General features: G+C 38.8%; 1 long non-coding RNA gene and 1 pseudogene across 1 annotated transcript; one reads left to right on the top strand and one right to left on the bottom strand.

Moving 5' to 3' along the window:
* The first annotated feature begins 42,436 nt into the window (after positions 1-42,436).
* Positions 42,437-119,437, top strand: LOC149237034 (uncharacterized). The gene is made up of 3 exons (XR_016246273.1): positions 42,437-42,491; positions 42,653-42,932; positions 119,021-119,437. It is a non-coding gene; the product is annotated as an uncharacterized LOC149237034 (long non-coding RNA).
* On the bottom strand, positions 94,810-96,952 carry LOC149237035 (putative glutamyl endopeptidase, chloroplastic pseudogene; annotated as a pseudogene).
* Positions 119,438-144,179: the final 24,742 nt, after the last annotated feature.

Here is a 144,179-nt window from a genome sequence, read left to right as displayed (position 1 = left end):
ACATAGCCAATCGTTTGAAGTGTCAAAGAGTTAAGGTTGAGCACAAGCACCCAACAGGCTTGTTGCAACCCATACCCATTCTTGAGTGGAAGTGGGATGTGGTGTCGATGGATTTTATTACCAAATTTCCTATAGAAACTAAAGGGCATGATGAAATAATGGTAGTGACTTATAATCTTACCAAAGTTTCTCATTTCATACCAGTAAATTTGCTCATTTAAAGGGTGATTATTTTAGTTAGATATTTAAAGGGTTCACGTCAAATTCTTGGATGGGGCTATTTAAAGGATTTGGTACTAATTTGAATTTTAGTACTGCATATCACCCCGAGTCCGCTGGACAAACTAAGTGTGTTAATCAGGTGATTAAAGATATGTTGTGAATGTATGTAATGGATAAACCATCTAAATGGGAGGACTATCTACATCTAGTAGAGTTTTCATATAATAAAAGATATCAAGCTTCATTGAAAATGACTTTGTTTGAAGCATTATATGATAGGAGGTGTCATACTCCTATGAGTCAGATCAATCTAGTGGACAGAGTCATGGTTGGTCTGAAATTTCTAAAATAAATGGAAAATCAAGTTGTGAACATTTGGAAAAATATCAAAGTTTCCCAAGATAGGCATAAAATTTATGTGGATATGCATAGAGTTCACAGAGAATTTAAAGTTGTAGATCATGTGTGTTTTTAAAAGTTAGATCGTTGAAGAGATCAGTAACGATGGGTAATTGTGCCAAATTAGCAACACATTTTTGTGGACCTTTCGAGATCCTAGAGAGGATCGATCCAGTTGCATACAAAATTTCTTTGCCCACATCCATGCATGTTCATGATGTATTTCATGTATCTTTGATTAAATAGTATATTCCTGCTATTGATCACATTATTGATTGGCATATGATCCAGTTGGAGCTAGAGGGAATTTTCTAGGTACAACCCATACATATTTTGGATAGGATGGTCAAGGTGGTCCGGGATTGAGTGTCAACATGGTAAAGGTATAATGGACCTTGCTCAGTCCTAATGAAGCCACATGGGAACAGTAAGATGTAATGAGGGCAGAGTACCCTCATCTTTTTTACTGATGATAACAGGGCAGAGTACCCTCATCTTTTTTACTGATATTTTTATCTCTTAGAGGAAACCTGGTAGTGATAAAACTATAAGGTAACCTCGAATGGCTTTGACGTTGAAAGTTGGCCCTTCGAAGAGGGATCTCTCCCTATAAAAAGCTCAACTACTTAAGGTCACTATACTAGAAGGTTTGCAATTGAGTCCTATGGCCAGATTTATTGAAGATGATAGAAATTTGGTTGGGCTATGTGAAAATACTACCATTGGGCATGGAGTCTAACCCAATTAGGTCTTATACAAACACAACTTTGATGAGCAAAACACATAAGCGGGGTATCAATAGTTCCTTTTACACTTCAATGATTTAGACTAATACGAAGAAATTTAGTGTGAGGGTTAAATGAATAACAATTTTTAATGCCTGAGAAATAAATAAAAAGGAGCATAAAACATGAATCCCAATCTCATACTACCTTTATCGGACATGAGGAAATATAAAACAAAGCAAAACCAGACAGGGAAGTACAACACAAGAATTTTTGTAATTCTCATGAAGACTATTTTCATTAATGATCTGCTCAAAAATACACAAGGATGATATATCTCAAATAAAACCAACCCTTTCTTCTTCTAGAATATATGCTTATATAAACAAAACAATCACTGAAATAGGTGTGTAGCTCAAAAATAATTACAATAATCCAATAATAGAAGTATAAATCTCTTAGGTACATGCATATTTTTTAGTCAATTTAATGTTCTTAAATTGTAAGCGTAAATTATCGACCAAGGCAGGTAAACTGATGAAGTGCAAGTGCATTGTATGTGCTAGAAGTATTTTATGTCTTTAAGGTGATTATGTTATCATTATCTAAGTTAATGTCAAACTCTAGAATTAGTGTTGAGATGATGTTATTATCTATACTAGGATGTTACTCCTAAGATTTTATTGTTAATTAATTATCCTAAATGTTTCATCTCTAGAATTATCTCTAATTGAATTGAGTTTTTAGAATGATTGTATAATGATTTTAACTCTTTTCAATATGTGTTACGTTAATCTTCCTTTCAAGTTATCAATTGTTTTTGGATTTTTATGATGTAGCTAAACAAAGCTAATTATGAAAGCATGAAATGACATAAATAAAATCCTAATTTATCAACTTGTAAATGAAATATGCTTGAATTCAGAAGCTGAGAAAGACTGCCACTCTTATCTACTTCAACTTTATTTCAATGCAAAAATCAAAATAGAAATGAAATTATTGAACTATAAAATCACTAAGATGTGCTAGGAAAATGAATGAAAAGGAAATTACTGATTTTATGCTAGGTATCGAGCAAATGAAATGAATGATACATAAATCAATTAAGAGAACCTAGTTGCGATCTTTATTGAACTGCATCTTAAAAACATGAAAACAGGGCATCCATGAATTAAATCTATGAAATAACAATTGAAAAGGAAAATCCAATTACTGTGAATCAGAGACCTAATCTGCGCGCAGGGGCCCTCCATGAGGCATTCAATCGCCTTAGATCAATAGTACATAAAATATGTGAAATAAGAAATTTGCATTAAGCGAAAAATAGTTTTATGGGTTGCTCAAACTACATAAGGTGATGCACCCATTACACAGAGCTGCTAGTGTTTTTATAGAGTTCTTGTTAACAATACAAGAAATTTAAGCTTACAGTACTTCTCTATAGTCCTTATCAAAACTAAATCATATCGCTTATTTATCGATTTGGTATTGAAAAAGAAAATCGATGAAATATCTTAAAATTCGGACTCTGTTCTAGCGTGTTGTCTTGCTGTTGACCGCCATGGTTGACCGTGTGATAGTGCGGATCTCCTAGTGAATTAGCTCGAGTAAATAGGAAGAAATCCATGAGAAGATCTTTCCCTATCTACCCATATACTCTTTTGCTAAGTTGGTGCACTCGAACCCTGTCAACAATGGAAGTAGATGCGGATATGTGGATTAGCTATAGAATCAGGTCAATTCTGTAGCTACATGTAATACTTTAATATAAAAATAAGGAATATTAACAAAATATGAAAAAGAGGACATATGAATGTTTTACCTTGTCAAAATCTTATGTTCGTTGCATTTATTTGGATGATAGTGGTAGGAAAAAGGAGGTAAATATGGGAAAAAAGGATGTCAAGATAAAGCAGTTCTCAAACTCTACACATATGAAACTTTCCAAACCTATATGCATCTAATGATAATGTTGTTTATAGATTCATGGTTGGAGATAAGGATCAGCAAGTCGAATTTGTTGAGGTGGCATCCAAGTCAACAACTGTCCATGATCTTTTTCCGCACAATTTCCTGAAAAATAGGGTCCAGTGATTCCTTCAAAAATCCAAAAACATGATAGATGTTAGAAAACTGAGAGAGGTTGTTTTAAATGGGTTCGTTACAAATAAAAACCTCTTTTTTTTTGAAAAATTCTTTCTCATTTGTTTGGAAAGAGTGCCCAAAATTACTATTCTACACAAGAAAAAACAAAGTTCTAATTGACCATTTTTACAGAAATGCGTTGTTACTCCCATTGTCAGTGCATTTTCCTTTTTAATTTTCAAACACATGACAACAATGACACTCTCGTTGTCTTCAAATTTTTAAATTTACTGAACTCACAAAAGTGTTGATAGTATAGCTATCAGCTACTCGGTAATGCTGACACTCCAGTTTTCAGCGCATTCCTCGAATTATTTTTTGAACTTAATAGTCCCATTATCAACATTTCTCCTATTTATTACAAATATTTCGTTGACACTGTAATTGCCAACATTAAAAAAATTCAAACCTATAAATGTGATAACCGTTGGCTTCACGAGATGTTGTCGATCATAGATGGCAGCAAGAACCCCATAGACCATAGGCCTGGTCCATTGGGCTATTTCCAGCTTCTTACCCGAAACCTGTATCTGCTCCAAAACCACTGCAATTGAAACCAAACTGGAAACCTTTTCCAATCCTCAAAGTGAATCAAATCCATTCTTCAAACTGAAACCTAAATTGTACACTGAAAACCAAAAACTCTACTACAAACTAAAACTGAAAAGAATGCTCAATGTGTTGAGCTTATTCATCATACCTACCTACTCAAAATTACTGGAAACATCTACTAGATCAGGTAATAGAAAAATGTCAGTGTAACCATGAAATAAGAGGCCACTTTCTTGAATTCTACTCACACTTTCCTTGAGTAGACAAAAAAAATTAGAATATGACAACTCCAATTCCAGGTGAAACTGATAACCTTGATCCAAGAATACTACAAACTTCACATTTTCTAATGATTGCAACATGCTAGCAAAAGAATCTTCAAAAGCATGAAATCCTATCCTTTCTTGAAGACTAGAAAAAAGATAAGGTTCTCTTTCATTCATATTTGTCGGTTGTTCAGTGTGATTAAGCTCATCCTCCTCAAAATGGTGGTAAGATATCCTTTTCTTCTATCACGCAGATCAGAAATAACATCTATCTCAAGCTCATTTTTAAAATGAAAGGAAGCCATCGGTTCATATTTCACATCATCTATAGCGAGACAAGGCCTTGTGTACTCTTGAAAAGGTTCAAAAAGGAAAGCCTTATCATATATGTCAGAAGCATAAGAACTTAACCCTTTGTGTGATTCACAGAGATCATCATTTAAATTTATAAAGATTTTTTAATTTTTTAATTCAAATGATGAAAAATTCTTAATACTTTCTTCACCTCCAAGGGTATCAAAGGGAATATTTTTCCTTTTCCAAATTTTCTTACAACTGTAGAATGTCATTATTATGATTTGGCTCACTGTCACAAGTTTTTTCATGAAACAAGGATCCAAAAAATGAATGATATGAAGAACAGTTTTCCTGACTATCTTGATCTTCCTCCTAATCACTTAAAAACTAACAAGACTACTACAATTTTTCTTCAAACTTGGGAGACAAATCAAAACTTTCTGCATCAAGATGTTGATAAATTTGATTTTCATACAAGAGAGAAGTTACCATTTCTACTTGGTGATGAAAAGGGTTCTTGTACAAAGCTTATAGGATTTATTCATCCATGAACTCTTCTTCACCATAAGATTTTTCCAGATTTTGAATGAAATCCTCAAAATGGTCACAACAATTCCACCAATGACAAAGAAGGATGAGATTCTTTGTATTTCTCAAAAAAAACTAAATGAAAATCTTTAAGGGAATACAAGCTACCAGGTGGAAAACATTCATACCAATATCTAGTTTTTTACTCCAAGGTAGACATGAACATCTTCATGAGATAATCTTCACGAAAAACAACCTTTAGCTTATGCACATGCATCTGAAACTACAACACCCTCCTCCCACATCTACCCAAGCAATCGAATATATGGGGTAAACATGTGACGAGAGGCCACTATGATATGATTCGACCTCCTAAGTCAAGTTAAGGAAATGGAATCAAAGGAAACACACCATACAGGCCTTCAACATTAGCATTAGGACCCTCAAGAACCAACCCAACCTTTCTTCCAACCAGCCCCTAGGTCCCATTGACATTTTGGACCACTTGACCCCTGGATTCTCCCATGCTATAGGCCTACCAATGTCTAGGAGGCTCTGGACGCTATCATGACAAGGCATGCCAATGTCCAGGGACTATTTTGTGTGCCAACATCCCTGGGATTTGAGCCACTTTTTCAGGCCCAGATCCCAAATCACTGCCCAAAATTGAATGACACCTTTTGAATAGTAATATAACAAGGAAAAGATATTACAAATGAAATTACTTGAATAAGACCTTGACTAGACCCCTACTATCCATGACAGGAATTTCGTTAAACATATCACAAATATGTAATTTATATGTGTAAATAATAGATCTAAGCATAGGGGTCTCATAATTTGTTGAGAATCGCTAAGAGACATTGATTCCTCAACATATTAGCTGCCATTTCATCCATTAGTTCATAGATTCATTGTTTATTCATTTACAAGTAAAAACACGATGAGATTCATACATATCTACTGTCATAAAACATATACATAACCAGCATAATAGCAGCAGAAATAGCAATGAAATCATATCCATATGACCCACATATAACCCATTATAATACTCATAGAAATACAAGGAGAAATAACCTCCTATTGAAGATGAAAAATCCAAACCTGAGATGGGACTTCCACGTTCCACCCGATCGTAGAATGGCTGAGCCAAATCTCTCTTCATCCATTCACCCCCATGCCATATTTCAAGCATGAATGTGGGATCTCATTGAACACATCAATCCAAAACCATATAGGGCTTCCAGAGGCCATCCACCTCAACCCATCAAACAATGATTCCACCTCATTGTCTAACATCACAAAAACATCATCATATTGGTCTCTATCCAAGCCTTCCAGGGCTTGTCGTCAAGCTCCTGCGCATTTATCCAACCAATGCTCCAAGAATGGTAACTCAACCCACGTTTGTCGTCGGGCTCCAACGCATTTATCCAACCAAGGCTCCAGGAATATTAAATCAACCCACTAAGGGATCCAGAGCGTTTTTCCAACCAAGGCTACAGGACTAGTAACTCGACCGAAGTTGTTACAGGGCTCCATAGTGTTTGTGTAACCAAGGTTCCAGGAACTAATAACTCAACCCAAACTAAGGAAACATGAGAACCAACCAAAACAAAACAAGGAAATAAACGCACAATCTCCATAGGTATCCAGGAAATGGAAAGGCTAGGCAATCCACTGTCAATCCAGGAAATCCTCCATGCCAGTGACATATCATGATCAATAAACCACATGCATATGCCATGCATGCCAAAACTAGTGAGGAAAACATACATGCAACTCAGTACCTGCAAGCCAAATCCGTTGTATTTGTTGATCTCGATGTCCTCTTTATGGAAATGAGAGGAACGGAAAAGAGCCAGCTATCATGATCGAACCGATGACCATCACATTACAAGTGCGCTTTCCTACTCTTCCTTTGCCTTCTTGCTCCAAAAATCAAGTATGCCACACCCTCCAAGAGTGCTCCAAGAAAACTCTAAGTATCCAAGAGTATGAGAAAGAGAGAATAATGAGAGAGCTCCAAAACTGAACTGACAAAAGGTTACCAACTGATCCTCATAAGCATTTTTATGAATGAGGCCTTTATTTTATTCATTTTTCCATTATTTTCCTTCAAGTTCCTCCACACATGCAACTTGTGACCTTTCACCTCTCTTTTCTCCTAATTTCTATTATTTTCGTAAATAAATGTGCCAAAAATGCCATTTTTCCTTTCTAAATCCTTAGCCATTGCCATTGCCAATTTCCTTAGCCATTAATAACAAAATGAACACCCACACTAGGATGTCGTTCCCAACATTTAGCTTGGAACAAGTGTCCCATCAACCGTGGTTGTTATTTTGTATTTATTAACTTTTATTACATGGAATTTTCACCAGGGTTGTTACAAAACCCTCCCCCTTGGGGGAACACTGTCCTTGGTGTTCAACAACACCTATAACCACAAGACTGTTGTAAGCAAAATATACTGCCGATGGAGCTTTATAACTTAGCTCGTTGCAGTATTTACAATGATCAACCTGCTAAGAAGCAAACCAACATGAAAACACAATAAACATAACATCAATGACATGACATCCATACCACTTATTGGAGCTTTATAACATAGCTCATGGCAGTATTTACATCCATATACATATGTATATATACCAAAACCACCAAAACATGTGCCAAAACATATACCAAACACCATACCAAAACTTCTTTGCCTCAACCGACAAACAAGGAGGGATACATAGCCCGCATCTGATCTGCCATCTACCATGTAGCTTCATCAGGCCCAAAGTGCTTCCATTGCACTTTAACCTACTTGATTTCTCGGTTCCAGAGCATGAGCACCTTTTTCTACAATATACATTGAGGCTCTGGCTGGAATTATCCATCTGGTTCCACCTGCAATACAAACCAGTCAATCACATGATTAGCATTTTTAACATACTTCTTAAGCAATGACACAGGGAAAACATCATGGAATTTCACTGTCATAGGCAATGCAAGTCGATAGGCTACTGGAACAATCCTTTCAATAATACTGAAGAGTCCACAAAATTATGGTGCCATCTTGGCACATGATCCAATCCGCAAGGATCTCTTCTTCAATTTGACGCACAAGTACACCTGTTCCCCAACCTAGAACTCCTTGAACAACCTGTTCCGATATTCATAGTTCTTCTTCCTATCATGTGCTACCTTTAGATTCTTCTTTATAGCCTACATTTCTTGTTCCATGTCCACCAACATGTCCGGTCTAATCAACACCCTGTTAACTAGATCACTCCAACTGATGGGAGTATTGCAACTCCACCCATACAATGCCTCAAACAGACTCATCTTCAAAGATTCCTGATACCCATTGTTGTAAGCGAACTCTACCAGTAAAAGGTACTCTTTCCACTTTCATTATTGATGAATCACATACATCCTCAACATGTCCTCCAATATCCTGTTGACCCTATTTTTCTGTCCATCTGTCTATGGATGATAATTTGTACTGAAGGCCAACTCTATGCCCAAACCTGCAAATAACTCCTTCCAAAACTTGGAAGTGAAATTTACATCCCTGTATGACACAATATTCTTTGGAACACCATGCAGTCTGGCCACATCTCTGATGAATACCTGTGCTACATCGCTAGCTGAGAATGTAGACTTCACTGGAATGAAGTGTTCAACCTTTGTCAACATGTCCATGACAACCATGATGGAATCATATTGTCTCACTGCCCTCAACAAACTTGTGATGAAGTCCATGGAAATGACCTTCCATTTCAATTCTGGAACCAAAATCGGCTGTAGCATTCCACCTGGATGCTTACACTTTTCCTTCACACGTTGACAATCGAAACACCTAGCCAAAAACTCTGTTACATCCCTCTTCATGTTCAGCTAATAATACAACTTATTTAATGTGGTTAATGTATTCTAATATCCTAGGTGACCTGAATATGGTTTCGCATGAATCTCTCTCAATATCACCTTCTTGAGCTCACTGTTATCTGGCACATATATCTTATCTCTGGATCTAACCAATCCATCTGCTGAAAGGCCATAGTCCACATCCTGTGCACCTGCACCTGTACCTGTACCTATACCACTACCTGTACCTGTACCTATACCATTACCTGTACCTGTACCTGTACCTATACCATTACCTGTACCTGTACTACCATCTATACATCTATATGTACCACCACATGTACATGTACCTGTACTCTACTGCAACCTGTGCATAATCTCCATATACCTGACATCATGCTGACTTGCCTGCAAGATCCTATCCTATAAGTTTGTCCCATAGAAGCTCATAGTTGCTAAGTGATTTACCTATATCTACCTTCTAAGAGCATATACCACCATGTTCTCTTTAACTTTGATATATCTGATCTCGAAATCGAACTCACTGATCGTGGCCAACCACAGAGCCTTCCTACCATTCAGATTCGGTTGGTCAAACAGATGTCATAAACCACTGTGATCACTCATCAACACAAATCTCCTACCCAGAAGATAGTGTCTCCACATCTTCAATGCATGTATGATAGTTGCTAACTCAAGATCATGTGCGGGGTAGTTCTGCTTGTGCTCATTCAATTTTCATGACCCATAGCATACCACTTGTTCATCCTGCATAAGGACTCCACCAAGGCCTTTCTTGCAAGCATCTGTGCATACTACAAACTCTTGGTCCGGATATGCAATCTTTAACACTAGTGCATGTGTCAACAACTGCTTAAGCTGCTCAAAACTAGCCTCACACTCTATCCATTCAAACTTCTTACCTTTTCTTTGCAATGATGTAATAGGATAAGAAATCTATGAGAAGCTCCTGATGAACCTCCTGTAATAACATGCCAACCCCATGAAAGACCTCACCTCATCTACATTCCTGGGAGCTACCCACTCCATGATGATCCTTATCTTTTCTGGATCTAATGCAATTACCTCTTGGGAGACAACATGTCCCAAGTAGTGTACCTCAGTCTGAAAGAAACTACACTTGCTAATATTAGCATACAAATGATGCCCTCTCAACAATCGCAATACTGTTGCTAAATGCTTGACATGCTCTTCCTCATTTTTAGAATATACCAATATGTCATCAATGAACACAATAACAAACTTGTCCAAATATGGACGCAACACACTATTAATCAAGCACATAAAAGTAGCTGGAGCATTAGTCAAACTGAATGGAACTACAAGAAACTCATAATGCCCATACCTGGTCCGGAAAGTTGTCATGTAAATGTCCTCCTCTTTGATGCGTACCTGATGATATATGGATCTCGGATCAATCTTTGAGAACAATTTTTCTCCCTTTAATTGATCGAACAAGTCATCAATCCTCAACAACAGATACGTATTCTTGATGGTCACTTTGTTCAACTGCCTGTAGTCAATGCATAATCTGAGAGTACCATCTTTCTTCTTCACAAACAAGACCGGTGCACCCCAAGGTGATACACTTGGCCTAATGTATCACTTGTCCAACATTTCCTTCAACTGTAGCTTCAACTCTACCAACTCAGGTGTACTCATCCTATAAGGTGCTTTTGATGTTGGAGCTGCCCCTGGCACCAACTCAATAGAAAAGTCTACTTCCCTGTGAGGTGGCAACTTTGTAATGTCCTCAGGAAATACATCCTGAAACTATTGTAGAACTGGGTACCTGCTCAAAACATCTACATCCTCAACTTCCTTACCTTTGTCACTAGAAATGTGTACTGTAAATAACACACACCCTTTCCTGCGATTACGCTTGGCCTACATAGCTATTACCATCCTAACTTATGTGGCTTTCTTCTTTCCCTGTAAGACTCTTGGTTCCCCATTTTCATCCACACACTTAATGGCTTTGTCATAATAATCCACCTTGGTTCTATGAAGATACAACCAATCCATGCCCAACAACATACTGTATGATCCCAACAGTAATACATTCAAATGTGTTGTGGTAGGCATACCATTCAAATCAAATGCACAAGCTCTTACCCAATGGTGAACTCACTTCTTTGTACCTATAGCCAACTACACTAACCAATATTATGCATGCAATTCCTTACTCAAACCACACTTATCCACCAAGTAACGACTAACATAGCTATAATTAGATCCAGGGTCAATAAAAATACAAATTAACTTGATAACAAAGCTTACCGTCCATCTCAATGATAGATGCCCTATGGTCTGCCTGTTTGTTATCCAATGCTACATAAATACGAGGAATACTCTAACCAACATCCCTAACAATCTGTGCAGTCTGTCTACTATATATCTTAGGCATACCACCCTGATATTGTGGGTAATCTCTCTTGCGAGTATCCCCTCCACAAGTCCAACACTGCATGGGCTCCTAATTTTGCTCCTTAGATCGATGTCCCTGTCCTCTATCTGAAGCATTGAACTTCTTAGATGGAACTATGTTCTCTTTATTTCCTGTACCCTAAGTTATTGCTCGCTTCTTGTCCCATTTTCCTTTGTTCCTTGCATTACCTTTCCATTTTGGCTTAGTCTCAGATCTGTGCTTTGATTGCTCATAACAATGCCTTAGCTTTTGGATGGTCTCCTCCAATGATTTAGGCTCATCGAACTCAATCATGTCTTTGAATGCAACTGGTAATCCACTAATCAGCCTCTCAATATTGGCCTTCTCCTTCGTGAGATAAGGTACATACCTCAGTAGCTCCAAGAACCTGCTAGTGTACTCCTCATCTACCATCAATCCCATCTTTAGCTCATAGAATTATTTTTCCTTGTCATCAAAGTATCTCTCTGATAGGTACTTATTCTTGAATAACCACTCAAACTCACTCCAAGTCAAGTCTTCCTCATGAATACATATGACATTCTTCACATCTTCCCACCAAATGTCTGCTTTACCTTTGATACTGAATGTAGCTACTTTGGCTTTCATGTTCTCTGAATAATCATGTAACCTAAAGAACTTCCTCATGTCAAGCAACCATGCCTCTGCATCTTGTGGTTTCTTCATCTCTCCATCAAAAGTAGGTGGCTTTGCTTTCTTAAACTCATCTGGCAAGTATCCCATATCACTCCTCCTGTAAGGATGATAACGATGATGATCATAGTGCCTATCTAAATCAGAACTAGAATAATACTTGTGTCTATCCCCTCTCCTATCCAGAGTGTCCAAAAATATTCCATCTCTAACCGTGTCATCTCTATCTGACCTATGACCACCATGTGACCTACTACCATATGCCCCATTAGTTCTTTCCTCCTACTCATAGTTGATCTAACGTGGTCCCTATCATTGTAAATCTAACAAACTTTGAAGTATCACTGCATTTACCTCTGCTTGTTTCTCCTGTGCCTACATGATTCTGTCATTATTTGCCTTACAACTCCTTATTTCTTCCTTTAAGCTTCTTAATGTATCTTCCAAATCAAAGTAATTCCCAACACCATACTGCTCATTTGATTCATAGGGAGATTCCTTGTATGCTACCATATTGCTAGCCATTTGATATTTCTTCCTGCAAGGTATATCATATAGTGGCAAGGTATATCATGTTGAATCATATCATAGTGGCAAAGTATATCATCATATTGGTCTATATCAAAGCCTTCTAGGGCTCCAGAGTGTTTTTTCCAACCAAGGCTCCAAGACTAGTAATGCAACCCACCAAGGGCTCCAGAGCATTTTTCCATCCAAGGCTACGGGACTAGTAACTCAACCCAGGCTGTTACAGGGCTCCAGAGTGTTTGTCCAACCAAGGCTCAAGGAACTAGTAACTCAACCTAATCAAAACAAGGAAATAAACCCACAATCTCCATGGCTATCCAGGAAATGGAGAGGCTAGTAAATCCACTGTCAATCCAGGCAATCCTCCATGTTAGTGACAGATCATGATCAATAAACCCCATGCATATGCCATGCATGCCAAAACTAGTGAGGAAAACATACATGCAACTCAGTACCTGCAAGCCAAATTCGCTATAGTTGCTGGTTCTGATGTCCTCTTGCACTTTCCTGCTCTTCCTTTGCCTTCTTGCTCCAAAAACCAAGTATACCACACCCTCCAAGAGTGATATAAGAAATTCTAAGTATCCAAGAGTATGAGAGAGAGAGAGAATAATGAGAGAGCTCCAAAATTGAACTAAAAAAAGGTTACCAACTGATCCTCATAAGCCTTTTTATGAATGAGGCCTCTATTTTCTTGATTTTTCCTTTATTTTCCTTCAATTTCCTCCTCACGTGCAACTTGTGATATTTTAGCTACCTTTTCTCCTAATTTCCATTATTTTCATAAATAAATGTGCAAAAAATGCCATTTTTCCTTTCCAAAGCCTTAGCCATTATCTTTGCCAATTTCCTTAGTCATTAATAACCAAATGAACACCCACACTAGGATGTTTTGCCCAACATTCAGCTTGGAATAAGTGTCCCATCAACCATGGTTATTATTTTGTCTTTATTAACTTTTATTACATGGAATTTTCACTAGGGTTGTTACAGAAACTTCACCAAATGAAGAGCAACATCATCTCCTACCTAACCTTTGAACCCTGGAAAATAAGTCTGTTAATCTACACAAGGCATGCAATTTGGAAAACTTGGGATATGATCTTGATTCATAAGCGCATACCTTACAGATATAGAATTCATCTTGAGCCAATAGAATCGCTAGTAAAACCCTGATTTATGGATCTTGCTGCGAGTGGAGTCTTTGGATTAGGTTGAAACTTAATGGGAGTCGCTAGGTGAATGGTAAAACCTTCATGTGTCTGATTGTTGTCCACCATCAGCAATCATATATGAAACTTTGATGATCTTTCCCGAGGAAGATGGAACGTTTCGCTCCCCAACAACAATGCTAAAATGTTATATCTTAGAGGAAACCTGGTTGTGGGAAAACCTCTAAGGTAATATTGAACCTCTTTGAGGTGGAAAGCTAGCCCTTCAACCTAGAGAGGGTATCTCCCTAAAAAAAAACTCAACTACTCAAGGTCACTATAGTAGAAGGTTTTCAATTGAGTCCTATGGCCAAATTATTGAAGATGATTGAAATTTGGTTGGGATATGTGAAAATACTACCATTGGGCATGGAGTATAACCCAATCAGGTCTTATACAAACACAACTTTGATGAGAAAAACACAGAAGCAGGGTAGCAGTAGTTCCTTTGACACTTCAATGATTTAGAGAAATATGAAGGAATTTAGTGTGAAGGTTAAATGAATAACAATTATTAATGCCTGAGAAATAAATAAAAAGGAGCATAAAACATGAATCCCAATCTCATACTCTTTTTATCATACATGAGGAAATATAAAACAAAGCAAAAACATACAGGGAATTACAACAAAATAATTTTTGTAAATGCTCATGAAGGTTGTTTTCATTAATGATCTACTCAAAAATACACAAGGATGCTATATCTCAAATAAACACCAACCACTTCTTCTTTTGTAGTCTTTGCTTATATAAACAATACAATAACTGAAATAGGTTTGTAGCTCAAAAATGATTACAGTAATCCAATAATAGAAGTATAAATCTCTGAGGTATATGTATATGAAACTTTCCAAACAAATCTGCATCTAAATATCATGTTGTTTCTGGAGTCATGGCTGGAGATAAAGATCAACAAGTCGAATTTGGTGAGGTGGCATCCAAGTTAACAACTTTCCATGAGCTTTTCCCTCACAAAATCCTGAAATTAGGGTCCAGTGATCGCTTTGAAAATATAAAACCGTTATATATGTTAGAAAACTGAGAGAGGTTTGTTTAAATGGGTTCGTTGCGGAAAAAAAATCTCTTTCGGTTTTGAAAAGTTCTTTCTCATTTGTTCGTAAAGCGTGACCTAAATTACTGTGATGCACAAGAAAAAACAGAGTTTTAACTAACCATTTTTACATAAATGCGTTGTTACTCCCATTGTCAACACATTTTCCTTTTTAATTTTGAAAAACACGATAAAGTTAACACTCCCGTCGTCTGCAAAATTTTAAATTTACTGAACTCACAAAAGCGTTGATAGTCCATTTATTAGCGAATACTTGATAACGCTGACATTCCCGTTGTCAGCGTATTCCTCGAATAATTTTCTAAACTCAAAAAGCATTGATAGTCCCATTATCATCATTTCTCCTATTTATTACAAATATTTTTCTCACACTATAATTGTCAGCATTAAAAAAATCAAACTTAAATATATGTGATAACAGATGTATTGGATATACATGTATCTATGCGACGCCTAGGACAATGCATAAAATAAGGGGGGGAGGAATGTAATACCCCACCAATTTATGATGTAAATATATGTACCTTGTTAGTAGGATTGTGAGCCAGAGTCACTTTGGAGGCCTGTGTGCCTATGCATTTATGTTATATATTTTTTGGGGCCAGCATGTCCAAGCATATATGCCAATTTTGGTTATGTGGCTAGAGGGCCATGAATGCAATATGATGTAACTAATGTACATATTTATAATAAAATAATATAAAATAGGCTAGTTGTGGATCCCACTCCATGGTAAGAGTATGGAGGGCATGCAACTCCACGATAACAAGGGGCAATGGTGTTGGATGATGGGTGTTAGTGATGTAGACACATGGGGCTCATGTGGCTTCAGGGTGTGCCACATGGCAGAAATACATGTAGTTTTGGGAAGTATATATATATATATATATATATATATATATATATATATATATATATATATATATATATATATATATATATATATATATATATAAACATGCACACTTTCCTATAGGCATGATTATGAGGATGATGAATATAATGAGGACAATTATGATTCTAATGATGGTTGGTTTTTGATTCTGAGAAACCAACTGTTGAGCCCTAAGTCTGGGTTTTGGAATAGCTGTGAGCTATATTGGTTGGTGGCCTGGATTCCTGGAGTAGCATGATTGATGGGTTGACACCTTGGAATTTAGCTTGGAGGGTGCCTACAACCCTAGAGTAGGATGATTATTAGGTTGGCACCTAGGTCATGGATGTATGGTTACTTCTATTTATCGTTGCCATGGATTTGTACCCTTGGCTCGGAGGTGACTCGTGGTTGAAATCCATGAACCATGCAGTCTATGGCAGGGTGGAACATGGAGATTCTGTAGCCAATCAATTTAATTTTTACAAACATAAGTATTACATTTTGTGTGCCATGTTGTTTATATAGTTTTATGTTGAAACTCTAACTTCGTGATTTATGTACAAATGATTTTAATGCTTGTAATTTTGAGCTTGGTTTTATGTACATGTTATCTACTTGTGCATGTTGATGCATTTTACACTGCATTGCCACAAACCCCAGCTGGGAAATTGGTGATATTATACTTAAATGTTGTCAATAATTGGTATTTTTGTTATGTAATATTATAACTATGATTCATATGTGTTAAAATTGGCATTATAAACATTTTGCAATTGCATTCATATAAACCCAGTATTATCAGGCATAGAAACAGTTGTTATAAGGTTAGGAATTTTGCTTTCGAGAAGAATTCATGTGTTTTTATGTGGCATGGTTATGGTAGTGTTTCCCAACAGGAGGTTGGGGACCTTACAAATCAAAATTCTATTGGTTCCATGGTTCCTTTAGTAAAACATTGTATTTGGCCCCTTTTGTGGTATAACAAAAAAAACACAAAATCACCTCATTTTCTCGAGCTAGTGATGATGTAGCACAACTGACATGGCAGTACAGGTAGGATGATAGATGGCTCCAAGTGGTGACGACATGGATGGAAATTGATGTAGAGTCTCATGATTGTTCTGTTTTTGACATCATTTTCCATCCACTTTTCCTCTTTTCAGCACTACTATCAAGTCCAATAAACAGTAAAGTAAGAGATTTTGACATGGTAAGGTACTTGGATGTCTTAATTTTCATACTTGTTAATGTTCATTATTATTTAATTAAATATTGTAATAGCTATGGAATTAACACGAATCTGCAGTTGTTTTATGATTCCGCAGCTACCTCCATGGTTTGTCGAATTCTAGTACGCCAGCCAAGCAAAGAAGCACATGGGCAGATAGGAATTGATCTCCTCATGGATCTCCTCCTATTCATCCAAGCCAAATCATCAAGGAAATCACCCAGTGGCGCAGTCAAGGAAGCGGGTCAACGCGTGGATGAACCGAGCAACAAGAGTTCAAATCAATCATGACTCTCTGATTTTCTTTCCAAATAGCAAATCGTCGAGAAGCATTATAATTTCCATTATCAGATTAGCATTTAGATTAGGATTGTCTTTAAGTTTTTAAGGCATGAAAATCTCAAAATTGTTGGGCGCGAATGCTATATATATATATATATATATATATATATATATATATATATATATATATATATTTGTAAACAAAAAAACACATGCAGACATATTGTAATTGACAGTTTGAAGTTCCATGACTTTGTTCTTTTTTAATTGAAGAAGTATTCTCATGAATATCATGTGCAGTTAGCTATTGAGATAGAGTTATAAACATGTTGTTTTGTGGAGGGCCCTTGCAGACAGTCGAGGTTCATTCATTTGCTTAGTATTCAGTTCAGTTCATTTCGTTATTTTTCCAGAATTTCATTATCGTAGTTTCATTTCTTTGTAATTATTTGTTTACAGTTTTCCATTTGTTTTCTGTCAATTTCAATTCATTTACATGCTTTCTAAAAATAGGACTATAAATATAAATCTCCTTCCTTTCATAAATAGTTATATTTGTTTAGATCACATTCTTTCTGCTTTTGTTTTATTATTTCAATTAAGATTGTTAATTGCAGTGTGTAGATCTTAATCTAGATTGCTTTATAAATTTTATCTTTGAATAGAAGTAATTATTTTTAGAGTAGAAGTAATTATCTTTCTAGAACATTAGTTTAGATAGCTCTGTTTTTATCATTTACATAGTAACTAACAATAGTCAGTTAAAGAAGATCATGATAGCTTGCCTTACTTTCCTTTCAAGAATTGATTGTATTGTAAATCTTTAGTTTTCATTAGGAACATAGGAACAAAGAAAATCCTTAAAAAAAAACCATCCACAATCATTATCTTAATAAACTCAAAAGGCTTCTAGCATATATAGTGCACTTGCACTTCACAAGTTTACCAACTCCGGTCGATAATTTATGTAAACAATTCAAGCACATTGAATTGACTAAACAATTGACATGGCACATTATCTGTGTGAAACATGGTAGGTGAATTTTTCCCATTTGGGTTGTCAAGTGGCCTATTTTTGGGTAACACATAACACCACCAAGAGGATGCAACATGATAGAATGACGTCAGCAGATGACGATGGCACATGACTTGGCTGACAGGTGGAATCTGGCATGGACAGGTGGATGAGATAGGGTTCAAGTTTCTAGTCAATGGCTCTGGTTTCATGTTTAGAAAAAGACAAATTGCAGACCCACCCCCCTCCATTAACCATCATGCATACAGGATGTCCATACAATGAATATGGACCACTAGATCCATGTGGGTGGTGGTCCTCTCATGGCGTGATTTGAGGTATGTGTTGGACGTTTAACTATGAATACAACAAATTGTGGAACCCCCCCCCCCTTCCATTAATTTTCAAGCATACGAGGTGAATCCACAATGAATTTCAACCATTAATTTAATCAAGGATTAAACTTAGAAAGACTGTGAATCATTGATCAACATGGGAATTTAACAAATTTGGCACTGTGTATTTAATAAATTTTGTGTTTCTGCACATGATTTATAATTTTCGGTGTTTCACCAATTTGGTATTCTGTAAAGTTAATTTTGACATTCTAAATTTGGTGTTCCATTGACGGTGTTGGAAATATGTCAACCAAGGGGGTCGCCCCGATGTGAAATCCCAATTATACCTCACACCGTTTGGAGTAGGAGCCCCAACCGGAAATACCATTGATTGTAATTGTCCTTAGGGATTTTCCTTGGCTGCCATTATTAGCATAAGAGGTTATACAAACATTATTTGAAACAAACAAGTAAGCTAACACTGTGAGGCATACAATTACAATGTATATAAGGTACTTTCATGGAAAGGAGGAAGAAAGGGATCCTCTAGAAGAAAAGTAATAATATTATCCTAAAATAGACAAATAAGAGCATAAGAGGATCATTAGCTAACCTGCAAACTAGTTCACAAAACAACCACAATCATAAAACCAAATACAACACACATTCAACAAGAGAAGTACCAAATCCATTGAAATAGTTCAATTTCCTTAGTACATATGAATAGAACATATAACAAAAACATCTAAAGAATAGTATTACAAAATTCACGATACATGCATGAAAATATGTTGGCTCATTGAGCTTCATGTATTAAGTGGAATTGCCAAGATATACAAGTACAATGCTGCTAGACTAGCCCCAATAGTGTAACATTAAGTCACCACTTTCTCCTCCAAAGAAATATCTTCTCTCCTATGCCAATGCTAGAGAAGCCAAGGTGAAAGTTCAAGTCCCAAAAATCCTATTGCTTAAGTTATGAGGGTATTTTTATAAAAAAAATGAGGTGACTCTTCACCTCCCATGTGATTCTTCACCTCCCTCGTGACTCTTGAGCTTCTATAATGACTTTTCAAATTCTGACATGACCTTTGAGCTTCTATATGACCTTAGAACTCAATAATGACTCTTTATATTCCATGTGAGACCCTTGGTCTTCCACACATTTTACATTTCCTCATTTTGGAGAATTAAATAATTACATTCAACAAATGATGTGGCAAGACACTATGAAATATGTGACTCTGGAGATGAATCTTGACAATGATGACATGGAACTTCAAGATGATGTGGCATTGCCAAGCTTCTTATTTTTTTGCTTTATTTGCATCTTCATTATGGATCTTGCATGTGCTTTATATTCATCATCCAAGGGGTTGATTGATATGGAGTCTTATGATCCTGATTTTTTGATCTTGTATTGGAAGATAATGCCTCTTCATCTTCTCTTCAATGACAAGCTTGTCTTTTTCATTGCATAGGTGTCTTCTAGCGTGATATCCTTCTTCTTCTCCTTCATCATCATCTTGTGATGACAAGATATAATAGCTGCAATTGAAATCCAATCATGACAAGATGAGATCAGTTTGAAAAATTCTAGTCTAACATGCTTCATGAACTCACTGATTGAGCTGGAACTGGATGTTGGACTGAGAGACTAGCTCAGGGATTGCACAGTTGCACAGCTAAAGAGGTCAGGAGCAAGGGCTGAGGCTTGAAACTACGCAGTGTGTAGTTCAAGAAGTCTAAGTCAGGGTGACTATGTAGTTGAAGGGCTCAAGGAGGCAAGTTTAAGGGTTGAAGTTTCCCACTACGTAGTTCTAGAGGGAGAGAGGCCAATGGATTGCGTAGTTGCACGGTTAAAGGAGTCAGTTTGGAGGCTTGAGGCTTGAGACTATGCAATGCATAAAAGGAGATGACTGGGAGGCTGAACTGCATAGTTCTAGAGCTTAAGGGGCTAGGGTTGAGCACTGAGACTACACAGTGTTTAGTTTTGGAAGGAAAAAAATGCACAATGTGCAGTTCCAAGAGGCAAGGGCTGATCTTGAGGGTTGAGACTATGTAGTGCACAGTTTAGGAGGGTTGAGTGAAGCCAAGTTACTTGGGTAGGAAATTTTCATAATTTGGCTAAGTGCGGGATCAATGAGGTCAAAGTGAGAAAGGAAAAAACATGAACATGATAACACACTCGCAACAATTCACAACACAACATTAATCACTCAAAACACACACACAACAAGCTCCCCTCAATACAACAACAATACAACAACTTCCTCTGAGTGTAACACTTAAGATACACTTTGTGACAACAGTGACGACACTTGTGCGACAGTGCATGAACTTTAGGAATGAGTGTAATACATGTCTATATGATAAATAGGACTTACTAGCACAAAATTTACCCCTTGAAATGAACCATAACTACACTTATGTGATATGTGACAATTCCCATGCCAAAAGACAACATTTGTGACGATAAGGGAAAATTGCAAACAACACTTGCAAAATGTGAACGACATTGAAAGTGACACATGAGAGGGCGAAGCTAACATGAAAATGATGCTTATTAAAGTGAAGGAAAGTAAAATAGATAGTCATAAAAATGAAATCGACACTTGTGAAAGTGAAGGTGAGCAGGAGCGATAGTCGGAAAACTCATCGAAATAGAAGTACAATAACAACCAAAAGTGAGATACTACCAATTGAAAGTGTGCACTGACAATCAACATAGTTTGAACATTGCACAACCATTGCCTTGATGAAATGTGCTATGCTTGTTCAAGCTTGTGTAAAAGAATCCACTCATAATCTTATTACGGACTGAACATGTGTGAGAAAGTGACTTTGACACTTAGAAACTGAGAAGAGGACTTAACACTTAGTGTAACATTAATCGACCATGAAGGGACTATGGAACAACAGATCGCTAGATCCTTAGTAGGCTCCAAAATTCACGTGTAGGCAAAATTTCGAAGGGTGTTGATCGTAGCGTCAATACTTAGCGACACACTGGTAGAACTCCAACTTCTTTGTTCAGGTTTTAACCTTAAGTGAAAAGTATCAGTCTTTCAGGAAGTATTTATTCATCACATGGATTTCCTTGGCTCCTTCGTTTGACCTCGTTATGGATATAGTCTCCTCTATTCCTTTTCTTGGTTAAACACATTCACAAATCTTTCAAATCACAATTTTTTCGATTCAAGAAAAAGCGTAATATAAAATTGTGAGTTTAAGACAATCATGGTCTTAGTTTTCCATTTCTAGTGTTGCTCCACTACAAGCAAGCCTGGATATTACCCCGATAGAGTCACTTCAGGAACACAAGCATTGCTTCGCTGCCAACGAACCTGAACAATACCCCGACAAGGTTACTTGCTTCACCTCTTTGCACATGAAGCCTTTCTCTTCTTTCGCCCTTTATTTATTTATTTATAGGATTGTGCTTAGGTACTTATTTATTTCACTGGGGCTGAAGAGGGATCCCGACTTATTGAGAGTAGAAGAAATTGTTCCCTCATAGAAGGTTATCTATATCTCTGATTTTGGTTTTCTTTCTATTGATTTTCCCCTTTCCCTTCTTCTACTTGATTGGATCACCAAGAGGAACATCATTTAATTAAAAAACTGAGTCAAGGAATGAAGATGCTAGGATAGATACAGGATTTATGGTTCGACCAAAGGCTTTCCATCTGAATGGATTGTATTTTCCATTCATAAATCATTGACTTTAGAGATATGTAAACCAAGAAAGGCAATACATAACATAAAGAAAATATCAAAAGCACAGCGGAAGTAAACTTAACTAAAAAACAACATGGGAGACAAACAAACAAAAACACACCAAATGAAAGGACTAGTGTAGGGTGAAATGTTAAGTCATGTAATGCAACTAGGGAGCTAAGATGTACCTAAACCTACTTCTAACCTAACGAGCCAGAAGGCTAGGGCTAAGTGTAATGAAATTTCTAGTGTAGCCACCATAACTGCTCCTGACCTGCAATCACAAAGATACAAGCAATTAAAAGCAATATAAAGCATCATGCAAGGGTAAGAAAACAAATTGAAAAACTTGCAAAATGAATTGAAGGTCTTTCTTATCAATAGAAAGATGTTCCACACTAACTACCTTTAACCAGTCTCGAGCTTTACCTTGTTGATTGAAATGATGATCATACAAACCTTTAAGGCTGCTCATGGAAGTACATTCATTCATGTTTTGAGTGTTTGCAAACATCAAGAAAGATCGAAACTTGTTATTTGCGACAAATCTTGCCAAATAAGATTGCTCAAACCATTAATCAATTGGATCTTGATAGTTAGAACAACACATTTGGAAACCCAAATAGGTATGAGAAAATGAACTTTCACTTAATGCATTTGGATCACAGAGATAATATTCTGAGGGGAATTTGATCTTAGCTTGTTCAAAAGCCTTATCAAGATGGTGAGAACCTGACATAACCATCAACTCATGTTGAAGGTCCTCAACTATTCGACAAGCATCTTAATTTTCAAATGATAAGCCAGGAATATCATTGGATTCAAAAAAATCAATCAATTTAAAATGACTATGACTAGATTGTTGACTATAAAAGCCCCAATTCTTCATTTGTTAACATTGTATCTAATTAGACATCATGCCACCAACATGAAAATTTAAGGCATTTAAAACAATCATTGACACTGCAAACTTAGGAGACCAGTTAGGATACCCAGCTGGCGAAAGATCAGAAACAAGGGTCAAATCAAACTACGTATTCATATCAACACAAGGGTTTTGATTCACTGAATCACTCAAGAATTTTCTATCATTTAAGAAGAGAGATTATGGAAAAAAGATGATTAGATCAATGAAATGCACAAAAGTGATAGGAAGGTGACCGATCTCGGAAGTGTTTGACAAAGAGAAATACTTCAACCCAAAATGAATTTTATATTGACAATTAGAATGACAGGATTTCAATCTATGTATATTTGTATAAAAAGTGTTCCTCAATTCAGAGTGTGATGCCATGGATTCACATGATGAAGAAAGATTAACCAAGAAAGAATATTTTATCTGATCATGAATGCTATCTTAAAGATCAACTTAGAAATATTGAAAGTCCTTTAAGAATGAACTCACAACCAGTGGAAAACTGTAGAGGAAAGAGTTATGCGTGAAAATATGGATCCAAATTAGTTCAGAGATCTCAACAGGATTATTAGAACCTAACATAACCATTAGTAGCGGCTGAAGTGCTTCGACTTCCTAACCATAATGAACCATTTTTCCAGCTAAATGTATCAGATCTATTGGGATCTTGCTGCGACTTTTGAATGAGTGTCCACACCTCTTCATCATTCTTCCATTCATCCCTTGCTTCGATTATCCACTCAGGTTGGATAATAGAAATGGCACAAAGTAATGCTTCCACATCCTCATCCTTTCTTGAGAGTGCATATGCAACAATGTTTTACTTCCCTTTTTTGTAGATGATTTCAAAGTCATAACCCAACATCTTTGTCACCCATTATTGCTTCTCTTCTGAAGATAATCTTTGTTCCAAAATGTATTTAAGACTGTCATGATATTTTTTTACCTTGAAGTGTCTTCCCATTAGGTAAGGTTTCCATTGCTTAAGTGCATGTAATATTGCCAACATTTCCTTCTCATAAATAGGTTTGTGTAAATACTTTCCTTTGATTGGACGACTTTCAAAAGCAATGGGCTTTCCTTCTTGCATTAAAACGACACCAATTCCATTTCCTGAGGCATCACATCCCACAATAAAGGGTTTTGTGAATTCTGGTGTAGCTAAGACCGGTGCTTGGCACATTCCCTCTTTAAGATGTTTAAAGACCTTATTTGCTTCTAGACTCCAAGAAAATGCATCTTTATTCAGTAATGATGTTAGAGGTGTCAGTATTCTCCCGTAATTCTTAACAAACTTGCGATAATACCCTCTCAACCCGAAAAATCCTAGAATATTCTTTATGGTTGTGGGGATTTTCCATTCCTTAATGGATTTAATTTTGTTAGGGTCTACCTTAACACCCTCATGAGATACAATATGACCCAAATATTCCACCTCCTATACTCCAAAGAAACATTTGGAGGCTTTTGCATATAATTGTTTCTCCTCCAATAGTTTGAGCATCCTGTCAACATGTTGAACATGATCCTTCCAAGACTTGTTGTAGATAAGTATATCATCAAAAGATACTAACACAAAATTTATAACGAAGGGTTTGAAAATGGAATTCATCAAACCTTGAAATGTGGAAGGTGCATTAGTAAGGCCAAAAGGAATGATAAAAAATTCATAATGAACCTCATGAGTTTTGAATGTTGTTTTCAAAATGCCTTTAGTCTTCATTCTAATTTGATGATATCCTGAATGAAGATCCAACTTGGTGAAGTAAATTGCTCCATGTAATTCATCCAACAATTCATCAATGACAGAAATGGGAAATTTATCTTTAATAGTGAGCTTATTGATCTCCCTATAATTCGGAAACATATTCCATGATCCATCCTTCTTGTGCAGCAATACTACTGGAGCAGAGAAAGAACTTTGACTAGGTTGAATTATACCAGCCTCTAGCATTTATGCAACCATATGTTCAATTTCACTCTTTTCGGCATAAGGATATCTATAAGGCTCGATGTTTGGAGGAACACTTCCTAGAATCAAATGAATAACATGATCATGATCACGAATATGTGGGAGGCTTTTGGGAGTCTCAAACACCTTATAATGATTATCCAAGACTTTTTGGATATCTAGAGAAATATATGATTTCGATGTTTGAACCTCTAGTGAGCATAATTGTACAATTATGCCTCGTCGTTCTTTCTTCACAAGCTTTGTCATGCCATTAGAGCTGATTATCTTTCTTGGTTTCTTTGCGATGCCCCTTAATTCAACTTCCTTTCTGTCCCAAGAAAAAATCAAGAAAAAATTCTTGAAAATTGAAAGCTATCGTCCCCAAAGATTGTAACCATTGGAATCCTAATACAAAATCAACACCACCTATTGGAATGGAAAGAATTGGACTATTCAATACATATTCCCCCATGGTTAGCTCAATATTATGGCACTTTCCTGAGCAATTTATATTTCCTCCATTTGCAACCATCACTTGACACTATGGTGCTAGATATATGAAGCAATTCAATTCCTTGGCTATCTTACAATGAATAAAATTATGGGTACTACCCAAATCAATCAACACTACTACCTTTTTCTGCTTGATATATCCTAGTACAAAATCAACACCACCCATTGGAATGGAAAGCATTGGACTATTCAATACATATTCCCCCATAGTTAGCTTGATATTATGGCACTTTCCTAAGCAATTTATAGTTCCTCATTTGCAACCATCACTTGACACTATGGTGCTAGATATAGGAAGCAATTCAATTCCTTGGCTATATTACAATGAATAAAATTATGGGTACTACCTGAATCAATCAACACTATTACCTTTTTCTTCTTGATATATCCTTTTATCTTGAGAGTTTGAGGAGTGGTAATTCCTGCCAATGCATTACAAGATATGGTCAGATTCATTTATTCTTTCTCTAGGGTTGGTTCCTGGTGTATATCCTCCTCTTTTGATGTTTCTTGTTCCTTTTCTTCCTCCTCTTCACAATTTATGTAGAATAATTTCTTCTCAGCACACTTATGACCTTTAGTGTATTTTCTATCACAAGTATAACAAATCCTTTTTGCAATTTTTTGCTCCAATTGTTGTGGTGTCAACCTTGTAGGTTGTGGAAGACTAGGAGAAACAAGACTTCCATCTTTATAGTTGTGAGTGGTAGACTTCTGTGTTGCCATAATTTTGCTTTCAACTTTTCTTGCCACCTTGAATGCCTTCTCCAATGAATCAGGTTCCCAAAGGAAAACCTCATGTTGGATGTTATTTTTTAAAGTCCATATGAAGACATAAACCCTATGCTCCTCTGGAATATTGGTTAACCTAATATTATATCTTTGGAAGTCTTCAATGTGCTCCGCCATTGAACCCTTTTGTTTGAGATTTATCAATTGGCTAAAGAAGGTGTTTCTCTTTGTATATTCATAATGTGCTATCATTTCCTCCGTAAAAATTGACCAGGTGACAAGTGGTTTACGAGAAAAAAACCATCTATACCATACAAACTAATTGGGTTCTAAATATAAAGATGCAATATGTACCTTTTGTGAGGGTTGCACATCCTGTAGATCAAAACATTACTCCATTTGTAGTATCCATGTTACCGGATCCTTGCCATCAGACTTCCTGATATCTATCGTTGGAATGTGGTGGTTCTTAAACCCCACATTGGAGTCTCTAAAATCATAATTCATATTCTTTTTGTCCTCATCATGATTTTCATGTATTAACTTGTCACTACTGGGAAGCCTTTCTTGCAACAACTTTGTCAACCCTTCCAACTTGACATCCATTGCATCCATGTCTACTTTAAAAAACTCCATGTTTCCTTTTATACCATCCATGTCACCTTTTATTTCTATTTTTAAACCATCAATGTCCCCTTTTAAGCCATCCATGTTCCCTTTTAGTTCATCTTTGGTTCCTCTTTGATAGAGAAAAATTTGTTGCACTTAGTCCTATATTTTTGATATATCATGCTACAATTCTTCCTCTTCATGCATCATAGTAGAGATTTATGAGGGCTTAATGGGTGTACAATCATTTTGTTTGGGAGGAATTGTTGGCATTATGATTCAGGTGTTGTCCTTGATGGCAAACCCATTCAGGTGATAAATCAAGAAGGACGCAGGAAATATGTTCAGCGCGTGCGTCCCCGCAGGTATACCATACAGAACCCGCGTCCAGGGACGCAGGCCAGCCGTTCAGGAGGTGCGTCCGCCCAGTGCACACATTTCAAGGCAAAGAAAAGCACGTGGGGGTTTCTTGTGTGGTATCTAGCCGACGGTTTTGTGTTTCTATGGTGTCGGCTCGTGGTTTTGTTCCATGTTTTGGGGAGAAGCTCGCCTATATAAAGCAAAGGAGTTCATTTGGATTAGGCATCATCTTGGTTGAATATCTTTTGGTGAGATCTAGTCCAGATCTATGAGGGCGAATCTTCTAATGGACTGTGATCTCTATGGCGCATGATCAGATCTGTGGATCTGAGTGTTTGGGTTGGTTCTGAAGTCCTCATATCTTTTATATCTGAAGGGACGCAGGTTCAGTGAAGGGAAAGTGCGCCGGGACGCAGTACAGTAAAGGCGCAGGTGCGTCTCTGAGGCAAAGGACGCAGCGCGACTGTGTTATTGGGTGCGTCTCTGAAGCAAAAGACGCGGCGCAATAGTGTTTCTGGGTGCGCCGGTCGCAGCAAAGCATAGAGGAACAGTGCGTCGGCACGCAGAACAGTGGAAGGTAGACTACGTCCAGTCGCAGGTCACAGAAAGAAAATATGCGTCCCTGTCTTAAGATGATCTGTTGACTGTATATTTCTGTTCATAAGGTGTTCTGGGTTATTTCTGTAATTACTGATCTGATATCTGTAGTGGACTGTATCTGTTGTATACTTGTTGATCATTTGATTCTTCATGAAAAGAAGTAGGGGGTTGTAGCTCCCTTCCAGGAGAGACTGGAAAACGAGAGAGAGTTGTAGCTCTCTGCAGGTTGCAGCCTGCGTGCTGGTAAAGGACTGCACCAATACAAAATCATTGTAAAAAGAATTTCTTGAAATAAGATAGAGACATATTGCAGCAGGTGGTTTTCTCCCGCATTGGGTTTCCACCTTACATCTTGTGTTCTTTGGTGTGACTGTCTATTTTCTTTATTCATGCTCATTATTTTATGGTACTGATATGCAAGAATAATTCAAAAGATCAAATAAGGAAGATTTGGTAAATTGCTTGATAATACTGATTCACCCCCCTCTCAGTATTATTTCCAACAATTGGTATCGGAGCAGGTCCTTCAGAAAAGCTTGATCGCTTGAAGGTAGATCGTTCATCATGAGCAACTACGAGAGAGAAGCATCAATCAGGCCACCAGTTTTTGATGGGACAAACTTCAATTATTGGAAGGTAAGAGTTACTGCATATCTTCAATCTCTTGGTACTGAAGTTTGGGACATTGTAGAAACAGGCTATGCTTTTCCTTCAGCTACTCCTACAGATCCAGCTGAGAAAAAGAAGTATGAAACAAATGCAAAAGCAGTCAGTACTCTATTAGGAAGTATATCCCAAACAGAATTCATGAAGGTAATGCACTTCAAATCAGCAAAAGAAATATGGGACAAAATGATCACAAGCTATGAAGGAGATGAACAGGTAAAACAAGCCAAACTTCAAACTCTCGGAATTCAATATGAGACTCTCAAGATGTATAATGATGAAAGTGTGGCTAATTATTTTCTTCGGGTAGATGAGATTGTAAATTGTATGAAAAATTTGGGTGAAGAAGTAAAGGAGTCTCTAGTAGTTCAAAAGATTCTAAGATCATTATCCCCCAAGTTTGAATCCAAAGTATCTGCAATAGAAGAAAAAGAAAATCTCCGTGTTCTTACTATGTCTCAGCTACATGGAATTCTAACTGCTTATGAAATGAGAAAGGGAGGACCATCAGACAGAAGGGAGGCTGCTTTTAAAGCATCAGGCAAAGAAGATTACTATGAAGCAAGCCATGATCCAGAAGAAGAGGAAGAAGAATCAAATTTTGTCAGAAATCTTCAAAGAGGTTCTGGAAGGTTCAGAGGTAAGCTACCTTTCAAATGCTTTGCTTGTGGAAGAGTAGGTCATTATGCTGCAAAATGCTCTTATAAGGATAAAGGAAAGGAACCAGTTAGATGGAACAAGAAACAAAGCGCAAATAAGAAAAGCTACTACACCCATGAAGATAGTGATGGCTTATCAAACAGTGATGAAGATGAACAAGGTAATAAATATAGGTTGTTAATGGCATTTGAAGATGATGATTATGAGGATGCTGTAGATGTGGATAACCTTTATGATGAAATTACTAGACTCAAGAGATGCATAGAAGAAAAGAACATGATTATTGATACTCTACAATTCCAAATTGATGAAAAGGAAAAACATCTTGAAAAATTAGAAGGTGAAATTGTTGGTCTTAGAAAAGAAATTGAGAAAACAAAAACTATTAATCTCAAATTTGTCAAAGGATCTGAAACTTTGGATGAGATTATCAGTGTGCAGCGGTCTCCACTAAATAAGACAGGTTTGGGCTATAATGGAGAAACTTCTCAAGCATCCACTTCAAAAAGTTATCTTGATGCAGCAAGAAGAAATGAGCAAGAGCACAAGGAAGATCATCAGGTAAAGCAGGGACAAATGTCAAGCAGAAACTATCAGGGGCAATCCAGCTTAAGGGTGAACAAAAGCCACAACCAGCCACAGGTAAAATCTTCTCAATTTGGTTCAAGAATAGATGAAAATAGAAATTACAATCAGTTGGCTGGTAGATCCAATAATCGCAGAAGCTTCTTCAATGGACAATGCTTTTCTTGCCATAACTTTGGTCACAAAGCAGCTCAATGTGTTGCGTATAAAACAATCATGACTAGGGAAGCTCAAAAACAAAGAAGTATGACAGGGATTACAAAAAGGACCTATAACAACTTTTCAGCTCTTGAAAATGAAGTTGAATGTTCTATTTGCAATAATTTTGGACATAAAGACTTTGAATGCAGAAGCAGGTTTCCGGAAAGAAAGGTACAAGAGCAGAAAAAGGAACAAGCCTCAGGCGCCAAAACATGGAGAATAAAGGAACCTCAAACAGAAAGATGTGGGATAGCATTTTATGCAGAAGGACAAGAAAATCTATGGTACATTGACAGTGGATGTTCGAAGCATATGACAGGTGATAAAGAAAAACTTGAGTCTTATTCTAATTTAGAAAAGGGAAAGAAAGTCTCTTTTGGAAATGATACTCCTGCAACTATAAAAGGAAAAGGTATTGCTCCTTTAAAAGAAGATGTTAAGGCTGGAAATGTTTTGTTTGTTGATGGATTGAAGCATAATCTACTAAGTGTCAGCCAGATGTGTGATCAAAGAACCGAGGTTATATTCAGATCAAATGGATGCCTTGTTCGTGATATTGATACAGGTAAAACAGTTCTCAAAGGAAAGAGAACTCCAAATAATCTATACATATTTGATGAAGGACAACAACAATGCTATCTAAGCAAGAATGAAGAGCACTGGTTATGGCATCGAAGGTTGGGACATCTAAGCTTCTCACAAATAAGGAAAGCTTGCAAATATCAGGCAGTTCGCGATCTTCCAGATATCAAAATTCCTGACAACACCATATGCAGATCATGTCAGTTTGGAAAACAAACCAGAACTAACTTTCCAGAGAAAGAAGGATCAGCCAGCATGCCTCTTGAGCTAGTACATACAGATGTATGTGGACCATTCAGAAAAAGAACACCTAGAGGAGAGGAATACTTGATATTATTTATTGACGATTTCTCCAGGTTTGTTTGGTTAGAACTTATGAAGCACAAAGATGAAGCATTTGAAAAATTCAAAACCTTCAAAGCCTTGGCTGAAAATGAATCAGGTCACAAAATTAAGTGCCTCAGATCTGACAGAGGTGGGGAATTTACTTCAAATGAATTTTTCGATTTCTGTGATGAACATGGGATAAGGAGAGAATTTTCTACAGCTAGAACGCCTCGGCAAAATGGAGTTGTTGAAAGAATGAACAGAACAATCCAACAAATGGCTCGTGCTATGCTTGATGAATCAGGAACCCCCGCAACCTTCTGGGGTGAGGCTGCACATACTGCGGTTATTATTCTCAACAAGACAAATGTCCGGGTGAACAGCACTCAAACCCCTCATGAGCTCTGGAGTGGTAAAACTCCTTCAGTAAAGCACTTCAAAATCTTTGGGAGCAAATGCTATATCAAGAATACTGAGGAGCAGCTTGGCAAACTTGATCCTAGAGCAGATGAAGGCATTCTTCTTGGCTATTCTCCACATAGCAAAGCATACAAATGCTACAATAAAAGACTTGGCAGAATTGTTGACAGCATTGATGTAGTGGTTGATGAAAAGGGATATATTCCTAGGCAAATACATCGTGAAGACATCGAAGAAGATGAGAGCTACCCTCAAAGACAGAATGATGAAGAAGAAGAACCTCAAGAAGAATCTCAAGAAGAACCTCACGAAGAAGCAGAAGAACGGACAAGAATAGAAGAAAAGACTCCATCCAGATATGTTCAGAAGAACCATCCAGAATCTCAGATCATGGGACAAAAAGAAGCAGGTATACAAACTAGAAGAACAGTTGCAGAAGCTTCAAGCTATTTGGCATTACTTTCCTCCACCGAACCACAAAATGTGAAAGAGGCATGCAAAGATGAATGTTGGGTGAAAGCAATGGATGAAGAACTTGAGCAAATCGAAAAGAACAACACTTGGGAGCTGGTTCCTAGACCAAAAGATAAGAATGTTATTGGAACAAAATGGGTCTTCAAAAATAAATTGAATGAAAATGGAGAAGTAATTAGAAACAAAGCCAGACTCGTTTGTAAAGGGTATGCGCAGCAAGAAGGAATAGACTTTGAAGAAACTTTTGCTCCTGTTGCAAGACTTGAGGCCATCCGAATGTTCCTTGCTCTCTCAAGTTTTCAGAACTTCAAAGTATTTCAAATGGATGTGAAATCAGCCTTTTTGAATGGAGACTTGGAAGAAGAAGTGTACATTGAACAGCCAGATGGGTTCATTCTTGGAAATGATCCAAATCTTGTATGCCGATTGAAAAAGGCTCTCTATGGTCTCAAACAAGCTCCAAGGGCTTGGTACTACCGGTTGGACAAATATCTTCATCAACAAGGTTTCTTAAAAGGTTCAGCAGATAGCAATCTGTATATAAAAGTTGAAAATGACAAATTGCTAATACTTGTTGTGTATGTAGATGACATTATTTTTGGCAGCAATGAAGAAGCTATGAGTCAAAGCTTTGCCTCAGTCATGCAGAAAGAATTTGAAATGTCCTTGCTAGGAGAACTGACATATTTCCTTGGTTTGCAAATCCAACAGAAGGAAGGAGGAATCTTTTTATCTCAAACCAAGTATCTCAAGCAGATTTTGAAGAAATATGGCATGGAAGATGCAAAACCAGTATGTACACCCATGGTCACAGGATGTAGTCTCAGTGCAAATGATGAATCTGTAGCAGTACATCAACCAACCTACAGATCTATGATTGGAAGTTTACTATATTTGACAGGTACCCGACCAGACATCATGCATGCAGTTGGAATAGTTGGAAGATTTCAGGCAAATCCAAAGGAGACTCATCTTCAAGCAGTGAAGAGAATTTTCAAATATCTTCAAGGGACTCAAAATTATGGCTTATGGTATCCTAGAGATACAGATCTCACTCTTCATGCTTACACAGATGCAGATTGGGCCGGAAGCGTGGATGACAGGAAAAGCACAAGTGGCGGTGCATTCTTTATGGGCTCCAGACTGGTATCTTGGTTCAGCAAGAAACAGAGTTCAATTGCCTTGTCTACAGCTAAAGCGGAATATGTTGCTGCTGCATCTTGTTGCACCCAACTTCTTTGGATGATGCAGACTTTGCAGGATTATCACATCACTTGTACACCTCCTATTCCTATCTTATGTGACAACACAAGTGCAATCAGCATCTCAAAGAATCCGGTTATGCATTCAAAAACCAAGCACATACCAATCAAGTACCATTTTCTCCGGGAACAAGTACTTGAACAGAAGGTCAAGTTGGAGTATGTTCCTTCTAAGGAACAAGTTGCTGATATTTTCACCAAACCGTTGCCCAGGGACACTTTTGAATACCTCAGGCAAAAGCTGGGGGTTGTTGATGCATCATCTTACTGTTGATCATCTTCCTATTGGTGGTATAGGCTCAGGGGGAGCACATAATGCATTGTTGGCATTATGGAGAAGGAGATCTTGGAAATAGCTGCAATATGTCTCTATCTCCTTCATGATGGATTTCTGGTTACAAATCTGGAGATGCATGAGCATAAGGGGAGCATACCCTTTGCCCTTGATGTCAAAGGGGGAGAATGAAGCTGAAGATTATGTGGTTGCCATCAAGTCCAAAGGGGGAGATTGTTGGCATTATGATTCAGGTGTTGTCCTTGATGGCAAACCCATTCAGGTGATAAATCAAGAAGGACGCAGGAAATATGTTCAGCGCGTGCGTCCCCACAGGTATACCATACAGAACCCGCGTCCAGGGACGCAGGCCAGCCATTCAGGAGGTGCGTCCGCCCAGTGCACACATTTCAAGGCAAAGAAAAGCACGTGGGGGTTTCTTGTGTGGTATCTAGCCGACGGTTTTGTGTTTCTATGGTGTCGGCTCGTGGTTTTGTTCCATGTTTTGGGGAGAAGCTCGCCTATATAAAGCAAAGGAGTTCATTTGGATTAGGCATCATCTTGGTTGAATATCTTTTGGTGAGATCTAGTCCAGATCTATGAGGGCGAATCTTCTAATGGACTGTGATCTCTATGGCGCATGATCAGATCTGTGGATCTGAGTGTTTGGGTTGGTTCTGAAGTCCTCATATCTTTTATATCTGAAGGGACGCAGGTTCAGTGAAGGGAAAGTGCGCCGGGACGCAGTACAGTAAAGGCGCAGGTGCGTCTCTGAGGCAAAGGACGCGGCGCGACTGTGTTATTGGGTGCGTCTCTGAAGCAAAAGACGTGGCGCAATAGTGTTTCTGGGTGCGCGGGTCGCAGCAAAGCATAGAGGAACAGTGCGTCGGCACGCAGAACAGTGGAAGGTAGACTGCGTCCAGTCGCAGGTCACAGAAAGAAAATATGCGTCCCTGTCTTAAGATGATCTGTTGACTGTATATTTCTGTTCATAAGGTGTTCTGGGTTATTTATGTAATTACTGATCTGATATCTGTAGTGGACTGTATCTGTTGTATACTTGTTGATCATTTGATTCTTCATGAAAAGAAGTAGGGGGTTGTAGCTCCCTTCCAGGAGAGACTGGAAAACGAGAGAGAGTTGTAGCTCTCTGCAGGTTGCAGCCTGTGTGCTGGTAAAGCACTGCACCAGTACAAAATCATTGTAAAAAGAATTTCTTGAAAGAAGATAGAGACATATTGCAGCAGGTGGTTTTCTCCCGCATTGGGTTTCCACCTTACATCTTGTGTTCTTTGGTGTGACTGTCTATTTTCTTTATTCATGCTCATTATTTTATGGTACTGATATGCAAGAATAATTCAAAAGATCAAATAAGGAAGATTTGGTAAATTGCTTGATAATACTGATTCACCCCCCTCTCAGTATTATTTCCAACAGGAACTTTAGAACCCAACACTGATATATATGCTTCAATATGCCCTTGGAATCACTTCAAATTGTTTTTTCAAACAAAAGTTATGCAATTTAAAAAAAAATACACACCTTTTTCTTTCTTTTAGGAGCTCGATCTTTAAACGGTTGTAACTCTGTAATTTCGGATCTCCAAGGTCTAAAATTTCTTCTTGTGGTAGCCCTCTGAGTCTTCTTTCCAATGCCATAATTCAGACCAAAATTGGATTCTTCAAGGTAATGTTATGTCAAATCTCCCACAATGACCTGATTATGGACTGGTTCAGTAGAGAGAACTTGTACGTAATGCCATGTTTCACAATTTCGATCTTCAGCCCTAAAATTGATATAAAATAAACTAAAGTATGCTCTCTTTCTGTCACTTTTTATGAAATTCCAATTCGATGCTTGAAGAGAAATTTATAATGATTTTCCCTCGGTTGCTTGTTTGAGACTGAATTATGGAGCATGAAAAACCCTAACTTATTCGGACCATATCTCAGAAAATATAGCGAACCAAGATCTGAAATTCTAGCATGAAGTTCATCAAGATTTTAGCTCCACGTAGTTGTAATTTCATCTTCTGAAGCTTTGTAGAAGAAAATTTATAGCGAAAATCCCACGATGACCTATCTGAAGTAGCGAAACCCTAGAATCCAAAGCTTTGATACCAAATGTTATGCAACCAACTCACAAAATAGAAGAAAATATATATCAACGACTTAAAAATTATCCTCTTCGAGGGGAAACCTCATTTACATTACATAAATGAACAATTTTTGGATGATATAAATGACAAGGCCTCCTTTGTATATATATGAGTCTAAGGGGTCACAATATAATATGAGCCTACATAAGAATAATAATGTAAGGGCACAACAATAGCAATAGTGGGCTTCTATGGGGCACAACAATAACAATATGGGGGCTACATGGGCACAATAATAATAAGGGGGCTACACTAACAATAATAATAAGGGGGGTACACTAGTATTATAGGGACCTAACATTTTTATTATGTGTAGGATATTCTAGGAGGATTCTTCATTATGAACAACCATCATTCTATTCCATAACAAGACCAATTCCCAAAGGATCCAAAGTTATGGCATGTTTATTCATTATCCTTCATTTTTCACATATGATGTGCTTTGGGAAGTGTAAAAAAATTCTTTGGCTATTTTTACCACTCACATTTCATTTTGTGTCTACATCAAAAAAATCCAACTCACTAGTTGAGTGTTTTGATCAACCATTGCAAAAAAGCATACATAGTAGGCACTTCCACCACCTTTATTTTTGGAAGTTAATGACTCACAATTAAAAAAAGAACCTATAGAAAGGGGATGGAAAACCCCAAACAACATCCCCAGGGGTTAGATTATTAATTTGAACCTTCTCAAGCCATGTTGTTGACAGGGGGGCTAGAGGTCAAAGGTTAAAATCTAACCAAAACCCTCAAGTTACAAGCCATTATTGTGGCTTATAGTTGAGTTGTCTTGCATCTAGGGGGGATCCATGAACTTTTCCTTGGAAAATGAAAGAAATCCCTAAATTATAACATGATTGTGAGAGCATTGTGGCAAATAAAATAACACACAAAAATCACTTCGTAGGAATAGAAAAGAGGAGAGAAGAGTTGTGATAGTGAATTCCCCCATTATAAATTTCCTCTATAAACTTTGCAATTTGTTTTATTATTTATTTATTTTAGTTTTCTAACAAGAAGCTTACTAGAAATGACATTACATGTATCATCTCTAGAAAATAGGGAATATCTATCTACATCCTTTAGACCTCTATCCCTCTCCATTATTTATAACTATGCTTTACTATGTCTCTCATACAAAAGTTTCTTATTTGCAAACTCACCCTTTAATGTACCTTCCCATAACCATAACATTATCAAATGCTAAAGATAAGGATCTTACCTGAACTCAATACCTTTCAAGATCTTCTACGAAGGGGCAGGACCTTCCATCCTACCTCTTATGACCCCTCATTAAGCTTATATAAGATATGAAAATGCCCTCTAAGTAGATAAAATAAGTTTGATTTGTTGCACAACTAAAGATCGAGTAAGAATTTGAAAACCAATTAATTTAACAAGATCCCTTAATTTTTCACGAAATACACAAGTGGCATACAAAGATTAATAGCCTTGATAATTATGGCAATTCCCATTTAATCAACATCTACTACCCTATTTATTAAGTCAAAATGGTCTTATCTCCCAATCTATCTTTGTAAAGGGTTATTAAGCCTATCCACTTAGAAATACATTTTCAAGCATTACCACTTGCCTTTCAAATAAAATTTTTCATAAAACACAAAAGTGGCATATAAAGATTGATAACCTTCATAATTGGTGGCAATTCCCATTTAATCAACCCGTGTTACCCTATTTATTAAGTCAAAATGATCTTATATACCCAATCTATCTTTGTAAAGGGTTATTAAGCCAATCCACTTGGAAAGACCTTTTCAAACATTAATTTCAGTGATTCGAAGGAAATTGTAACAATTAATTAACAATATAACCATGCCTGCATTCAAGCCTATTGTTGAAATCAATGTTATCAATCAATCACTTGAATCCTCCTCAATTTGCAAATAAATCCATACTTAACAACTTTGCAGTGGCATTTCCATAGCCCATTCTGTTGTATTAGACTATGTATCTACTGCTCTGATGATCATGCTCTGCAAATTAAAATACATGCTAGTTTAATGTATAAAAACCTAAACGTTAATGACATCTATTTGAAACATAGAAATATGTGTACTTGTAAGAATCTCTCAAGACCCTTGCATGACAAACTGGACCCTTTGCAGGTATAGAAACCAAATGGCAAGAGCTTCCGGAGTTGGAGTTGAAGGTGTCAAATCATTTCTTTAAGACTCCCCTGGCCATGCTGTCAATGAAACGATTCATTCCTCAAATAGACTTATGGTAAATCAAATCGAGCTATCTAACCGTAACCCTTAGCCACATTAGTGTAGGACAATGACTAGACAACCACGTTTCATAAATCTGTTTTTAATAAATTAAAATCCAGGAGGCAACTAAGAAACTGAAAAATGATTCACACACCTTCCATATTGTCCATTGGATCATGTATTAGACAAAATATTCCTAGATTAACAAATCTAGACCATTCATAATGTTATCACTTGGAAATATAGTTCATGTATATAAGGTTGTCCATAAGTTTTATATAAAGTCTTGAAGTCTTGTGTATAGATTTATTAGCATATGTCAATTTCAAATTTGAAATTCAAGAGCTATTGATGTGAATTCGTGTAAAGGAAAAATCATTAGACACCCTCCATCATTGTTAGTTAAAGCATGTCATGTCATTGGTACTTTGCGCAATTTCGCAGCGTGGGTATGATGTCTTTGGTACTTGCGCAGTTTCGCAGCGCGGGTGTGATTGGTCAGTTTAGCTGCAAAATAATGTTTTCGTGTTTTCGCAGCGCTCTGTTTGTCAGCGATTTCGTAGCGCATCCTGTTAAATTTGAACTGCCCGCGCTACGAAATCGGGGTTTCAGGGTTTTTTGCAGCGTTTTTCTCTGAATGTCAAATCCGAGAGTAGTGAGTCACAAGTCCGTTCATGATTTTCATTTCACACCCTCTCCATGTCATGATAAGCCATTATTTCGCCATAAGGTCCGAAGTCATGTAGTTGTGTGTCAGTTTAGGGGATGTTATAAGAGGTGGTCATTTCATAATGGGTTCTTCATATCATATGAACGTGTTTGCTATATGAAAAGCTCAAGCTTTTATTTAAACGGACTACTGCAAGCGAGCCTGCTCTCCAAAGCTGAAGTTTGTTTTCGTGCTACAAGCCACCATTAGTCCTTTGTGTTAAAATACTCAAAGCAGCATGGAAAGAAAGGAACACCGTTCTGGTAAATGTGTGAGGACAGAGGCACTTGAAATCTTCTCTGAAACAGTTCAAGCAGCCAAAAGCAAGAACAAGGATAATAAGGTTGTTATCAGTCAAAGTGGAAATGTGATTGCTATTAAGAAACAAGCTGGAGCAACAAAGGAAGAAATACCTCAGGTTCAAAATGTTTTTAAGGAAAAGGCAGTAAGATATACAAGTTATAAGAACGCTGTAATGAAGGGCAGAACAAGTTTGATCAGTCAAGCTGACTCAGTATCTGATGCATATGTGTGGACAGTGCCAGCTCTGAAGCAGGCAAAAATCATGAAACAAATGAATGCAAGTTTAAGAGCAGAAAACAAGATGTTAAAGGAAGAAGTCAGCAGCTTGAAAGGGAAGCTAGACAAACAAGCTAAATGATCCAAGGACAAATGTGCTTTCCAAATTTTGGTATATTTTGGCTGTCAACATTTTAAAGCTTTTTGAGACTTTTTGATGTCCTTACACCTGTGTAGAATGACTGAAGAAATCACTGAGTTAAGTTATTGTTGCTTTAAGGTTTATATGCTTAGTTTTGATTACCTACAGCAGTTTCGTAGCGCGCTACGAAACTGCTGTAGATGACTGTTTATATTGAAAACTTGAGTTTGAATGCTGAGGTCAGCAAATATTTAAAGGGATGACTTAATGCCAGCATGGAGACTATAGAAAGTCAGTCAGATGTTTAAAAAGGATGCCAGGTGTAAGTATTCGAAGAAAAGGTGAAATTTTGTCTTTTGTTGAAAGTTTTCACTTTATGTCCGAATTTTTAGGGTTTTGATAGAGCTGCCGAAGTGTTGAGTGGTACACATGTTCAATTATGGGATGGCCAGGTCATTAGTTTTCTTCAGTCATACGGGACTATCAGGGGATTAAATGGCTTGAAACATGATCATTAATGCATAAACACTAATGGGAGGCAGAAATCGTGAATGTAGGGTACATATTCTTATTGGTTGATGAATCATCTACACATCAGGCATCCGAAGCTGCTCATCCATTGAATGTGTTTTCAGTTTGTTTTGGCTATTATTGAAGTGCCACAAGTTTCAAGTTTCCAGAACACAGCAAAGTACACGAGGAGATAGACTTGAAGTGTCAATGTAATGGAGTCCTCTGTTTTCGTAGCACAATATCTCTTGTAATTAATTAGTTTGTTTATGATATAGATAAGGTCATTAATGACAGAGTTCCGAGCTCCCTTCATGCTTGTTGAGGAGTCTCAGGTAGTAATGTTTTGATTGGCTATATATAGAAATGACTCATATGTAAAAAAGGTTGGACATTTTAGAGAAAAACAGAGTTGTTTTGGGCCATTGTAAGACTTTTTTGACAGTAATAGTAAAACAGTGTTGTTCTCTACTCAAGATTCTCGATGGATTGTTATGTTCAAATATAATGATGGTGTTTTATACTTTATGTTCTTTTATAGCCTTGTTGTAACACAATCACTCAGAATTCATAATCTTATGCTCTGACTTCCTGTGTGTTTGGCAAGCTATGTTTTGATGGAGTATGTTTGACATGTAATGCAAAGAGCCTTGACTTCCATGAGATGACTATGTTTTCCTTGTTTACTTAATATATTAGACTCCATTGCCCAATGAGAACCAGTTTGATATGTTTCCAACCAACTTTGCTTTCATGAATGAATAAAGAGTTAGCCATCTATTGTAGTGAAGGATTTTATCAAGAGTTTGTGAGAGAGCCCTCTCTGATCAAAGAGGCTAATCTTTGATCTAAAGTTAGGTTGAAATAGTTACATGAAATCTTGCTTGGTTGCAGCCCTCAGTAGTGATTTTGTGATAACACATAATATAAAGATTTGAAATTCCTCAAGCCCAATTTCAACATAGACCATGCATATGTGAAAACGGTCTTATCTACCCAATCTATCTTTATCAAGAGTTATTAAACCTATCCACTTGGAAATACCTTTTCAAACATTACCGCTTGCCTTTCAAACAAATCCACACAAATAAGACCATTCAAGACCTTCCCTAGTTGAGAAGGGTTATCCTTCAAGACCGACTTAATAATACCTTCCAAAACAAACATTAAAAAAGGTAATTATATACATTGATATGTTATTTAACATTAAGTTTTGCTGAAACCAATGAGACCATTGTTCAAATCCCATTGAGTATATGGCCTACTATGATCTCAACTCAAAGAGTAGACTCCCCATTTCCTAGAGTCTCAACTCTTGCTAAATCATAAGATCTGGTATATCTGGCTTGTAGGTCACTGTATATACTCTTAGTGTTATAAGGCAGCGACAAAGGTTGATCCTATACCTCCCCTAGATTAGTCCAAAAAATACTTGATTCACTATGGTTAAAAAAAGGTAATTAACATTTTATAATCAATCCTAAATTAGAAAGATTTAGAAGTGCTTACTAAGTTAACCCTTCAATAATTAGCAAAAACATTTAGGACATTCTAAATAAAGGCTCCCATTGCTGTAAGAGATTAAACCTTCTAACTTGAAGATTTTATGAGTGATTTTCTGGGTATGGTTTTAGCCTTAGTTTTTATGGCAATTCTTAGGGAGTTAAATGATTTTGGTGCAACAGGAATCTTTTATAAATATTCAAGTGGGGGAAATCTGAATGATTCGAATAGGAAGACAAATTAGAACTTACAAGCTGAAACCAAACGTCATTACATTGCTTGGATTACCAGAAAATCTGTGAATGTTTCAGTTTCTTTGTAACTGATCTCCAACAATGATATCAGAGCTGGTGTAACTGCCTTCAAGACTATTTCCGTTCCACATTCTCTGCATAAATAACAGTTCCTCTACATTAGTCAAAATGACTATTTTTCTGCCATTTCTCTGAACTCTGAAATCCGCAGGTCTCCATTTTCGGATGCCGTTTCTCTGTCCTTCGAAATCCGCAGGTCTCCTTTTTCGGCCTCTGATTCTCTGTCCTTCGAAATGCTCTCTGTGTAGCCATCATAAAAAATCCTCGCAAATAATTATCTTTCATTCTGCTCTGTGTAGCCATCATCAAAAAACCCTCGCAAATAGTTTTCTTTCATCCCGCTCCACTTGTCGTCCTCCATTCCCGCGTTCTTTCCTCCACGCTAGCAAACAACGATCTTTTTCTGCGTACTGGAACGTCCGAACTAGGCCCTCCTGTCTGCATTTTCTGGAACCCGCGACTCCTCTGTTGCTACTGTTATTATTCGTTCAGCTCTACGCTCTACCGAAAGATATCCGATGACAGCGTTGTCTCAACCTGCTAATCAAAAGTCATGGTTAAAAACATTTTTTTAATTATAAATTGTCTTTTTAAGGAAAGGATGTTCCCTGGGTTTGATGCTGTTCCCTTCCAAGGTCTGATATGGTACCATGATATATGAGCTTAGGGATCCTTAAGTAGATTCGCGACTCCACAATTAACGGGCTAAGACAAATCACGCGGGCCTCGGCTTTGAAAACTTGCCCAGAATGCAGTAATATTTGGGTAGGCGCTTCAACTTGCAGCTGGAGTTCGAGCTTTGAATGCCTTGGAGATCGTTACCCTGCCTGCGGGGTGTGAGACGATGTGCAGCTACAGCACCTAACCCTGGTTTTCACAGTGTAGCAGGTGTTTTGATGTAAGTCAATAACAGTTTTGCTTTTTAAAAAGCTCTTGCTTGTGCTGTTTTTGGCCCTTACGTTATGACTTGGTTTGCATATTAGATATAGTAATTGTAAAGTTTAGTTTGATTGGGCATTTTGTCCTAATTCTTTTTCTATGTTTTCTTCTGGCTTGAAGCTCAAGGTATTTGAAGATGCATTCTCCCATTTCTATTGTTGGTGTGGTGCTAACGGGCAAAGAAAATTACTTAGAATGGTTTAGACAGATCAAAAACACACTGATCTTTTATGATTTATGGGATGGGATCTGTGATAAAGACATTGAAGAAAAGGCTAAAGGAGAAGTACAACAGAAGCCTAGTGGACCTACAAAGCCTATATCAACTAAGGAGCTCGCTATTTGGAAGAACAAAGACAATAAAGCATATGCCTTGATTGCTGCCACAGTAAGTGAAGAGGTGAGTCAACACATTGCTGACATTTATGATTCATATGGAGCCTTAAAGAAGTTAAAGGACTTGTATAACTCTCACTCAAAACTAGGACTCGTACCACTACTCCTGAAGCTCTTCAACCTAGAGTTAAAGGATGATGATCCTATTAGTTTAGCTTCTGAAATCAAAGCCATCATGCATGACATAAATGCCACTGGAGCAAAGATAGAAGATTTGCCTCTCATGGTGTTTATCAAGGCTATCTACCCTACATACTCACACTATCTTGAATCCTTGCAAGGTAGTGGCCAAATGGATTCCATCTCATTTGACTCCTTAGTGGAGAAAATCGCAAAACATGAGAAAGCTTTTGGGAGGAAGAATACAACTCAACCCATTGGAGGAACTATGTGCCTTGCTAAAAAATGGAAGAATCAATCAAATGAATCTTTTAGAGGAGAAGGCAGTAAAAGAAGAAATAGATCTGGTTTTCACTGTGATCGGTGTGGTAGAAATGGACATGAGGCGAAGACATGCAGAATCCCTTGGGAGAAGATCAAGTACAAGCAAAGTTAGAAAGAGGATAAAGATAAAGCATCAAACCTTATGAGAGATAAAACATCTGAATCTACTAATTACATTGTTGTGCATTGGAATAGGGATGTAGCCAAAGCCATAGTTCATCACCATCTAGTTTGTGGTCATTGTCAAACTACTACTTGGTAGACTTATGTGAAACATCAATTTATAGTCATCTTTTAACCACCATCTAGTAGAAGTCCTTAGGGATTTTGTGAATTGTGAATATTTTGTAAATATATAAATAGGAGAAATACCCTTAGAATAGGAAGAGACATAATCCTTGGAAGTTAAAAACCAAAGGTCATGATATATGTATGCTTTGATTAGTGGAAAATCAATGAAGTCTTATAGTTTTCTTTTAACTAATCTCCAATTAATTTTGGTTAAGGAATTGTGGTTATATTCTAATCAAGGGTTAATGTATTTGGGGATTATGGATGTTGTGGGATATATAATACAAGGAGAAGTAAGAGGTGTGGCTCTTACACATTATTGGTTTTCCCGTTTTAGGTTTCCAAGGTAATTTTTTTGTATTAAATGTCTGTGTGAGAAACATTGCATATTTTATATTTTTATTAAGAATATATATTCAACAATTAAAAGTACAAAGTTAAAACCAACACTTATCAACATTGCATATTTTATATTTTTATTAAGAATATGTTTGCAACAATTAAAAGTACAAAGTTAAAACCAACACTTATCAACATTGCATATTTTATATTTTTATTAAGAATATGTTTGCAACAATTAAAAGTACAAAGTTAAAACCAACACTTGGTCATCGAATTCAAAATCACAAGAAACTTTCCTAGTGACAAAGGCAATATTTATATTTTCTGTAGCCCGACGGGATAACTTCACCCTTTTTTCTAATGCATCATGCTCAAGGACATCATAAGATCAAAGCCCTACAAGGTCGTCAATGTTGTTGTGGTTAGTGATTAATACCACCATGCACCCAAAAGACTAGGGAAGAGAGTTAATTAATAATGTCTAGCAAACTTTTGTTATCAAAGTTTGACACTCTTTGGTAGTATGTGTCATCTGTGTGAAATTGGATTCATTTGTTTAACATTTTTGTTGTTGTATGTCAATCCCTACATAAAGCTACAAGATCCATTTTTCTACTTTTTTTACAATTTATTTAAACATATTAATAACAATAATAATAATTTTAGGGTCATTTCCAAGCCAAACACCAAATTCATTTGTTTAACATGTTTTGTTGTGGTATAAGCTACAAGATCCATTTTTATGTTTTTTTTTCAATTTATTTAAATGCATTAATAATAATTATAATAATTTTAAGGTCATTTGCAAACTGAACACCAAATTGGTGGTATGAGACCCCTTTTGTTTATGGGACAAGGGACCTGCCTCCCTGCGATATGACAACTAAAATTTATAGAGGTGTACATACTCTACCCCTCTAGATTTGAACATGTGATATATTAAGAAACTAAAATTTATAGAGGTGTACATACTCTACCCCTCTAGATTTGAACATGTGATATATTAAGAGGAACCGCATGTTCTGAGCTATTAAGCCCACTATATAAGTTATCTTGCAAAAGTTGAAAAAATGAAGAAAACTTAAATGATGTTATACAACATGAACAAGAACATAGAAACTCTATCATTGATCTAGAAAACAATCTTATAATTGACAAACAAGTTGTCGTTATCCTAAAATTATATTAAGCACTTGTTATTTACCTCTACTAAAGAAACAATCGCCAAAGTTGTTCATGGTTTTGCTCCTCTTTGAAGATAAACCTTCCTATCTGTCTTCATTACCTTCGGCTTTGGCTCATATAATTCCACTTTTGAAGTAAGAAATGTTTTATTCAATACCAATATCATCTATTTTACTCGGTGCTTTTTTTATAGGAGAAAGTCCTTTTAATATTCCAAACAAACTAGTTGTGGTTAGGGTTTTAAGTTATAAGGGTATTAGAAGACTTTATTAGCTAATTGTTAGCACATAATCATAATTGGATGCATAATCAATCATTTAGCTGTTAGCACATGATTGGAGCAAACAACAATATATTGAATGATAAACCAAGAGAAAGGCCATACAAATTGAAAAGTCACCTAGGAAGTTTGAAGATCAAATTTGTAGCATGTGGACCCCAAATCTCCTCATCGGAAGGTCATTTGGCATCCTTGACTACCCAATTTCTTTATAGAATGGAAACCCATCTGTGGCCACTATGGAGAGTAAATACTTTGTAAATTAACAAATCCATTGCTAGAATACGAGAAGCTAGGAACAAAGGGCTCTTTATCTCTCTATTATTAAATTGTAAGTTTTACTTGTGCACTTGCATGGCTCAACCTCTATATTTATAGGCTTGTAGGACCACCACTTATATTGATTTGCCATGAATGCAATTGATGGTAATGATGGGAGGTCCTAGAGATAGTGTGCCACTACCCCACCATTCATCCCTTGTCCTTGGGTATTTATGTGCAATGGGGGACTTTTCTTTATTTTATACATGATCACATGACTTTCAAACCTTTTTCCACACAAATCATGTCAGTGTCTATGGATGGTATTTGCTACTTGTGGGAAGGGTCTTTTAATGAGTGGACCTTGCTTAATAACCAAAAAGTGGCCACCTGTGATTTTTATGGCTATGCTTATTCAATGTCATAGAGGAGCGAAATTAGAGTGATAAAACTATCTTGATGTACTATCTTGAATTTCCCTTTTGAATATTGTAAGTATTTTCTTCTTCTTGTTAATAAAAAATGACCAAGGCCAAAAGGGGCTATGTGTCATGTCCCTTTCCAAGTGATCATCAAAGGGGAAGGGTCTTTTAATGAGTGGACCTTGCTTAATAACGAAAAAGTGGCCACTTGTGATTTTTATGGCTATGCTTATTCAATGTCATGTAGGAGCAAAATTAGAGTGATAAAACTATCCTGATGTAATATCTTGTTTTTCCCTTTTGAATATTGTAAGTATTTTCTTCTTGTTGTTAATAAAAAATGACCAAGGCCAACAAAGCATGAGCACTTAATGGGGCTATGTGTCATGTCCCTTTCCAAGTGATCATCAAAGGGGAAAAAGGGGACCCATGGTAATCACTCATGGTATTCGGACAACCCATGGTACTTTAATATCTCATGACAATAAAAGGAGGATGGGATCTCACTCTTGGACTTGATGAATTGGATATCGTTTTGATAATTGGTCTGAGAACTTTTGGAGCTTGAAGGAAGGGTGCGAACTTGTGTGAGGAGGGTAGTTTGGGTGGTGCGAGACCCACCTTAGCTGATCAAACCAAATTGGTTTCGGTTTTGCAATGATACATCCTAGCTAGTGGACGAGGAGGGATCACTTCAAATCTCTCGATTATGCTTCATATAAAAAAAAGGAGCAACCACCCAAGCTTTTCATTAGTGCTCAATGTTAGAGATTATTATTCAGCCAAACATGTCATTTTGCAGGAGTCATTACAGGTTCTAAATATGAAGCATTGGGATAATTCCGTAACTAATAATCAATTAGGGTTATCTCGAGTGGTTGAGCGGAATGGTTGTTATCTTTTGCACCTAGATTTAAATCCTCGCTAGTGACATGATAAGCTATAATGTGTTAAATTGTGCAACTAGGGCCAAATTCTAGTTTGGACAAGTCATTTGATGGAGTTAATTATTGCATTAAATTCCTCTTTGCGAAAGGATCAAAATTGACCTAAGGATCACCAAGTTTGGACAAGGAGAAATATGTTTTTGAAGTGAAGCCCACACATGCAATTTGACAAGGTCGCCTTGGGGTCAAGTTGGTCAAATTGACCCTTCTCCATTACATATAAATAGAAGAGACCTTCATCCTCATTTGACACATTCATCACACAACTTATTCTTCTTTCTCCTTCATTGATTCGGTTGTACAAGTCTGAGGTAGCCTGTTCTTCCTTCACACATCCGAGTTTTTGGAACTGATTTGAATTGCATTGACTTTCTGTCTTGGGGAGACTTTCACCGGCGTTGACCGAGGCATTTTAAGGACTTTTGACTGTGTTTTGACCACAGATAGGTCTGTCCAAGTAGGCCACATTATCTAGCACAAAAATCGAGGCAAAAGGAGTTGTTTGACCAAGGTTGATCACAAAGTAGTAGGATTGTTTTGACCACAAGATGACATCATCATTTGACTGGGTTTGACCGTTGATTTGTTGATTGTTTTTGCTGCTATTTGACCAACAAAGAAGGCCAAGTTTAATTGAGGTTGACCGAGCTCAATAGGGGAAGTTTGACTGATTGCTGACTGGTTAGGGTTGTTTTGACTGTTGTTGACTGAGAGCAGAATTGTAGATTTGACTGGGCTATTGGTTTGACATTTGGATAGTGATATTGGATCATCTATTTGGCAAGTCAATTTTGAATTTGACTTTGTATTATTGTACTCTCTCTGTGTTGAACATTTGATATTTATAATAAGAAGAATTGATCAAGGGTTTTCCCCACCTTGGGGTTTTTCCCTAGCTTGAGCCAAATCCTTGTGTTCTCTTGTCTTGGATTTTCCTTTACATTTTACTATTTATGTTCTATCTACGGTTACTGTCAATGTCAATTAATGGTTTATGTGATTGCTATTGGAAACTAAATTGGAATTGACATTGGGCTTATAAAAGGACATTGAAGTAATTGTTGCAAGCATAGAACATACCATTGTTATCTAAAATTAATATGGTATCATAGCGTAGGTGAGGACAAGCCCAAGCAAGAGAGAGTAAATCAATCACTAAGATATGTGTTGGACAAAGAATATTTGGCAAGTCTCCATGGCCTTTACATCTTACTTCAAGACTGAGGACAAGCTCAATGACAAATCTAACTATCATGCATGGAAGATGACTTTGGACCTAACTTTGGAGGAGCATGAAGTATTGGGTTGTGCGCAAGGAAAAGTGGTGGAACCTCTTTCAAATACACCTACTGCTATGAAAACGAAGTATAGAAAAGGTGAGGTCAAAGCTAAGAAAACTATAATTGACTCCATTCAAAAGCATTTGGTTGCCTATATTTCTGATTTGGGAACTTTTAAGGAAATATATGATAAGTTGGTTGGGATGTTCAAAGTGAACAATGCAAGTCAAATTCTCTTTCTCAAAAACAAGTTGAAGGATATCAAGATGGATAAAGGGGAGTCTATCCAATCCTACTTCATGAGAATAACTCAAATCAAGAATGACCTACTATCTATTGGAGAAGTTATTGCTGACAGGGAGCTCACTCTCATTGCTCTTGGAGGTCTTTCAAGACCATGGGATATATTTACCATCACCATTCTCAACAATGATAGGATGCCTACTTTTGATGAGTTATTGGCTAGATGTACTTAAGAGGAAACAAGGATGATGGAGAGAGATAAATTGAACAATGGAAATGAACCTACTGCTTTCTCTACACATGCTAAGAAGAAGAATGATGCTGATCCAAGGAGACAGGTCAAGATCTAAGAAGGGATTCAAAGGAAGAGGCAAAGGAAGATGCTACAATTGTAACAAGTTCGACCACTATGCTAGAGAGTGCCCTCACAAGAAGAATCCTCCAATGGATGATGACAAAAAAAACAACAATTACAGAGGCAATGGCAATCAAAGGAACAACAGGTACAACAACAAAGGAAAGAGGAATGCTCCAACTACTCAAGATAGAAATGGTCGACCTCCCAAAAGGACACGAAATGCTAGGTATGACCAAAGTAATGTTGTAGAAAAACAAGATGATTTTTATCTTATTCTTGCTTTATCTATTGCCTCTCCTTCGGGTACTTTGGATCATTGGTCAATTGATAGTGGAGCCTCAAGGCACTTCCCTGGATACAAGGAGGCCATCTCAAATTTGGTTGAGAAGAAAACTATTCTAAAGATTATACTTGGAGATAATGCCACCTACCTCATGAAAGGGATAGGATATATCACTCTTCACTTGAATCGTGGTCAAACCATACATCTACAAGAAGTATTCTGTGTCTGATTTGAAGAAGAACCCGATTTCTATTTTTGCAATGGAAGGCAAAGGCTTCAAGGTAGCATTCATTGATGGAAAGGTACGTATTTGGCATAGAAACCATAAAGATTCATTTACTCTTGGATTTATGGTTGATGGTCTCTTTGAAATTGGTGGAAGTCCTTTGGGAGCTTTAGCAAGTGATACTTCTATTCAATGTGAGCTATGGCACTAGAGGTTTGCCCACTTACATTTCAAAGCCTTACCTAGGGTAAGGAAGATGGTCACAGGGATGCCTGACTTTCACATGAACCATGAAGGAGTTTGTCATGGATGCGCAGCTAGGAAACATACAAAGGGACCATTCCCTTCTAGTGAGAGTATAACAACTAATATTCTTCAATTGGTCCATTCTGACTTATCTGGTGCCCTGCCCGTAACCTCATTGGGAGGATACATATATTATGCAATCTTTGTGGATGACTTCTCACACAAAACATAGATTTATTTCTTGAAGAGGAAGGATGAAGTGTTCAAGTGGTTTCGTTCTTTCAAAGCATTGGTGGAGAATCAAATAGGGAAGAAGATCAAGATGTTGAGGACTGATAATGGAATCGAATATGAATCAAATGAATTCAATGACTTTTGCAGAGAGGTTGGCATTAAGAGGGAGACAACTATTCCATACACTCCTGAGCAAAATGGTGTTGCTGAAATGAATAATCGAACAATCATGGAAGCCACTCGTGCCATGTTCCATGATCAAGGTCTACCAAAATTCTTGTGGAGAGAAGCTGCCAACGCTGTCGTATATGTTCAAAATAGGAGCCCGCATCAAGCTTTGGATTTCAAGACACCCGAGGAAGTCTTCACTGGTAATAAACCTGATGTTTCTCATTATAGAATCTTTGGTGGTCCGGTATACTTTCATGTGCCTAAAGAGAAAAGGAATAAGTTGGAAACTTCTAGGAAGAAACGTATATTCGTCAGCTATAGTGAAAATTCAAAGGCATATAGAATTTATGTGCCTAGTCAAAGAGATGTGGAAGTGAGTCGAGATGTTACCTTTGATGAATACATTTCCCATAGGAAAGCCAAAGATCTCCCCACTTCAAAGAAGGACGATGATGCTGCTACAAAATCACATGAAGATCCTCCAATGGATGAGCCTATGCCTAATGATGATGGCCCGATGGATCCTATTAATCCAGCTCATGGTGATCCCTCTATCTCAAGGAAAAGACCACTATGGCTCAAAGATACTCTCGAAGATGCTAAAAGACATACTGCTCCAAGAGGGATATTTCGTGAAAGTAAGAAGCCAAACAAGTATCAAGGATACTTAGCTTCCATGAGTACTATTGTTCAAGCTAAACCTTGCACGTTCAAAGAAGCTGTAAAGCACCAAGTATGGGAAGATGCGATGAATGGTTAATATGAATTGATCATGAAGAACGATGTCCGGGACATGGTGCCTAGACCTAAGGATAAGTCCGTGGTCATCTCAAAATGGCTTTACAAATGTTCTAGTGGCTGCAACACCCTCCAAAATTTTGGCTTGCACTCAAATTTCAGAGCCTTCCTTGGTATTTCCCTTGATTGTTGCAAACATTTGAGCTCATTTCATGAGCATTCTTAGAGTCCTTTCACCCCTTTTGCTTGTTTGATCAATTTTCGTCTTTTGGCATGTTTAACTGTTTTCCCATGATTGCAGACCTCTCCTGGTGGTTTCGAAGGTTGGCCTTTGTGTATTCGAGTTGTCCTAGTTATGTAAACACCCGTTGCACTCATACACAAAGTTTTGAGCACTGTCGCACTAGTGCTGTCACGGTCGTCTTAAAGTCTATCTCAAGTGTTGCACTTGTCGCTTCTTGTTATGAGACAGTCGCACAAAGGGTAATGCTTTGTCTTGTTTTTTCGGTGGTCTATGTTGTCGTATCATCGAAGTATGCTAAGTATGTGATCATAAGTTCAAGTTCTTCACGGGTTCATCTTCCTCTCGCATTTAGCCATTTTTCCGAAAATCTTCCTGATCGAGCATCTTAGCTTTACCAGACCTCGACTGAACTGTGCACTGTGCAGTCTCAGCCCTCAGTGATGCAACCTTGCTGCCTGGAACTGCACAGTGCGCAGTCACTGCCCCCAAGGGTAGTTGCACTGTACAATTCCAGAGCTCAACAACCTCCCTTCATCCCCAGAATTGCGCAATAGTTCCTCCCAGTCTGACTTGAATTGTGCACTTTGCAATCCCAGTCCTTAAGCTCCTCCCCTTGCCTACTGGAACCCCGCAATGCGCAGAGAACCCAACCTTCCTTGGCCTCCAAAACTGTGCAAAAGTTTCCCCCAGTGTCCTCACTCAGTCGGAGCTCATTGACCTCATGAACTGCGCAGATTTATCCTCCAGGTCTCTCTACTGCCAGTCCTCCTTGACTCTGAAAGCTGCGCAGATCTGTCTCCCAAGGTCCCATCCTGCATCAACCACTGAGTGTATCAACTGCGCAATCCTAACTCCCAGTGGCCACTGCGTAATTTTTCCCCCAGTGAGGAATGTGCTTAGAAGTTCCTCAGTCAAGCTTGAGCTGTGCTCTGCGCAATCTCAGTGATCAACCTCTCTCCCTGTCACCTGGAACTGTGCAATGTGCAGTCACTAGGCCCTCTTTCCTAGCCTATCACCTGTCCCGGGCTCAGTTCATGGATAACAATGCATCATCTTAGACTAGGGAGTTTTCAGATTGATGTCGTCCTGTCATGAGTGAATTGCAAGAACAAGTACACTGTCAAATCATGGCGAGATGATGAAGAAGGAGAAGGAGGAGGAAACATGCCTGAAGACTCACTTGTAGTTGGATGGACAAAGGAACCTATCAAGAGCAAGCAAAAGGAACACATGTATGCAACCACCTCTCAAGACCAAAGATCATTGAAGACCCCGCATCATCAAGCTATGCAGAGGAGAAGAGAAAGAATATCCAAGAACACATCTATCACTCAGCAACAATAACGGCTTGACATTGCCACATCATCAAGCTAGTCCATGTCAGCAGTGTCATGTCAAGTCATGTCATGAGTTGTCAAAGGCCACATCACTATTATGGGCCATGTATATTGTAAATCAAATGTATTGTAAAGTGGAAATCCAATGGACACACATGAATATGAAGAGTCATGTCAGTTGAAAATTCATAGGAAGTTGAACAGTCACAAGGGTAGTCAAAGAGTCACAAGGGGCAAGAATCACCCCTTGGTTATATATACCCCCTTATTGTATGAGCAAAGGACTTTTCACCTTGGCTCCTCCCGCAAAGCATTAGAGAGATTAGTTAGTTCTTTGAGGAGCAAGGAGTGGCTCCAATGTCCCACTCTGGGGCTAGTAGTGTACAATGTAAATATGTGTCTTGGAACTTTTTCTTAATTACAGAAGCCTTTTCAGGTCAACATGTTTCCATGCATGACTTATGGATGTTTGTAAGACTATTCTGTGAGCATTTGTATTTCATGTTTGCTTTCACATGTACTAAGATAGTTGAACTATTTCGGTTGTTTTAGTACTTATCTTGTTGGGAATGTGCTATAATGGTTGTCATTGTTGTTTCATCCTTGTAGACTATTTCACGAGATACTAGACAGACCTTTCCTTTCTTACCGGTTATAACAACCGTCACATCCGCTGTGGACTATTCTGTTGGATGTTAGATGGATCTTCTCTTGTTCATTGGTTGTAACGACTGTCGCATCCGCTGTGGACTATTCCATTGGATATTGGACAGGTCTTTCTGATTCATGTGTGTCTCTTCCTGGTTGGTACTATTACCTCTTACTTATAGGTTCACTTTTCTCCCCCCTTTTTGCAGTAAGCGAACCTAGACACAATTGCGTTGTACATTCACCAAGCACACTCACCTTGTTGTTCGAAGACACTATTGCATCACTCTCCTGTGCTGACAGCTAGAGCCAAGGCAGATCTTTGAGGATTTGGCAACTGGACTTTTATACCAAATGGGACTCTTACACCAAATAGTGTCAGGTCTGATTGGGACTTCATATCGGGGAGATCCCCTTGGTTAACGAATTTCCAGCACCGTCAACACAAAATTAAACATGGAGCTGATCGAAGTGCTGAAAAATATAAGGCCAAGTTTGTAGCTCGTGGCTTCTCTCAAAAGGAAGGAGTGGACTATGATGAAATATTTGCACCGGTTGCTCGATATACCACTATTCGATCGATAATTGTGGAGCTTACATCAAATGGACATCAACACTGCTTTTTTGCATGGCTCACTTAAGGAGGAATTCTACTTGGAACAACCTCAGGGGTTTGAAGTACAAGATAAAAGGACACATGTATGATGGCTGAAGAAAGCCCTCTATGGGTTGAAGCAAGCCCCTAGAGCTTGGTACGAAAGGATTGACAATTATCTCGTGAAGCTGGGATTTACTTGAAGCTATGTTGATCCAAACCTCTACTTCAAGGTTGAAAAGGACATGCCTCTTGTTTTGGTCCTTTATGTTGATGATCTCTTTCTGACCGATGCAGACCTTCTCATTTATCAATGCAAGAGGGAGTTGATTTCAGAATTCAAGATGAAAGACCTAGTACTGATGCATTACTTCCTAGGCTTGGAGGTTTGGCAAAAGCGAGGCGAGATTTTCCTTTCTCAAGGAAAATACATTGTGAAGTTGTTAGAAAGATGTGGAATGGTGGAATGCTAGTCTGTGACTACTCTGATGGAATTCAACTTCAAGAAACTATGTGGAAGTGCTGTTGGGCTTGAATTGGCAAACCCTTATGATATAGACAACTTTTGGGGGCCCTGATGTTCTTGGTAAACTCCTGACCAGACATATGCTTTGCTGTAAATACTTTGATTCAATTTATGGTTGAGCCTCATCACATACATTGGGTTGCTGCAAAGAATCTTTGAAGATATCTCTATGGCACTATCAACTATGGACTGAAATACACTGTCGAGAATTTAAGGCTACATGGATATTCTGATGTTGACTGGGCTGGCAGTGTGGTGGATAGAAAGAGCACGTCAGGGTGTTGCTTCTCTTTAGGGTCTGCTTCAATTTCTTGGATGAGGAGGAAGTAGAAATCGGTTGCTCTAAGCACCACCGAGGCTAAATATATTGCAGCTAGTATGCCCTGTAGTGAAATTGTTTGGTTAAAGAATTTCTTCAGTGAGCTATTTAAGCACGTGCTGGATACTACCATTATCTATTGTGATAACCAAAGTGGGATTCACCTTTTAGAGAATCCTGTGTTCCACTATTGCTCCAAGCATATTGATATCATGTACCACTTTATCCGGGATATGGTACAACGAGGAGTAATAAGGCTCCAACACATTAGGATGGATAAATAGGTTTTCGACATCCTTACGAAGCCCTTGGGGAAGGTCAAGTTCTTAACCTTTTGAGAGAGACTTGGAGTCGTGGAAGGACCTATTACCCAATACCTGTGGGTAGTATCCATAGGAGAAATTTTTCTCTTAGATGGTCCTCAGCCGACAGCCAACAACCCCATGCAGCCACCAGATAACTCGATGTGCCACTATCTTCGCCACCTAATACATGGTCCCTCGCCCATTTGTTATGATCGTATGTTTAAATTTGGGCCTCCCAACCCCGAAGGTATGGCTTTTCATTAGTGTAGTTGAGTAATTTTGTTTACTTATCATGGACACTTTTGGGCATGGATTGGTGGGGGGATTCGGCAGAAAGAGTGGGCTAGGTCTGTACTCTTGTCTCCTCTGCCCGATTTGGTGGTTAGCCTTGTATCCTAGTCCTGTGGGATCTCCTTTACTGGCTATTAGCTTTAGGGTTGGCACTACATGGGAAATCCCGATTTTGGTTGCGTGGTCCCGCTTCTCGACACCATATACATCACTCCCTTCTGCTCATTTTAACCCCATTTATCACTTTTCCCATTCGGGTCCACATTTGTCCACTGGGTCCACAAAGGGTTAGCCTCCCCCTCCCCTTGCCCACACCTTGGGTCAGGCTTGAAACGATGCCTCAAAGGTTGATGCAGCTAAAAAGAAAAGAAAAAGCATAATTTGGCCACTTTCAACAGGAAATGTACCACAAAATGAAAAATATGGTAGGGACATACAAATTTATCACATGGGAAAAAGCCAAACATGAGTTATACCCCTTACCTATGGCCATCACCCTGGTTCCTATGGGCCTTAGATGAGCCCCCTCCACATTAATGAACCCATGATTGTCTCAACCCTTGGTGGGAAATGAAATGCCCAACCTTAAAGGGGGTATCTACTACTCTATCCTACACATCATGCTCTCATCCACTAGAGCCCCATGTAGTTATGAAGAAAAATCAATCAAAGGCAAAAGGCATATGAAGAAGGGTGGAAAAACAAAGGTTGAGGTAACTAATGTACCATGATTGCTCCCTCCTACACTCATATACCCAAGTGTGGGCTTCCCCTATTACAACTACCTTTGTACCATGGCATATGGCTTGGAGCCTTCCCCCTATCCGCACTCCATTCCATCATTGTATCACCTGCCACCTACCACTTGATGGTTGTACCATGGACATGTCACCCCCTTTAAAGGTTGAAACCACCTAATAGGGTCCTTGGTTAACCCCTTATTGAGCGTGGAGACACCTATACATGCCAAAGTGTCCACTATGGAAGGGCATGCCACCATGAAGTTTCCATTTGATTCCATGATTTGTAAGCTCTTTTACTTGATTACTCTAATGATTTGTTACACTGGAGGGCAAGGGGACACATTGGTTCTTATGCAGGATTGTAGGTGGGTCTCCATTTGGGGTTTGGTCACCCTATATGGGGTCCAAGCCTTCCAGGGGGTCACATTGGCACTTGTAGAATGAGCATTAGAACCATGGGCCTCCATCATAGCAGAGAGCACTTCATGGACCCCCAACACCATTAATTTACTGCTCATGTTCCACCTTTTTGGATGAGGATGATGCACTTGGATCACCATGTCCAATCGATTTCATAGTTGTACCATACACTTGGCAGACGTTCTAGGGCCCAGACGAGGATTGTCTCAACATGGGAGACAAAGGGAGGGCTTATGTCATCATTCTAGCCCTTATAGATGGTTTATAGGCATTGTCAATTTACTTGGAGACCCATGAGGATGTCATTGTGCCCCCACACCCAATTGGGGACACCACATGTGACTTGCATGGATATCAAGGGGCCAGCCCCTTGATCATTATGTTTGGATCTCATTCTCTCAACTTGGAACACTTTGGACTCAACTGGGCCTTTTCAATGGCCCAACGACTCATCATGTTTACTATTTTTCCCTCTTGAGAGGTTTATTTTTGTATTATGGAGCTATCTTGGTGGGCTTGTCACCAAGGGATGTTATTATTGCACATCATTTTATTATCTAGGGCTTAATTAGGCCTAATTATGCAAATCAAACTCTTTAGGAAGGATATAAATACATGAGAGGCTCATTCATTCCTCTTGTTATCACTTGTATTGGATTAATAATTGTTGTGATAATTTTGCATTCCCTTTTGGAGGACGAGTTTGGTTTCATGGATAAATTTTGATGTTTGGATAATATCTCTTGATCTTGGAGCTTCAAATTTTGTCTTAAATTGATGATTGGATATACTCATTATACATGTAAATGCTCTTTTTTCATGTCTATCTTCACATTTCTCTTGTCACATGAATAATGTATGGGATTTTCACTCTCTAGATCTGAAATTGCCCTACTTACTCATTATACATGAAATTTCCCTACTTACTCACTGTCACATGAATAATGATTGGATATACTCATTATACATGTAAATGCTATTTTTCATGTCTATCTTTACATTTCTCTTGTCACATGAATAATGTATGGGATTTTATGCGAGATTGTGGAATTTTTTGGACTTACGAGGCATTTCATATGTTACATGTGTCATGTATGATGAACGAATGTTCCTAGAGGTTAAAACTCATTGATAATACCTTGATAAGTCATCAATTCTTGCACATCGAAGTGTAAATTCCTTTGGTAGTCAAGTTCATGCCCTAATTTGCCATGCAAAGTTGCCTAAGGCCTCCTTGATTGAATAAAAGTTTCTCCAAATCTCAAAATCACCTTGACTCCATCTCTCCCTAAGGCAAGGCACTGGTCTAGCCATTGGTAGTCACCTAAATGAATATTTTTCTCACCTTTTTCTTCTTTCTAGGCCTAACCCTAGTAGGCCACCCAGGGCATCAAGTGAAATCTTTTGTAGCCATCCAAAACCCTTGAAATTTGGTCCACAACTGCATTGGGTTTTCTCAAGGGGTCCTCCAAATTTGAGCTTAATCCGATGGTGGAATCTTGAGATATTGCAAGCCCTAGCTCAAGGATCATTCCTCTCCCTAGGTTGCTTTGGGTTAGTATCCTCATTTGGATCATTTCATTTGAACTATCAAAGAAAATTATTCCTTTGATATTATTCTCCTCCCAAACCTAGTGAAGCCCCTCTTTTGTTGATCAACTCCACACCCTTGACCTAGTTTGGGCCCACTTGGGTTCTTTGTGGTCTAACAACTTTGTAACTCACATTCCACAAGGATCACATAGAAGCCATTCCTCTTTTATGATACTTAGGTCTAGGATACCTCTTGTTAAGGGATATTCTCCAACCCTAGCCCTAGGTATCCTCATAGCCCTTCTTAGAGAGTTAATCATATTACTTTCAAAGAAAGCAAGCCAATTATTCAAGCCTCACTTGTGAATAGGATTTAAGAATCACCCCATATCCTATCATTGATCTATCTATTCTCATGATTCCTCTCATACCAAGACTCCTCCCATCGGTGAAAATCCGTAAAGAGCAGTGAGTTTTAGCTAAGGTGACAATGGGTTATGGCTCCATTGTTTCCACTTGACCTAGTAGTAGCTCTATAGGGTCCCTTCCTACGACCCTTGCTAGTTTGAGTGGTAACATTTTTGGCGTCGTTGTTGGGGAGGAAATAGGTCTACCTCCCTAGTGAATCATTGAGGAATTGATTCATAAGCGATATTTTAACTATTCCTCTTGCGACTCCATTCATTGTCCAATCCCCTAGTTTTCTTGAAGGTGACAACATTCCTCCTTTAACTAGGGCCGCTGCAAGAAGGGGAGAACGAACTCCATCACTTGTTAGAACTAGCCTTCTCCTTGAGTTTGAAAAGGTCGTTATCCCACCCCTAGGATGGCAACAAACTCTAGCACTGACCTAAACCAAAACCAACCCAAAATGTCACGAAGTAAAAGGCATTTAGTTAGTGTTTTTGCACCCTTGAATTTGAGTGACAATCCTGAGCTTCTACCCGAGAAATACAATAATTGGTTACCCAAGTTTAAGGGTGATGCTACCATTAGTGCCCGTGACCATGTTGAAGAATTCTATTGGGCCATTTCTCCTAGGTTAGTATTCGATGAAGATAGGATCATGATGTTATTTGCCTTATCTTTTGAAGGACAAGTAAGGGAATGGTACCTTAGTCTTCCCCCCAGGATGCATAGAAAACTCTGACCAATTTGAAGATATTTTCATAAGGAGATGGTCGTGTGATGCTCAAGGGACTTTCAACATTGAAAATTTTTACCAAATAAGTAGGGGAAGGGAAGACATCAAAGAGTTTATCCAAAAACTTGATAGGGTAGTTAGGGATATCTGGGACCATTTGAGACCCCTTGATGCTAATATACTTGTCAAATTCATTAAAGCTGTGGGTGGTCATCTGACATATGCATTAAGGGATAAGAAACCTAAGACCTTGGCTGAGACTAAAGTGTTAGTTTTGGAAGTTAAGAAAAACCTACGAATTTCCAAAATGGATGTGGATGAAAATCTTAGAGGTAAGGTTGAAGTCAAGAAGGGAAAATCGAAGGTCCAAACCAAAGAGACCCTTATGGTGCTCCTTAAGAAAGTCGATAGGCTAACTAAGGAAATTAACTCACAAGATAGACTCTACCTGCACAAGCTCACCACCTTGGAAAGGGCCCAAAAATCGAAGTATATTCCTAAAATCAAGCCTTTCCCTAGGAAACAAAATGATAAAGACAAGCCAAGTTCATCTCAAGTCCCCAACACCTTGGCTCCAACAAACGCGATGGAACAAGAATCATCCTCTAAGGATGAACCAAGTGATGAAGGTGAGAGTGAAGATGAGGAAACCAATGAGCAGGCTAATATCATAGAATTCGAAGGCTTCAACATTTTGCTAGGTGGTTCGTACACTCATCCTCCCATTAGTGAAGTGACTATTAAGGAAGAGAAAAATGAGCCAATCCTCAACGCCGATGATAGTGGAAGATTTAAAGGGATCCAATATTCATGAAAGAACAATGATGAGAACCCCACAACCTCCAAGGAAACCAACAAGAATGAATCGTTTCATAAGCAGACCCCTCATAAAGAACTTCTCCTCAAAGAGCTCCCTAAGAAGGATCCACCAAAGAAAGTCAATTCTAAAAATAATCCTCAAAAGGGAGAACCTACGAAAAAAGATAAGGGTAAAGAGGTTGAGCTTGATGTTGATATAGAGGCTGTTATAGGAAAGATGACCGTGTAGGTTCCATTGAAAGAGATTGTGAAACTTCCACGACAGTGTCAGCAAGCCAAGAAAACCCTTGGGTTTGAAGTCGAAGACATACCCGTTGCATTACAAAATATTCAACTTCCCGATCTAAACCTAGGGCGTGAGCCATTCCTCCTCACCTTAGTTGTTAATGACCTCCTATTACATAATTGCATGTTAGATTAAAGGGGTTCCGCAAATATTGTGCCATTAAAGGTCATGAAATAATTGAATCTTAACATTACTCGTAGCTACAAGGCAGTCTGTGGGTTCAGTTCTCAACCCATTGAAGTAGAGGGCCTCATAAAGGATCTCAAAGTTTCTTTGACTATGAATCCTAATATATCATTACTCATGGATGTTGTGGTCATAGAAATTCCTGATGTATGGGGGATGCTATTATCAAGGAAATGAGGTGCCACTGTGGGCAGTCAACTTCAAATGGACTTATCTTACGTTACCATTTCGCTATCTGATGGGACTCCTTTCATTCTTTATAGAGAAGCTGCGTACCCTACCCATGTGGTGAAACCTGGACCACTCCCTTATTATAAGGTGCCCACGACTGAAAAACCTTCTCCCATTCTTCCTTCACAAGAAGTCAGTATCCTTAAAAGGCCATTGTCACAAGCAAAACAAGAAATGGAAGCCTAAGAAAGAATACAAGGTTGGGGATGTGGTTTTGGTAGACAAAAACCATGTACCTATCAAGATTCATGGAAAGGTGGGAAAATATTATTATTACATTGCCAAACTTAACGATGAACTTTGGCCACATCCGGTCAAATTAAGTCGCATCATCCCTTTCCTTGACACTTGACATTGTATCATATGCATTTTAGGGAAGGATGCATTACACACTGATTTTCTCATTAGAACTAACATCATATGATATTATCATAATATACTAGTTGCATTTAGAATAAATTTTTTTTTCCTTGTTGGTTTTATGGCCGAATACTAAGCATGGGTGATCATAAGACACCACAAAAACATGTTGCCTTGTGTGCTTGGTCTTTCATATGTGCAGGTAATAGGTCTGCAGTCCCAAGAGATTGTTGGTGTTCTCATGACCTCTCGTTTGAGTACATTCGTGTACTCTTCTGAGAACTCATGCCGTAGTTGGAGCCAGATGTTACCCACCAACTGTTGGTAGTATCAATAGGAGAAAATTTTCTCCTATATGGTCCTCAGCCGGCAACCCCTTGCAGCCACCAGATAGCTTGATGTGCCACTATCTCCGCCACCTGAGCCGGCCACGTGGTCCCTCACCCATCTGTTATGATTGTATGTTTGAAGGTGGGCCTCTCGACCTCGAGGTATGGCTTTTCATTGGTGTAGTTGAGTAATTTTTCTTACTTATCATGGACACTTTTTGGCATGGATTGGTGGGGGGATTCAACAGAAAGAGTGGGCTAGGTTTGTACCCTTGTCTCCTATGCCCGATTTGGTGGTTAGCCTTGTATCATAGTCCCGTGGGATCTCCTTTATTGGCTATTAGCTTTACGACTGGCACTACATGGGAAATCTTGATTTTGGTTGTGTGGTCTTGCTTCCCGACACCATATACATCACTCCTCTCCGCTCATTTTAATCCCATTTATCACTTTTCCCATCCGGGTCCACATTTGTCCACTGGGTCCAGAAAGGGTTCGCCTCCCCCTCCGCTTGCCCACACCTTGGGTTGGGCCTAGAATGATGCATAATTTGGCCACTTTCAATAGGAAATGTACCACAAAATGCAAATGATGGCCAGGACATACAAATTTAGCATGTGGGCAAAAGCCAAACATGAGCTTTACCCCTTATCTATGGCCATCACCTTAGTTCCTATGGGCCCTAAATGATTCCCCTCCACATTAAGGAACCCATGATTTCCCAACCCCTGGTGGGAAATGACATGCCCCATCTTAAATGGGGTATCTACTGCTCTATCCTACACATCATGCTCTCATCTCTTGGAGCCCTGAGTAGTTATGAAGAAAAATCGATCATAGGCAAAAGGCATATGAAGAAGGGTGGAAAATCAAAGGTCGGGGTAACTCATGTACCATGATTTCTCCCTCCTACACTCATATATCCAAGTGTGGGCTTCCCCTATTATAGTTACCCTTGTACCATGGCATGTGGCTTGGAGCCTTCCCCTGATCCCCACTCCATTCCATCATTATATCACTTGCCACCTACCACTTGATGGATGTACCATGGACATGTCACCCTCTTTAAAGGTTGAAACCACCTAATAGGGTCCTTGGTTAGCTCCCTTATTGAGCTTGGAGACACCTGTACATGCCAAAGCCCACTCTAGAAGGGCATGGCACCATGAAGTGTCCATTTGATTCCATGATTTGTAAGCTCCTTTACTTTATTACTCTAATGATTTGTTGTACTAGAGGGCAAGGGGACGCATTGGATCTTATGCAAGATTGCATGTGGGTATTCATTTGGGGTTTGGTCTCCTTATATGGGGTCCAAGCCCTCCAAAGGGTCACATTGGGACTTGTAGGGTGAGCGATGAGAAACATGGGCCTCCATTATAGCAAAGAGCACTTCATGGATCCCCAACACCATTCATTGACTCCTCGTGTTCCACCTTTTTGGATGAGGATGATGCACCTGGATCACCACGCCCAACTGACTTCACAGTTGTACCATACACTTGGCAGACGTTCCAGGGCCCAGACGAGGATGTGTCTCACCATGGGAGACAAAGGGAGGACTTATGTCATCATTCTAGCCCTTACAAATGGTTTATAGGTATTGTCGATCTACTTGGAGAACATTGTAGATGTCATTGTGCCCCCACACCCACTTGGGGACACCACATGTGACTTGCATGGATATCAAGGGGCCAACCCCTTGATCACTATGTTTGGAGCCCATTCTCTCAACTTGGCACACTTTGGACTCCACTAGGCCTTCTCAATGGCCCAACGACTCATCGTGTTTACTATTTTTCCCTCTTGAGAGGTTTATTTTTGTATTATGGAGCTATCTTGGTGGGCTTGCCAACAAGGGATGTTATTATTACACATTATTTTATTATTTGGGGCTTATTGGGCCTAATTAGGCAAATCAAACTCTTTAGGAAGGATATAAATAGATGAGAGGATCATTCATTCCTCTCATCATCACTTGGATTGGATTAGTAGTTGTTGTGATAATTTTGCATTCCCTTTTTGTTAAATTTGCAACTAGGGCCAAACTCCATCCGGGTCAGCTTATTTATGGCAGCTGATATTTTTATTGGATCCCTCTTATCAAGAGGTGTAGGATTGATCCAAAGATCATCCGATTCTGATAAGTATTTATGGAGATATGAATTTATTTTGATTATGTAATTATTATCAAGCCGACCAACTCTTACGTAGGCTCAAGAAGCCCAATAGACGTGTCTATTCATCATCCTCATTTTAGTATAAATTGGTGAGGACTTGAAGTCATTTTGAGAGATGTATTCTTGAGGTGATCTCCTCTCCATGTCTTGGGTTTTTGGAGAAGGAGAGAACCAAAAGAATACGCTGATGCCCTAACCACTATGATGCCCTAACTGTTGTAATACCCTAGCCGCAATAAGCCGCAGGCTTATGAAGATGCATGCCGAGATCTTATACGTTGGACCTTAGTTAATGGAGACCATGTATATGCAAAACATGATGGAGAGTTATACGATGCCATCAAAAGAAAACACAGTCAAGGCATGGAGCCACAGTTAGAGGAGATCTGGCCGCAGCAATGGAGCATCCCTAAACGTGGTCAAGGGTGATAGTGATATGCTATCCAAGAAGCCTTCATACGCTACCTATCGCAGTCTACACACAACATATATATATATATATATATATATATATATATATATATATAGCTTGGAGAACTTATACACTGTCCAACATAAATGTAGCCACTGTAAAAAAAAAAAAAAAAACAAAAAAAAACAAAACAAAACAAAACAAAAAACAAAACAAAAAAAAAAAACAAAAAAACGTAGTCAGAACACTGATCATGAATGCATAGCCATATATTCACAGGACGGTCAGATATACGTAGGACAGTGAGATATATATATATATATGCAGGACAGTCGGATATATGCAGGACAATATATATATATATATATAGATAGATAGATAGATAGATAGATAGATAGATATATATATATATATATATATATATATATATATATATATATATATCTATCTATCTATATATATATATATATATATATATATATATATATATATATATATATATATATATATATATACGCAAGCAATAATCCAACACTGTCATGGAGATGTATGAAGCCACTGGGATAGAAGAACCCCAATATAAGGAAAGGAAACTTATACGCAGTTCATAAAAGACTTATACGTAGGGTATGGTACAGTCATGGCACACTTGTAAGGATCTCGATTGAATGAAGCGCTGTCTATATAATTCTAGAAGACCATACACAGTCATGGAGACTTCTCAACATTGTTCATGGAAACCTTATACGCTATAACACCTTACCATTGATGAAGTAGATCCAGGTGGTATTCTTGTAGCAGTCTCAGCATAATGGTCAGCAATGGTTAGGGTTTGAATCAGAAGGGCTACGTTGTCTACAGAACTATTATAGTATAGAAGATCACTATGATTTCATAATATACCTCGGCATTCTCCGAGTCAGATTTGTAAGGGTATGACTTATAATTGGTGATAAATAAATATATATGTATATGAGTATGATTAGTAATGGGACTATGAAGAACAGCATGATCATGATAATGTAAAGGGCAGCATGATCGGTAATGAGATTGCATGTTGATGTATGAGGTAGCACGCTGATGTATGTTGCAGCATGATGATGGATGAGATTGATGATGATGAAAACAGATGAGATGGTGCTCCATGGTAAGATGTAGCAAATGGACGAAATGGATAGGTGAAGCCGTCACCTTGGAGAATCAGTTGAAGTAGAATGTCTTCAACTGATCTCATGCATCATCGTTATAGGAGATGATCTAGATGAGTCAAAGGGTTGACTTCTGTTGTAAATGTACTATCTCTCACTTTCTCTGCTAAACTTTGAAGAACATAAAAGAAGAATTGATCAAGGGTTTTCCCACACATTGTGGGGTTTGTCCCTAGCTAGTGCCACATCCTGTGTCCTCTTGTCTTGGCTTGTCTTCTGCGATTTATATTTGTGTTCTATCCGCAGTTTATCTTAATGCTGATGTGATTGCTAACTGCAAAAATTTAAATAAATTGCTCTAGCATAGAACATACCAAAATTAACATGGTATCAGAGCTGAGGTGAAGACAATGCCCAAGCAAGAGTGAAAGAGCAATCACCGAAGACAGTTGGGACAGGACAAAAGGATCTATGGGATCATCATCCCTCTTCTAATTCACTAAGGGTGAAATCGAAGCAGAGAATATTATCAGAATGGCGCAGCAGAACTTCTGATGGAATACCTGAAGATCACTTCATTGGGAAGTTCAGATCTAAGGGTGAAAAGAGGAAAGGTAGTTATGAGTTCAGCCCTTATGCGAAGGAGTGTCCGAATGACAGAGATGCAAGTCATCAAAGACACGGTCGACTCTTCAAGGAAGCAAGGAACCCTAGTGCTTCAAGGCACTTCATCGAATAGAAGGGTGCACTCTCTAATTTGGTAGAGATGGAAACAATCATGAGATTACACTTGGAGCCGATGCCACCTATCCCGAAAAGGGAATGGAAGTCAAAGGTTTTATGGTAGGCATTCGCCAATGGAAAGGTACGTGTTTGAAAATTGAATTTTTGAAGATGTTTTTGAGTTTAGGGTTGTATCAAGTTGCAGGAAGTCCACTAGGGAACATGTCCATTCACACTACACCGGAGGTCTGAGAGTCAGATGGTGACAGGGATGCTTGAATTCAAAAAGAGCATGAAGATACATATCTGAGATGTACCAAAGGAAAATCTTATAAGGGGACCATTCCCCTCATGCCACAGGTCCACAGGTTTGGAACAACCCGAGGAGTTTTGAGATTCATGATCGGGAATCTCATGTATGTAGGTGGTAGAAAGCCCTCTATGGCTTGAAGCAAAGCACTTCGGGCGTAATATGAGAGGATTGATAGCTGTCAGATGAAGCTGAGATTCACCTAGAGTGAAACCGATCCAAACCATTACCGAAGGTCAAGGATGATAGACCTCTCATACCAGCACCTATGTCTGACAGGTGCAGACCCTCTCATTTGTAGAAGACAGAGGGAGTTGGATTCCAATTGTGGAAAGATAAACTGCAAGCCTGTGACTACCTCGAGGATCTTAACTTTCTGAAGTTATATAGTAGTGATGTCGGACTAGACTTAGGAAAGTTCTTGGTGAACTTCCGTTCGGACATATGTTTTGCAGTTAGCACGGGGAGCTCATATTTGGTTAAGCCTCACTAGATTGGTACCAAGAATCCTTGAGATGTCTTCAGGGCACAATCTCTCAAGGATTGAGATACACTGCCGAAAATATGAAAACTGCATGGTCATTTGAATGCCGATTGGGCAGGCAGTCTGGAAGACCTCTAGAACACTTTTTAGTTGTTGGTTCTCTTTGGATTCTACTTCGATGCAGGAAGCAAAAGTCGATTGCTATAAGCACTTCCAAGACCGAATACATGGCTACGAGTATGATCTCGTATGAAGTTGCATGGTTGCGGAAGCTCTTAAGTGAGTTATTTTTCTCTGTGACAACCAGAGGTGGGATTCGATTATTGAGGAATCCCATATTCGACAAATTGCTCCAGTAGACCGACATCAGATACTGCCTTATCTGGGATATGGAAAGTCGATGAGCAAGGAGGCTCCATGGCACTAAGATGATGTACAGGTCGCTAAAGCCCCGGGGAAAGATCAAATCTATGATTTTCTCGAACGAATTAGAGTCATCAAGAAACCCTTGTACAAGGGTCTTGCATGTTGCATACATTGAGCTCTAGGAGCTTTGAGGGCTTGTGGTTTTTACTGGAGCAACGTACGACCACAAGGTGACTCACCCTCCCTTGGTGGTGCGCACTGAAACAAGATGATTCGCTCTCTTGTGGGACAAGATGATTCGCTCTCTTGTGGAACAGGATTGATGTGTTCTCCAGTGAGGCCTAGATTGATGTGTTCTCCATGGCGATTGTAGCAGGATTGATGTGTTCTCCTGTGAGGCCTGGATTGATGTGTTCTCCATGGCGATTGTAGCAGGATTGATGTGTTCTCTTGTGAGGCCTGGATTGATGTGTTCTCCATGGAAATTATAGTAGGATTGATGTGTTCTCCTGTGAGGACAGGATTGATTAGTTCTCCTGTCGAGGCATCCTACCCATGCAATATGGGACTCATGGGAAGTACCTCTCATCTGATCAATGAGCAGGGAAATGAAGTTAAGGACCATAGTAGTACCGATGGACGCATCATTGTATCTACCGTAGTCCCTACGCTAGGATGACCTCCATTGATCTAGGATCAATGATACTTGTCTAGGACTAGTGGTATGAGTGGTACCTACTATGACGCTGACTTCAGGTCGGTTGAGACTGGTCTGGGACCAGTGGTACATACTCTGAGACTGACTTTGTGTCAGTGCAGTACTAGTCTGGGACCAGTGAGAGTGGTACATACTATGACGCTGATGTCGGGTCGATTGAGACTATTCTGGGATCAGTGGTACACTCTCTGAGACTGCGATACTGGTCTGGGACCAGTGGTAGGAGTGGTACCTACTATGAAGCTGACTTCGAGTCGGTTGAGACTGGTCTGGGACTAGTGGTACGCACTCTGAGACTGACTTCGGGTCAATGGAGAATGGTATGAGACATTCTCGATCAATTCTTCTTCTTCATAGTTCAGCAGAGCAAAGTTGAGCAGAGCAGAGCTAGCAGAGTCAGCAGAGCTAAGCAGAGCAGAGCCAACAAAGCAGAGCTAGGCGGAGTAGTGCAGGGCACTGATGACAAAGATAGTACTGTCAGACTTATGGATCAGCGGATGGAGTTCTCCCTAGTTGAGAGGGAGTGTTAAATTGGCAACTAGGGCCAAACTCCATGTGGGTCAGCTTATTTATGGCAGCTACTATTTTTATTGGATCCCTCTCATCGAAAGGTGTAGGATTGATCTAAAGATCATCTGATTCCGATAAGTATTTATGGGGATATGAATTTATTTTGATTATGTAATTATTATCAAGCCGACCAGCTCTTATGTAGGCTCAAGAAGCCCAATAGACGTGTCTATTCTGTTGGCATTATGATTCAGGTGTTGTCCTTGATGGCAAACCCATTCAGGTGATAAATCAAGAAGGACGCAGGAAATATGTTCAGCAAGTGCGTCCCCGCAGGTATACCATACAGAACCCGCGTCCAGGGACGCAGGCCAGCCGTTCAGGAGGTGCGTCCGCCCAGTGCACACATTTCAAGGCAGAGAAAAGCACGTGGGGGTTTCTTGTGTGGTATCTAGCCGACGGTTTTGTGTTTCTATGGTGTCGGCTCGTGGTTTTGTTCCATGTTTTGGGGAGAAGCTTGCCTATATAAAGCAAAGGAGTTCATTTGGATTATGCATCATCTTGGTTGAATATCTTTTGGTGAGATCTAGTCCAGATCTATGAAGGCGAATCTTCTAATGGACTGTGATCTCTATGGCGCATGATCAGATCTGTGGATCTGAGTGTTTGGGTTGGTTCTGAAGTCCTCATATCTTTTATATCTGAAGGGACGCAGGTTCAGTGAAGGGAAAGTGCGCCGGGACGCAGTACAGTAAAGGCTCAGGTGCGTCTCTGAGGCAAAGGACGCGGCACGACTGTGTTATTGGCTGCGACTCTGAAGCAAAAGACGCGGCGCGATAGTGTTTCTGGGTGCGCCGGTCGCAGCAAAGCATAGAGGAACAGTGCGTCGGCACGCAGAACAGTGGAAGGTAGACTGCGTCCAGTCGCAGGTCACAGAAAGAAAATATGCGTCCCTGTCTTAAGATGATCTGTTGACTGTATATTTCTGTTCATAAGGTGTTCTGGGTTATTTCTGTAATTACTGATCTGATATCTGTAGTGGACTGTATCTGTTGTATACTTGTTGATCATTTGATTCTTCATGAAAAGAAGTAGGGGGTTGTAGCTCCCTTCCAGGAGAGACTGGAAAACGAGAGAGAGTTGTAGCTCTCTGCAGGTTGCAGCCTGCGTGCTGGTAAAGGACTGCACCAGTACAAAATCATTGTAAAAAGAATTTCTTGAAAGAAGATAGAGACATATTGCAGCAGGTGGTTTTCTCCCGCATTGGGTTTCCACCTTACATCTTGTGTTCTTTGGTGTGACTGTCTATTTTCTTTATTCATGCTCATTATTTTATGGTACTGATATGCAAGAATAATTCAAAAGATCAAATAAGGAAGATTTGGTAAATTGCTTGATAATACTGATTCACCCCCCCTCTCAGTATTATTTCCAACAATTGGTATCGGAGCAGGTCCTTCAGAAAAGCTTGATCGCTTGAAGGTAGATCGTTCATTATGAGCAACTACGAGAGAGAAGCATCAATCAGGCCACCAGTTTTTGATGGGACAAACTTCAATTATTGGAAGGTAAGAGTTACTGCATATCTTCAATCTCTTGGTACTGAAGTTTGGGACATTGTAGAAACAGGCTATGCTTTTCCTTCAGCTACTCCTACAGATCCAGCTGAGAAAAAGAAGTATGAAACAAATGCAAAAGCAGTCAGTACTCTATTAGGAAGTATATCCCAAACAGAATTCATGAAGGTAATGCACTTCAAATCAGCAAAAGAAATATGGGACAAAATGATCACAAGCTATGAAGGAGATGAACAGGTAAAACAAGCCAAACTTCAAACTCTCAGAATTCAATATGAGACTCTCAAGATGTATAATGATGAAAGTGTGGCTAATTATTTTCTTCGGGTAGATGAGATTGTAAATTGTATGAAAAATTTGGGTGAAGAAGTAAAGGAGTCTCTAGTAGTTCAAAAGATTCTAAGATCATTATCCCCCAAGTTTGAATCCAAAGTATCTGCAATAGAAGAAAAAGAAAATCTTCGTGTTCTTACTATGTCTCAGCTACATGGAATTCTAACTGCTTATGAAATGAGAAAGGGAGGACCATCAGACAGAAGGGAGGCTGCTTTTAAAGCATCAGGCAAAGAAGATTACTATGAAGCAAGCCATGATCCAGAAGAAGAGGAAGAAGAATCAAATTTTGTCAGAAATCTTCAAAGAGGTTCTGGAAGGTTCAGAGGTAAGCTACCTTTCAAATGCTTTGCTTGTGGAAGAGTAGGTCATTATGCTGCAAAATGCTCTTATAAGGATAAAGGAAAGGAACCAGTTAGATGGAACAAGAAACAAAGCGCAAATAAGAAAAGCTACTACACCCATGAAGATAGTGATGGCTTATCAAACAGTGATGAAGATGAACAAGGTAATAAATATAGGTTGTTAATGGCATTTGAAGATGATGATTATGAGGATGCTGTAGATGTGGATAACCTTTATGATGAAATTACTAGACTCAAGAGATGCATAGAAGAAAAGAACATGATTATTGATACTCTACAATTCCAAATTGATGAAAAGGAAAAACATCTTGAAAAATTAGAAGGTGAAATTGTTGGTCTTAGAAAAGAAATTGAGAAAACAAAAACTATTAATCTCAAGTTTGTCAAAGGATCTGAAACTTTGGATGAGATTATCAGTGTGCAGCGGTCTCCACTAAATAAGACAGGTTTGGGCTATAATGGAGAAACTTCTCAAGCATCCACTTCAAAAAGTTATCTTGATGCAGCAAGAAGAAATGAGCAAGAGCACAAGGAAGATCATCAGGTAAAGCAGGGACAAATGTCAAGCAGAAACTATCAGGGGCAATCCAGCTTAAGGGTGAACAAAAGCCACAACCAGCCACAGGTAAAATCTTCTCAATTTGGTTCAAGAATAGATGAAAATAGAAATTACAATCAGTTGGCTGGTAGATCCAATAATCGCAGAAGCTTCTTCAATGGACAATGCTTTTCTTGCCATAACTTTGGTCACAAAGCAGCTCAATGTGTTGCGTATAAAACAATCATGACTAGGGAAGCTCAAAAACAAAGAAGTATGACAGGGATTACAAAAAGGACCTATAACAACTTTTCAGCTCTTGAAAATGAAGTTGAATGTTCTATTTGCAATAATTTTGGACATAAAGACTTTGAATGCAGAAGCAGGTTTCTGGAAAGAAAGGTACAAGAGCAGAAAAAGGAACAAGCCTCAGGCGCCAAAACATGGAGAATAAAGGAACCTCAAACAGAAAGATGTGGGATAGCATTTTATGCAGAAGGACAAGAAAATCTATGGTACATTGACAGTGGATGTTCGAAGCATATGACAGGTGATAAAGAAAAACTTGAGTCTTATTCTAATTTAGAAAAGGGAAAGAAAGTCTCTTTTGGAAATGATACTCCTGCAACTATAAAAGGAAAAGGTATTGCTCCTTTAAAAGAAGATGTTAAGGCTGGAAATGTTTTGTTTGTTGATGGATTGAAGCATAATCTACTAAGTGTCAGCCAGATGTGTGATCAAAGAACCGAGGTTATATTCAGATCAAATGGATGCCTTGTTCGTGATCTTGATACAGGTAAAACAGTTCTCAAAGGAAAGAGAACTCCAAATAATCTATACATATTTGATGAAGGACAACAACAATGCTATCTAAGCAAGAATGAAGAGCACTGGTTATGGCATCGAAGGTTGGGACATCTAAGCTTCTCACAAATAAGGAAAGCTTGCAAATATCAGGCAGTTCGCGATCTTCCAGATATCAAAATTCCTGACAACACCATATGCAGATCATGTCAGTTTGGAAAATAAACCAGAACTAACTTTCCAGAGAAAGAAGGATCAGCCAGCATGCCTCTTGAGCTAGTACATACAGATGTATGTGGACCATTCAGAAAAAGAACACCTAGAGGAGAGGAATACTTGATATTATTTATTGACGATTTCTCCAGGTTTGTTTGGTTAGGACTTATGAAGCACAAAGATGAAGCATTCGAAAAATTCAAAACCTTCAAAGCCTTGGCTGAAAATGAATCAGGTCACAAAATTAAGTGCCTCAGATCTGACAGAGGTGGGGAATTTACTTCAAATGAATTTTTCGATTTCTGTGATGAACATGGGATAAGGAGAGAATTCTCTACAGCTAGAACGCCTCAGCAAAATGGAGTTGTTGAAAGAATGAACAGAACAATCCAACAAATGGCTCGTGCTATGCTTGATGAATCAGGAACCCCCGCAACCTTCTGGGGTGAGGCTGCACATACTGCGGTTATTATTCTCAACAAGACAAATGTCCGGGTGAACAGCACTCAAACCCCTCATGAGCTCTGGAGTGGTAAAACTCCTTCGGTAAAGCACTTCAAAATATTTGGGAGCAAATGCTATATCAAGAATACTGAGGAGCAGCTTGGCAAACTTGATCCTAGAGCAGATGAAGGCATTCTTCTTGGCTATTCTCCACATAGCAAAGCATACAAATGCTACAATAAAAGACTTGGCAGAATTGTTGACAGCATTGATGTAGTGGTTGATGAAAAGGGATATATTCCTAGGCAAATACATCGTGAAGACATCGAAGAAGATGAGAGCTACCCTCAAAGACAGAATGATGAAGAAGAAGAACCTCAAGAAGAATCTCAAGAAGAACCTCACGAAGAAGCAGAAGAACGGACAAGAATAGAAGAAAAGACTCCATCCAGATATGTTCAGAAGAACCATCCAGAATCTCAGATCATGGGACAAAAAGAAGCAGGTATACAAACTAGAAGAACAGTTGCAGAAGCTTCAAGCTATTTGGCATTACTTTCCTCCACTGAACCACAAAATGTGAAAGAGGCATGCAAAGATGAATGTTGGGTGAAAGCAATGGATGAAGAACTTGAGCAAATCGAAAAGAACAACACTTGGGAGCTGGTTCCTAGACCAAAAGATAAGAATGTTATTGGAACAAAATGGGTCTTCAAAAATAAATTGAATGAAAATGGAGAAGTAATTAGAAACAAAGCCAGACTCGTTTGTAAAGGGTATGCGCAGCAAGAAGGAATAGACTTTGAAGAAACTTTTGCTCCTGTTGCAAGACTTGAGGCCATCCGAATGTTCCTTGCTCTCTCAAGTTTTCAGAACTTCAAAGTATTTCAAATGGATGTGAAATCAGCCTTTTTGAATGGAGACTTGGAAGAAGAAGTGTACATTGAACAGCCAGATGGGTTCATTCTTGGAAATGATCCAAATCTTGTATGCCGATTGAAAAAGGCTCTCTATGGTCTCAAACAAGCTCCAAGGGCTTGGTACTACCGGTTGGACAAATATCTTCATCAACAAGGTTTCTTAAAAGGTTCAGCAGATAGCAATCTGTATATAAAAGTTGAAAATGACAAATTGCTAATACTTGTTGTGTATGTAGATGACATTATTTTTGGCAGTAATGAAGAAGCTATGAGTCAAAGCTTTGCCTCAGTCATGCAGAAAGAATTTGAAATGTCCTTGCTAGGAGAACTGACATATTTCCTTGGTTTGCAAATCCAACAGAAGGAAGGAGGAATCTTTTTATCTCAAACCAAGTATCTCAAGCAGATTTTGAAGAAATATGGCATGGAAGATGCAAAACCAGTATGTACACCCATGGTCACAGGATGTAGTCTCAGTGCAAATGATGAATCTGCAGCAGTACATCAACCAACCTACAGATCTATGATTGGAAGTTTACTATATTTGACAGGTACCCGACCAGACATCATGCATGCAGTTGGAATAGTTGGAAGATTTCAGGCAAATCCGAAGGAGACTCATCTTCAAGCAGTGAAGAGAATTTTCAAATATCTTCAAGGGACTCAAAATTATGGCTTATGGTATCCTAGAGATACAGATCTTACTCTTCATGCCTATACAGATGCAGATTGGGCCGGAAGCGTGGATGACAGGAAAAGCACAAGTGGTGGTGCGTTCTTTATGGGTCCCAGACTGGTCTCTTGGTTCAGCAAGAAACAGAGTTCAATTGCCTTGTCTACAGCTGAAGCAGAATATGTTGCTGCTGCATCTTGTTGCACCCAACTCCTTTGGATGATGCAGAATTTGCAGGATTATCAAATCACTTGTACTCCTCCAATCCCTATCTTATGTGACAACACAAGTGCAATCGAAATCTCAAAGAATCCGGTTATGCATTCAAAAACCAAGCACATACCAATCAAGTACCATTTTCTCCGGGAACAAGTACTTGAACAGAAGGTCAAGTTGGAGTATGTTCCTTCTAAGGAACAAGTTGCTGATATTTTCACCAAACCGTTGCCCAGGGACACTTTTGAATACCTCAGGCAAAAGCTGGGGGTTGTTGATGCATCATCTTACTGTTGATCATCTTCCTATTGGTGGTATAGGCTCAGGGGGAGCACATAATGCATTGTTGGCATTATGGAGAAGGAGATCTTGGAAATAGCTGCAATATGTCTCTATCTCCTTCATGATGGATTTCTGGTTACAGATCTGGAGATGCATGAGCATAGGGGGAGCATACCCTTTGCCCTTGATGTCAAAGGGGGAGAATGAAGCTGAAAATTATGTGGTTGCCATCAAGTCCAAAGGGGGAGATTGTTGGCATTATGATTCAGGTGTTGTCCTTGATGGCAAACCCATTCAGGTGATAAATCAAGAAGGACGCAGGAAATATGTTCAGCAAGTGCGTCCCCGCAGGTATACCATACAGAACCCGCGTCCAGGGACGCAGGCCAGCCGTTCAGGAGGTGCGTCCGCCCAGTGCACACATTTCAAGGCAGAGAAAAGCACGTGGGGGTTTCTTGTGTGGTATCTAGCCGACGGTTTTTTGTTTCTATGGTGTCGGCTCGTGGTTTTGTTCCATGTTTTGGGGAGAAGCTTGCCTATATAAAGCAAAGGAGTTCATTTGGATTATGCATCATCTTGGTTGAATATCTTTTGGTGAGATCTAGTCCAGATCTATGAAGGCGAATCTTCTAATGGACTGTGATCTCTATGGCGCATGATCAGATATGTGGATCTGAGTGTTTGGGTTGGTTCTGAAGTCCTCATATCTTTTATATCTGAAGGGACGCAGGTTCAGTGAAGGGAAAGTGCGCCGGGACGCAGTACAGTAAAGGCTCAGGTGCGTCTCTGAGGCAAAGGACGTGGCACGACTGTGTTATTGGCTGCGTCTCTGAAGCAAAAGACGCGGCGCGATAGTGTTTCTGGGTGCGCCGGTCGCAGCAAAGCATAGAGGAACAGTGCGTCGGCACGCAGAACAGTGGAAGGTAGACTGCGTCCAGTCGCAGGTCACAGAAAGAAAATATGCGTCCCTGTCTTAAGATGATCTGTTGACTGTATATTTCTGTTCATAAGGTGTTCTGGGTTATTTCTGTAATTACTGATCTGATATCTGTAGTGGACTGTATCTGTTGTATACTTGTTGATCATTTGATTCTTCATGAAAAGAAGTAGGGGGTTGTAGCTCCCTTCCAGGAGAGACTGGAAAACGAGAGAGAGTTGTAGCTCTATGCAGGTTGCAGCCTGCGTGCTGGTAAAGGACTGCACCAGTACAAAATCATTGTAAAAAGAATTTCTTGAAAAGAAGATAGAGACATATTGCAGCAGGTGGTTTTCTCCCGCATTGGGTTTCCACCTTACATCTTGTGTTCTTTGGTGTGACTGTCTATTTTCTTTATTCATGCTCATTATTTTATGGTACTGATATGCAAGAATAATTCAAAAGATCAAATAAGGAAGATTTGGTAAATTGCTTGATAATACTGATTCACCCCCCCTCTCAGTATTATTTCCAACATATTCATCATCCTCGTTTTAGTATAAATTGGTGAGGACTTGAAGTCATTTTGAGAGATGTATTCTTGAGGTGATCTCCTCTCCACGTCTTGGGTTTTTGGAGAAGGAGAGAACCAAAAGAATATGCTGATGCCCTAACCACTATGATGCCCTAACTGTTGTAATACCCTAGGCGCAATAAGCTGCAGGCTTATGAAGATGCACGCCGAGATCTTATACGCTGGACCTTAGTTAATGGAGACCATGTATACGCAAAACATGATGGCGAGTTATACGCTGCCATCAAAAGAAAACGCCGTTAAGGCATGGAGCCACAGTTAGAGGAGATCTGGCTGCAGTAATGGAGCATCCCTAAACGCGGTCAAGGGTGATAGTGATATGCTGTCCAAGAAGCCTTCATACGCTGCCTGTAGCAGCCTAAATGCAGTCTACACACAGCATATATATATATATATATATATATATATATACGCACAACTTGGAGCACTTATACACTGTCCAACATAAATATATATATATATATATATATATATATAGACGCAGGACAGTCAGATATACGCAAGATAGTGAGATATATATATATACGCAGGCAATAATCCAACGCTGTCATGGAGATGTATGAAGCCACTGGGATAGAAGAACTGCAATATATGGAAAGGAAACCTATACGCAGTTCATGGTATGCTGATATGCTGTAAACCCTATACACTATACGTTGTTCATTGAAGACATTTATACGCAGTTCATAAAAGACTCATACGCAGGGTATGGTACAGTCATGGCACACTTGTAAGGATCTCGGTTGAATGAAGAGATGTCTATATAATTATGGAAGACCATACACAATCATGGAGACTTCTCAATGCTATTCATGGAAATGTTATACGCTGTAACACCTTACCATTGATGAAGTAGATCCAGGTGGTATTCCTGTAGCAGTCTCAGCATAATGGTCAGCAATGGTTAGGGTTTGAATCAGAAGGGTTACGTTGTCTATAGAACTATTATAGTATAGAAGATCACTATGATTTCATAATATACCTCGGCATTCTCTCAGTCAGATCTGTAAGGGTATGACTTATAATTGGTGATCAATAAATATATATGTATATGAGTATGATTAGTAATGGGACTATGAAGAACAGCATGATCATGATAATGTAAAGGGCAACATGATCGGTAATGAGATTGCATGCTGATGTATGAGGCAGCATGATGATGGATGAGACTGCATGATGATGAAAACAGATGAGATGGTGCTCCACGGTAAGATGTAGCAAATGGACGAAATGGATAGGTGAAGTTGTCACCTTGGAGAATCAGTTGAAGCAGAATGTCTTCAACTGATCTCATGCATCATCGTTATAGGAGATGATCTAGATGAGTCAAAGGGTTGACTTCTGTTGTAAATGTACTATCTCTCACTTTCTTTGTTGAACTTTGAAGAACATAAAAGAAGAATCGATCAAGGGTTTCCCCACACATTGTGGGGTTTGTCCCTGGCTAGTGCCACATCTTGTGTCCTCCTGTCTTGGCTTGTCTTCTGCGATTTATATTTGTGTTCTATCTGCAATTTATCTTAATGTTGATGTGATTGCTAACTGTAAAAATTTAAATAAATTGCTCTAGCATAGAACATACCAAAATTAACACTTTTGGAGGATGAGTTTGGTTTCATGGATGAATTTTGATGTTTGGATACTATCTCTTGATCTTGGAGCTTCAAAATTGATGATTGAATATACTCATTATGTATGTAAGTGTTCTTTTTCATGTCTATCTTTACATTTCTCTTGTTACATGAATAATGTATGGGATTTTTGCTCTCTAGGTCTAAAATTGCCCTAATTTTATGCGAAATTATGGATTTTTTGGACTTATGAGGCATTTCATATGTTACATGTGTCATGTATGATGAATTAATGTTCCTAGAGGTTAAAATTCATTGATAATACCTTGATAAGTCATCAATTCTTGCACATCAAAGTGTAAATTCCTTTGGTCGCTGAGTTCACGCTCTAATTTGCCATGCAAAGTTGCCTAAGGTCTCCTTGATTAAGTAAAAGTTTCTCCAAATTCCAAATCACCTTGACTCCATATCTCCTTAAGGCAAGGCACTGGTCTAACCATTGGTGGTCACCTAAATGAATATTTTTCTCACCTTTCTCTTCTCTCTAGGCCTAACCCTTGTAGGTCACCTAGGGCATGAAGCGAAATCTTTTGTAGCCATCCAAAACCCTTGAAATTTGGTCCACAACCACGCTGGGGTTTTCTCAAGGGTCCAAATTTGAGCTTAATCCAACGGTGGAATCTTGAGATATTGCAAGCCCTAGCTCAAGGATCGTTCCTCTCCCTAGGTTGCTTTGGGTTAGTATCCTCATTTGGATCACTGCATTTGAACTATCTATTATCACATGTTAACTTTGTGGCGTTTGATTTTCCCAAAATTCAAATTTTAGGTGCGCTGACAGTTAAATTGTCAGTGCTAATTCAAAAAATAAATAAATTGAAACCAAGGCGCTAATGTAGTAACACTTGCCTGCTAGTTTCTAGTGCCAATTTCATCAATGACAAAAAGTGGGAATTCGAGGCAAAATTGTACAGGTTTGGACAAATAAAGAAAAGAAATTGGCTTGTAAAGCCAATTTGGTCTCAAGCTCTTGCAGGGTTTTAGTTCTAAATTCAATTTTATAAAATTATTGGGCCAAAGGCCCAATCTCAAATTCCACCAATTATCGGCTAAAGTCCATGGGATCCAAGTCAAGCATCACAAGTCAGCACACAAGGCATCGATGAAGAGAAGCCCACGAGGACCACACTTCGTGCACAACGTGTCGACCAGAGGTGGGAGCACCAACGCATATAAACAAATATCCATCAAGTCTTCTAATACATGTGGTATAAACCACCATGTAAGACACATAAAAACAAGCAGCGACAAGGTTTGAACCCTAAACGCCAAGTGTTGAGTTTTTTCTTGCGCATTTGAACCTATAGCCATCAAGAATCTGAGGGGTCTACCTGTTAATGCATACGCTGAATGACAAAAGCATGAACTCTCCTGTGTTCAAGTGTCAAAGGTAGATACCCACAGAGCGGCAGAGGAAAAAAAACTATAGCTAAGTGGTAGGGATTTTGTCTTTGTATTGAAATGTTTGGGGTTCGAAACTTGATAACACTATAACGCCAACTATTGATTCATGCCAAGAAATGAATGCCACACCGCCCGGGTGAAAGGCCAAGTAAAGCCTAGCGTGCTTAATTTCAAAGTGCACAAATGTCAAAGGTGGGATATGAGCATAATATTTAAATGTTGAAGGGAATCACTTGGGAATGAGATTGTAGAGGGCATCCATCGAGTCCACAAAGCACCAAGACAATTCACATTTTGTAAGGCTAGCTCATGCAACACATCATTGATGGGGTGGTGATGCCATGTAATTGACATCCTTTAAAAGTCCCATGTGGACCTATGAGTTATGGGTCCACATATACAACGGAAGCCTTTGCATTGGTGGATTTTATCAAAACTTGACCAATCACCAAACATCGGAATAACATAGAACCGGCCAACGAACGTTGGACCCACTCCGAACGCATACAGTCGGAACCCAAATAAAATAAATCCCAATTCAATTCTTATCGGATCCGCCTTTCCCACAAATATTATCGGATTAATTCTTTGTCGTTGATCTTACCCTTTCAATCCGACGGTTGATGGTTCACCCGATTAACCAACCTAGTCAGTGATCCCCCACCGTTTGATCAAAACACACTTGATCCAACAATCAGCAGTGATATCGGACGGGGATCATGCGCGAAATTTAACCGCCCTTACGGAGCCAATAAGGAATATAAATCCTTGATCTATAAATGTTCGGGTCCGGTTTTGAAATTAAATATCGATCACTTTATGACCCGATATACGTTGGATATCAGAGGCCATTAAATCTACAGTTTGCGGGACTTCAACTAGCACACGATTTAAAAACGGCTTAACTCTTGCAGTTGACTGTGACCTAAGAGTTGAATATGAGATCGACGACTAGGAGTGATTGTACGGCTTCAGCCATGATCAAGAAATTCGTACACTCTTACCCCCGCAATTGTTGATCACCGTTGGATCTGCCAACCAACGGAAGGTCCTGATTTATTCTGGGGTTTCTTTACAAATTTAACAAGTTCTGCCAAGACTTAGTGCTTCCGCCAAGTTAGTCAGTCTCTAAACTATATACTCCGGTTTCTTAAAACATATCCAGGCTCTTAACTGTTCACTGTAATTACAGAGGATTCGGCCTACGATCTATGAATCCAATCACATAAAAAAAGATCACGCAAAGCAATCTTTGTACACAAACTCCTTTTGTTCATAACAGTCTTTACATAATGTACAGAACATCTCGTGCTCTAATCTGTTCTCTCTACACCATCTAACCTCTGTGTAACACACTATGCCTACTCTAACACACTCAATACTGAATTACACAAAGAAATACACAATCCACACTGTATTCATATTGATAACTATTTATAGAAGAAACAATCACACTCGACTGTTTTCAATTCTCCCCTCGCTCATCCATCCTATCTTTCCCTCTGAATCTAACCCCTCACTCATTCCATCTGAATTCTCTCCTCACTCATCCATCCTATCTTTCCATCAGAATCTAACCCCTCACTCATTCCAAAAGATTACAATTTATACAAAATACGGATTAATGAACCCATTTGGTTCAGATCTAGAAATCTCTCATTCTTCCCTAAAAAATCTCTTTACTCCACTCTTTTCTTAAACAAATGATAATTTAAGCTTTCAAATCCCTCATATCCTATTCAAACCAGATAATCTAACTGCTTTGCCTGATCTCCACGCAGGGAGGATCAATCAACTACTTATACCCTTTTCTGCTCAGATTTTGACAACAAATAAAACAATCTCATACATTTAAATTAATAAAATTAATTAATCTCTTATCTTCCAACCCTTTGTTAGCCACAATATGTGATCATACCATCACATTGCTGACTAGGTCTAAATGCTCCTGCATTAGACTCCCAAAGTTGAAAGTTTTCATGACCTCCTGGTCATGTGTTTCTTCTGCTGATCATCCAGTATCCCAAACTTTACTTTGTAACTGGTCATCACTTTCATCATGTTGCTGATTCAATTCTTCTGCCATTGTCACTTATGTTCTTCCAGGATTCCAAATCTTATGTTGTTGTTGTCCACTTTCCTTGCTGATACAAATTTCTTTTGTTAATTTCTCTTCCTTGTTGTCCCTCTTCTTAACTGACTTCATCTTCCACACTTTCTCAACTTCCTCTTTACAATTTGTTCTTAGCTGAATTCCATTGACATCTGTCTGCTGTACATTCTCCCTTACCATAGAAATTATGAAATTTCTATCCAATTCTTCTTCACCTCTATCTTTTACAAATTGTTGCTTGTACTCTACAACTTCCCTTTCATTATCATTAAAGATAATCTTTCCCTTTATCTTATCAGATTCATCTAATAACTTTTCTAGTAATTGGAATCTTCCCTCATCTCCAATAAGCATATCATTTTCATATGACTCCTCTTTCCTATATAAAACCAAATTTCTGCCACAATTATCAGATTTAAAGTTACTATGGATTTCTGTCTCCACAAATAACTCTGCCATCAAGTCCTTATACTGATCCTTTGCAAAATTTATAAAACTGTCAATAAATTTCATTTGAGCACTTTCTTGTTCATTACAGAATATTCCCTGTTTTGACACAAAAATGTCATTCAACAATTCAAGAATTAAAATCTCCTGAAATATATCATTGTGAAGTATCCTTTCACCTTTTGTACAACTAATTAATGTTGTTTCATCTTCACCTACAACAAAAACAAAATTCTAGTTTTCTAAAGCTTCTTCATGGTTTACAGATTCATAAAAATAATCCACTTTAAAATCACAGAATTCCTGAACTTCTGTATTTGTCAACATCATCATACATTCCTTCACATTTTCCACACTGTCTGGATTTTCTACTAAAGATACTTCATTCTAGTTATCATCACAAATTTCCATTTGTTTGTCTTCAGCTTCCTTAATCATGACAATTTCCCTGTCAATACCATCATTCTCAAAAGTATTAAATACATGCTCAAAATATCCTTCTATTTCAACTATTTCCTCAAACAGTTTCACTTCTTCATCAACATGCATGAGCACATTGTCCAATTTGTTATCACTGAAAAAGTTTCAAAAGGGTAAGGTAAGGAAGAATTGATCTTGGTAATTTTCGTGTTCCTTTCATGCATAAGAAGCACTTGGCAAGCTCAAGGTCAGCGTACATCAGAGTTCTTTGAAGGCTCAAGCGAGGCAGTTCTCCATTTCAACTCAAGCAAGACAGTTATAACTCAAGAAGAAGAATGTAGCTTTGAGGAACTCAAAAATAAATTGATGTCTGCCAATCTTGAGATTTCCCAACTCAAGGAAAGGACAAGAAAAACTACATAGCAAGTAAGGCTTAATCCTAAATTTTGACATAGACTACCTTTTGAAGTTTACCTTGAAGAATGGTGTCAGTTTATTCAGTTTTGAAAAGCCTCATGATATATGGAAAAGCCATTTCAAAGGAAAGAGGGCTCAAATAAATTAAATTTTGACCTTAAATTGTGTTTTTGAAATTACACAGTAGTTTCGTAGCGCGCTACGAAACTGCTGTAGGTGCATATTATGAATTAGTGGACCAATTTTGAGAGACAAAGGGAAATCTTTTCAAAGGGGAATCTCTGCAAGGATCATTTGCAAAGTGTCAACATTCAACAAGGGCAAAACAAGTAGAAGAAGGACATTTTTTTGAATTCTAAGCTATATGTTATAAAAGTGGAAATTGTTTCATAGCTAGATGATGCTTCAGGCAGCATTAAAGGAGTTATTTGTCTTAATGCAAGTGTAGGATCAGAGTCTATGGTTGATTTAATGCATTTCATGTGATTAAAGAGACAACATGGTCAGCAGAAGGATTCGAAGACAAGCATAAGAATGAAACTCTAAAAAGGAGGAACTTTGTCTCCTTGTTTTTACTAGTCAACTTCTAGAAGAGTTTCTGAGCAGTTGAAAACTCATCTCTGAAAAGTGAAAGAGGTTTTCATTCCTAAGATACTGAAATAAAAAAACCTCTTCCACTTTCTTCAAATCCATTATGATCTGGGAGAAATGAATGACCAAACTTGCGCTACGAAACTGTTGTAGGTGCAGTTTTTCACAAGCATATTTCTCCTGTTTTACACCTGTTTTTCAAAGACATATTCTGGGCAGTAGGAAAGGTATTTCAAAAAACCAGGAGAGGTTTTTTTTCAGCATGGATTGGTCTACAAAAAAATCCTTCATTTTTTCCAAATACATTTTTTATGAGAAGATATGAGCTCTGTCCCAACACCTATTTTTCAGCTAGAACAGAGCAAGGAACAGTCTCCTAGTTTCCAGGAACAATAAAAGGATGAGGCATCAAGGGCCAGCTGGAGGGTTATGAGCACCATCAAATTCGAATTCATGGAGCTATAGGTGTCAAAAGGAATGGTTAATTCCTAGATAAGGTTGTTTTAATCATAATGAGGAGTTACACTCCTAATTGTTTTAGGTCTCTAGGACTGCTAGTTAGCTGTCATTTGTATTAAATAGTTGATTTTAAGTGTCAATAGGTGTCAGGTCAGGTAGAATTCGAATTCTCCTCATCCTAGAGGAAGGAATCTAAGTCATGGAATAAACTCTATATAATGGAGAAGATGTAATGCACAAATGGTTGGCAATTTTCAAATAAACAAGCACAATGTGCTATTGTATGTGACTGTATGTTTTCAGGTTAATACAAAGAGTTTCTTTCATTACTCAGGATTCAGAAAGGGTTTCAATGTTTGATTTTCCTCATGGCTTCCTTCATATACTTACTTGCAGTGGTATAGACACATGTTACTTAGAATTCATTTGATGATGCTCTAACTTCCTTCATGTGTTTGTAGGTTGTGTTCCTTACATTATATCTCTGTTTTGCTTTTATGTTAAAAGCCTCTATGCCCTGACTTCCATGTGAAATTGATCTTACTGTCGTACGGAAACACACTTTGACTCCATAGCCCAATGGAAGTTTGTTAATTGGTATTTCAACTATTTATACATTGTTGTTCGGATTTTCCATAGAGTTATCTATCTAATCTTTAAAGTAAAATCTTTAACCCAGTGAGAGAGCCCTCTCAGGTTGAGGAGGCTAAGCCTCAGCCAAAAGTTTGGTTTGAAATAGTTACTCAAAGTCTTCCTGATCAACAGCCCATCAGGGATGGGTTTTGTGATAACATTTTGGTGCGTCTGTCGGGAGCCTGAAGTCTATTCATTCCCGAAATTAAGAAGCTGAACTTCTGAAGGTAGCAGGGGCTCAGACATCTTTTTGAGGCTGCAAAAACTACCTTGGCGACTCCACACATCGAATAACAAATTGGAAGGTGACTCCACTGCTAGAATATCAGTAGCTTGATGAAGTTTCAAGATGAGTTCCACTGCAAGAATGAATGCCAGGTATGCTCCTATGAATCGGTCTCATATCCCTGGTTTTCCAAATCCTATGCCAAAGGTTGATTGGTTAGAGGATCTTCCAATATTCAAAGATGAAAAGAAATACAATGCTGCTCTTCATTTGTTTAGGTTTCATATGCATGTACGCAGTTTTGAGGTTCAGTTCCCTGAAGATTGTCTCATGAGGATGTTTATGACCACTTTAGAAGGAAAAGCATGGTCTTGGTATAAAAGTTTGGAAAATGGTTCAATATATTCACTTGCTAATTTTCATGATGAATTCTATGAGACGTATAAAGAGTGTCATCCCTCCTTGTTGCTAGTCCAAGATTGTTGTAAACATTCTTTGAGTCTTATTCAATATTTGGAGGATTGTTATGATGATGATGAATTTATGGATGAATAAATTTTAGAGGCTCTTCATAACAATACATTTCAACAACTAGAAGAAAGGATAACATCCCATGACATGCAACATAGAAATCAGCAAGAGTATACCTATGAAAATAATATTACATCCTCCGAGATTGATGTAGAGATGCAATGGACTTGTCAGTCTTTTGATCATAAAGAGTATGAAATTGATTGCAAACACCAAGAAGAAGTACTAGAAGATAGATTTTATAACCCACAGGCAGAGGAAAAGGTTGATTTTTTATGTCATACTTTGCAGCAGCTTACATCAATGAATGATTTTAATAATGAGGAAAATTACATTGTTTGTGAGAATCATTCAAAAAAGCAGTTGGATAACATATCAAAGGAATCTTGTGTGGTTGAGAATCAGTTTTCTGAAGATGTAGAATGTTATGATGATCATCAAAATAACCATGTCCTCTTTGACCCTATAAATGAATACATGGCAAATCTTTGCACACCAGTATTTCATTTTCATTCGCATTATGAAGATCATGTACAATATAGGTTGATTTGGTCATCTCACTGTCATGGTTATTTTGAGGTCGAATGTAGTCAAGAGTCTCCAATATCAGAAAAGACAATTGATTGGCTTTATTGGAAATATCATGTTGCTTGATCTAAAGTGGAAATTGCAGCTGGTAGGTAGGTAGGAAAATGCAAATAAGCTCAAGGTTGACTGAGCATTTTTCAGTAGATATAGATTTCTTTCTCCTATAGTGATCATCAAGCTTAAGCCCGAGGTGAAGGCCCAAGTAGCTTAAAGGGGATGCTTGTCAAATAAATTTCTATTTATCATAAAAGGATGAAGCACTGGACCTGCGAATTCTTAGTGTACCACAAGGGCACACTATCCCAAGTGGAGCCACTGTTATCATTGAAAAAGTTTCAAAAGGGTAAGGTAAGGAAGAATTGATCTTGGTCATTTTCGTGTTCCTTTCATGCATAAGGAGCACTTGGCAAGCTTGGGGTCAGCATACATTAGAGTTCTTTGAAGGCTCAAGCGAGGCAGTTCTCCATTTCAACTCAAGAAAGATAGTTAGCACTCAAGAAGAAGAATGTAGCTTTGAGGAACTCAAAAAGAAATTAATGTCTGCCAATCTTGAGATTGCCCAACTCATGGAAAGGACAAGAAAAACTACATAGCAAGTAAGGCTTAATCCTAAATTTTGATATAGACTACCTTTTGAAGTTTACCGTGAAGAATGGTGTCAGTTTATTCAGTTTTGAAAAGCCTCATGGTATATGGAAAAGCCATTTCAAGGGAAAGAGGGCTCAAAGAAATTAAATTTTGACCTTAAATTGTGTTTTTGAAATTACACAGCAGTTTCGTAGCGCGCTACGAAACTGTTGTAGGTGATGCCTAACAAACACAATCATCTCATTACTAAAGGAAGTCAGAGCATAAGATTATGAATTATGAGTATTAACAATAAGATCTACTGCAAGTAATTAAAATAACATATAGATCAAGAAAGGATTAACCCCATGAGAACTCAGATCTGGTCAGGAAAACCTCTCTACATTACTGATTATAGTTCATAGCATAAAGCAGCAGCTGGGCCCAAAAGTCTTCAACTTTTTCAGTGATAACACAATTGATGTTCATCACCTGTCAAACCTAAAAATATACACATCATGTCAATTTCAAAAATACAAGGCTCTTCATCTGAACTCTCATTGACCAAACCTTCATGCTCCTTTGAACTATTCAGATAGTTCAACAAGTTATTGAGAAAATCTTCCTCAACATCTTTGATTTCCTTTTCATCAAAGAAAACTTCTGGGACTGCAGCTTCTTGACTTTGCTTGACAATTTCATTATAAGTTTGCATAACATCCTCCTATCCTCCACAATTTTCCCCAGCACTCAGTTTATCCAAATAAGACAACAATGTCTCCTTCTCTTCTATGATAAGACTTTGATCTTTCAAAGATTTCCATGACTTAACTTCTTCAATTGAGTTCTCTGTGTCAGCTTCGCTTCTCTTATCTTCACAACCTTGCAATGCATTAGCTTCTCTCCCTCTATCCATTTTCCATTGGTTTTCTATCCATGTTAATATTCCTTCTAACATGATCCAATAAGTTTTCACTAAGAGAAGACACAACCATTTACTCATACCTTGTAATTTTCTCCACCAATCAAAGTCTTGAAAGTCTTCCTGCATCTCCTTTTCTGTTTTTCTTGTCTCTGCCTCTTTCACAAAGTCAATTTCATTTGGATACATGCCTACAACTTTACATTCACACAAATAATTAATCCCAAAATTATGAGATTCTCTTGCCTGTGAAGATGCTACCAGCACCTTTCTCTCATGTTGATCTGTGTATATCATCTCTTCGTCATTATCATCATTGTCATCATTGTCTCCTTCCCCAGGGAGAGATTCTTTCTCTGGTTCACAAATGTATTCTACTCCTTCATCCTCAACTTTTCGAAGTATTAATTTTTCAGGCCACTTAACTCTTTTCCCCACATAAATTCCTTGTTCCAAATCTTCTCTGATTCCTTTCTGTACCAGCTTCTTCAAATGACTGAGTTCTGCCTTCATCTCAGCCAACTCTATGTCCATTTCTTCTTTACTCATTCTTTTGAGTCCAACTGCTTTGGCACTCTTTTTCCTCTATCTGTGACTTTCCTCTGTACCCTTGTTATGACTATCAATAGTCAATTCCATTTCTTCCTCTGGTGAAATTTCCTTGTTCACTGGTGAGCTGCAACTAGCCCTTTCTTTCATCTGTAACAAGTCTCCTTCATGCCTCACCAAACTTTTTTGAGTTTAGCCTTTTGGCATCTATTGGTTCTTTCCTCAAACCTTTCACTGACTAGCAATTCTACCCAACACTCCTCTTGCTGGAATTGTTATCTTTAAGACAACTCTACCCACAATCACAATTGTGGAGCTGCCTCAACAACTTCTACCCAACCGCAGTTGGAAGTTGTTCTCATCTTCTCTTGAACACTCCTTGCTCTAGGCTGTTGCATCTTTAATTGTTCACTTCCTTCTTTCATTCAGTAATTTCATTTACCGTTGGGTACTGTCACCTTTACTCATCTGAGAGTTCTTCTTGCTTCATCTTCTTTAACATAGCTTATGTGCTATGATGCTAATACAATTCATTCTTCCTTCTAGCAATTTCACTGCTTCCATTGACCTGTACAATCTTATCTCAAGATACATCAAAGCACCTTTCAAATCTGCCAATTTTCCTTCAAAGATGTCTTAAAACTAATTCCCATTCCATCAGTTAAATCTTTGCCAATTGATTCATCTGTTCACTATTTCATTTAAATTTCTCCATTCAAAAGTCTCCATATAGCCAGCAACTATTCTTCATCTTACGATTAAGATTCAATTTGGAATTCACCTATATTTACAAATTCATGACACACTACAAATTCCTTCTGATAATCTGTTGTAAGAAAATCTTGTCTTGCTTCGCAAATTTCAAAATTCATTCCTTGTAGTGGTTCTTCTTTCAGATCTATCAAACCCAATCTATGTTCTTTCAACCATCAATATCATTGTCTTCAACAATACTTTAAGCAATCCTTAATCATTAAAATTCTTCAAATCATTTAAATGATTTCAGTCATAGCAATCCACTCTTCTATTTGACTTTAAATTCAAAACCTTTTACTTCAATTTACCTTTTAAATCAAACCAATCATTCAATCAACTTACATGGAAATTTCATTTTCCTGAAAGGAAAACATCTTCTCCTCTGAAATTTCACTCCCTTGTTGTTCTTCAGACATTCAAAACAAATCTCTGTAAAATCACAAAATAAATCTTCTTACCAGATCTGCAATATCTTGTAGTAATTCCCAGATTTCAACAATTCTGACAGAATATCAAACTGCCTCTAATTAAGAATTCTGACAGGTATCTCCAATGTCCTTTTGATCATCCCAAGACTTTTTCCTTATAGTTTCTCTGCTGAAATTGCTTCATTCGCTTCTTTGTCACGGCTACTTGCTGAGAATAAAATTCAGCCCTTCAACCAAACTCCACAGAGCATTGGTCTAGCTCTGATACCAAAAATGATGCCACGTAACTGACATCCTTTAAAAATCCCATGTGGACCTATGAGTTATGGGTCCACATATACAATGGAAGCCTTTGCATTGGTGGATTTTAACAAAACCCGACCAATCACCAAACAACGGAATAACACAGAACCCGCCAACGAACGTCGGACCCACTCCGAACGCATACAACCGGAACCCAAATAAAATAAATCCCAGTTCAATTCTTATCAGATCCGCCTTTCCCACAAATATTATCGGATTAATTCTCTGCCATTGATCTTACCCTTTCAATCTGACGATTGATGGTTCACCCGATCAACCAACCTAATTGGTGATCCCCCACCATTTGATCAAAACACACTTGATCCAACGGTCAGCAGCGATATCGGACGAGGATCATGCGTGACGTTTAACCGCCCTTACGGAGCCGATAAGGAATATAAATCCTTGATCTATAAATGTTCGGGTCCGGTTTTGAAATTAAAGATCGATCACTTTATGACCCAATATCCGTTGGATATAAGAGGCCATCAAATCTATGGTTTGCGAGACTTCAACTAGCACACGGTTTAAAAACGGCTTAACTCCCACAGTTGATTGTGACCTAAGAGTTGAATATGAGATCGACGGCTAGGAGTGAGTGCGGGGCTTCAGCCACGATCAAGAAATCCGTACACTCTTACCCCCGCAATTGCTGATCATCGTTGGATCTGCCAACCAACGGATGATCCTGATTTATTTTGGGGTTTCTTCACAAATTTAACAAGTTCCGCCAAGACTTAGCACTTCCGCCAAGTTAGTCAGTCTCTAAACTATATACTTCGGTTTCTTAAAACATATCCAGGCTCTTAATTGTTCACTATAATTACAGAGGATTCGGCCTACGATCTATGAAACCAATCACATAACAAAAGATCACGCAAAACAAGCTTTGTACACAAACTCCTTTTGTTCATAACAGTCTTTACATAATGTACAGAACATCTCATGCTCTGATCTGTTCTCTCTACACTATCTAACCTCTGTGTAACACACTCTGCCTACTCTAACACACTCAATACTGAATTACACAAAGAAATACACAATCCACACTGTATTCATATTGATAACTATTTACAGAAGAAACAGTCACACTCGATTGTTTTCAGTTCTCCCCTCGCTCATCCATCCTATCTTTCCATTTGAATCTAACCCCTCACTCATTCCAAAAGATTACAATTTATACAAAATGCGGATTCATGAACCCATTTGGTTCAGATCCAGAAATCTCTCATTCTTCCCTAAAGAATCTCTTTACTCCACTCTTTTCTCAAACAAATGCTAATTTAAGCTTTCAAATCCCTCATATCCTATTCAAACCAGATAATCTAACTGCTTGGCCTGATCTCCATGTAAGGAGGATCAATCAGCTACTTATACCCTTTTCTGCTTAGATTTTGACAACAAATAAAACACTCTCATACATTTAAATTAGTAAAATTAATTAATCTCTTGTCTTCCAACCCTTTGTTAGCCACAACATGTGATCATACCATCACATTGTTGAATAGGTCTAAATGCTCCTGCATCAAGTGGCATTGTAAATATGGCTGGCATCCATGAATGAAATTGCTTTTCGCTCCAGGTGGTTTATATCTGAGACAAGATTTTAGTTGACACAATGCTGCAAACTATTTTGGGCTACTTTCAATGATAAGGTTTATAATCACCACCAAAGTATGAGTTTTGCTGGACGGAATGGTGTGTGCATATTGCCAGGATATTGCCACTCTTAATCTTCTTAGAGCCTTTACAATTGGAGGTTATGAAGCAATATATTGTGCTTTAGTGTAATCTCTTCCTTGTGGTCACTTTACGCATTCAGCATATTTCCAGGCATACACCTACAAAAATTATACATGTCCAATATGAAGTAGGTTGTTGGGAGACATGGGTGTATATTTTGGCATACTTAATACTTTGTTGCCTGCAGAAGAGCTTCCTGAGGAATATCAAAGGTGTACTCAGAATATTCTTTGCAAAGAATATGAAGTACAATAGCAATGGCAGCTACATGATTGTTCTCATCTTTGTCTAACAAATGATAAATTAGGTTGAATTTATTGATGAGTAAATAATATCAATACTAGAAGACAGAGTTTGAGCACTCAAGTTTGAAGAATTAAGCATTTGTCAACCCAGGATTATATTCCAGTTGGTCAATAAATCCATAATAAAGAGTGATAATTTTAGATAACAATGGTATGTTCTATGCTCTAGAGCTATTTACTTCAATTTTTCTTATAAGCCCAATATCAAATTCCGGATTAGCAATCACATTAACATTGATGGTAAATGCAGATAGAACATAAACAATAAGTAGAAGACAAGAGGACATAATATTTGGTGGATGCCAAGGAAAAACCCCAATGTGGGGAAAACCCTTTGATCAAATCTTCTTATTATTCTTCAAAAGTTCAGCACAAAGGGAGAGTACAATATGCAAAATTTACTTGCCCAATCACTGTAAAACAGTCAAATGAAACTGTAGTCAACATGATGCCCTAACCATAAAGTCAACACTGGTCAAACCGACAAAAAAAGTCCTCCAAATGAGCTCAGTCAAACCCAGTCAACGCGGCCTCCAAAGACAGTCCGAATCACCCCAAAACAGTCCTTAAATTCTCGGTCAAACCTGGTCAACGCAACAGTCAATGTTGGTCAAACAACTCCAAATTCTTGGATTTCTATGCCAGGAGATGTGGCCTAAGGAAAACAGATTTCTTGCCTAAAAAACACAGTCAAAGGAGTGAGTTTGACCCTCGGTCAACACTAGTCAACATCCCTGTAATTTGCCCAAAAGCTCCTACGATCTATGAAACCAATCGCATAACAAAAGATCACGCAAAGCAAGCTTTGTACACAAACTCCTTTTGTTCATAACAGTCTTTACATAATGTACAGAACATCTCATGCTCTGATCTGTTCTCTCTACACTATCTAACCTCTGTGTAACACACTCTCCCTACTCTAACACACTCAATACTGAATTACACAAAGAAATACACAATCCACACTGTATTCATATTGATAACTATGTATAGAAGAAACAGTCACACTTGATTGTTTTCAGTTCTCCCCTCGCTCATCCATCCTATTTTTCCATTTGAATCTAATGCCTCACTCATTCCAAAAGATTACAATTTATACAAAATGCGGATTCATGAACCCATTTGGTCCAGATCCAGAAATCTCTCATTCTTCCCTAAAGAATCTCTTTACTCCACTCTTTTCTCAAACAAATGCTAATTTAAGCTTTCAAATCCCTCATATCCTATTCAAACCAGATAATCTAACTGCTTGGCCTGATCTCCATGTAAGGAGGATCAATCAGCTACTTAAACCCTTTTCTGCTTAGATTTTGACAACAAATAAAACACTCTCATACATTTAAATTAGTAAAATTAATTAATCTCTTGTCTTCCAACCCTTTGTTAGCCACAACATGTGATCATACCATCACATTGTTGAATAGGTCTAAATGCTCCTGCATCAAGTGGCATTGTAAATATGGCTGGCATCCATGAATGAAATTGCTTTTCGCTCCAGGTGGTTTATCTCTGATACAAGATTTTAGTTAACACAATGCTGCAAACTATTTTGGGATACTTTCAATGATAAGGTTTATAATCACCACCAAAGTATGGGTTTCGCTGGACAGAATGGTGTGTGCATATTGCTAGGATATTGCCACTCTCAATCTTCTTTGAGCCTTTACAATTGGAAGTTATGAAGCAATATATTGTGCCTCAGTGTAATCTCTTTCTTGTGGTCACTTTATGCATTCAGCTTGTTTCCAGGCATACACCTACAGAAACTATACATGTCCAATATGAAGTAGGTCGTTGGGAGACATAGGTGTATATTTTGGCATACTTAATATTTTGTTGTCTGCAGAAGAGATTTTTGAGGAATATCAAAGGTGTACTCAGAATATTCTTTGCAAATAATATGAAGTATGATAGCATGGAAGCTACAGGATTGTTCTCATATTTGCATAATATATGATAAATTAGGTTGAATTTATTGATGAGTAAATAATATTAATCCAATAAGACAGAGTTTGAGCACTCAAGTTTGAAGACTTAAGCATTTATCAACCAAGGATTATATTCCATTTGGTCAATAAATCCATAATAAAGAGTGATAATTTTAGATAACAATGGTATGTTCTATGCTCTAGAGCTATTTACTTCAATTTTTCTTATAAGCCCAATATCAAATTCCGGATTAGCAATCACATTAACATTGATGGTAAATGCAGATAGAACATAAACAATAAGTAGAAGACAAGAGGACATAATATTTGGTGGATGCCAAGGAAAAACCCCAATGTGGGGAAAACCCTTTGATCAAATCTTCTTATTATTCTTCAAAAGTTCAGCACAAAGGGAGAGTACAATATGCAAAATTTACTTGCCCAATCACTGTAAAACAGTCAAATGAAACTGTAGTCAACATGATGCCCTAACCATAAAGTCAACACTGGTCAAACTGACAAAAAAAGTCCTCCAAATGAGCTCAGTCAAACCCAGTCAACGCGGCCTCCAAAGACAGTCCGAATCACCCCAAAACAGTCCTTAAATTCTCGGTCAAACCTGGTCAACGCAACAGTCAATGTTGGTCAAACAACTCCAAATTCTTGGATTTCTGTGCCAGGAGATGTGGCCTAAGGAAAACAGATTTCTTGCCTAAAAAACACAGTCAAAGGAGTGAGTTTGACCCTCGGTCAACACTAGTCAACATCCCTGTAATTTGCCCAAAACATTTGAGATTAATCATTAACTTCTCCTGGTGATGCAAAGGTGGATGTTTCTCCTCGTGATTTTCTACACACAATTTTTTAACAAAGCTTTTGAGGAACCTAAGGTTCTTCATAAATAGATCTTCGTTTTGGAGATATATGGGGTGATGATTATTGCTTTGTGTACGATCATTATAAAACAAGGCGCACACGAACATGGGTATATCTCCAGTTGATAGAGGAGAAGGGGCTCGTATATTATTTGATAGGTCATCAGAGGACGTGTATTTTGATCCAGGCTCACCAATGCTTCGGAGGACCTGTTAGGAACTTATGTTCTTGAAAAGATAAAAAGACAAGACTGGAAGTTGCTAGTCATAGAGATTATTCCCGGTTTTGAAAGTTCCTGCCTCTCTCTATAACGCTGAAGAGAATTATCCCTGTAATTTGCTAGTCATAGAGATTATTCCCGGTTTTGAAAGTTCCTGGCCTCTCTCTATAAAGGGTGACCACAACGATTGACCGCACACAACGTTTGACCAGTGGCACGTTAATTCTCGGAGCACATTCAAGCCACGCTTGACAGAGCAAGCGTGACGACAACATCGGGGAAGGGTCGACAAGCCGACCACATCGGTGGCACGATGACAAAGATTGTATTAGCACGGATAGACGGGATTGCCACTTGCATGGTTTCTTTGCAATGAGGGGAAGCATAAAGTTAATATAGCTTCGGCTTCTCTACAATTTTTCATACGAATTTGAATCCGTTCTCCATTTCAAAACTAAATTGTGTGCTCTCCGCATGGAGGATTGGGTCACAGAGATCCGAGAGGACACAAAAGTGAAAGATATTTGAAACAGTGAGAAAACCATCACTGACACAGTGACTAGATGAAGTGTACGTGGATTTATATGTACTGTTTCGTTTTTATATACATATTCCTCAGAAGTGGCCTCCATGTTAAAATTACAATAATGCAGTTGCCATTGAACGATTGCAAAAATTTCTGGAAACTGCACACAATTCTGTTGTCGATTTGATTTGTCTTGGAAGGTGCAACCCTCTGAGAGGTCCAAGAAAATATGGTCACAGATATGACAGTCAATAAGTCTATTTTGTTTTGGAGGTTTTCTCATGCCAATTTTGAATAATTTCTAGGCATTCCATATAATTCTCTTCAGCGTTATAGAGAGAGGCCAGGAACTTTCAAAACCGGGAATAATCTCTATGACTAGCAACTTCCAGTCTTGTCTTTTTATCTTTTCAAGAACATAAGTTCCTAACAAGGTCCTCCGAAGCATTGGTGAGCCTGGATCAAAATACACGTCCTCTGATGACCTATCAAATAATATACGAGCCCCTTCTCCTCTATCAACTGGAGATATCACCCATGTTCGTGTGCGCCTTGTTTTATACCATGACTCGTACACCAAAGCCAATGAATCATCACCCCATGATATCCCTCCAAAACGAAGATCTAGCTTATGAAGAACCTCAGGTTCCTCACCAAGCTTTGGTTCAAACAAATTGTGTGTAGATAATATCACGAGGAGAAACATCCACCTTTGCATCACTGCCATCTTGTGTCTCTGCCCAGTAGAGCGATGAAGGCTTATCAGATCGTCCATTGATAGACCTCATGCCTTTTCAAACACTGTTAAAAACTATTGGAATGTTCTCCGCGAGAGGAAGATCACATATCTCCTGGACAAATTATCCATCAGAGGACCATACTTCAACTTTCTTGGGAAACCTTCCACAAGGGACAATAAATGAGTAAGGCCTGTGAATTGAGGTGACAAGGAGATATTTGTTATCAAGAGAAGGATTTATGGATGTATAGATGGCTGGTGGTCCTATAGCTTTTGTTGTTCCATCTAATTTGACCCAAAGTAATTGTGTCGTCGCATAGTAATCACAAAGGTTTGCATCATATTCGTCTTTCAAAAGATCTTGATAGGTTCTCACTTGCACTGCATTTTTGTCCTCATTGGATTGAATCTTTGGACTCGATGGAGTCAGTGGCTTTTTGGGAGGGTCTCCACGAGATAAAGGTATGGTACACACAACTAGTGTCGACTCATCAGTCCACACAAAGTTGTCAAAAATTGCCTTTACATGGATTTCAGATTTGGTGAATAATGGCCTTGCCTGCCCTGTTTCTACATCCACGACCCAAAGACTCAACTTACTGCTCGTATTATCGCCATGATCAAACCGAATAGTGAAAGATTGATGTCAACCATCTTGTGGCCAGCTTATAAAATTGTTCTCTGCACCATCTGGGAAACCAAAGACTTTAATCTCTGGTTATAGAGTGTCATCTTCCATCAGTTTATGGATCCCTATTCGAGTGTAAAATGACATACGACTTCTTGTATTACAACTTCCATCAATACGGATTCCAACAAGATTTTCTTTTGGTCTTGCAAACTCTAAGAGTGGAGAAACATAGAAATAAAATCTTTTCTCTATTAGGAGAAAAAGCCAGAGCAGGAGTTGGCGGTGCATTAACAATATTTCTAATATCTATTGGAGGGAGACGATAACCATTGTAAACTGACATTTCATCATCTTCCAAAGGAGGGGCGGCTGACTTATCAGAATCTTGTGTATCTTCCATGCTTGAAACAGGAACAAACCTTTTTGTGGAATTCCCTCTAAAAGAATCCATTGAATCCCCTTCATCATCTATGGATTCATTTCTTCCATTGGTACTCTCTGCATCCACACCTTTTCCTCTGTTATAAAAATCAACCATTTTCACTTCCTTTTCATCCTTTAAGGGAAAAGGCATGTCATTAATTTCACGTTCGTCATATTTTTTTGCTTCTTCAACAGTCTTTTGGCTAGAAGACTCATCTTTATCTTTAAGAACACCTATATTCTCGTCATAATATGGAATTGTCATAATAGGTGTCATGTATCTACTTTGATTTTCAGTTTCATTCATGTTAGAGTTGACTGCCCCTGCTACCTCTGCTGACAGAGTTTTTGTTCTTTCTTTAGATATAATAACAACAACCTCGTCATCATCATCTTCATTTGGATTATCATCTTGATCATTTCCAACAACATCTTCATTTTCAACATTATAATCATTTAATGCTCCACCTTGTTTCTTTTTACCATCGCTATCATCTTCCTTATTATCAATTTCCTTTTGACATGCTTTAACTTCTGCATATGATTTTTTTAAACGTTGAAATGCTTCTTGAATTTTACTAAACTGCTCAACACATTCAGAACGTGAACGTAATGGACATTGTGCAGCGAACAACGTTCAAAGACCCGCATGATTATATTGTGCGCCATGGCTTTGATACCACTGAAGCATCAAATTGATAGCTTGTTGACTTTAATGCAAAAATACACAAGAGGTATTTTGTGTATATATATATATATATATATATAGATATATATATATAATGTACAAGTGACGATGAATGTTACAATGAGGACCCACATATATACTAGGAAGGTGTCCTTTCACAATTGGGCATGTCTTTTTAGACATGTCTTTTCACTTAACTAATGAATATTTTAACATAATCATTACTTGATTATTTATTTTATAGAATTTATATTCGTAACAGGCCTCGTAAGAATATTTGCGACCTGTTCATCAGTCCAATGTGATGGAGCCTTATTGTTCCCCGTTGTACCATATCCCAGATAAAGTGGTACCTGATATCAATATGCTTGGAGCAGTCATGAAACACGGGATTCTCAGAAAGATGATTCCCACTTTGGTTGTTGCAACAGATCATGGTGGTATCCAACACATGCTCAAATGGCTCACTAAAGAGCTTCGTCAACCAAACAACTTCACAAGAGGCCATACTAGAAGCAATATATTCGGCCTTGGCGGTGCTCAAAGCAACCGATTTCTGCTTCCTACTCGTCCAGGATATCGAAGCAAAACCTAGTGAGAAACAACATCCTGATGTGCTCTTATGATCCACCACACTGCCAGCCCAGTCAAAATCGAATAACCATGGAGCCTCAAATTCCCGACAGTGTATCTCAGTCCATAGGTGATTGTGCCCCAGAGATATATCAGGGGATTCTTTGCAACAATCCAATGTATGTGATGAGGTTCGACCATAAATTGACTCAATGTATTCACTGCAAAGCATATGTCCGGATGGAGTTCACCAAGAACATCAGGGCCCCCACGAGTTGATGATACTCGGAAGGATTTCCCAAATCAGGCCCAGCAACACTTCCGCATAACTTCTTGAAGTTAAGTTTCATGACTTACAATCCACCATCCCAAATTTTTCAAGTAGCTTCACAATGTATTTTCCTTGGGAAAGGAAAACCTCACCTAGCTTTTGCCAGACCTCCAAGCCTAGGAAGTAGTGCATCAATCCTAGGTCCTTCATCTCGAATTCAGAAGCCAATTCCCTCTTGCATTGATAAATAAGAGCGTATGCACCTGTCAGAAATAGATCATCCACATAACTTACCAAGATGAGAGGTCTATCATTTTCTACCTTGAAATAAAGGTTCGGTTCAACTTCACTTCTTGTAAACCTAGCTTCATCACATAGCTGTCGTTCCTCTCATACCAAGCCTGGGGAGCTTGCTTCAACCCATAGAGGGCTTTATTCAACCTGCATACATATTTATTTCGATCTAGAACTTCAAACCCCTCGGGTTGTTCTACATAGACTTCCTCCTTAAGTGAACCATGCAAGAAGGCAGTCTTGACATCCATTTGATGTAAATTCCATCCTTGAGAGGCAGAAAGGGCAATGATCAAACAAATGGTGGTATATTGGGCAACTAGTACAAATATCTCATCATAGTCCACACCTTCCTTTTGAGAGAAGCCTCGAGCAACAAACTTGGCCTTGAACTTTTTAGCATTTCCATCAGCCCCATGCTTGATCTTGTAGAGCCATTTCGAGGTGACAACAGATTTGTCCTTGGGTCTAGGGACGACATCCCATACATCATTCTTCATGATCGACTCATACTCTTCGTTCATAGCATCCTTCCAAATTTGGTGCTTCACGGCTTCTTCGAATGTGTAAGGCTCAGTTTGAAGTTTGAACAATGGTGCTCATGGCAGCTAAGTACCCTTGGTACCTATTCAGCTTCTTACTTTCATGAAATGTCCCCCTTGGTGCAATATGTCTCTCGACATCTTCGAGAGTGTCCCTAAGCCATGAGGGTCTCCTTTTTGAGGAGGGCTCATGGGGAGATGGATCAATGGGATCCATCAGTCCTTAAGCATCAGGCATCGGCTCATCCTGCAGTTTTCCTTGCTTTCCAGTATCTTCTTCTTTGTCCTTCCTTGGAATATAAAGGTTCCTAATCTTCCCAAGGGCATCATCTTCATCGAAGGTGACATCATGACTTATTTCCACTTCTCTTTGACCAGGCACATAGATTCTATATGCCTTTGAAGTTTCACTGTAGCCCACAAATGTTCCTTTCTTCCCAGATGCATCCAATTTGCTTCTCTTTTCTTTCGGCACATGAAAATACACAGGGCTACCAAAAATTGTAAAGTGAGAAACATCAGGTTTCTTATCGGTGAAAACTTCTTCAGGAGTTTTGGAGTCCAATGCTTGAGGAGGGCATCTATTTTGAACATACACGGCAGTGTTGGCAGCTTCTCCCCATTAGATTCATCATACCTAGAGTTTCTTGATATTTTAGGAGGTCGACCATTTCCATGTTGAGTAGCAGGAGCATTCCTTTTTCCTTTGTGATTGAACCTGCCATTCCTTTGATTGTTGTTGCCCTTTGAAATTATTGCGATTGTTGTTGTCATCATCCCAAGGTATATCCCTTTTATTAGGACACTCCCTAGCATAGTGGCCAAACCTGTTACAAATGAAGCATCTACCCCTTTTTCCATCTTTGAATCTCGGTCTCCCTTGACATTGCTTCTTTGAACCTGCATTGTTTTTCTTTTTAGCATGAGCAGAGAATGCAGTAGGATCATTCCTATTTGAAGGCATGTCTCTCTCTATCATCCTTGTTTCTTCTTGAGTACATCTAGTTAACAATTCATCAAAACCTGGAATCCGGTCATTGTTGAGGATAGTAGTGTTGAACACATCCCATTCACGAGGGATACCTCCAAGGGCAATGAGAGTGAGCTCCCTATCAGCGATAACTTCTCCAATTGATAGAAGATCATTTCTGATTTCGATGATCCTCATGAAGTAGGATTGGATATCTTATCCTCTTCCCTTCTTTATGTCCTTCAACTTGTTCTTGAGAAAGAGGACTTGGTTTGCATTGCTAGCCTTAAACACGCTAACCAACCTGTCATGCATCTCCTTATATGTGCCCAAATTGGAGATGTAAGCAACTAAATGCTTATGAATAGAATCCCTGATGATCTTCTTAGCTTTGACTTCACCTTTCTTATACTTTGTCTTAGCAGCAACCGGTGCATTTGAAGGAGGTTCAATAATCTTTCCCTGCACATAGTCCATAGCATCATGCTCTTCCAAAGTCAAGTCAAGAGACATCTTCCATGCATGATAATCAGACTTATCATTGAGCTTGTCATCAGATTTGAAGTAAGATGAGGAGGCCATTGAATCTTGTCCTTGACCAACAAATCTTAGTGATTGTTTTTCTCACTCTTGCTTGGGTTTTTTCTTCACCTCAACTCTGATACCAAGTAAATTTTAGATAGCAATGGTATGTTCTATGCTTTAGAGCCATTTACTTCAATTTTTCTTATAAGCCCAATATCGAATTCCAAATTACCAATCACATTAACGTTGATAGTAAATGCAGATAGAACATAAACAATAAGAAAAAAACAAGCCAAGAGAAGAGGACACAATATTTGGTGGATGCTAGGGAAAAACCCCAATGTGGGGAAAACCCTTTGATCAAATCTTCTTATTATTCTTCAAAAGTTCAGCAGAGAGAGAGAGTACAATATGCAAATTTTACTTGTCCAATCACTGTAAAACAGTACAGTCAAACTATAGCTAACAGGATGCCCTAACCAGAAACTCAACACTGGTCAAACCAACAGAAAAAGTCCTCCAAATGAGCTCGGTCAAACCCAGTCAACTCAACATCCAAACATAGTCTGAATCAGCCCAAAAAAGTCATGAAATTCTCGGTCAAACCTAGTCAAGACTCAACGTTGCAATCACCGACCCTGTTATCAACGTTGGTTAAACAACTGCAAATTCCTTTATTTCTGTGCTAGGAGATGCGGCCTAAGGAAATTGGATTTCTTTCTTGAAAAACGTAGTCAAAGGAGTGATTTTGACCCTTGGTCAATTTTCCTGTAATTTTCCCAAAACAGACTCCGATATTTTCAGCCTACAATTTCAGTCAACCCAAGTCAACCCCTAGAGAAGAAGATGCTCTTGTTTGCTATACGAGCCAATGAGAAGAAGAGAGAGAAAGGTGTGTATGTTGAGGTGTGTACAAATGAGGAGAATGCCTCTTCTATTTATACACAACTTGAGGGTGAAGAGACACGTCTATTGGGCTTCATGAACCTACATTAGACTTTTGGATGACCTTGACAATTTGTCCATAGAAGAAATAAATTCATAATCCCATTTCTACTTGTCAGAATGAGATGATCTTTAGATCAATCTTGCACCTCTCGGAAAGAGGAATCCAATAAAAATATCATCTCCATCATGAGTTGTCCATGGTGGAGTTTGGCTCTAGTTGTCAATTTGAACAAAGAGACACACCTTGCATTAAGTCGTCAACCAAGAGGATCAAGCTGAGTTTTTTTCTCAAGAGACAGATGGAAGATACATTTCTTGGCAGTTAACGAGAAGACAAGTAGCCTAGTTTTTCCAATAATATAATTAGTGTTTTTAAGCAAAAAATCAACAATTCGAAGATTGAGGACAACTTATGCCGAGGTGGCAAAGTATCCTTGTTCTTAAGGCTCAAAATCAACTACAAGGGCACCATAAGTGGCAGTCAAAAGGGCACTCTTCAACAGATGGAAATTAAGGGATTCATCTCCAGATTTGTCAGATACTTGGTAGCCAAGAGATTCTAAAGATGATTCCAACAACTCTAGCAACGCCTACAACTCAAGACACTTTGCAACTTGTCTATTTTAGCTAAACGAGGAATTGTCTAAGAAAGTTGTTACTACCTTGTCTCAGTATTTTGTTCATATAGCCTGTAAGTAGTAGCTTGTTGTCAAGCAAACTCCATGCCCAATGGTTTTTCCTGTCCTTTCCATACCAATTTTGTTTAAATCCAATCCGATCTAGTGAATGTGCTAAGTATATAGTCAGTCTGAATTGACTTAGTTATAGAAGGGATCCCCCTTCGATTGAAAGAGCTAGCTTTTGATTCAAAAGGTTGGTTAGAGGTTACCTTAGAGTTTTTCCCTTACAACTAGGGTTTTCTCTAAGAGATAACACTATCAAAGAAAATTATTCCTTTGATCTTATTCTTCTCCCAAACTTGGTCAAGCCCCTCTTTTGTTAATCAACTCCACATCCTTGACCTAGTTTGGGCCCACTTGGGTGGTCCCACAACTTTGTAACTCACATTCCACAAGGATCACATAGATGATAGAAGCCATTCCTCCTTTAGGATTCTTAGGTCTAAGATACCTCAATTATTCAAGCCTCTCTTGTGAATAGACTTTAGGAATCACCCCATAGCGTATCATTGATTTATCTATTATTGTGATTCCTCTCATACCGGGACTCCTCCCATCGGTGAAAGCCCGTAAAGAGAAGGGAGCTTTAGCTAAGGTGACAGTGGGCTATCGCTCCATTGTTGCCACTTGACCTAGTAGTAGCTCTATATGATCCCCTCCGAGGACCCTCCCATGAGGGTCTCGCTTGACTTGGACATTGAGCTTTGGGAGCTCCTAGGGGCCTGGGGTACTTCTTGGAGCTATGTGCGACCATAGGGTGAGTGGTTCACCTTCTCCCATAGGTATGTTGTGTACAGGGTGAGTGGTTCACCTTCCCTTGTGATACCCCATGATGAGATATGAGAGCATAGGGTGAGTGGTTCACCTTCCCCTGTGGCTGATGATATATGCATAGAATGAGTGGTTCACCTTCTCTTGCGGATGCCTTAGCATACATCCTACCCTTGTAGTTTGAGACTCTTGGGAAGTACCTCTCATTTGGCCAATGAGTTGGGAAAAGAGGATAGGGACCATAACACTCAAATGGACGTATCGTGTACTATTGTACTCCCTGTGTCTAGGGTGCATGATGTTCAACAACTTGATCTCTCAGGATCAAGTCAAATTGGGGTTCTACCCCTGGTTATGTTGACTGGCTTTTGTCAGTGGAGAGTGACAAGGTCTTGTGACTCACTCTCGATCGATTCTTCTTTTTATCTATATCAATCTTCAACAGCGATGAGACGAGATACATAGATAGTACATGATGACAGGATGGCATGATGATTGATGGTCAGGTATTGGCAAGTGGAATTCTCCCTAGTTGATAGGGAGTGTTAAATTGTGCAACTAGGGCCAAATCCAACTTTGAAAATCTCATTTTATGGAGATAATTATTGCATTAAATTCCTCTTTTCGAGAGGACGAAAATTGACCTAAAGATCACCAAATTTGGACAAGGAGAAATATGTTTGTGAAGTCAAGCCCACACATGTGCAATTTGACAAGGTCGGCTTGGGGTCAAGTTGGTCAAATTGACCCTTCTTCTTCACATATAAATAGAAAAGACCTTCATCCTCATTTGACACATTCATCACACAACTTATTCTTCTCTCCTTCATTGATTGGGTCGTAGAAGTCCGAGGCAACCTGTTCTTCCTTCACACATTCGAGTTTTTGGAGTTGATTTGACTTGTGTTGACTTTCTATTTTGGGGAGACTTTCAACCAGCGTTGACCAAGGCATTTTAAGGATTGTTTGATTGGGTTTTGACCATGGATAGGTCTATCCAAGCAAGCCGCATTATCTGGCATAGAAACTGAGGCAAAAGGAGTTGCTTGACCAGGGTTGACCAGAGAGTTGTAGGACTATTTTGACCTTAGGATGACATCATCATTTGACTAGGTTTGACCGCTGATTTGTTGACTATTTTTGCTACTATTTGACTAGCAAAGAAGGCCGAGTTTGATTGAGGTTGATTGAGCTCAAGAGGGGAAGTTTGACTATTGACTGCTGACTAGTTAGGGCTGTTTTGACTTCTGTTGACTGAAAGTAGAATTGTAGATTTGACTGGGCTATTGGTTTGACATTTGGACAGTGGTATTGGATCATCTATTTGGCAAGTCAATTTTGACTTTGACTTTGTATTATTGTACTCTCTCTGTTGAACATTTGATATTTATGATAAGAAGAATTGATCAAGGGTTTTCCCCATCTTAGGGCTTTTCCCTGGCTTGAGCCAAATTCTTGTGTTCTCTTGTCTTGGCTTGTCTTTTGCATTTTACTATTTATGTTCTATCTACAGTTACTGTCGATGTGAATTAGTGGTTTATGTGATTGCTATTGGAAACTAAATTGGAATTGACATTGGGCTTATAAAAGGACATTGAAGTAATTGTTGCAAGCATAGAACATACCATTGTTATCTAAAATTAACATAATGCCTTGATGAATATTGTTTTAATGGCTTTGAGCCTTATGAACTCTTAAGTGAGTATACCTATGAGCTAGCCTAGTACCAACAACCTCACTCTAGCTCTCGGGCTTAGAGGGAGGCGGGTTTCTTTCCTTTGGAAAAAAAAATCTTAACTAATAGAATTAAAGAGTTGGTTGAGTTCTTATTTGCTACTCATTTGGATTCTCATTGTGCATTTTATGGTATGAAGGTTTACTATTTAATTTGCACATAACATGTTTAACGAAATGTCCCTATGGAAAAATATTTCTTTTGATTGAATTTAAAGTGTTTGAATGTATAAATGAGAGTTTTGTGTTATGCTATTAACCTGCAAGACGATACCGGAATACAGAATATGCGAAGAAATATACCCAGAACATAGAATAGTGAGAAACAACAACAAGTATTTTTTTATTCAAAAAGCAATGTTCACTTGCCTCTTCGAGGGGGCAACCTCCAATAGAGCAGAGCTCGATTACAAATACTCATACATGCAATACATGACTCATACATGCAATACCATGGATCAATACCATGGTTCTTATTAATACCATCTATCTAATACCATGGCCATTTGCAACTAACTGTGGTCCCGTCATTAATTGCGGGTTAACCACTTACAATTATTAATATGGGCTTTATTGACTCCTTACTTAACTATAACTATGACTCGATCCTTCTACATGAATAAGGGGGTTAGGGTGGGACCCTAACATGCCCTCCCCCTTAAGAATAGCCTTGTCCTCAAGGCTGAAGCTGCGGAAACTGCTGAAGAATAGTGGCTGGTTCCCAAGTTGCATCTTTCGGAGAGGTGTCTTTCCACTTGACGAGGACTTCCTTGATCATGCGGCCACGCAGGCGCAGTTCTCATGTATCTAGGACCTGTTCAGGTTGGAGCCAGATTGACCCTTCTTCATCCAATTCAGGTAGACTGGTTTGAATTCTGCAATTGTTCCCAATCACTTTCTTGAGGCATGAGACATGGAAAACTGGATGGATTTTTGCAGTAGGTGGCAAAGCGAGCTTGTAGGTCACTTCTCCAATGCGCTGAAGTACTTGATATGGTCCGTAGAATTTTGGAGATAGTTTATGACAACCCTTGTCTTTGAGTGAAGTTTGCTTATATGGTTTCAACCTCAAAAATACCTGATCCCCTTCTTGAAATTGGCGCTCTGAGCCATGCTAATCTACCTGTTGCTTCATGCGGTTTTGAGCTTGATGAAGATTCTCTCTAAGATGGGCGAGCATGGTTGTGCAGTTTTGTAGGAGTTGATCCACTGCTTGTACCTTGGAGCACCCCTTGATATAAGAAGTAGGGGAAGGAGGGAGTTGACCGTAAACTACTTCATAGGGAGTCACTTTGGTGGTGGCATGATAGTTGGTGTTATACCACCATTCAGCGAGAGGCAACCACTGTACCCATAGATGTTGCTTTTCTGAAGTGAAACACCTAAGGTAGGTTTCCAAACATTTGTTGACGGCCTCAGTTTGACCATCCGTTTGGAAGTACTGAGTTTTAGTTGGGTGCCTTGTAGCCTAAAGAGTTCCTGCCAAAATTTACTGGTGAAGATCGGGTCACGATCAAACACAATAGAAGTGGGCATGCCATGCAATTTGAAGATCTGATCCATGAAAGATTGAGACCAAAGTCGGTGTAAACGAGTGGGGTAGGGTGCAAAAATGAGCATACTTAGAAAGTCGGTCCACAACCACCATGATGACTGACTTGTTTCCCGACTTTGGAAGACTTGTAATGAAATCCATAGAAACCTCCGTCCATATAGATGCTGGGATAGGCAACGGTTGTAATGTGCCTGGTGCTTTGACTGTCTCCCCTTTGTGGCGTTGACAGACATCGCATTCTGCTACAAAAGTAAGGATGTCCTTTTTCATGCCTGTCCAAAAAAATGATCTTCTAGTGCGAGCATATGTCTTCTGAAAGCTTGAATGTCCTGCAATGGGGGATGAGTGCAATTCTGCCAAAATGCGGCTTTTGAGGGTGGATGTTGGTGATATTACGACTCTGTCCTTGTAGCGAAGAATCTCATCCTGCCACGAGTAGCCCTTGGTGGAATTTGGATCCGCCTGCAATTGAGTAATGAGTTGGGAGAGCCCGGGATGTGAAAACCATTCCCTGCGAGCCTCTTCAATCCATTCTGGAATGGGAAGGGAAATTGCGAGCAGGGTACTTTCCTCCTCAAATTGGCGAGATAATGCATCTGCTACACTATTTTCGCGCCCTTTCTTGTAAATGATCTCATAATCATATCCCAGCATTTTGGCGAGCCATTTATTTTGTTGTGGGGAGGATAGGCGTTGCTCCAAAAAATATTTAAGACTGTGATGGTATGTGCGGATTTGGAAACGTCGCCCCAGTAAGTAAGGTCGCCAGGTATCTACTGCATGTAAGATGGCCATCATTTCCTTCTCATAGGTAGATTGTCCCAGATTCCTCCCACTTAGTTGTTGGCTTGTGAAGGCCAAGGGTCGACCTTCCTGCATTAAGACTGCCCCAATACCCGTACCCGAAGCATCACATTCAATGACAAAAGATTTGGTGAAATCAGGTAGTGCTAAGACTGGAGTGGAACACATGGCATTTTTGAGAGCTGTAAATGCCTGTTGTGCATCATCATTCCAGAAGAATGAATTTTTCTTGAGGAGTTGAGTGAGGGGCTTCGCAATGCGGCCATAATTGCGGACAAATTTGCGATAATAGCCTGTGAGACCCAAAAATCCTCTCAGGCTCTTCAAGGTCTTAGGTTGAGGCCAATCCTGCATTGCCTGGATCTTTTTGGGGTCCACCTTGACACCTTCACGCCCCACAATGTGGCCCAAATACTCAACTTCTTCCATGCCAAAAGAACATTTGGACATCTTAACAAATAATTTATGCTTGCAGAGCAGTTGCAAGAGCAGATCTACATGCTGAAGATTTGCGGCCCAAGTGCAACTATAGATGAGGATGTCATCGAAGAAGACAAGGACAAATTTCCTGAGATATGGTTTGAGAAGGTGGTTCATAAGGCTCTAAAAAGTAGATGGGGCATTACAAAGACCGAGTGGCATGACCAGGAACTCATAATGGCCTTCATGAGTTCTGAAAGCAGTCTTTGGAATGTCAACTTCCTTCATGCGAATTTGGTGGTAGCCTGAGCGAAGATCCAACTTAGTGAAGAATTGAGCCCCATTGAGTTCATCCAACAAATCATCAACAACCAGGATGGGAAATTTATCTTTGACTGTCAACTTATTGAGGGCCCTGAAGTCTGGACACATTCGCCATTCCCCATCTTTCTTGAGCACCATGACCACCGGTGATGAATAAGGACTAATGTTGGGACGAATGACACCTGCTTCCAAAAGTTCCTTGATTATTTTTTCTATTTCATTCTTTTGGGTGAATGGATATCTGTATGGGCGCACATTTGGTGGTTGGGCCCCTAGAACCAAGGTGATGCTATGATCATGTTCCCCTCGCGAGGGTGGAAGCTCATGAGGCTTGTCAAAGACTGGCAGATGGTTATTTAAAATCTGTTGCATCTCAGGATGAATCGGCAGAGAATTGGGTTCGATGGCCTGGATGGCATTAAATTGAGCGATAACTCCATGATGGCCCTTTTTTAACAATTTTTCCATCCTATGTGAGCTGATGATAGAGGGAGCTCTCGCCTGGAGTCCACGGAGGGTATATGTGGAGTTGTTCTGCTTAAAGCTCATATATTACTCCTGAAAATCCATTGTGATTGGCCCAAGAGTGCGAATCCATTCAGCACCGAGGACAATGTTGCACCCTCCCATGTGTATGGCAAACATGTGGGTCTTCAACTGATAATCCCCCATTTGAAGTTTGACATTTTCACAGTGGCCTTCACATTTCATTGTTCCCCCATCCGCAATTTGGACTTGCAAGTTAGAAACTGCTCGTACAAAACAATGCATTGCTTCCGCGACTTTTTGATGGATGAAATTATGTGTACTTCCACTATCAATCAAGACTACTACTGGGCGATGTTTAATAAAACCTCTAATTTTGAGAGTTTGAGGTGAAGAAATCCCCGCCAAAGCATGCAGCGAAATAACTGGTTCGTCAGGGATATTGTCCTTCTAGTTGTCTTCTTCTACCTCCTCTGGTTCCTCAAGTGGTGGGGCTTCCTCCAATGAGCTGTAATCAGTGGCATCAATTTGAAAAAATTTAGGCTCCTTGCATTCATGACCTGGGGAGTATTTTTCATCACAGTAGTAACATAACCCTGTTTTCTTCTTTCGGCCATTTCTGCAAGTGACACCTTTTGAACCTTATGTGTTTGAGTCGTGCTGTGAGCCTGTGGGGGGCGACCCTTGGCAGTGAAATTTGGGCGAATGGACTGGGTTGCTAACGCACGTTCCACGTTACGAGCTACCTTGCAAGCCTCCGACCATGTGGGAGGGTGGTGTAGTCAGACGTTGGCTTGTATGGCCTCTTTAAGACCGCTGATAAAACATTCCGTGTAGAATGCATCTAAGAGATCCCTAGTGCGGAAAGCTAAGGCTTCAAAGGCTGTAACATATTCATCCACTGTGCCAGTCTATCGGAGCTTAGTGAGATGACCCAAAAAAGAAGATTCCTGGTCAAAGCGCTCTGTAAGAGCTTTTTTGAAGGTGGCCCAAGTCAGAAAACTTCCATTGCAACGTTGATGCCATTCCCACCATTGCCATCTTGCATTGTCCAAGTACATGCTCCCCACCATAAGCTGAGTCTCATTATCTAAGATGTTATTCAGATTGAAATACTGCTCCATTTGTGCTATCCATGCAGCCAGGTGAGTACCATCAAATTTATGCATATCCAGCTTGGGAGGTCGCGGACGGGATTGTTGGTGGGTGCCCCAAAGGTGAAGAGAGCGGCTAGACTCACCCTCACTGTGTCCATTGCCAATATACGCCTCCTCGCGGGCTTCCTCCTTGCCTTTAAAGAGTGTGTCAGTTAGTCTGTCAAGCTGAGATTGGATGGCTTACAAGGATTGTTCAAGTTTGTCGATCTTCTCATTGGCCATAGTTTGAGCTCTAGTTTCTACCATGCACCGATCCTATGTACTTGAAATTTGGGACCGCTCGAATTTTTTTTCACTGACAATTGAATGGTACCACCTTGCTCAGCTCGTCGTCCTGATTCTTATGGGCTAGATCACCAATAAGCGCCCCGGGGGGTCAGATTTTTTTTTTTTTTTTAATTTCTGAAAACTCCTAACGGAGGTTTACTCCTTTCTTAGGAACACTGCAGTAGCCGAATCCCCAAAATGTTAATGCTGCCAAAAGTCCTACGAAAATCACGCCCCGGTATAGGAACCCCACACAACTACTTAGATCTGGTGGATCTAAGAGATCTGAATGGTTGATCGGATAGCTCTGAGCGGCGGCATCGACTGCTGCTGCGGATCTGATGGATCGGAAAGGCTGGTTTGCTAACTCGGAACTGCGGGACTGATGTCTGCTGCTGCTGCAACCCCACTTGCGAGATCTGATCTGGCAGAGATTATGCGTGATCCCGAGATAGAAAAGGGAACTATGGTCTCGAGGAGTGTCAGGTGCTACAGATCGCAATATACATAAGGGTCTGACAGTAGTACTCGACCCAATGTTTCAGGGCTCTAACTAAAGAGGATCAACCGTACCCTTAGCCGTACAACCCGACTACCCTATCGTACGGGCGAGTAATCTCTCCGAGTGCTGTTCTCGATGTAATTTAGCAGCAAGACGGCCGACAGTTTATCTATGGCGAGGTTTCAAAGGAGCTAGGGGGCTTCCGATATACCCAGAGGGTACTTGGAAGACAGTCCGTGCGCGGTTCTGTCTAATGCGCTACTACTCGAAGGGGTACCCACAGGGGTTACAAGGGAGTCCAACAAGCGTGACCACCTCTTGTATTTCCTACGTGCATGCCTCCCCAAATCCGCAGGTTTATGCGCTCAACAACAGATCCCGTGGTTTAAAGACGCTGGAACACGTCTCTAGCCAAAAAAAAAATTGCTAAGAAATGGAGATCCCACCGGCCCTAGAAAGAGCTCTGATACCACTTGTTATGCTCTTAACCTGCAAGACGATACCAGAATACAGAATATGCAAAGAAATATACCCAGAACATAGAATAGTGAGAAACAACAACAAGTATTTTATTATTCAGAAAGCAATGTTCACTTGCCTCTTCGAGGGGGAAACCTCCAATAGAGCAGAGCTCGATTACAAAATAAGACACGATGCTCCTCGCAGGGAGTCTCTATCCTTTATATATGACTCATACATGCAATACCATGGTTCTTATTAATACCATCTATCTAATACCATGGCCCATTTGCAACTAACTGTGGTCCCGTCATTAATTGCGGGTTAACCACTTACAATTATTAATATGGGCTTTAATGACTCCTTACTTAACTATAACTATGACTCGATCCTACTACATGAATAAGGGGGTTAGGGTGGGACCCTAACATTTTGTGAATTTTTGGCACATACCTAAAAAGGGACATTACAATGATATCAGAGCTTTGCATCCTGCCATCCTAATGGGGTTTATCAGTGGAAGATAGATTCCATGTTACCTTTGATATGAGTTCAATAATATGTTGATGGGTTCTTTGGGAAAAATGCCAGAGCCAGAGGAAACGATTAACACACTGTAACTTGTGGGAGCATTTGCTGGAATTTTTGCAGATCCTTGGGGACTATAACAAGAATGTAACAAAGGTATTTGAAGACTATAATAGAAATTTCATGAAGGTGATAGAGTAGGTTGGAGCATGGACATTATCAGAAGTAGCGAAGCACATCCTTTGAAGGAAATTGAGGTGTCACCTTCTAAGGTTTGTCAAATGGGCATTCCTTGTACACCTGAAATTGAAGTAGCCTAGGAGGCATTTGTAATAGTTCCTGGAAGGGCATACTTAAAAGAGAAGTGTTACAATCTTGAGGTAAAGATTCCAAGCTATATTTCCGAAGAGAGGAAAAAATTGAATATCTTACAAAAGGCCTTTTTGCAAAAAAGGAGAAAATCAAGATGCTTAAGGACTCCATATTACAAGAAGATCATGAACTTAAGGATAGGAATGTGAGGACAACTGTTAACCTTGCCATTGTTGAGGGATAGAAGTGCTAAGCATGTAGCAACAGAAATCCACTTTTGAGTTGTGGAGCAACCCTCTTCAAAAGTACATAGACAAGCCTTGCACCTTGAGTCCACATTTGCTTGAGTGGATACATGATTAATGAGCAGCCTTGCACATTACTGTTCAACCCACATAGAGAGAGGGTGATGGCAAATAAGCTTGGGATGGAGGGTTGGTATAAGGTGTTTCCTTCTATGGAGAAAGGAGTCAAGTCTTGTAGGTCTCTCAGGTTGTTTCTACATGATGGCTATTTTGTGGGGATGCAAGGAAAAGAGATAGAGCTCCAACATATTGATATTCCAGATGTCATCAAAGTATAGCCCAGTTGAAGCATGATGGATTCCCAAGTTGGAAATGGGATCCAAGTGGAGTACACCAATGGGAGGAAGACTTTGAAACCCTTCCTTTGGTTGGCTTACTCAAATATGCTACCACCACCTTTAGGATATATGATGATACCAAAGTTTGGGATCTAGGGATTTTTATGATAGATAATTTGTTGCACCATGGGAAAGAGTTGGCGGGAGGTACCAGGATCGATAGTATCCTATTGATGCAGCAGGAGTATAGCGGAGCCTTTTTCAGATTCATTTGGGATCCAGGAATTGCTCATGGCATACAGGTTTTGGATTTCATTTATTGACGCAATAGGAATTCTTCAAATTTATTTGGGATCTCGGTATTGATCTGCACTTTGGAATTGCTTGAGGACAAGCAATCTTAGGAAGGGAGGACTGTCATTCCCTTTCCAAGTAATCATCAAAGGGGAAAAGGGGGACCCATGGTATTCCGATATCTCATGAAAATAAAAGGAGGATGGGAGTTCACTCTTGGACATGATGAATCGGATATTGTTTTGATAATTGGTCTGAGAGCTCTTGGAGCTTGAAGGAAGGCTGCGAACCCATGTGAGGAGGGTAGTTTTGGTGGTGCAAGATCCACCTTAGCTGATTCAGCCAGATTGGTTTTGGTGTTGCTATGATACACCCTAGCCGGCTGATTAGGAGGGATCACTTCAGATCTCTTGATTGTGCTTCATATTAAAAAAAAGTAGGAGCCACCCAGGGTTCTCATTAGTGCTCAATGCTGGAGATTATTATTCAGCAAAATATGTCATTTTACAGAAGAAATTACAGGTTCTAAATCTGAAGCATTGGCATGTAATTATGTAACTGCTAGAAATAAAGAGTTGGCTGAGTTATTATTTGCTGCTCATTTGAATTCTCATTGTGCGTTATATTGTATGAGGGTTTACTATTTAATTTGCACACAACATGTTTAACGAAATGTCCCCATGGAAACGCATTTCTCTTGATTGCATTTAAAGTGTTTGAATGTGAATTTTGTGAATTTTTGGCACATACCTAAAAGGGGACATTACACTATGATACCACAAGTAGGGAAGGTAAGACCGAGATTTCCTCATGTCTAAAATCCCTATGTTCTTTCTGCCTATCCTACCTTATCATCTTCACCTTATTTAAGCCATGTGTAGTGTAGAAACCATTTCCTAGAGATAAGCCATCATCCCTATACGTTAGCAATGTGTTTTTGACATTTGGGGAACAAGAAGTAGTGGGAGGAACTTCTTGCTGGGCAATTATGCATGGGCAATTCGAGTAGGAGGATGGAACCCAGAAAAAAGAACAAAAGAAGGAAGCTTTTGGAGGCAAGAGGAGGAGAAAACAATGTGCCGTGATCATATGGATCAGGCCAGTAACGAAAATAGGCAAACATTTTTGCTAAAAGGGCCAAGAAATGAAGGAAATCTGCCGAAGTTTGAGATATCAGCCTGGATCTTTCTATGCCCACACTGAAAAGCACTAGAGGGAGGAATTACTGAGGGACTGTTTAATAGAGAAGGAAGTCCTCCCTATGTTGTGTGGGGTAGATATTGTAGGTGCCAAGCGCTGCTGTTTCGAAAACCCAGCAGTAAAACTCTGGTTTTGTATATTTTTGCTCTGAAATTGAGAAAATAACCTTAGGAAATTGCACTGTCCATCTTCACCCTGGTGGTATCATAGCCTGGCTAGGGGTTGGTGGATCACCTACAGTTGGCTGCTTGGTCTCAGCGGGTTGCCCAGTCTGCATTATTCACACAGATAAGTTATTCAGCTCTGTTCTAAAAATGTTTTAGTTATTTATGCTTTTCTACAGAATATTTATTGTTCATAATTAAGGAATAAATGTTTATGAGATATCAACACTAATTAGCAGCAACACTAACTGTGCTTGAGATACACCAAGTACTGAAGCTGATACAAAGTTTGTTCAACATGTTCTATCATTTTCATACATTCTGTTGAATGTAATAATATAGAAACTGTGTCACATAGCGTAAGCCTGTAACATTATATCGATCAGTCACAGGACAACAAACCTTTAGGATTAAAACAGTTCAATGCACACTGATCATGTAACAAATTTACTTTTTCCATACTGGATTAAAAACAGTTTTAGAGATAATTACTGGTAAATTTCATGTTTGAATGATTACATTTGTCGCATATCTTCATTGCACGGTGAGTACCAAGTTACCAACATGTTTCACTAGTTCAAACTTCACCTCTTTCATCGCAAATTGGGGCGTCCAAGAAATTCTCTGTTTCTATTTATGTGTTACTAGATGTAGTATTTGCAGCATCTATGTCTAATTTACCTACTTTGTTTGTGTTTAATATTCAGAAAATCTTGGCTTGTGTTTCTAGGGATTTGGCAAATTAACCCTGGTTATTATTTAAACAATTCAAATCAGAAGATTTGAAGTGTCTGTGGCTGGTGGCCGAGTTCTTCAATTCTACTTTTTGAAACTTAGACGAGTGCTAAAAGTGCTACTGTTACCTAAGTCAAGACTCTTCTAATCAATCGATATTTCATTTTTAGCTTTGAAAAGCACAAACTGTTTCCTCTGGACTACTTTCATTTTGCTAGTTTTTTAGCACAATTTGTTGTCTCATGAGTTGGGGTCCCAATTGGCACGTTCTCCTTTCTTTCACTTGATTAAGCATCACCATATTATTTCGTTGAGATTCATCCATTATCCTAATTTTTGAAGCATCACAATATTATTTTCATGGTTCCATTGACATTTATTACAGCAATATGGACACTAGGAATTATTTCTGTCTACAAACAAGCTTGGGTTGGATCCCAAGTACCTCAAATTAGAAAATGTTTCATTATACTTTGTGAAAACCTTTGTTTTCCACTTTCATTAGTCCATGCGAAATATATGAGCAATTTGATGATCTTAGTATATGCAGCATTGGAAGGGACCCAATACAAGGAAAAATATACATTACAATTGAGCAAACTTTGGTGTAAGTATGATGTCATGCAGCTCATAACAAGTGGTTCATAATGTAGAATTCCATTTTCTTGACCTTTAGAATCACCTGAGAATGAGTTCTCTTAGGTATTAACTTTTTATGGCTTTAGTTTGATTAGATAGTTGTACAGCACAGACAATATTTACAATGAATCAACAAAAAGACAACTAAAGGAATAAGTTATCTTTTGCTGATGAATGCCACTTGTACCATGGTAAGATAGATGCATTCCTTTGAAACATTCATATTTGAGTTAAGCTATTTGTTCGGTGTGCATTTCAAAAAAAATGTATGCATCAATTGTCCTTTTTAAATATATTGTTGTATGTGCATATATTTATTTGATCACTTGCCTTTCCACCTCTTGTAAGAATTTGTAGATGTGGTTATATGCGTGTTCTACTAACAAAGTGATCAATTAACCATTGTCTAGAGAAAATATTTTAATGAAGAAGTGTCCAAATTTAATATTACAGCCACTTCTGGATTGAATCTAAACAAATAGGCAACAAAGGTATTTAACAATTGGTATCAAAGCCAGGTTACAGTACTAGGGGCTGTATGGGTTCAAGAAAGGAACATGTATATCCATTTTTTTCAGATTATATATTATTAGAAATAGGCTCCAAAGTTCTTCCATTCCAAATTTAACTAGAAAATTGAAGGCTGTTGCAAGAATGCCTTTATGGGGGTTTCAAATGTTATAGCTGACATTTATAGACTTACATTAGATTGGAATCTGGATTGCGAAATTGGATAATGTGGTTGCAAGAGCATCAGTATTGTGTTTAATGTTTGGTGGAAATAAGGATGCTGTATACATTGGAATCATTCCAACACCAAAATATCGTTTCCATTTCTTTTTCTGCTATTGTGACCTCATGTCAGCTCCTTGGTAATGATTTTCCTGTGTTCAAGCTCTGAAATGATCATTTTTTTCCTCTTTTTGGTTTGAGCTTTGCTTATTTGAAGTTGTGAGCTCCATGGTTGTTTCACTAAGAGTGAAGATTTTTCCATTACCTTATTTGGGCAGAAGACAACAAGAATTTTGCAATAAAGAAATCACTCTATTATAATCCATTACTTTTTGGATTTGAAATAGTGACTCGATATTCCTAGGTTGACCACTCAGATGCTCTTTAATCGTGTGAACGGACCACTCAGAAGTCCTTTTGTTGAGATATTAGTAATTCCCATGTTTATTTATTGGCTCATTAAGAATGATGCCATAGACAATATAGAGAGTGTTTTTGCTACATATTATGGGCTCATGGTATACCATCTTTTTCAAGATTGAAATTGAGTATTTTGGTAGAAAGTAGTGCATTTGATTGCATCTTCAAGGTTGCAATTATTTCTCTGAAAGCTTTTACTAAGCTTATTTAGGAAATCAATGGTTACTAACTTCTGAACTTGCGTATAGTTGTTGACGTGATGCAATTGCACTTCATTTGTACCCAAGGTATAGTCCAGTAGGAAAATATTTCAGTGCATGTTGTGGAGATGCTCCATGTGTGGGCATAAGCCCTTTAACCATACTTGTAATCTACCAGCATAATCTTTCATAGAATTTTCTGAAAATGGGGAGATAGGAGAGTCACTAACTTTGCTGTAAGATATGCATTACCATAAAGTTAGTGACTCTCCTATCTTTGCCAGTCTCTGATTGCTGCTGTACATGTTACTATATTAGCTGCCGTACAAATTGAAGTCCAAATTCAAGTTAATTTTGTCAAATTGATTTTAATGAAAAAAAAGGTCAAATCCATCTTGATTTTCAACGACCTTGACTTCATTCTTCAAATTTCTCTAGAACTCTTTGAAAGCCATTGTTCCAAAACAGTCTTCTTTGCTGCCATAAAACAGTCCAGCAATTGCACCATCTTGCTACCAGACGTGCTTGGGAAACATGCTTACAAATCTATTTGAAATGCCTTATTTTTTAGTAAGTAGAAGTCTAGAAAATTTCTGAAATAGTGATTTGGAGAATCCGATTTTATTTTATTTTTGTTTTATTTGTGTGCACTAAGAGTGTCAAAGTTACAAATGCCAAAAAAAAAGTGTTATAGCTGAATGGAAGTTTAATATATTTTTGGCAAATCATTCAATCTTTGAATGTGTACACCTATATAGTTAAATATTGGTGTATATATATATATTATTGCTGTTTGATATAATAGGAACATTCCATGTATACTTCGCACAACCTTCGAAAGAAGAAATTTTTCACTGGCATAGTTGACTCACTGTTTACAACACCAATGCCTCGCAATAATTATTTGTGGTCCACATCCAAGGGACATCCTCTGTAGTTAATGCACTGAACCAAAATTTTAATGTTTATAGGGAAGACCATATGTATATGCATTTTTCTCAATGGGCTTGGGTTCCAACATGCTCCATAAGTCACTCTATGCAACCAGTCTGTCCAGCGTAAGCTAATCTTGATGGAATTATTTACTTTTCACTTTGCAAGCCTGGAACAGAGTTTAAAGACAATGAATCATATACTAATACCAGGAATGCATATTCTCAAGCATCAGGGAACATATTATGAGTTAAAGGTATAGTGATGGATGTTATAAAAGAAAATAATTCTGACGTGAAAGATAGGACTCACTCTGAGGAGTTGCATCAAGAAGTTACCCCCGACAAGGCCATTAGATGAAGCATGAAAAGGGACTGAAGAAAAGAATTTGGCAGATGTTGATCTTGTACATTTCCAGAAAAATGTTTCATCTGGATCTGCATAAAATATATCATTTTTATCAAGAGATAATGGCATAAATACTGATACCATTAGTGCTGGGAAACCGGCTATGAGCATTGGAGAAACTAAAGGTACATTGGGAAGATTAAATGAATCCTGGATTGTTGAAATTAGGAACAAAATTGGGAGGATTGATTAGTCCTTTACTCTAGGGATTGAGTGGTAAGATGTTCCAATAGAGACTGCAAAATGTAAGACTATGAGAAAAATGCTGATAATCACCTATTTGAAGTAGTTAGGAACTTTCTCTTTCAGACTCAGTTGTCTATAAAACTACAACAATTGATGAGATCCACCCATGGTTAAGTTTGATGTAATTAGAATCTTCCGACTATGATTTTGAAGGAACAAAAATTACAGTTGACCTGAACGTTGAGGATAATGTCTGAGCAAGTTCTTGTTGACATGAATAACTCACTTGCATGTCCTTCTCAAGGTGATGGAGATGTAATAGGCTAAGATAAGTTCCACCTTTTTTTTTTGAATGTGCCAAATACTACATCTTATATTTGTTATGGATTGTGAATTTGTCAGTGTGGATCCAAATCTGTGGATAAACCTAAATCTTTTCAAGAATGATGATGATGGTATCCTTGTGAATATAGAAACGTCACAATTGAATAGAAACTCGTTGTGAACTTGGTTTCTTTGTGAACAGCATCTTTGTTAAAAATAAATAAATTAGGTTCTGATGTCAAGACTTGCAAGATGTTAATTCATTGTTTATGCAAGAAAGATGCAGATTTTGAAATGCATTAGTATGATGAAATGGAGGAGAAATATGTTGTAGCTAATGCTTCTATTTACAATGTTGTCTTAAACTAATTCTTAGATACGGCATTAAAGCTGCATTTTAGAATACAGAAAATGGGTTTTCTACCTGTTATTGAAGCTTCAACAACCTTATAAATGGTCTTTACAAGCAAGGTAGTTTGGAAGACACACATAATAATTTAAACTAATTCTTCAGAGGGGTTTACTTGGCATCAATACTGATAGGAGATTGCGCTCTAAATATTGTAGAAAATTTAATTCTTATTTATTTGTTTGAACTTTGAATGTGGCAAGGTGTTGATGACAGTCAATTGATTTCTGCTCAAGAGAACTGATCTCTTAATTCAGCAGATTGCTTTTAAGTGTTTTCTTGCATTAGAAAATGCTTAGATTGTTTGTAATGCATATAATAATGAATGATATTTTTATAACGTTTCATGTGATGAAGAGCTAAAAGTGATTGAAAAATCTTAGATCATTTCAAGGGCTATTGTAAATGATGCAATAGAAAGATTATATGCATACTCACAGTTGTTTGGTGGAGTGAAAGTTCAGAATCCAGATCACAGGTAGAATTCTCTTGAATATGGCAATGAGTGTAAGGCTATATTGAAGACTTTGTGCTACCACATGAAAGAACCAAACTTAATAAGAAGAATCTCATACTCGTGAAATCTAATTTCTGTATGAAATAGGTCTGGAAAAAAGGTGTTTTTTTTAAAATTAAAATTACTACGATGATATCTCACGATAACTAAATGTATGTGATATAGGTGAAATAATGGATCTGTCCAAGAAGGACAATTAATGGTTGTTGAACCTAAAAAGCGTGGAGAGGATGCCATTGTAATGGCATTGGAACCCTATGATATGCCTTGATCGTCATTGATATGGGCCCTACGATGTTAGAGAAAGCTAGAGAGACAAGTTGGCTACAAGACTAAAAATTTCCATACACGTCCTATGCAAGGAAGCCTTGGTCAATGATGGATTACCCGAGGTACCATGTAGCAGAGAAGGGGATGCTTGAGATTGGAGAGTAAGTGATTGCACGGAAGAGGAAACTTGAATGAATATATTGTGGAGGGTTCATGTAATATGCTAGTTGGGATCATGAGTGCATTGGATGTGTTTGAGTAAATAATGTGTTGAGTTCTATTTGTGGCAACCATATGGAGTAGATGCATATTTATAAAAATATATAAAAATAAATATTGAGATAAATAAACATTACATGCATATAAATGGACATGATATATGTTTATTTGTATGATTATTGTAGGAAATGTTGGAATGTTGTGTATCAAAACAATGAAGAAGATGACATTGTAGGTACAATGTAAAAATTTCTGTTTTCCAACCTCGGTTTTCAGTGTCACCTTATTTCTCCCATATAATTAAATGCCCATTCCCATATCCATACGTTTAACAACTAAAAAAAATAAATTTTTGCTAAAAACACAAATTCTGGAAAATTTTTCAGAATGCTGAAAATGCAGAAATAAAAAAATCAGCAGTAACAAACAATCATTTAACACATTTGAACACTGTGATTTTTGGTCAATGTGACCCTGGAAAAACCCCCTACAACTTTTGGGGAAAACCAGTTTGAGAGCTCTTCTTTATTTCTGGAAAATGCCTTTTTTACAATGAAAATATTTAGCGAAAAATCAGCAAACAAATTTACAACTTATCTCTTTTTCCTGCTTCACAGTCAAGCTGGAAAACTGCTGTATGGATGTACGGGCTGTATGAACCGTACAGACCGTACGGACTGTACGGACAAACCTCAATTTTTGTGCAAAAAATCAGCTGCCTCGATTTCTATGCAAAAACAAATATGCCTTTTACTGTTTGCTCAGCAAAAATCTGCCTTTTGCTGGTTGCTCATTCAGCTGTAAGGATTTGCTTAAATGCTGCCTTGGTATGTGTGCCACGCTGCTGCCTCCTTCTCCTCCTTGTCCAGAAATCTCCCTTTCTCTCTTGCTCTCTCTCTCTCAATCTGCACATGAAAGAATGAATGATCTTTTCCTCCCTTTCCTCCCTTAATCCAACCCTAAGTGACTTTTGGGTGATCCCTAAATCCAATGGCTGAAATAGATTTAGATCTATGGCTGAGATTAAATGCTCATTTAAATCTCACTTTCTATTTTTTAATTCACCCCACTTTAATAAAGACCCACTTAGTCATTTATTTCCAAAGTCACTTTTCCTTTCTAATTTTTCATTGACTTTATAAAAGTCACTTTAAAATTAGACTTTAGTAACTTTATCACTTAAAGTCACTTTTAAATTAGATTTGACTTTATAAAAATTATAAAGTCACTTTAAGAGAAAAAATTAAATTCTTTTGGACACTTTTCCCTAGGCCAAAGATCATGCTTAAGAGAACCACCTGTCCTCCGGTACCAAATTTCAACACTCCCTCTTACCGAGGAAGGTGTTCCTCACCACACCCATCTTGTTTCTGAAGTAGTCATGCTTGCTCCGTGGTAATGCTTTGGTAAGAATATCTGTAACATGCTCATCAGTGGGAATATACTCAAGCTTCACAACGCCCTTCTGAACACAGTCTCTGATGAAATGATATTTGATCCCGATATGCTTTGACCTGTCATGAAATACTGGATTTTTCGTGAGTTTAATGCAACTCTGATTATCACAGTAAATCCCTGAAGGTCTCAACGGCTGACCAAATAAGCCAAACAACATCTTGCAAAGCCAGATGGCCTCACAAATAGCTAGACTGACTGCCATATACTCTGCTTCCGCTGAACTCAATGCTACTGACTGCTGCTTCCGACTGAACCATGACACTACTGCTGAACCGAACCCAAAACAACACCCTGAAGTGCTCTTCCTATCAAAAGCACAACCTGCTTAATCAGAATCAGTGTAACCTGCCAATCTCACTCCATCCCCCTGCCTGTAGTCCGGACCATAATCCACTGTCCCCTGCAAGTACCGCAAAATGTGTTTTGCAGCCCCCCAGTGAACCTTCCTAGGCTCACACATAAACTGACTCATCGTGTTGACTGCAAAACAAATGTCTAGTCTAGTGTTGACCAAATACATCAAGGAACCAATCAACTTCCTGTACAATGTGGGATCCACCAACTCAGAATTTGAAGCATGAAGCTTCTTCCAGTTAGTGATCATCGGTGTCGACATGGGTCTACAAGGATGTCCACAATATACTTCCCCTGCCCTAGAAAGAAATGCCCCTCCTCCTGCCACACCTCCAAACCCAAAAAGTAATTCATCACGCTGATGTCCTTCATCTCAAACTCCGCCGCAAGATCTCTCTTGCAGTGCTCTATGAGTCTCTCTGCACCTGTAATGACCAAGTCATCCACATACAGCGCCAGAATGAAAGGCTCCTCACCTATCACAATAAAGCAAAGGTTCGGATCTGCCTCACTCTTTGTAAAACCCAACCCCTGCAAGTAAGTATCTATCCTGGAGTACCAAGCTCTGGGAGCTTGCTTCAAGCCATAAAGGGCCTTCTTCAGTCTGCACACATGGGACTCCTTCCCATGCACCTCAAAGCCTTGTGGCTGCTCAATGTACACCTCCTGTATGAAGCCATTGAGAAATGCAGTCTTCACATCCATCTGGTGGATCTTCCAACCCATTTCTGTTGCTATCCATATAATGGAGCGGATCGAAGTATATCGAGCCACGGGAGCGAAGGTCTCCTCATAATCAACTCCCTCTACCCGGGAGAATCCTCTAGCCACAAACCTCGCTTTGAATTTCTCAATGCTGCCATCTGCAGCATGCTTTACCTTGTAAAGCCATCTGGAAGTAACCACGGATTTGCCCTCAGGCCTCGGCACCACCTCCCAAACATCATTCTTCATGATAGAAGAATACTCCTCCTGCATGGCCTCTCTCCAAACCTGTTGGCTAGCTGCCTCTTCATAGCTAGAAGGCTCAGAGTCAAGGATGCTGGTAACCATTGCCATATAGCTACAAAACCTCTCAGGTGGTCTACTCTCTTTGACCGACCTCTTAGGCTCAGCAACAGATGTGGCATCTCTCAAGGTGTCCTGAAGCCACTTGGGCTTCCTCTTCCCTGAGTGCACTTCTCCCATAGGAGAATGAAACTCCTCCTCTCCATCATCATCAGGAGCCTGAACTCCTGACTGTCTGTCTGCTGTCCTCCTGCCTGCCCCTGAACTTGTAGAAGTTGAGGTACCGTGTGAACTGCTCTGCATGCTGCCTGGAGCACCACCCCTCTGGCTCGATGAGCCACTGCTCACTGACGGACCTGAAATCCTCATAGATGTACCTCAAGATCCTCCTGATCCCTGCCCACTGGACCCCTGCGACTGACTCAACTGCTGCTGAGGGTCTGGCTGATCCAGATACTCTAACTCCCGTGATCTCCTAAAGGCCCTGTTCTCCTCGAACTTCACATCCCGCCTGATCACAACTCTCCTCTGTGCAGGAATGTAAATCTGAAAGGCCTTTGAGGTCTCACTGTAGCCCACAAAGATACCCTTCTCTGCGATGGGCTCTAGTTTGGTCCTCTTCTCCTTGGGTATGTAGGAGTATGTGATGCACCCAAAGATACGAAGATGACCAATATCAGGGTTCTTCCCAGAAAAAGCCTCTTTCGGAGTCATGTGCCCCAAGGCACGATGCAGACTCCTGTCTGTAAGTAAACAGCTGTGTTGCAGGCCTCTGCCCATAAGAACAATGGCAACCCCTGATCATGTAACATGGCTTTGGCAGCCCCTACGATGGATCTATTCTTCCTCTCCGCAACCCCGTTCTGCTGGGGGTTGTAAGGAACAATGAACTCCCTCCTAATGTTCGCCTCCGCACAATAGTCAACGAACTCTCCAAGGGTGTACTCTCCCCCATTGTCCGACCTCAGGGACTTGATCTTCCGACCTGTCTGTGTCTCCACAAGAGCTCTAAACTCTTGAAACCGCTTGAAGACCTCACTTTTGGTCTTCAAGAAATAAATCCAGGTCCTCCTAGAGTGATCATCAATGAATAAAACATAGTACTCATATCCACTCAAGGAAACATGAGACATCCGACCGCTCACATCAGAATGAATCAAATCAAGTATCCTAGTCGCTCTGCTGTCACTGCTGGGAAAAGGGGACTTGGCAAACTTGCCCATCACACATCCTCTGCAAGTATCAAAGTGATTAGTGCTAAAATCTGGCACACCTGTAGTGATCTCCTGCAAGGTCCTCAAGGCTCCATGATACATATGTCCCATCTTGCGGTGCCAAATCTCACACAGCTTAGAACTGCTAGCTCTGTTGTCGGTACTACTGCTCAATGCCACAAGGGACTGGAATGCAAACTTGTACACCTTTGCATGGCGTACACCTATCACTCTAGCTGAATCAGCTGGAGTGCCCCTGGGATACATCAACACCTGTCCTACCCTGAACAGTACCTCAAATCCTCTGTCCTCCAAAGCGGAGACGGATATGAGGTTCTTCCTCATCCCTGGCACATAAAGAACGTCTGACACTTTTAAGGGAGGTTTGGACTCCCTCTGAAATGTCAGTGTCCCCACCCCGACTGCTCTGACAACTCTGTCATCACCGAGTACTACCTCAATATCAGTGCCACTCTCTGAAAGCTCTGAGAAGTACTCCCAGACTCCTATCATGTGACGTGAAGCCCCACTGTCCACATACCAGATACCTGAAGATGCTCCGCTAATCGAGGGAAAGGCATCCTCCCTCTGAACCCGTGTGGCAGGTGATCCTGCACTAGAGGACTCATACGCAGTGAACCCAAACTCTCGGTCAAAACGAACTGCAAAGTCCTCAACCTCTGCTGAAGCTGCCACGTTCTGGTTCTTCCCCTTCTTCTTCTTCTCTGGACACACAACTGCATAGTGTCCCATCTTTTGACAATTCCAACACTTCACCTTGGAATAGTCCTTCTGTGTGTCACCCTGTTTACCTTTACCTTTGCCTTTGCCCCCACCATTGCTTGTGGAAGCCTGCTTCTTCCCTTTGCCTTTCTTGCCCGCTGCCGACAGTGCTACATCCTCATCCTGCTCAACTGGCTTGGCTGCCCCAAGCTGACCTTTCCCGATCTCTGTCTGAATGTAATCATCCCAAAACCTCTCCCATGTGGGAAGGGTCTCACGTGCACAAACCCCATCAGCAAAGTTCATCCATGAACGGGGGAGGCCATTCACTGCAATCCGCACCAACTCAGTGGGTGGAATGTCCTCTCCAACTGCTGCCAACTCATCTCTCACATTAATAATCTTTGTGAGATATCCAGCTGCACTATCATTACCCATCTTAATAGTCTTCAGCTTCTCCTTCAGGACCATTTTCCGGTTCTCATTGGTACTATGGTAGAGATTAGACAATGCTGTCTGCATCTCATGGGCATTTCTCTTTCCTCTCACATGAGGAATGCAATGGTCTTTGAATCCGTCTAGAATCAGTCTCTTACCCTTTTTGTTCTTTTTATTATACTTAGCCAACTGAGTGGCATCAGTAGGCACAGCAACAGGGTTCTGTGCGGTATGCACCATGATGTCCCAGACTTCTGCCTCCTTAAAGATACTCTGCATTCTCTCCTTCCAAACGCTGTAGTTTGTATGCCCATCCAACCTATCCTCCACCCTCAATCCCAATGACATCCTACTGTCCTAAAACCGAAAAATAGCACTGCTGTAGTAAAGATAAAAACTGTTGTTTGTGAAAAATCAGCTTGCTGGAATTTTCTGAGTGAAAAATCAGCAGGCTGTAATTTTCTGAGTGAAAAATCAGCAGGCTGTAATTTTCCTCCTTGCTGTCCCAAACTGCCCTTTAGCACTCAAGCTCTGATACCATGTAAAAAATTTTGTTTTCCCACCCCGGTTTTCAGTTTCACCTTATTTCTCCCATATAGTTAAATGCCCATTCCCATATCCATACATTTAACAACTGAAAAAATAAATTTTGCTGAAAACACAAATTCTGGAAAAATTTTCAGAATGCTGAAAATGCAGAAATAAAAAATCAGCGGTAACAAACAGTCATTTAACACATTTGAATACTGTGATTTTTGGTCAATGTGACCATGGAAAAACCCCCTACAACTCTTGGGGAAAACCAGTTTGAGAGATCTTCTTTATTTCTGGAAAATGTTTTTTTTACAGTGAAAATATTCAGCAAAAAATCAGTAAACAAATTTAAAACTTATCTCTTTTTCCTGCCTCACAGTCAAGCTGAAAAACTACTGTACGGATGTACAGGCCGTGCGGACTGTACAGACAAACCTTGATTTTTGTGCAGAAAATCAACTACCTCGATTTCTGTGCAAAAAATCAGCTGCCTCGATTTCTGTGCAAAAACAAATCTGCCTTTTACTGTTTTCTCAGCAAAAATCTGCCTTTTGCTGGTTACTCATTCAGCTGTAAGGATTTGCTTAAATGCTGCCTTGGTATGTGTGCCAAGTTGCTGCCTCCTTCTCCTCCTTGTCCAGAAATCTCCCTTGCTCTCTTGCTCTCTCTCTCTCAATCTGCTCATGAAAGAATGAATGATCTTTTCCTCCTCTTCCTTCCTTAATCCAACCCTAAGTGACTTTTGGGTGATCTCTAAATCCAATGGCTGAAATAGATTTAGATCTATGGCTGAGATTAAATGCTCATTTAAATCTCACTTTTTATTTTTTAATTCACCCCACTTTAATAAAGACTCATCTAGTCATTTATTTCCAAAGTCATTTTTCCTTTCTAATTTTTCATTGACTTTATAAAAGTCACTTTAAAATTAGACTTTAGTAACTTTATCACTTAAAGTCACTTTTAAATTAAATTTGACTTTATAAAAATTATAAAGTCACTTTAGGAGAAAAAATTAAATTCTTTTGGACACTTTTCCCTAGGCCAAAGATCAAAGCCTAAGGGAACCACCTGTCTTCCGGTACCAAATTTCAATATACAACTGAGTGGAGACATAAATATTGTTGCAATAACAAAACACCAAAGACGATGCTATTTCAAGGAGATGTAATATACTAATTTTAACTCATGAATATTTTAAGTATTTTATTCTTTGAAATTAATAAAAAATAACCGACGTCAAAAAAGTATAAGCACCTAAAGCGGGCAATGCAACCACAAGTAGGGGAAGGTAATGCTGAATTTTGTAGCTATGGTTAGTCTTCATTATCAATATTTTTAGTCTTGATGTATTTATAATGATAAATTTAAAGCATGTTCTTCATGCTAGTGTCAAAAGAAAAATATTACCACATGTTCTTCATGTCAGCTTTTGGAAAGAGAAAATTTGAATTTTGGGCTCCAAAATACCCAATGCAACCCTCCTCCTATTCAAGTTGGGTCTATCATGGAAACGCCCATTCAAATAGCTAGAAGTCTATATAAAGGCACTTGTCTGCCATGGTTTGGACACTAATTTGGATCTTCGGTTCAAGTGGTCTAGGACCTTTTGAGGAAGCAAGAAAGACGAGTTTGAGGCAAATATAAAGGTTAAGATCTGAGAATTAAGTAAGACGAGTTTGTGGCATGATGGACCAAGTCTTTGTCCTAAAATGACAGCAGAACTGAAATTTTTGAAGTGACTACAAAACTGAATCTTTGTGAGGGCTACAAGACCGAATCTCTCTGATGACTACGAGATTGAATCTCTATGTTGATTACAGGAACAAAACTCTGGAAAAAGGTAGCAGGACTGAGTTTTCTTAGTTATGATATGAGGCCGAAATTTTATTCTAGCATAATTGTATAGGTCGAATTTAGTGGGAAACTTTTGACGAAGCATTCCTAATGATTAGATAATATAGGTCTTGTTTTTCCATGATACTAGAGTCTAGGTTAGAATCTTACAATCATTGACGCTATCAATCCAAGTACCACAACAAACTATGTACAACGAGACAATAAATAGCAGTAAATCAACACATGCACAAATATAGACAACTTTTACAATTCTTACAACCCAACTTCATTATATTAATCAAATTGTTAATACAACTGTCTAGGGCTCCTATACCAGGGATAATGGCCCTCATACATCCAATGATATAAGACTACAACTGGGACTTGGTGTCAACAACTATGACAACCAAACTGCCTGAACAAGATACATTGACCATTTGACTAATCTAGTGTCTTTTCTCAACTCTTGGTCGTACCTTGAACACATCTGCCTGGTCCTTCAGATCCAATCTGTAGCAACACAACTCTTCCTCTATCAATAAATCAACTCCATTAGGTCATTGAGCTTGGCTTCACCTACTTTCTAGCCGATTGTTAGTCCTTCAACGCATGAACACATTGAGACACTTGTCGAATTGTTCACAACTTTGTTTGTGAACAACTCTCAACTACCCATTGTTGCTGCTCATCTCCTTTGGGACTTCTTGCCTAACTAGTTGCTCCTTAGTCCTTCAAGGACACAACTCTTAGGGACTTGCTTTTCACTAGTGTCTTCATGTGCTGCTTGATGAAGATACACATATGGAACAAAGGGTTTCCACCTATCACTGCAAGATGTCCTTCTCCCACAATGAACTTGGTCATATGTGATTTGCTTCCTTGACCTCCTTGCTTTATCCTTCAAGAATCAGTCCTGAGCTCACTTAATTCTGCCTCTTCTAGCAGCTCACTTGTCCTTCAATGACCTGCATTTAGGGCTTAGAGCAAGCCATTGCAACCCTCCTAACTCTTGCTCTTTTGGTTGCTCCAAATCTATCCTAAACTAGGACCTCCAACTTGCACTTTTCCTCCTTGAAGACGTCCACTCTCTGCTCTTCCAAAATCCTTGGATTTGAGTGAATTTTCCCTCCAAAACCCCTTGGAATCTGAGCTACCCCTCACTGGGAACTCGACCCTGGTTAGGGAATTATATTCCTGCATAAAACCAAACTTCTCCCTCCTACAAGGCTCCTTTCTATTGCGCTTTAGCTAGAGATGATTGTGGCCCTGTTTAGGGAACCTAGTAGGCTACTCAACCTCCCTAAAGAAGCCTTCTTCCCACTTGCATTCACCCAGAATAAATGACCCGCAATCAAAGAGACTATTGCTGATTTTTATGCCCAGAACAACCCTTCACATACTCGACTTAGTATCCTCCTTTTCGTTGCCTTTACCTGCAAACAACAACCCCAAAATATATCCAAAACAACCCCAAACATAAATTTTTTTCTCTCCTAGGCTGCAACTACCTTAGGGTACTCAACCTTCTTGTTTCATACTTCACATGAGGAAAATATGCCATGTTGGATGAGGAATGAGGCTCCTCCTCATCCCTATTTATATCTCTCTTTAGGCTAACACCTACCTCTCCCAAAGGTCCCTTCAAGTGAAGCCGACTTGAAAACTTATAGAACAATTAGCCCATACAACATTAAAAAATTATTATCTTTATTCTACAAGGCCTTTTTCAGTGCTTTGAATTGCTCATTGTTCCTTTAAGGATGCCCTTCGAATTCCAAGTGCCAAGTCATAAACTCCATGCACGGATTCACACCCACAAGCTCAGGTGCAAAGCCCACATGCTTGGGTTCTAAAAGCCACTTGTGTGCCAATTCCTCCACAACCCTTTAGCCTAGTGTTTGGAATACCTCCCAAGCTACAAATCTCAATACTCCCTCTTAGTGAGGGAGGTACTTTCAACTCTATGAAGTCTTCATCAACATCATCACCGATGACACTAGCCCATCTAACATCCATCACTGTGACATACTCTGTAGAATGAACCCTACAATCTTGGTAGTGTCTTTACCTCATCTCAACTGAACCTGAAGACCTCAACACTTCTATAGGGTTTCTCCCTCTGATGCTAGACTCCCTCTAAGTCTATATGATTTCCACTGGCTCAATTTGCTACTAATCTCGTGCCCTACAAGGTCAGTCTGAGTTGCAATCGAATGTGGGCCATCATCACCACAACCCAGTCCTATGAGCTCTCATCCTCCTGGATCAAACACAAACCGCACACATCCCTTCAATCTCGAATATGAAACATCACATTCCAATGAAGAAACTAGCTTGCCAATATGTTGTCCATCACATGAAGCAGTCTTGATCAAACCAATCTCGTCCATGCCTAATTGATTGTTAATCTAGTTGTCGTTGATGTCAATATATTGAAGAAGGCAGGGACATGGTGGCAATCAATGAAGAAACCAAACAATAAAGAAGCCCAACACTAGACACTCTGCTCTGCCTCCATTTCTGCACTATTGAATGATCAGTCACATGAATAATATTTTTCTCTATCTTAGAAAAGGAATTTCATCATGAGACCTAGACCATCTGAAAGGGAATAGTTTTACCTTTCTAATGAGCTATTATGTGTCTCGAAATTCCAAATAACGAGAGAGAAATTGATTTTACAAGTTAAATTATACCTCTCTTCATGGAGCTGACCTACACAAACTTATATATGTTGGCTTGCACTAAAAGACACGTCTTTTCAGGTTTATGGGTAGAATAGCCTATTAATATAGGCTTGGACCTCCTCCTCAAGCACAAAAGATAAGCGAATAACACAGAGAAAAGACAGGAAGACCTGTTCACATCTCGTGAACAGTTAGAGGATAAATAAAGCTAAAGAAAATACACTCTCGAACAACTGGAAGAGTACAATCCTTGCTTGGCACAGATTCGCAGTCTCTGAATTAACACAGTTCCGTAGTCTCTGAAATTGACAGAGATCCGTAGTTTCTGAATTGACACAGTTCCACAGTCTTTGAAATTGACACAGTTCCACAGTCCCTACTTGGCACAGTTCCACAGTCCTTTCTTGGCAGAGTTTTGCAGTCTTTTACTTGGCACTGTTCCACAATACCTTATTGGCGTAGCTCCACAATTCCTCAATCTTTGTTTCTCATTTTTGCATGGTCACAATAGCATTAAGGGAGGCTCCTTGTTGTCACAGCTCCTTGGTCTCCACAGTGTTTTCGGTCTCCACAAAGTGACATTATCTCGGACAGTTGCTAAGCTTCTTAGGTCTCTGCAGTGGGATAGATTCACCCTCACAAAGAACTCTGATACAATGAGTGATAATTTGGATAGAGGCAGTGAGCAGTAAGCAGTAACATGGGATACTCAAGGTGCCATTTCTTACAACAGTAATGGACAAAGCAAACAAATGAAGTACAATTGATCTTGAAACAAGTGAAAAGCCCCTTGACAATCAAGTAAGTACATTTTATATTCTCTATACAAAACAACAACATGATTGGTGTCCTTGGAGTTGGTGCTGTTAAACTCAAGGTAGGTGCCTTGGATGAGATAGGGTCGAAGCCATAAATGTTGGAGCCTCATCAAAAACCAAGTTGGTGCTTGGGAATAATTATCATACATTGTATTTATTCTCTTATACTCAATAAAATTATACTTATATGTTTCTCTGATTAAATTGTGAAGAATCTAATTGGTAATAATAACAATTGAAAGAAAATACGGATTCACCCCCCTCTCAGTATTTCCAACAATTGGCATCATAGCCAACTTCTTCATAATCAACGTAACAGTTGGAAGAAGGATTCTTAGTCACAATGAAAAATCAAGAAGTGTCAGGAAGGATTTTTTTGTTCAATGGCACAAATTTTGGTTTTTGGAAAAAAGGAATGTCCTAATACTTAATGTCCCTTGGAATTGAATTTTGGCATTCGGTTTTGAATGGGTACACTGCTCCTTCCACTCTTCCAACTGATCAAGATGAAAGGAAATCTTACATTGCAAATGCAAAAGCCTTAAATTCCATCACTAGTGGAATCAATGATTCTGAATTTACGAAAGTCATGAATTGTGACTCAGCCAAAGAAGTATGGGATAAGCTAGTTAGCATATATGATGGGGACTCCAAAGTTAAGAAGGAAAAGCTTCAAACTCATAGAAGGCAATTCAAAATCCTGAAAATGGATGATGAAGAAGATATTGCGTCATACTTTCTCTGAGTAGTTGAAGTGGTCAACTCTCTTAAAGGATTGGGAGAAAAGATTGAAGAAAGCATTGTTGTTCAAAAGGTCTTAAGATCTCTCCCTGACATATTTGACTCCAAAGTACATGCTATAGAAGAAATGAAGAACCTAGATAGTCTCAAGATGGATGAACTTCATGGAATCCTCATTGCCGATGAGATGAGAAAAGGAATCCCAAGTTCCAAAGATGCAACATTCAAGGCCCCAGAATAAAAAAAGGAGAAAGGATGGAATACTAGCAGTGATGACTCTAATGTTGAATCCAAATTGGCGCAATTTGCACGAAGACTAAAGAAAGGATCCAAGCTAAAAGGTAAGTACCCTCTTATTTGTTTCAAATGTGGAAGAATATGTTATTATGCTGCAAAATGTCCTCATAAGCATGATAGTGATGATGAGGAGGATTCTAAAAGGATGGTATACAAAAAGAAAGTGTTTAATAAGAAAAATTTCTTCTCTAAGCAAGATGAGTTTAATGAAGATGAATTTGTAGTCATAAAAAAAAAAATCAACTAATCATTTCCCTCATTGCAAAGGAGGTAATGATGAATCAATTGAAGAAAATGACTATGTTGGAAGCCAAAAAGTATTATTCATGGCATTTACAAATGATGATGATTCAGGATTAGAAGGAAATGTAGATGAATTGTTAATGAGTGTCATTGAAGAAAATGAGAAATTATGAAATAAAATCATTTCTCTCAAGGTAGAAAATGAGGAAGCAAAAAGAAAGGAAGACCTCTTGAAAAATAAGCGAAAAGAAAAGGAAGAAATATGTGAAAATTGTGAAGCTGAACTAGTATCTCTGAGGAAGGAATTGGAGCAAGTAAAAAGGAGTTGGGAAAGCTCTCAAACACTTGACAATATCCTAAATGCTCAAAAACCTCAATATGACAAATCCGGAATTGGTTTTAAAAGAGAATCATCAAATACCAAGGATAATGCAAGAAGCTATGTTGACATACTTTCTAGCAATCCAACAGAAGAAAAATCATCTCATCGAAGGCCCATCTCAAATCCAAAGAATGAAGAAAGAGTAACTTCAAGGAAGAATGTTGATTCAAATCATGGCTATTACAACAGGTACCAAACTATCATTTTTGGGCATTGTTATTATTGTAAAAATTTTGGTCATCAAGCTAAACATTGCATGGCTCGTAACACTGAAACACCAGTATTGAAGGATCAAACAAATGAACCATGTGGTCTCAAAGGGCAAGGAAAAATCAAGACATGCAACACTTTTGATCCTTTGGTCAAATTTGATCTAATATTCTCATTATGTAATGATAATGGACATAATGAACAAAAATGCCCCCTCAAAAGAAGAGAAGCAAAAGATGAGAATTCCAATACGAATAAATGTGGTTTATCTCTATGTGCTCACAATGATGAAAATCATTGGTTTGTGGATAGTGGGTGCTCCATACATATGACGGTTGACAAAAGGAAGTTTGTCTCATTGAAAAAAAAGGAAGGAAATGTATCTGTTGGAAGTGGATCTTCCAAAATTGTTGGAAAATGAACCGTTACCCTTATTAATGGAAAAGGAAAGGCTCAAAATACTTTGCTGGTAGACAAGCTCAAACACAATCTCTTGAGTGTTAGCCAAATCTGTGATCAAGGACATAGTGTTGTATTTAGCACTAAATATTGTGAAATAAGGAACTCTTCCTCAGGAGAACTTGTGGCAAAAGGAGTTAGAACATCAGATAACGTCTACATTTTGAACAAAATTCAAGAAGATAAATGTTACCTAAATCAAACAGATGAAAGCTGGATGTGGCACAAGCGACTGGAACATACAAGTTTTGATAACTTGATCAATATCAACAAGATTAATGGAGTGCGAGACATTCCAAAGTTATTCAAGCCAAATCAAGTTGTATGTGGTCCATGTCAACATGGAAAGCAAACTAGAACTAGCCACAAGACCAAGGAGTTCTCTACATCAAAACCTTTAGAGATCATTCATGTTGATTTATGTGGACCAACTAGAACTCCAGTGTTCCAAGGAGAAAGGTACTTTGCTTTATTTGTTGATGACTATACTAGAATGATGTCGGTATATTTCATAAAATATAAATCCGAAGCATTTGAATGTTTTAAGAATATTAAAGCTCTTGTAGAAAATGAAAAGGGGGGGGATTCACATCAAAAGAATTTGATGAATTCTATAAAGTACATGGAATCAAAATAGAAATCTCTACTGCTAGAACACCCAAGAAAAATGGGGTAGTTGAAAGAAGAAACCGAACTGTTCAAGAAATGGCAAGAACAATGTTACTCGCAGCTGACTTGTAACCAAAATTTTGGAGAGAAGCAGTTGGGACAATAGTTTATACCTTGAATCGAACTCAACTAAGACAAATAATGAGAAGACTCCTTATGAATTATGGGAAGGAAGCCCTGCTTCAGTAAAATACTTCAGGGTTTTTGGAAGCAAATGCTTCATAAAAATAAATAATGACTCACTAGGAAAATTTGATTCTCAGGTTGACAAAGGAATATTCCTTGGATATTCTACTAGGAGCAAAGCTTGCAAGTGCTACAATAATCGACTACGGAACATAATGGAAAGAATATATGTGAAGATTGAAGAAGCCCTTCTAGAAAAGGAAATTGAAGATCATGAAGTTGACTCCCTCATTGAAGAAAATGAAGAAGAACCTGAAAAAGAGGAAAAAGATGAAGAAAAACAAAAGGAAAAAGAACCATCTCAAACTCCTTAAAAGGTGAAATTCCTCCAAAAACATCACCCGGAAGAGTAGATTATTGGCAATGTAGATGAGGGGATACAAACCCGAAGAAGGATGACAAGTACACCAAGGAAAAATGATGTTTCTCTCCTATCTATGATAGAACCAGAAACGTTTACTCAAACAAGTAAGGATCCTCATTGGGTGGAAGCCATGGAAGAAGAAATGTCTCAAATCGAGAAGAATGAGACATGGGAGCTGGTACCTCGTCCAAAGGATAAAAATATAATTGGAACCAAGTGGATGTTCAAAAGCAAAATGAATGAAGATGGACAAATCATCAGAAATAAGGCAAGGCTTGTTTGTAAATGCTATTCACAAATTGAAGGAATCGACTTTGAAGAAACCTTTGCACTGGTAGCTCGTATGGAAGCTATAAGGATGTTCTTGGCATTTTCTTTCTCAAAAGGATTCAAAGTCTATCAAATGGACGTAAAATCAACATTTCTGAATGGGGAACTCAAGGAAGAAGTCTACATGGAGCAACCAAAAGGGTTTAATCTAGCAGAAGGAAAAGACTTAGTTTTTAAGTTGAAAAAGGCATTATATGGGTTGAAACAATCTCCTAGAGCTTGGTATTTAAGATTGGATCACTATCTACAGCAAAAAGCCTTCAAGAAGGGGGTGGCAGGAAGTAATCTCTACACAAAGATGGACGAGGATAAGTTATTAGTCACTCTTGTCTATGTTTATGATCCGACTTTGATAGCAATAATGATGAGATGAGCCATGAGTTTGCTCAAAATATGTCAAAAGAGTTTGAAATGTCAATGATGGGTGAATTATCTTACTTCCTTGGACTACAAGTATCTCAAACCACAATAGGCATGTTCATATCTCAAGAAAAATATCTTAAAGACATGCTTAAAAGATATGGGATGGAAGATTGTGCACCTATGAGCACACCAATGACCACAAACTACAAATTGAGCAAAGATGATGAATCCCCCTTGGTAGATGCAACTCTTTACAAGTCAATAATTGGAGCTCTCCTATACTTAACTGCTACAAGACCCGACATTATGCAAGTAGTAGGAATGGTAGGAAGATTTCAATAAGCTCCTAAGCAATCCCATTTGTTGGTTGTAAAAAGAATTCTCAGATACTTGAAAGGAACTCCTGACTTTGGTCTTTGGTATCCCAAAAGCACAACTCTTACAATGACAGCTTACACTGATTCTGATTGGGCTGGAAGCATGGATGATTGAAAAAGTACAAGTCGAAATGCATTCTTCATGGGAGATTGTCTAGTATCTTGGCTCAGCAAAAAAACAATCATCTATATCTCTTTCCATAGCTGAAGTCGAATATATAGCTGCTGCAAATTGTTGTACACATATACTATGGATGAAGGAAGCTTTGAAGGGTTCCCAAAGAAACTAAACAACCAATCAACATCTATTGTGACAACACAAGTGCTATCAGTCTCAGTAAAAATCCAGTGATGCACTCAAAGACCAAACATATATCAATCAAATATCATTTTCTTTGTGAACAGGTGGTTGAAAAAACATCAAGTTGGAGTATATCAATATTAAGGAGAAAATTGTAGATATTTTCACCAAACCTCTTCCTCGAGAAGCATTTGAACATATTCACCAAAATATGGGGGTTATTGCTCTAGCATCACACTAAGTTGATTCTTACGATGCCACATGATAGGGGGAGCATTTCGACAAGGGGAGTCCTTGTGCACTCCTTTCCATTGATGTCAAAGGGAGAGAGAAGAAAAATATTGCCATCCAATGACAAAGGGGGAGATTATTAATCCAGTTGCCATTGATGTCAATATATTGAAGAAGGCAGGGACATGGTGGCAATCAATGAAGAAACCAAACGATGAAGAAGCCCATCACTTAAAGGCACTCTACCCTGCCTCCATTTCTGCACTATTGAATGATCAGTCACATGAAATAATATTTTTCTCTATCTTAAAAAAGGAATTTCATCATGAGACCTGGAGCATTTGAAAGGGCATAATTTTACCTTTCTAATGAGCTATTATGTGTCCCCGAATTCCAAATAATGAGAGAGAAATTGATTTTACAAGTTAAATTATACCTCTCTTCATGGAACCGACCTACACAAACTTTTATGTGTCGACTTGAACTAAAAGACATGTCCGTTCAGGTTTATGGGAAAAATAACCTATTAATATAGGCTCAGACTTCCTCCTCAAGCACAGAAGATAAGTGGATAACACAGAGAAAAGACTGGAAGCCCTATTCACATGTCGTGAACAGTTAGAGGATAAATAAAGCTAAATAAAATACACTCTCGGATAGCTGGGAGAGTACAATCCTTGCTTGGCACAAATCCGCAGTCTCTGAATTAACACAGTTCCACAGTCTCTGAAATTGACACAGATCCGCAGTCTCTGAATTGACATAGTTCCACAGTCTCTGAAATTGACACAGTTCCGCAGTCCCTACTTGGCACAGTTTCGTAGTCCTTTCTTGGCACAATTCCACAATTTGGTGTAGTTCCACAATTCTTCTGTCTATGTTTCTCATTTTTACATGGTCACAGTAGCATTAAGGGCAACGCCTTGTTGTCACAGCGCCTTCGTTTCCTTAGTGTTTTTGGTCTCCACAAAGTGACATTATCTCGGACAGTTGCTAAGCTTCTCAGGTCTCTGCAGTGGTATAGACTCACCCTCACAAAGAAATCTGATAAAATGAGTGATAATTTGGACAGAGGCAATGAGTTGTAAGCAGTAACATGGGATACTCAAGGTGCCATTTCTTACAATAGTAATGGAGAAAGCAAATAAATGAAGTACAATTGATCTTGAAACAAGTGAAGATCCCCTTGACAATCAAGTAAGTACATTTTATATTCTCTATACAAAAAAACAACATGATTGGTGTCTTTGGAGGTGGTGTTCCTAAACTCAAGGTAGGTGTCTTGGATGAGATAGGGTCGAAGCCCTAGAGGTCAGAGCCTCATCAAAAACCAATTTGGTGCTTGGGAATAATTATCATACATCGTATTTATTCTTTTATACTCAATAAAATTATACTTATACGTTTCTCTGATTAAATTGTGAAGAATCTAACTAGTAATAATAACAATTAAAGAAAATATTGATTCACCCCCCTCTCAGTATTTCCAACGCTGTGCAATCTTGGTAGTGTCTCTGACTCATCTCAACTGAACCTGAAGACCTCAACATGTCCATAGGATTTCTCCCTCTGATGCTAGACTCCCTCTAAGTCTATATGATTTCCATTAGCTCAATTTTCTACTAATCTCGTGTCCTACAAGGTCGATCTGAGTTGCGATAGAATATGAAACATCACAATCTAATACTAGCCTGCCAATATGTTTTCCTTCACATGAAGTAGTCTTGATCAAACCAATCTCGTCCATGCCTAAGCAATCCTCAAGCTATCCCAACAATCCATAAAAAAATTAGAGGAAATCCATGATCAACGACCTGTCGCACAACAAACTCTTGTTCACCAAGTTCACCACCAATCCACCAGAACTCCCAGCCAATCCAGTCAAGACCACATATCCACCCTCTGCTACATGATCTAGACAATCTCATCTCTCGCTGATTCGCTTCATTGTGCACACTCTGATTCACTGGCCCTTCAAAGTAGATTTCATACCATGTTTTTTTTCCATGATACTGGAGTCTAGGTTAGAATATTACAATCACTGATGCTACCAATCCAAGTATCAGAACAAACTACTTTGCCCAGCTGAACAATAATTAGTAGTAAATCAATATGTGCACAAATATATACAACTTTTTACAATTTTTACAACCCAAATTTGTTATATTAATCAAATTGTTAATACAACTGTTTAGGGCTCCCGTACCAAGGATAATGGCCCTGATACATCCACTGATACAAGACAATTGAGACTTGGTGTCAACAACTATGACAACCAAATTCTCCGAACAATATACACTGACCATCTAGCTAATGTAATGCGCTCTCTCAGCTCCTCTCTATCGTACCATGAACACATTTTCTTAGTCCTTTGGATCCGATCTACAACAACACAACTCTGCCTATATCAATGAACTTGGGTTCACCTACTCTCTAGCTAATCGTTAGTCCTTCAATGCATCAACACAACTAGACTCCTGTAGAGTTGTTCACAACTCTGTTTGTGAACAACTTTTAACTGCCCACTGTTGCTCCTCAACGCCTTTGGGACTTCTTGCCCAACTAGTTTCTCTTTAGTCCTTCAAGGACACAACTCTTAGGTACTTTCTTCCCATTAGTGTCTTTCTATGTTCCTCGATGAAGACACACTTAGGGCATGAAGGGATTCCACCTATCACTGCAAGATGTCCTTCTCCCACAATGAACTTGGGAAGATGTGATATGCTCCCTTAACCTCCTTTCTTCGTCGTTCAAGAATCAGTATTGAGCTCACCTAATTCTTCCTCTTCTAGTAGCTCATTTGTCCTTTAGTGACTTGCACATAGGGCTTGGAGCAAGAAATTGCAAACCTCCTAACTCCTACTCTTTTGGATGCTCCAAATCTGTCCTAAACTAGGACCTACAACCTACACCTTTCTTCCTTGAAGACGTCCACCTTCTGCTCTTCCAAAATCCTTGGATTCAAGTGAATCTTCCCTCCAAAACCTCTTGGAATCTAAGTTGTCCCTGCATAAAGCCATACTTCCCCCTCCTACAAGCCTCATTTCTGTTACCTTTAGCTGGAGATGATTGTAGCCCTATTTAGGGAGCCTAGCAGGCTACTTGGCCTCTGTAAACATACCTCCTTCCTACCCGCGTTCAACCAGAAATACACGGCCTACAATCAGAGACTACCGCTGATTTTTATGCCCAGAACAACCCTTCACACACTAGACCTAGTCTCCTCCTTTTCGTTTCCTTTTCCTACAAACCATAACCCCAAAATATATCCAAAAACAACCCCAAACATAATTTTTCTTCTCTCCTCTTAGGCTGCGGCTACCTTAGGGTACTCGATTTTATTGCTTCAGATTTCACATGAGGAAGAGATGCCATATTATATAAGGAATGAGGCTCCTCCTCATCCCTATTTATATCCCTCTTTAGGCTAATGTCTAGCCCTCCCATAAGGTCCCTTCACTTCAAGTGAAGCCGACTTCAAAACTCGAAGAACAATTAGCCCATACAATGTTAAAAAGTTATTATCTTTATTTCTACAAGGCCTTTTTTAGTGCTTCGAATTGCTCTTTGTTCCTTAAAGGATGATCTTCAATCTCCAAGTGCCAATTCATCAACTCCATGTATGGATTCACACCCACAAGCTTGGGTGCAAATCCCACATGCTTGGGTTCTCAGCCCACAAGCCACTTTTGTGTGCCAATTCCTCCACAACCCTTTAGCCTAGGATTTGGAGTACCTCCCAAGATACAAATCTCAACACTAGGTATGTCTCTTGTTGAACTGAAGAATTTCTCTAAGGAAAAGGTTGTTGGGTTTTTCCCCCAAGTGGGTTTTCATAGGGTAAATATTTTTATTCTTGTGTGGTTGTCTTTTTGTGATCTTACTAGCATTCTTGTTATAATGTTGACATCCTCTGCATAATTGCTTTATGATGGATAATAATGCATGAAAGAATTAACTTAAGAAGTAATTATAAGAAGTAATTATCAATTTAGAGGATACCTCGAAAAATCAACATGGTTTCAGGGCTATGGTATAAGAGCAACCTTGTTATAGAACAATAACCCTAGATATGTCAATAATGTATTTTGATTAAAAGAGACCTAAGTTGTACTAGTGTAAGAAAAGATTTTGAATAGGGCTGAAACCCTAAATCCTAGATCTAAGACCTAGCCTTAGATCTGAGCCTCAGGCCCTGTTACATAGGCCGAAGAACCTCAGGTGATCCAAAAATAACCTCAGGACTATTTCAGGAAGGCTAAGAACGCCTAAGGATGACCTCAGAAAGGCTGAAAAATTTCAATATTGCATCCTTAGTGATGCATTTGTAATCAATGTTTTTGAAGATGCCAAGTCTTAGTAATTCCCAAAACTAAAGATTATTCTAGAGGCTGAGTCCTTTAAATTATTAAAGTAAGTTAGACCAAGTTGTCGAGATCATATTCTTGCTAGATCTGGTTATCACATTGGAGGTTGAAACCTCTAATGTCTTGAAAGCCAAGTTATTTATCAAATTGAGTTTCCTAAGCATCCATGTATTGCTACTTTGGTGAATCTAAAGGTGGTCGAAAAAAAAATATATTTTGACAAGCTAACGATCGAGTTAAAGTCTAGACAATATGATGACACTGGCAAGATTACCTTACTTATCTCAGTCGCACTATTGAATTCAAACTAATATAGTTTGAGATACCTAAAATAAATATTTTTGATGTCATCTGTCTCTCTTTGGAAATATGCCAAGTAAAGATCACAACTTTGATTGAATATGCTATCTCCTTTATGGATTCTTGAAGCAAGCTATTACAAGAAAATTGTTTGAGATATATTTGAAGGGGTCTTAATTAATCATCTTATGAATTGAGAAGCAAAGAATTAAGCTAGTCTATGGAAGGTGGTGGGATGCCATGATAACTAGAAGAGCAATTTCCTTGTTATACTAAGATGCTAAGACCCTATAACACTTTCTCCTTTGATTTTGATACTTATATTTTGAAGGGTAATTTGCACTTTTGAGCATAGGAAGATCTGATAACATATAAGTCAATGCCATCACAGTTTTTGGATTATGATAAAGTTGTTTGGCATTCTATAGTTTGATTTGATTAAGATTCAGACTTGTGTAAGGGCATTCCGTTAAGATACGTGATCAAAAGTAGAACGTCAATGTCATGTATCGTACTACTATGGATTTTTGTAACATATGACGCCTTGCATTATGATTGCACTATTGTTGATTTGAGTTATTACTAAACATCTAAAATATGTTCAGAAAGTTACTCTCATTCAAAGGCAGCAAAGAAGCACATCGAAATTCTTTCATGAAGTATTTTTTATATGACAAAGATTACAATGAAAACAGAGGCCAAGTTACTCTTCAAGTTTGAAGACCAAAGTAAGTCATTTGTAGATATGAAAATGTTCTTATGAAAGGGTCGAAATCCATATTTACCCAAAAAATATGGCTACTAAACTTGTTGAAGCAATAACCAAGTATGCCATGAGTATGTCTCCTAATATTCACTGGAATATTCTTGTTTTCTTGATAAAGCATTGGAACTCTATGACAATTGGACATGAAAAGAGAACTTGTCCTTGAATTGTACTTGACAATGATAGAGTTCATCTCATGTGTAAAGAGCATATCGACTCTAGGGTGACACTTGAACTTTGGAAATATAGGGTTCAAAAACTCTAGCTGGCCAAAAAGGGCTTGAACAAGAAAGCCTTAGGGTTTATGGACAAAACCCTAGGACTAAACATAGATTAACGTTTCCGCTGAAAGAAAAACCATAGCCTATGCAAGGAAGGAATGACATCATTGTGATGATGAGGACAAGGTCGCAAGATGGATGCAAGGAAGCTAAGATCAAGAGGGAGTTGACATTCTCTATAATCTTCAAAGATAAGTATTTTATATTTCTCATCCTTGATTATCAATGTTGTTGTTTCTAGCTATTCTCTTGTCTTTGTATCCTTTGCCTGGTTGTAATTGTTCTTCTATGGCCCCCTAGTGACAATTGCGGGTACATAGTGAAGGTTTCCAAGGCTTTGGCAACAAATGGAAGAAATGGAAGAACGAAGCAATGCATGTAAATATAGGACTTTCTTTGAATCGTGAGTTGAGTTGAGAGATATTGTGATGGATGAAATCTGAGTTTATAGGGAGCTAGTAGCTCAACACGTTTGAAGTATGTCTGCAATAGATGGAAACATAGACAAGTACAAAGCGAGAGTTGAATATAAGGTTGTCACATAAATAGGGAGAGTATCATGATAAGACATTTTCTCCAAGATTGAGAGGTACACTTCTACCAGAACTATTACCATGGATTTGAAATTGCACCAGGTGTATGAAAATATTGCTTCCCCCAATGATTGAAGAGGAAGAAATGTATATAAAGCTACCTTAAGGTTTTGAGGTGCACGAGAAGAGGTCTCATGATTGAAGAAGGCTTTGTATGATCACACACAGACACATTAGGCTTGATATTCTTGGTGTTAGAGTCGGTCTTGTCAGTCCTCTGTCAAAGATCAAAACTCTTTCTGCATTTCATTTTTAGGTGTCTCGCTCCATTCGCTCAACTGCATTCCGCTAGGGGGCATGCCAAAAATCTGACGGAAGGGTCTTGTCAGTCATTACCCCTCATGCTTTGCCCCTGCTGGCTCAGCTCTATTCGTCAAAGTTCATTAAATGACAGTCAATATTTGGTATTTTAATGGGCAAAAAATCATATCAGTCATAGGTTTATGGTTTCATAAGTCGTGTTTTCAGAGTACCCAAACACGCCAGCAGGCCAGAGGGAGGTTCAACAAGTTTCATCTCCAGATTTTCATCATCCATAATGCTCAAGGGTGATTCCTCTTCAAAACTCTGTTTTGAAGAGGAAATCGTCAAATTAATGTTTATGATAAATATGTAAAGTTCTCCAACATGAAGCACTTGAAAAGCTGGTTCTGGTCATCCTTTTCCAAATGCCATGACAGCTACTCCTGCAAAAAATTGCCAAAAATTTCATCATTTTAGTCAAAAATCCAAAAAGAGAATGTAAAATACAGAGTTGTATTAAGTTGTGGAAAAAGTGCCAAAATGAAACATTGCAAAGTGGGTTTTGAAGAAACAAAAATCAAAACCATGACTCCATTGCCTTTATATAGATTTTCTCATGAGAAACAAAGTCATTTTACATGCCAAGGTCGGAGAGAAAGCATTTCAAAGGAATTTGGTGAGCCAGCGCGCGTTTTGGGTGAGGTTGAAGGTGTCTTGACAGGCGCGGCGCATATAGTGGGTGGCGCGGCACACCGGGCCAGCGCGGTGCATTGGGTGCGTTCCTCCAGTGCTAATTTCAACAGGCGCGGCGCACCGGTAGTGCGCGGCGCATAGAAAGAGCGGCGCGACGCATACAGTATAACACCCCAAAAACGCCCGAAAATCCTCCAAATCGCCATTGAATTGCTTGGACGTGCCAGGTAGGGTCGATATCTCTGTGGCTCATACATTTTGTGGGTTGTGTGATGGCGGTTTATGGTTCCAAATATTGAAACAAAATTTCCAAACCCTACCTCTAAAAATCATTATGTCAATTGATATTAAGGGTTGCAAATTCACCATTGTGTTACCAAGTTTCCCCTTCCATCCCATCTCTCCCTTTGTCCTCCATTCCCTTTTTCCTTATACCATATCCCTTTGAATGTCATTTCTCCCCATCCCCTAAATTGACTAAACCCTTATCCCCATTCCCTTTCACCCATTGCCCAATATAAAACCCCAAACCCTACCTTATGCCAAGTTACCAAACCCTCCTACACTGCCCTAAGTAAAATCTACCCTAATACTCCTAATCCCTTCATATTTTCTCTCCTTAACAGTCCCTTTTTACATTGCTCCCTTGGTGACAGATTTCAACATATCACAACAGCAGTCCAACACAGTCTTGCGACCAACATTCATTTCTCCAAGCAGTTTTCACAGCATCAATTATGTCATCTGATTATTCATTCGACTATGAGGTGGAAACTCATAGTGACTCACCCACGGAAGAACGTGCACCCCGGAGGCCTCACAAAAGTGGCAGACATGTTAGAGAAGAACCGACTACCTTCACAGAATGGCAGGCCTGCCCTTTCGCCGTCTCTTGTTTTCGGTTTCAGTCATGCTATGAGTTTTGTGAAAAGGTTGCAAATATTCAATTCCACCATGAGTTGGCTCACCTATTTGTTCTACATTTACAGGGTGCTCAAGTTACTTTGGCAGGGGTTACTTTCACACTTACACCGGACTCTATTTCATTAGCTACCGGCATGCCTAATATTGGAGAGCCATGGAGCAAGAGACAAAAAGTTGACCGACAGCATTATGAGCCATATGTTAAACTTGCTTTCTTGAGGCAGCTTAAGAGGGTGTTTCCCTTCTGATATCTTAAAGATGAATATGCCCCTCTAATGAAGTTAATTATGAAGTATTTTAGTTGTGAAGGCCGTTTCTCCCGGTTATATGCTTATCACATCAGGTTGCTCATGCATTTCACCCGGGTACGCATGATGAACATCCCATATTTTATATGCCGAAACATAGAGAGGATGACCGCCCTTGTGCAACACAAGACCCC

This window comes from Pinus tabuliformis, chromosome 8, assembly GCF_031772625.1.
Source record: "Pinus tabuliformis cultivar Carrire ecotype Pingquan chromosome 8, CPIR1, whole genome shotgun sequence".
Classification (NCBI taxonomy): Eukaryota; Viridiplantae; Streptophyta; class Pinopsida; order Pinales; family Pinaceae; genus Pinus; species Pinus tabuliformis.
The sequence above is the reverse complement of the archived record's forward strand: the minus strand, read 5'-3'. Positions and strand labels throughout refer to the sequence as shown.